Raw genomic sequence first — 144,179 nt, forward strand, 5'->3', positions numbered from 1 at the left:
AAATAACCAATCAATAAACTACATTTGTCAAAGACCTAAAGTTATACATTTAACTAAAGATGACTTGATCAAAAATGTAACTACGGCTCCACATCCAAGTTACTCGAGCAGATTAAAAACTTTGTCAAAGTAGCAGGGTATAAAATTAACCTTCAAAAATCAATGGCTTTTTTGTATGTCAGCAATGAGAACAGCGGGGCAGAAAGCAGGAAAGAAACTCCTTTTGCAATAGCCTAAAAAAAAATACTTAGGAATTAACCAAGGAAATAAAGGATCTCTACGGTGAAAACTTTAAAAACCTGTAAAAGGAAATTAAAGCAGAACTAAGGAAGTGAAAAAACCTCCCGTGTTCCTGAATTGGAAGCATTAACATTGTAAAAATGGCAATCCTGACAAGAGCTATTTACAAATTCAGTGGAATACTCACCAATATCCCAATGTCATTCTTTAATGAAAGAGAGGAAGCAATCTGAAAATTCATATGGAATAATAAAAGAACCCATATAGCAAAAACAACCTTTAGCAGAAAGAACAGCACTGGAGGAAAATCAAACTTTAGACTTTATTACAGAGCTATAGTAACCAAAACAGCTTGGTGTCTGGCACAAGAACAGGTCTGAGGACTAATGGACTAGAACTGCAGACCTAGAAATCAATCCTCAGATCTATGGCCACCTAATCTTTGTTAAGGGAGCCAAAAAATAGGATGGAAGAAAGACAGTCTCTTTAACAAGGGGTGCTGGCAGAATTTGTTAAGCACCTGCAGAAAACTAAAGTTGGATCCTTCTATGTCACCCTGCACCAGAATGAATTCCAAATGGATCAAACATCTTGAGGTAAAAGCAGATACCTTGATAACTTTGCAAGAAGGAATAGGAGATATGCTAGGTCTCCTTGGCACAGGTTGAAACTTTCTTAATGAAGACCCAGAAACACAACAAATTAAAGGAAGTTTGGACAAATGGGACTGCATTAAACTGCAGAGCTTCTGTATGGCAAAGGACATAGCTAACAAGTTCAATAGAAAACCCATAGAGTGGGAGAAGGTCGTCACTAACCATACAATAGACAAAAGCCTCATATCTAACATATATTAACAGCTCAAAAAATGCATCTCCCTAAAACAAATCTTCAAAGAAATACTAAACACTCATCCCATTAAAAGGTGGGCTGAAGACTTAAAAAGAGACTTGTCTGAAGAGGAAATAAGAATGGCCTATAGACACATGAAGAAATGCTCCACATCTCTGGCCATAAAAGAAATATAATTCAAAACAACTCTAAGATTTCACCTCATTGCAGTGAAAATGGACATTATCAAGAAATCTAATAACAACAGATGCTGGCAGGGAAGTGGCCAAAAGGGATCACTATTACACTATTGGTGGGAATGTAAACTTGGCCAATCACTCTGGAGAGCGGCACGTCGGTTCCTCAAAAGACGAAAAAAGCCGGCACAGTGGCTCATACCTGTAATCCTAGCTACTCAGAGGCTTAGATTTGAGGATCAAGGTTCAAAGCTAGCCCAGGCACAAAAGGACTTGAGACTCTTATCTCCAATTAATCACTAGAAAATGGGAAGTGGGCCTTGGTTCAAGGGTAAAGTGGTAACCTTGAGCTGAAGAGCTCAGGGACAGCACCCAGGCCTATGACTACCTCCCCCCACACCCCAAATACTAAACATTGAGCACTCCTATGACTTAGCAATCCAACTCCTGGGCATTTACCCAAATGTCCTTAAACATGGGCATACTAAATCTACTACCACAATATCTTCATTGCAGCATTGTTTACCATATAGCTAAGATAAGGAAACAACTCAGATGTCCCTCCGTAGATGATCGGATCAAGAAGATTTGGTATTTATACACAATGGAATTCTATGCTACCATTAGAAAGAATGACATCACCCCATTTGAAAGGAAATGGAAAGACTTGGAAAAAATCATGTTAAGTGATGTAAGGAACATAGGCTCCATTGTTTCCCTTATTTGTAATAATTGGTATGCATCTAGGATTCTCCTAGGAGAAGATCACAATAGCTCAGAAGCTGTGTAGATATGGCCATGTTGGATAAGGCTGGGGGAAATGATCTCCAGGATATGGAAACAGGAGGTTTGTCAGATTGTTGTTCTTCATGTACTATGTGAAGTCATTTCTTTTCTCTTTTTTCCCCCTTTAGGATTGTCTCATATTGGTGCCGTGTCTGACTTTGGTACTTAGTATTTTGTATATACATTTGTGTGTTATTTGGAATAGGAAAGGCAAGGGGTAGGACAGGATGATTGGGAGTGGGTGGGAGGAGGGAGGGAGGGAGGAAGAGCATGAGAAGAGATATTGATGTTCGAGCGGAAGTGTGCCCACTCCCTGATGAATGTGATTGCTGCCCCGCTATATCTCATCTTAACAATAAAATACAATTCAAAAAAGTGAAACTATAGACAACAATTTTGGGAATGTGGAAATTATTATGGTATATTGAAACTCATTGTGAGGAATTACAAGAAAAAATGGTAGGAGTACTTTTATTCCAATGACTTGTATCTTTGAATATGTCTTTAAAGGTAGAATAGTGATTATTTCCAGTAGAGAAAAGGCTCCTCCTTTTTCTCCGATTGCATAGCATTTATTTTTTTTGCCTGTTGTGGGGCTTGAGCTCAGGGCCTGAGCACTGTCCTTGGACTTTTCTCAAGGCTAGAGCTCTACCACTTGAGCCTCAGCACCACTTTCGGGGATTTTTGTATGTACGTGGTATTGAGGAATCGAAGCCTGGTCTTTGTGCATTCTAGGCAAGCACTCTACCACTAGGCCAAACTCTAGGCCCCATAGCATTTTTTAAATGATTACATTTTATGGTTGGGGTGATTATAGAAGAGTTGCAGGTGCATTGCTTCCCAGATATTGGTGTCTCCATATTTTTCTCCTGATTCTCCTCCCTCAGCCCCCTCCCAATCATCTTGTTTTTCCCCTTCCCTTCCTCATTTCAAATAAACAAATAGGCTCATATGTAATACAGTAGGTACCAAAGTCAGTTGTAGTGACAACATGAGACAAACTAGGAGAAAAAGAGATGGGCGGCGGGAGCGGGGGTGGGGGAGGGAAGACATATACCTTCACATGGTACATTGAGAACAGCAATCACAAAGATAAACCTCTTGTTTCCATATCCTGGAGTTCATTTCACTTTGGCTCATTGCATATGGCCATATGTCACTAAGTCCCAGAAGTGAAAGAATGACTGGCCTAAAGTTTTGATATGATCATGTTTGTATTCTTTTTTTAAAATATTTTTTATTGTATTTAATAAAAGGGTTACATGATATTTGCCAGATAGAAGGTGCATTAATTCACATACATTGATACCCTTCCACATGTCTTGGTCCCCATTACCCTTCCCCTACCGCCCTCTTGGTTTTCCCCCCTTCCCTGTCCAATTTCAAGTAACCAAATGCAAATATATCCAATATATCAGATAAGAAACTGAGATATTGTGACAATATGAGATAACAAAGGAATAGCAAAAGAGATGAGAGATAACATAGCACTTTAAGGACAGCAACCATTCATTATATGACTTTTATTTCAATATCCTAGAGGTCCATTCAATTAGCTTCATACTATATGGCCTTATGTATCAAGTTTTTGCTGTATTGCAAATCTTTGCTATTAGAGCCCAAGGTTTCTACTGGTTATGATGAATGAGGGAAACCATTGAGCCTAAGTTCCTTTGAGTCTGGCTTACTTCGCTTAATATGATTTTTTCTAAGTCTTTCCATTTCCTAACAAATGGGGTGATGTCATTCTTTCTGACAGCAGCATAGAATTCCATTGTGTACAAATACCACATCTTGTGGATCCATTCATCAACTGAGGGACATCTAGGTTGGTTCCATATCTTTGCTATGGTGAATAATGCTGCGATGAACATTGATGTGCTAGTGGATTTAGTATGCCCTAGTTTCTGGATGGTTGGGTAAATGCCAAGTAGTGGAATTGCTGGGTCATAGGGAAGCTCTATGTTTAGCCTTTTGAGGCACAGCTATACTGCTTTCCATAGTGGTTGAATGAGTTTGCACTTCCACCAACAGTGTAGTAGTGATCACTCCTGGCCACATCCCCTCCAGCATCTGTTGTTATTAGTTTTCCTGATCCTGGCCATTCTAAAAGAGTGAGGTGGAATCTTAGCGTTGTTTTGATTTGCATTTCTTTTATGACCAGAGATGTTGAGCATTTCCTTCATGTGTCTATAGGCCATTTTTGTTTCTTCTTCAGAGAAGACTCTCTTTAACTCTTTGGCCCATTTTTTAATGGGATGGTTGTTACTTTGGAGATTAGTTTTGGAGTGATTTAATTTTTTGAGCTGTTGATATATTTTAGATCTGAGGCCTTTGTCCGTTGTATGGTTGGTGAAGATCTTCTCCCACTCTGTAGGCTTCCTATCTAATTTACTAGCTATGTCCTTTGCCATACAAAAGCTCTGCAGTTTAATGTAGTCCCACTTATCCAGCCTTTCTCTGATTTGTTGTGATTCTTGGTCTTTATTAAGAAAGTTTTGACCTGTGCCAAGGAGGCCTAGTGTATCTCCTACTCCTTCTTGTAAAGTTTTCAGTGTGTCAGCTTTTACCTTCAGGTCTTTGATCCATTTGGAGTTAATTCTAGTGCAGGGTGACAAAGAAGGATCCAACTTTAGTTTTCTGCAGGTGCTTAACCAGTTCTGCCAGCATAACTTGTTGAAGTGGCTATCTTTCTTCCATTCTATGTTTTTGGCTCCCTTGTCAAAGATTAAGTGGCCATAGGTCTGTGGTTTAATTTCTGGGTCCTCAGTTCTATTCCATTGGTCTTCAGGCCTGTTCTTGTGCTAGTACCAAGCTGTTTTAATAATTATTGTTCTGAAATAGAGTCTAAAGTTTGGTATTGAAATTCCTCCTGCACTGTTCTTTCTGCTAAGAAGTGTTTTTGCTATACGGGGACTTTTATTATTCCATATGAAATTTTGGATTGCCTTTTCTATTTCTTTAAAGAATGACATTGGGATATTGATGGGTATTGTGTTGAATTTGTAGATAGTCCTTGGCAAGATTGTCATTTTCACGATGTTGATTCTTCCAATCCAGGAGCATGGGAGGTTTTTCCATTTCCTTAGTTCTGCTTTAATTTCCTTTTTCAGGGTTTTAAAGTTTTCATCAAAAAGGTCCTTTACATTCTTAGTTCAGCTAATTCCTAGGTACTTTATTTTCTATGAGGCTATTGCAAAAGGAGTTGCTTTCCTGATTGTTGCCTCGTTCCTGTCACTGTTGGCGTAGAGGAAGGCAGTTGATTTTTGAGGGTTAATTTTGTAGCCTGCTACCCTTCCAAAATTTTGAATCAGCTCAAGGAGCTTGGGAGTAGAGTCTATAGGATTCTTTAAATACAGAGTCATGTCATCTGCAAAGAGGGATAATTTTTCTTCCTCTTTCCCTATTTGGATCCCCTTTTTGCTTGCTTCTTGCCTTCTTGCATTGGCTAGGAATTCTAATACTATGTTAAAGAGGAGTGGAGAGAGTGGGCATCCTTGTCTCGTTCCTGATTTTAGAGGGAATGGCTTTAGCTTTTCACCATTAAGTATAATACTAGCTGTGGATTTGTCATACACAGCCTTTATTATATTGAGGAATGTTCCTTGGATTCCTAGTTTCTCCAGAGCTTTTAACATAAAGGGGTGTTGGATCTTATCAAATGCCTTTTCCGCATCTATTGAGAGAATCATGTGATTTTTGTCCTTATTATATTATATTAATTGTTTTGCATATGTTGAACCTGCCTCCCTGTGATGAATCCTGTTTGATCATAGTGTATAACTTTTTTGATAAGTTGTTGTAGACGGTTGGCCAGAATTTTGTTCAGAAGTTTTGCATCGATGTTCATCAAAGAAATAGGTCTATAGTTCTCTTTCTTTGATGAATCTCTGCCTGGTTTGGGGATGAGGGTTATACTGACTTCATAGAATGAGTTTGGTAAAGAACCTTCATTTTCAATGTCATTGAAGAGCTTGAGGACTATTGGTGTGAGTTCTGCTTTGAAGACCTTATAGAATTCAGCAGTGAATCCATCTGGCCCTGGACTTTACTTAGGTGGAAGGTCTCTTATTGCCATTTCTATTTCAGTGCTTGAAATAGGCCTGTTTAGTTGGTTCAGTTCTTCTTGGTTCAGTGTGGGTATGTTAATATTGGCTAGGAATTCATCCATTTCTTCTAGATTCTCAAATTTGTTGGCGTAAGGTTTGAGAAGTATTCCCTCATGATACTCTGGATGTTGGTAATTTCCGTCGTGATATTACAATTTTCGTCTGCAGTTTTGTTTATTTCGGTATGCTCTCTTCTTTTTTTTGGTAAGGTTTGCTAAGGGTTTGTCAATTTTGTTAATTCTTTCAAAGAACCAACTCCTTGTTTTGTTGATTCTTTGTTAGTTTTTTTGGATTCCAAATCATTTAATTCTGCTTTGATTTTAATAATTTGCTTCCTTCTAGTGGGATTAGGTTTGGTTTGTTGCTCTTTTTCCAGGAGCTTAAGGTGACACATTAACTTGTTGGTTTGTGAGTTTTCCAACTTGTTGTTGTAGGCACTCAGAGCTATAAATTTTCCTGTGAGTACTGCCTTTGTCGTGTCCCAAAGGAGCTGGTATTTTGTGTGCTCCTTATTGTTAAATTTCATAAACTGTTGGATTTATGTTCTGATCTCTTCGATGACCCACTGGTGATTCAACAACGTGTTGTTTAATCTCCATGAGTTACAGGGTCTTCGTTGGTGGAAATATGTGTTCAGTTCCAATTCGATGCCTTTGTGGTCTGAGAGAGTGCAGGGAATAATTTCAGTGTTTCTAAATCTGTCCAGGTTTGTTTTATGGCCTAAGAAGTGGTCTATTTTGGAAAATGTTCCATGTGCTGCTGAAAAAAACATATATTGTATTGTTTCTGCGTGGAAGATTCTGCAGATGTCTGTCAGATCTAGTTGGTCTATATAGTTGTTCAATTCTAAGGTTTCTCTATTGAGTTTTTGCCTTGTTGATCTGTCCATAGGTGAAAGTGGTGTGTTAAAGTCACCAACAATCACTGTGTTTCGATCTATGTATGGTTTCAGTGAAAGTAAAGTTTGCTTGACGAAGTTTGGAGCTGCGGGATTGGGTATGTAGATATTTAGGATTGTTATGTCTTCCTGGAGGAAAGATCCCTTTAGTAGCATGTAGTAACCTTCTTTGTCTTTTCTCACTAATTTTAGTTTGAAGTCTGTTTATGGGGGCCGTTACCTTGATAGAGTTTATTCCAACCTCTCACTTTCAAAAAATGTTTGTTTTTTTTGTGTAAGATGTGTCTCTTGAAGACAGCAGAATGATGGATCTTGCTTTTTTGATCCAACTAGACAGTCTATGCCGTTTAATTGAAGAGTTAAGTCCATTGATATTGAGCGTTAGGATTGAGAGCTATTTATTAATTCCTACCATTTTTAAAAGCTTTTATTAGGGCCTGTGTCTTGACAGTTCTTGTGGTACTTAGATGGTATGCTGCTTAGGTGCCATTTCTTTCCCTATTTTGCATTTATTTTGGTTTTCTATGTGTAGAACATCTTTGAGAATTCTCTGTAGTGTTGGTTTTGTTGCTACATATTGTTGCAGCTTTTCCCTGGAATGGAATGTTTTTAATGTTCCCTCAGTTATGAATAAGAGCTTAGCTGGGTACAGTATTCTTGGTTGGCAGTTATTTGACTTAAGGGCATGAGATATGTGCTTCTAGACACTTCTTGCTTGCATGGTCTCTGGTGAGAAGTCTGGGGTTATTCTGATTGGTTTGCCTTTATAGGTTATTGATCCCTTCTCCCTGGCTGCCTTTAGGATTCTTTCTTTGGTCTCTATTGATCCAGTGCGGATTACAATGTGGCGGTGGGATGTTCTTTTCTGATCAGGTCTGTTTGGGGTTCTAAAAGCTTCTTGTATCTGGATGGGCCTGCCCTTCTGGATATTTGGGAAATTCTCTGAGATGATTCCCTGAAGTATATTTCCAATACCATTGACCTCGTTCTCCAGACCCTCCTCAATACCAATTAGCCTTAAATTAGGCTTCCTAATTGTATCTTGGACCTCCTGCAGTGCTCTCTCATATTTCCTAGGTTTGGAATGACTCATTTCTGTTCGTTTTCTGTAACAACTAAATTATCTTCAGCCCCAGAAATTCTGTCTTCTGCATTGTCTAACCTGCTATCAAAGCTATCTACTTTATTCTTCGCCTCCCTTGCTTCTAATTGCTTATTTTTGATGCCTTGCATCTCTTCTTTTAGATCATGTATGGATTTCTTTAGCTCCTTTATTTCCTTTTGAGTGGTTAGCTCAGTGGCTTTATTCTTTTTGGACATTTGCTGGAGTTCGATCACCTTTTTGTTTGTTTCTATGAATTCATCCATTTTTCTTTGAAAAACCTTTATTATGGCCTCCTTTATGGATTCTCCTTTTTCACTTATCACCTTGTTTATGGTTTCCTCTTGTTTAGCTATGGCTTCCTCCCTTGTCTCTTTCTTTATATTTTCACATTTTTCATTAATGATGTTTATCAATTGCATTTGTAAAGCACTTGGAAAACTCTCCTCTAGGTTTGCCAGTGACTGTTCCATTGTCTGTTTACATTGGGTGGGGGATGTTGTTTCTTGATTTGACATTTTTCTTGAGTTTCTTGTTCTGCCCATTTGAAAATGGGAGCAAGATTAATACTAAACACGATTATAGTTTTTCAGATATAACCAACCTCGACCTCTTTAGCTGGCAGACACTAGATGTTCACAATTTTTGATTGGTATTATCACTCTTTCTTTTTGTACCCTTACAGACCAGTCTAATACAACCACTGGTCACCGATTTATGACCAAAACAATAAGCCTCTCAATCCAATCTCTATTGTATTTAAGTCCCTCTGGACCTAGAGTATCATGGAACACCTAGATGTACAGTATTGCTCAACAGCCATCAAGTGTAGATCCATGCATTATAAGGGTTGAAAGATGAGCAGAGGACCAGAGATAGAAAAATAGTATGAGAGAGATCAGGGGAGGTACAAGAGGAATAACATAGGAGTGTAAGATTATTATAGTAATGAAGAAAAGGTATAGCGTAAGGAAATCTGACCTAAGTTGATTAGCAGGTAGTGTATTTGAGTACAAAGTTTGGAAAGTATTAGATAAAACTTATGAAAGTAAGAAAGGTAATAAGAAGAATATATCGAGAAAAGAGTGAGGTATATATAGGAGATTTCAATGATGGAAAATTTTAAAAAGAAAGAAGGAAAAAAAGGAAAGTTAGACAACAAGCACAAAAAACAAAAAAACCCATACAGAACAAAATACAGAGAAACAAAAAAAGAAAAACAAAAAAGCAAAAAGAACAACAAAAAAATAAAAAAAAAAAAAAGAAAAGAGAAAGAAAATGGTGGGGGGAGGTTCCTCACTATTGTGAGCTCTTACTTAAGAAATACTAGGGTTGAGACCAGGAGATTAAAAAGCAGGTGACTGTATCAATATAGATATCATTTGTATTCAGACTGTACCCAGAGCTGTCACTATGTTTCCAGGAACAACCACAGTGACAGAGGGATGCGGGAGAGAAAAGAGGAAAAAAAAAAGTGTAGGTAGGATGGTAAAGATAAAATAAGAACACCTATAAATGCCAATGAAAGAAGGGGTGGAAGAAAAAAAGAAAAAAAATCCCAAACAAAGAAAAAGAACAAAAAAAAGAATTAAAAAAAAAAGAAAAAAAAAGAAAAAAAAAAGGGTCTTCTTCAGGATATTTTTTTTGGTGGGGGGGGTGAGGGCAGGATAGGAAACTTGTGTCTCCACTAAATTCGGGATCCAAACAGTTCAGAAAGTCTTTTTCTCTTGTGATCTGGCTATGAGGTTTTTTGGATCTGATTGTTTGTTTGGGAAAAGGAAGCTGAAAGATTGGCGGGCGGGTTTTGTTTACCAGGCTTGTGGCTGGTGCAGGGGACGGGCTTCAGCAGCTTTGGGGCCTGATTTCCTGCTAAGGGATCTCTGGGAAATCCTTTGCCAGTAAGAAAGATGGCGTTGCCAGCACCACGTCTCAGGTTCCTACTCTTTGGCCTGGGTTGTTGCCAGTAGTTAAGATGGTGCTGCGCTCAGCTTGTGGGGGAGGGGCTCCCTCCCAAAGCCTATCCGCGAGTAGAAGTGGAAACTTCTCCTCGGTGGTACTCAAAAATTGCTGGATTCTCCGGTTCCATGAAGCTGGCAGGTCCGTGTACAGTCGGGTGTTGGCTCTGGGCTCCTGCAGGCTCTGTGTGGCTCTCTCTGCAGCCGGCGGGTGAAGGCGCCAAGAAGCACTGCTGCTCAGATTCAGAAGAGCAGGTTTGTCTCCTCGGCCGCTGAGAGCGGCTGGAACCGGTCCCCGCTGTCTTCTTTGTGCCGGATTTCTGCCTTTTTCCTCTGTGACTGAGATCTGTGTGTCGCTAAATCTTACTTAGGCTCAATTAGAGGTATGTACTGTCCCCTACGCTGCCAAAACTGGTATCTTGGCGAGAGCTCAGAAAGACTCCAACTTAACCACCGCCATCTTCCGCCCAACTCCCTCATGTTTGTATTCTTGCAAAAAGTAAATTCATTACTGAAAATGAAAAATAAGCTGTTTGAGTCCTTGTCAAAAAATAACCACAGATGTAAAATAAGTCAATTATGAAAATTACAAAACACTGATGAATGAAATTAAGAAAGATTCAAAAGCTGCAAATATTTCCCATGCTCATGGATTTGCAGAATTAATAGTATTAAAATGTCTGTAATGTTCAAAGCAATTTACAAATTCAAGGCAATCTCCCCCTAGAAATGCCAATGACCTGCTTCAGAGAGGGGGGAAAAAACCAGAAAACCAAATTCTCAAATTCATGTTGGAAGACAAACGACTTAAAAAGCCAAAGCAGGTGCCGGGAGTTTGGCCTAGTGGTAGAGTGCTTGCCTAGCATGCACAAAGACCCAGATTCGAATCCTTGGTACCACATACATAGAAAAAAAGCCGGAAGTGGTGCTGAGGCTCAAGTGGTAGAGCTCTAGCCTTGAGAAAGGCCAAGGACAGTGCTCAGGCCCTGAGCTCAAGCCCAGGACTGGCAAAAAAAAAAAAAAAAAAAAAAGAACGAAAGAAAAAAAAGCCAAAGCAGCCTTTGAGATTGGGTCATACTATGTAATCCACACTGACCTTACACTATCGATCTTCCTGATGTAACCTTCTGAAGCTCATTCCAGAATCAATACAGAGCAAACAAGTCAGTACAGAGCAAAACAGAACAAAGCTAGAGACAGCACAGTTCCTGATCTGAGGCATGTTCAATAATTAACCTGTATTTTCAAGCAATACCATTTTTTTTAAAGTTTATTTTTTTATTATTATAAAGGTTATGCACAGAGAGGTTACATTTGCACTGCAATATCATTTTTCTGTATTCCCTCTTCCCATAGACATCTTATCTTTCATTTTGCCTTTTCCTTGATATTATCCTCTTCTTTTTACCACTTAATGTTTTACTACAGCAATAATAATCTTAAGGGCCTAGCATGTCCTGTAAAAATCCCAGTTCCTTTTATATATAGCCTTATTGGGTTACAGATAATACTTTTTGGGCCTTTTTACTTTATTTAAATATCTGGCCTCTTTCTGAATTTATTATGTTTTACTTAATTTTTTTTGTATTGTGCCAGGCACCAGTGGCTCCACCTGTAGTCCTAGCTACTTTGGAGGCTGAAGTCTGAGGATCGTGGTTCAAAGCAAGCCCAGGTACAAAAGTCTGTGCGACTCTTATCTCCAATTGACCACCAGAAAACTGGAAGTGGTGCTGTGGCTCTAAGTGGTAAAGTACTAGCCTTGAGCTGAAGAGCTCAGGGACAGCACCCAGGCCCAGATTTCAAGCCTCATGACTGATAAAACTATTGTTATTATAAAAATGATATATAGAGGGATTACAGTTACATAAGTCAGGGAAAGAGTATGTTTCTTTTTGGACAATGTCACTTCTTCCCTTATTCTTTCCCAGCTTTTCCCTTCCATTCATACCCATAACTGGTAGAGTTCATCTTCAACAATGTCCAGTGAGTACCACTGGCGGCAGTTTGCTCACTCTTTGTCCCTTCATTACTGTGCCTCCCCTTGAACACTCAAAGACACATGAATGAACAACCAGGTTAAAAAAAAAAGAAAACAGCAAAAAAGGAAAAACAAAACCCTGGTGTTTGAGTGGCTAATTGGAGATAAGAGTCACCGGGACTTTTCTGCTCAAGCTAGTTTAGGACCCTAATCATCAGCTCTCAGCCTCCTGAGTGGCAAGGATTCCAGGCATGAGCCACCAATGCTCAGCTCCAGTAGCTTTGCATAAATAAAATCCTTACTGGCCTGAAGAAGGCTGTGAAGTCAGCTATATAGTTTGACAATAATTCCATGCGTAGTTGGATGGAAAGATATGCAGTGGTGTTGCTGCATGATCACTGGTATTGTATGTCTGTACTGAACTTGTGATCTGTATGTTAGTGCCTAAAGAATGATTGCTGTTACCCAAATCGAGATAGGGATGAAGAGAGATGGAAAAATGCACATGCTGTTGTAAGAATCAAAAACTGGGGCTGGCCTAGTGGTAGAGTGCTTGCCTAGCATGCAGGAAGACCTGGGTTCTATTCCTTGGTACCACATGCATAGAAAAAAGCTGAAAGTGGTGCTGAAGCTCAAATGGTAGAGCTGTAGACTTTAGAAAGTCCAAGGACAGTGCTCAGGCACTGAGTTCAAGCCCAGGACTGGCCAAAAAAACCAGAATCAAATACGAAGCAAACAAGTAAGCAGAACTACATAGAAAAAGGCTTTCCAAGGCGAGCCATAGTATAAGAAAAAAGCACCTATTCACTGTTACTCAAGACTTCAGAATAGGGTTAATGATTCTGAAAACTGGGCAGCCCTTGGAGACCTCCTCTGCAATTCATCCCTGGGTATGGTTCACATGTTGAGAAAAAGAACAATCAGTGAAATAGAAGAGGACATGGATACATTTCAAGAGAATAAAAAGTTGAAAGTAAATGGGAAGGCAATTCCAGAGATGAAAGAACTCAGTATAGACACATAAATACTAAGGGGGGAGAAATGTGAAATTCTAGAAACAAAAGCTTAATGTATAATTAAAAATCAGCTGGGAACTTTGCTTATGGAATAGAAGCGAGTTGAAAAAAATTAATAGTAGACCTTGATTATAAGATAGATGAAGGAGGACATTCAATTAGAATAAAGAAAACTAAGAATAAACTATAAAAACAGACAAGCCACAGCCTCCCATCCAATGGTGAGAAACGACAACAAGACCCATCCCTCTGTAGTCCTGCCTGAGTATTGACAAGATTTCAATGGCAAGACTGTAAGTCATTAAAATTTCTATTAAATTACTCGATTTTAGATGCACAAATTTCAATGGAGAAACACAAGAACTATACAAAATAAGGCAATGAGATCCCTGAAAAAAACAACATTCTCAGAGAAATGGACATTAGTAATAGTGAAGAGGAAAGAAAATCTTGAATAACTCAAAAGCATGAATGTTCAATGATACTGAAAAGGACGCACAGCTGAGCACTGGTTGCTCACATCTGTAATCCTTGCTACTCAAGAGGTTGAGCGCTGGCTCCTCTCCTGCCATCTTGGGCAGTATAGTCCATAAGACTCTGGTCTTCTAATTAACTACCAGAAAGCCAGAAGTGGAGCTATGGCTCTAGTGGTAGAGTACTAGCCTTGAGCAAAAAAGCTAAGAGTCACTGCCCAGGCCCTGAGTACAAGACCCAGGATTAGCACATTTATATGAAAAAGATACATATAGATACTTGAAAGTTACTTTCAATCTACCTCTGGTGAAAGGAAACTCATTCTCTAGGTATAACCCAAACCTCAGGTTCAGTTTTTGGACAAGGATATACTATAAGCGGTAGAGGTGAAGTCATAAACCCCTCCCTTGTCTCATAAGCTGCCTCATACTTAACACATTCATTTCAAACAAGATAAATGTTCTCTCAGTTTGTATTGCTTTGTGCTAATCATTGACTTTGAAAACAAGTAAGATTATCTGGTATCTTGTCTATACAATTATTTGTTTATTTGAAACAGGAAAGGGAAGGGGGGAAAACAAGAGGAGGGGAAAGGGTTAGGGGAGAGAAATGAGGACAGAAACATGAGAAGGGATATCAATGTGTGTGAAGTAATGCACCTTCTATCTGGCGAATATAACTGTAATCCTTCTATGACTTGCAATAAAAAAGGAAGAAAAAAAACAAATAAGAGTTTCATAATTGCAGTATCCATTGATTAAATTTTGTGTTAGGGACATTTGGTGTTTTTACTCTTGAGAAATGGCAAACACTTTGTGATGGATGAACTTTTTATCCAGGACAAAACTAAGCAGTAAGTTTATGAGTTATTCATCAAACAGTGTTTGCAACTCACAAAGCTCTGAACTCTAATAAACCATTGGAATCTAACTCAACACTTATAGACTAAAATCTTTTACTTTGGATAAAGTAAACATGATGGGTCTATTGTAGATTATTTACTTTATTCCCTATGAGTTTTTCCACTCTTCTCTTTCATGTCATGATGCAAAGAGGGGTTTTGAAGAGAAATGGTATATGATATACTGTATGTTCCAGGAGAACATGTACTTAGTTTTAAATGTATTGAGTGTATAAATCCTGTATAAACACACATTGTGTTTATAAGCATGTATAACTATTCACTGATTTATGTATATTGTGTGTTCATCCAGGCCGTACTATACAAGCCTAAGAATTGCAGGGCCAAAGGGCATTGTCTGGGGATGAGTCCAGCAGAGGGGATGAATGATGTTACTTACTTACATGGCAAGGTCGAAGGAAGGTGAAATTGTGTGTTAGATGATTGTGAATGTTTGAAAATGAAATGGAAAAAGTGATTTCAGTGTCCTTATTATAATTGTCATCGCATTTATGTGGAGTGCAAAACAACAAGTAGAAGGTAAAGGAAAGAAAGGAAAACAGACTGAGGATATGTTTCACTCTGTAGAGTGTTTGTCTAGGAAGAACAAGGTCCTGAATTTAAACCTCAGCACTGCCAAAAATGAAAACAAAGAATTATATGGTCAAAGCTTATTGTATATGTGCATGAAACATCTTAAAAGGTATAATTGATGTGCTCCAATAACAACAACAACAACAACAACAACAATAACAACCACCAAGTGGGCAATTAGCAGTATACAAATCATGAATTTGTATCTGGCTTTCAGTTGGGAAAATCAATAGAGGAGAATATTTCCAAATTTTATTTTACTTTTTTTTTTGCCATTAACGATAAGATAAAGACATGCACTTTAACCTTTAATGTTTAGTCCTGTCTATGTCTGTGTTTCCCAGTATTTTCCCACAGGAGTTTGTGCTTTTGGACATTGCTTTGGTTTGTTAAATCCACATATGAGGGGTGACATACCCACAGTTTTCCTACCATCTTTGCCTTCACTACCCCAATGCTTGTCATAATATGGCAACATGGGACTCTAGTTTGTTTCATTACTTCACTGAATTTTGAACCAAGTAGGAAGGTCTGAGACTGACCCCAAGAATGAAAAGTAGCATTTATTATGGAGGATATACAGAGAAATCAGTCTGAGATGTCACATGACAATCATTTTTATGATGTTGTGGTACATTAGATAAGTATGAGCACTTGGGGTGGTGACTAAAACTGTTAAAAGTCATAGGGGATTGTAGGTATGATTGTGCAATGACACAGGAAACTCTCCATGTGGAGAATGGGTCTTCTGGATCTCGGGTGAGAGGGGAGAGGTGAGAAGGGAGGACAGGAAGGCATTTCTGACAGGGAAAGTGATGAGTGGTGGCTCAGAAGAGGGAACTGCAGATTGCTGCCAGCTGGAGCCACACAGCAGAGCTCTTCTTCAGACTGGCATGAAGCAGAGCTGGTATGGAGGTGGCACTGAAATTAACCCCTTCAGCACTGGTGTGGTATCGAGGTCCTGTGGATCCTGCAGAGATTTCAGGTTGAAGTTCTGTAAAATGGAGGTCAGGAATAAAAACAGCTCCATGCGGGCCAGGCCTTCTCCAACACAAATCCGTTTGCCTGAAAAAAAATTTTTTCAATAAAAGTCAAAGCAGGAAATGATTCCTTTTATGTAAGTGTGAGCATATAAAGCACTGCCTTTGTAACTGGAATAATAAAAAGTGCCAGTGCCAATGTTCGTTAATGAAATACTAAATGCATAGCAGATGGATGCATGGAGGTACACAGGGAACACAGATTATTTGCGTAACATGCAATCTTAAGTAATACATCAATAAAAGTTTTGATGTGAGAGTGGGAGCACACACCTGTATTTCTCTAGCACAGGAGGCAAAGATAGAAGGATGTGGAGTTGGTAACCAATCTAGGTTACATTTTTTTTTTTTTGGCCAGACATGGGACTTGAATTCTGGGTGTGGGCACTGTCCCTGGGATTTTCACCTCAAGGCTACTGCCCTATCCCTTGAACCACAGCACCATTTCCAGTTTTTAGGTGGCTAATTGGAGGTAAGAGTCTCACAGATTTTAGTGTCTGGACTAGTTTGAACCATGATCCTCATATCTCAGCCTCCTGAGCAGCTAGGATTATAGGCGTGAGCCACCACACCTGGCTAGGCTACATTTTTATGACCCTGTCTTTAAAGAAAATTCTGAAGTCAAACATACTAAACCAAATTACATAAAAAAATGGATTGACATCTTCTTGTAAAAGCTTTAGAAGTATTTCTGCATGAAAAAGTATCTTTTAAAACATATTTTCTTCCTCTTTTTCCCTCTTTCTCTCTATGCAAGCTGGTGGGTTATTGAACTTCTATGTCAGTTATGTTCCCGGCTAAAGAGCAGAATCATAATTTAGATTTAGATTCTAATACTATTTATTCTTGTGCTTGAGATAAAGATTTAACATAGTTTGTTCTCAACTAGAAGACCTACTCCCTTTCCTTCTCTCTTACTATTATTCCTATTTATCATGAAGGTCTGTGACCACGTAGTTTGGGATTTCATCAAACTTGTGGGTCTATGGAGTGACATACACGCAGGGATGGAGAGCACAGACCTACCCTAGACTCCATGTGGGACCCATCACATGTAAAGATACCAGGGAGAAATACTGCTTTTGAAGTCAACTCAGAAGTCAAATGTCCCTCATCACTCATGTGGCTAAGTTATTGAAACTCTCCGAGTCTTAGTGTCTTTCTGTGTTAAATGGGGATGCCCATAGTTACTTCATGAAGTGTTGGGGAGTAATGAACATAACCATAGTTTTACTATAGTGCAAACTTCATGGGCTTTATTATTCTATTTATAAGCATTTGAGTTTCAGGTTTCTGTGATAAAGTTCACATATTCTAGAAACATCTGTGCTTTACTAAGAAAACACATTCATATTGTTCATGTTACTTGTTCCCAGAAAAATGTTTAATGAACACTGTTTGTATTTTAATATATACAGCTGAATTCTCCATTTTATCTGCCTACAGTACTCAAGTTTATTTATTTATTGCCAGTACTCAAGTTTGAAGTATCATATTATGCCCTTCCTTTTGGTTATGATCCATGTCCCTAACAGACATTAAGACGGAGACCACATGTAATTCCTTTTTTTTATTCTTTGTGTCTCTCGAGCAATAAAATCTCATTCTCTATTCAGTTTCCTAAATATGATCTTCAGATTTTCCCTGATGCTCATAATCACCTGAAAGTTTAATTTTCTCATTCTTTAAAATGGTTTCCCTTTATGTAAAACAAGTAAATTTTTGAAGGGAAGATTGTTGCTTTTCCCCATGTTATCTATGTGACAGAGGCATCTCTAAGGTCACTGCATTGGCTGGGGGCCAGTAGCTCAGGCTTGAAATCCTAGCCATTCAGGACACTGAGAACACAGGGTCATCATTCAAAGCCAGCTTGAGACTCTTATCTTGAATTAACTACCAGAAAATGGGAAGTAGAATTGAAGTTCAACCTGATAGAGTACTAGCCTTGAGTAACAAAGGTCAAAGATTGTCTAAGTCCTGAGTTCAAGCCCCAGAAGCAACAGCAACAACAAAATTACCAAATGAACCAACAAAAAAAGATGGGGCTTGGAATGAAGTTTAGTGGTGATGTGCTTGTCTAGCATGCACAAAGCCCTCTGTACCACAAACACAGAACAAGCCAGAAATGCTGTTGTGGCTCAAGTAGCAGAGTGCTGGCCTTGAGAAAGCTCAAGGACAGTGCCAAGGCTCTGAATTCAAGCCACTGGACTGGCAAAAAACAAACAAACAAACCATCATGGCATCAGAGAAGGAAAGTTGCTGTCTGGCCAGTCACCAGCCCTCATACTTGAGGTGTGGAGATTCAATATTCACAGCATTTGTCTTGGATTGAAAGAAGAGCAGACTGCTCTGGAATCTGCCACATGTTCCTGGTATGTCCATAAGATTATTTGACAGTTTCGGACACTCTGGGTTGACAGCAAATGCTCTGCTCTCAAGGTTCATGATTTTTTTTTTTTTTTTTTGTGGATCATGGGGTTTGAATTCAGCCTGGGTGTTTTCCCTGAGCTCTTCAGCTCAAGGCTACTGCCCTACTCTTGAGCCAAGCCCCACTTCCAATTTTCTAGAGGTTAATTGGAGATAAGAATCTCAGGTCCTTTTATGCCCGGGCTGGCTTTGAACCTTGATCCTTAGATCTCAACCTCCTGAGAAGCTAGGATTACAGGCGTGAGCCACTGTGCCCGGCTGGTTCATGATGTTTTAAAACATGCTCTGCTCTGTTTTCTGTCTACTCTCTGTCCACTTTGAAGTGCATCGAAGGTCTTAAAGTGTTGTTTCCCCCATTTTCCGTTTAATATTGGAGTGTGAGAATGATAAACTGGTTAATAGTCCCCCTCTCCAAATCCTGTTGTCTTGTAATCTGTAATTTTTCCTCCTTTCTGCCCTTAAGTGCTTCTCTGTGTCTTTTGGGAGTCATTTCATTCTATAGAAGAACCTGGGGATGACACATGCCACAAAAGATATAGGAGGGACCTGTGAGGAGGTCCCCGTTCTCATTGTGAATGAAGGCAGTCTAAATGATTGTTACTATCTAGGAAGAGATAATCATGCTACATGTAAATAAAGAATGTAAAGGATCTATGCTTTAACTTGCTCAACTTGGAAGAAATGCACAGACAAACTGAAGCCTCACTAATTTTGTCCAACAGAAAGGGTGTATCATGAACAGGGAAAGTGCATGAGCATCAAGAGTGGTGATCCTATCATGAGGTAAGGGAAAATATATCAGGCCCAAAGAAGGCATTATACAAGTTTCAACTGACCCTTCCCCAAGTTTTCTTGCAACATGGAAATAAAATTTATTACCTGTTGAGAAAGGCATGAAGCAATCATTTTTCTTAAAGTTACCACTTTTATCCAGAAAGTGTTCAGGGTCAAACATCTCTGGGTTGGGGAATTCCTTGTGATCATGCAACACAGATGTCAGTGATGTCAATATGGTTGTGCCCTGGGAACAAGAACAACAGACCACACAGAGAAGCTAAGATATATATATGCCAGAGGATCACAACTAAAATCCTAGATACTCAGGAGGCTGAGACCTGCGGACTGCAGTTCAAAGCCAGCAAGCCAGCTTAAGCAGGAAGGTTTGTGAGATTCTCATCTCCAGTTAACTAGTAGAAAACTGAAAATGGTGCTGGGACTCAAAGTGGTAGAGTGCTAGCTTTGAGTAAAAGAGCTTTGGGACTGCAATCAGGCCCCGAGTTCAAGCTCTATGCCCAATAAAAACAGTTGTAGAAGTGACAGATAAAATGAAAAGTGCTTAGTTCAATCTTCTTGCCAACAAAGACTTCAAACCAATGAACTGGCTTCGGATAGAATAAATATCAACACAGAAAATATGAAAAAAACAAAACTATGTCAGATTTTAACAATTCTATAGCAATAGTCACAGAGGATATTGAAGAAGAAAACCAAAGAAATCAAACTAACATTACAAGAATGATAAAAAATGAGAAAGGACATGTATAAAAATGTGAGTAAAAATGAAGAAGATACAAATAAAGTGCCAAGTGAAGGAAGGAAAACAATGGAACATGTCAATAAGTAGTTCAATAAAGATACAAAAATCTTAAAACAGAAACTAAAATTTTGGAAATGAAAAGTTATATGAATCAAATAAAAAAACTCCGTGGAGGGGCTGGAGTTTGGCCTAGTGGTAGAGTAGCTTGCCTAGCATGCACGAAGACCCGGGTTCAATTCCTCGGTACCACATACATAGAAAAAAAGCCAGAAGTGGTGCTGAGGCTCAAGTGGTAGAGCTCTAGCCTTGAGAAAGTCCAAGGACAGTGCTCAGGCCCTGAGCTCATGCCCAGGACTGGCAAAAAACAAAACAAAACAAAACAAAAACCCCCAAAACTCAATGGAAAAGAGTGGATGAAATTGCTGGCTGGGAGTGTAGCCTAGTGGTAGAGTGCTCAGCTCCCATATAAAGCCCTGGGTTCTGTTACTTGATACCATACACAGAGAAAAACCTGGAAGTGGCACTGTGTCTTAAGTTGCAGAGTGTTAGCTTTGAGCAAAACGTGTCAAAAGACAGTGTCCAGGCCTTGAGTTCAAGCTCCACGACTGGGGAAAAAAAAAAAAAGAGAATCAAATTGAAAACATTATATCAGGGCTCAAGGACAAAGTAGATATATTAGAATAGTCAGATGAAAAACTAGGTGAAAAAGGAATAGGAAAAAAGCATTGAAGTCACCTGGGAAATTTGAAAGATCAAACTTATATAACCTTGGCATAGAGGAAGGAGAAGAGGCCCACGCTAAATGAATAAGAAATATTTAATAAAATAATAGGAGAATATTTCCTAAATCTTTAGCAGTTCTTGTACAGGAGGCCTTTAGAACAGCAAATAGACCATATCAGAAAAGAATCACTCCTGACATCAATTTAAGAGTACTGAATTGTGAAAAAGAAAAGCAACCAGTCATTTACGGTGGGAAGCGCATCAGCATAACAGCAGATTGTGCAACAGCAGAAACCTCAAAAGCAAGGAGGACATAAAGCAATGGAAAGTGAACTCCTGCCCATCTAGAATACCGTGACTGCATTTGCTCACTCTTCCTCCTTCCCTTCCTGTGCCCCATGTGTCCTCACTTCCATTTTCTGGTTTTCATTCTGATAAAATTATGAAGCGTTTCACAAAAGGGAGCTCCATCCTCGTGCAAGGGTGGTGCTGAGCTTCCTGAATGTTCCAATTTTAGCATATGTGCTGCCTAAGCCAGCACCATGCTTACAATTTTCCACATATAAAAAGAAGAATCCTAGGCATTCACACAGTGAGACCCAAGGAAGATGCTTTGAGGAAAGGAACAAAAAGCTCAATGTCTATGAGCATATGATCATGCAAACAATATTTATTGGAATGAATTCAAGGAAATTAAAAGCTATTTTTTTGCTGTCTCTGTTTTCTTTCCTATTGGTTCTGTGTGCTTATTTATCTTTCTGTGGGAGTGTAAGTGGAAGCATAAAAATGGAGGGAGAAAGGGCGAAATTTGTGACATAAGTAAAAATACAGGGTATATTTCCCTAATGTTATTTAAAAAAACCTACCAAAATCTACTTAAGATATAAAATCTTGACAGTGAATTATCAAGCTTGAAATCTTTTCTGCCAATCAGAAATGAAACAAAGATGTGTGTCACTACACATTTTATGGCACCTGGCTGCCATCGCAAAAATTTTGCAAAGTGAAATTATGGACATAAGAAAAGAAAAGCTAGTGTAAAAACAGTAGCCCAGGTATTATGATCATGCAACTTAAAATCCCAAATAAGTCTACAAATTAATCATTAGCAATGATGTTAAACTTCATGAGTTTGTTTATTATGAAGTCATCAGAATGATTAAAGGCAATTATGTTTCTACATGTCAGGTACAACAAATAGCAAACTCACCATACAGACTGTAGCAATCAAATGGGGCTGTCATTTTTCACACTTGTAATCCTAGCTACTCAGAAGGCCAAAATCTGGGAATCGTAGTTCAAAGTCAACTGAGGTAGAAAAGGCTGTGAGACTCCTATCTCTGCTTAACCACCACAAAAGTGGAAATGGAACTGTGGCTCAAAGTGGTAGAGTGCTCGTCTAGAGCAAAAAGAGCTCAGGGAGAGTGCCCAGGCCCTGAGTTCAAGCCCTACAACTTAAAAAACAAAAGAAAAGGAAAGAAAGAAATGAAGAAAGAAAACAATAATAATCAAAGTACTCAGTATTTAGAAAAAGTCTATGAAATATTTGTAAGCCTCTATTGGAAATGAAATATTGCTTGGAAAATAAAGCATGGGAATATTGAGAGCATAATTTAATAGTGAAGAGGGACCTGAATGTGGTCTAGAGGTTGAGTGCTCACCTAGCATGCACAAAGCCCTGGGTTCGATTCCTTGGAACCCCATACACAGAAAAAGCAGTAAGTAGTGCTGTGATTCAGGTGGCAGAGTGCTAGCCTTGAGAAAGCTCAAGGACAGTGCTCAGGACCTGAGTTCAAGCACCAGGACTGACAAGAAAATGAATAGAAGAAATCAAAAGAACATTTTAAACCAAATTTATCTGTAATATCTGTTGGTATAAAAAGCATCCCAGTAGAGCATATTGGGAAATTGATAAAAATAAATTTGTAAGCATAACTAAAAAAAAGGTGGGGGGAAATCTAAAAGCAAAACAAAAAGAGGTTAATGGGTAGAACAAAATTGGAAAACTCGCAGTGTAGATAGCAGGGCCACTCTTTTTTTTTTTTTTTGCCAGTCTTGGACTTGAGCTCAGGGCCTGAGCCCTATCCTTGGACTTTCTCAAGGCTAGAACTCTACCACTGGAGCCTCACCACCAATTCCGGCTTTTTTCTATGTATGTGATACCGAAGAATCAAACCTGGGTCTTCGTGCATGCTAGGCAAGCCCTCTACCACTAGGCCAAACTCCCGGCCCCCTCCAGGGCCATTCTTGCATGGATATATAACCCCCATCTTCCCATAACACAAAGACTCCTGGGTAGCCAATTGTGAGTCTTTTGCAGCTCTCTCATTGGTGTGGAGGAGCAGAATCCCACAGTGAACGCAGAAACTCAGGTTCCTATGGAGGCTCCCAGAGAAGAAACAAGCCCACCTTGGGAATAACGTAGCCTCTGAACTTCACGTCATGGGACACTGCATGGGGCAGGTTCATGGGTAAGAGATCAATGTATCTCTGGACCTCATGCAGCACTGCATCCGTGTAGGGCATGCGGCTCCTGTCCTGCATACAGGGGCTCCGGTGTCTGCCAATCACTTGGTCAATCTCTTCCTTCACTTTAGCTGGTTGAGACACACATAAGGAATGGTGACATAGGAGGAAAGTGGCATCTCATATTGTTTTTTTTCCAGTCCCAGGGCTTGAACTCAGGTCCTGAGCACTCTCCTTGAGCTTTCTCAAGACTAGGGCTCCTCCACTTGACCACAGCTCCACGTCTAGCTTTTTCCTTTGGTACCCAGGAATTGAACCCGGTTCTTCCTGCATGTTAGGTAAGCATTAGGCCAAACTCCCAACCGGAGACCTCTCCTATTTATACTTCCCCATAATTTCTGAGCATGCAGATTCCGAGTTGCAAATTTCTATAGCGAGAGAGCCTTTCTTTTCTTGAGGATGAAAGTAAGTTACCTGATGAATGGAAGTAGGGTGAGAATTTGAGCATGGGGAGTCTGTTTTTTAAACTCTTTTTCTTGTTAGTTCTAAACATGAAACTTCATGGGAATTTTAGAGACAGACGTTGCTTGGTTTTTCTGCCCTCAGAACTTTTTCTGTTAAAACATTTAGGTGAAAGCATCGTGTGTCTGGCTCAGTTATTCATCACTATTATGTCTACTCTTAGTTTTAGGATTTTGGCAAAGACTTCTTATCTGTTTCTTATTTTCTCCTTTTTGTCCATAGAGAACTTATTCTCACTTAAAAAGTTTTTTTTATCATTAGTTCCTAAATCCTAAAATAGTTTTTCCCTTAGCAGAGTTCTTTAAATGTAAAGGAATGCTGTAAAAGATAAAACTTATGGATGCCCTTGTAAAATTCTTTATTAAACAGAAGTTTTACAGAATTGGACTTATGAATTTGTAAATTTCCTTGAGGTATGTCTTCTGCCTCAATAATACCTCTGTAATGAGTCTCTGTTTTAGAACCTGTCTCAGAATGGAATTTATCTCAGATACCCTTATTAATTTCTAGCAGGTCTACTTATGCATTAGTGAGTTCTCTTTGGTCTATGGCAGCATTAGAATTGTGAGAATAAGGAAAGATATATATATATATATATTTATATATATATACATACATACATATGAACTTACCTATTTTAAAAGCTGGAATTTTTAGGTAAAATCAATTTGTAATTGTATCTGAATTTACGCTGGAGCTGTTTCCCCACAATTACCTGCCATAAAATCCAGACATCAGACCTGAGTCTCATTGCTTTTCCTACTGCGTTGTTCTTATCACTTCTCTCTGATATGAGCTGGTGGCATGGTATATTGAACTGTGAGATATACCCTACAACCTGCAAATCACAAGCAACATCTTTCCTCTATTTTCTCGTCATTCACCCACCTGTGATGTGGGGATGCTTCATCAGGAGCAGCAGGGCGTATCTTAGTGTTGTGCTTGTTGTTTCTGTCCCAGCACCAAATAAATCCATGGTAGACATGACCAAATTTTCAGTAGTAAACTCCAATGGTTCCTTGTGATTTTCCTGCTCCTTGGTTTTGATACAATTAGATTATTTACCCAAACATGTAATGAGAGTTAGTTTACAGTATCGCACAGTAAAGGACCAAGAGAAATGGACAATGACCTAGTGGGGTAGTGCAGTAGTTGAGCCTAATGCTTCATGGCATTGTGGCATTCATAGTCTAACTGGTATGGTACTGTGACTATATTTGACATCATGAAACTCACTGCTTAGCTAAACTACTAGTAATTTGCTTATTTATTTATTTATTTGTTTTTTATGGGTCATGGAACTTGAACTTGGACTTGGTGCTATCCCTGAGGTCTTCAGCTCAAGATTACTGTCCTACTCCTGGACCAGGGCATTGTCCCTGAGTTCTTCAGCTCAAAGCTACTGCCCTATCCTGGAGCCAAGCACCACTTCCTGTTTTCTAGAGTTAATTGGACATTTAGAGTCTCAAGTCCTTTTGTGCCTGGGCTGGCTTTGAACCTTGATCCTTAGCCTCCTGAGTATCTAGGATTCCAGCATGAGCTACCGCACCTGGCTTAATAATTTAATTTTTAAATTAATAATTCTCTCTCTCTCTCTCTCTCTCTCTCTCTCTCTCTCTCTCTCTCTCTCTATCAGTTCGCTAATTTAAACTCTGGCACTGGGCACTGTCATTCGGCTTTTTTTTTTTAAATTGTGCTGTGTACAGGGGTTACAGTTACATTTGACAGATAGTAGGTGCATTACTTCTCACACAACGATACCCCTTCTCATGTTTTTGTCCCCATTTCCTTCCCCCACCCACTCCCTGTTCTTGGGCTTTCTCAAGGCTAGAGCATTACCACTTGAGCCACAGCACCACTTCTAGCTTTTCTAGGTATGTGGTACAGAGGAATGGTACCTAGGTCTTCGTGCATGCTAGGCAAGCACTCTACCACTAGGCCAAACTTCTGGCCCCAATTTTCTCTGATTTTTAAAGGATCAGAAAATTGGATCATTTCAGTAGGAAAATTAGGGTATTGGTGTGATAAGCCTGAAGAAAGAATTGAATTTCATTTTAATTTATTTTTATTTTTTATAGGGACTCCATCAGAAGAATTGGGTTGAGCAATTAAACTTTCTGTTGTTGTTGATATTATTGATTCTGGGGCTTCAACTCAGGGCTTGGGTGTTTTCTTTGAGAGTTTTTACTCAAGTTTTGTGCTACACCACTTCCCACTCTTTGCTAGTTAATTGGAGATAAAAGTCTTAGGGACTTTTGCACTCAAGCTGGCTTCAAACCTTGATCCTCAGATCACAGCCCCTTAGTGACTAGCTTGGATTTCAGGCATAAGATTCTGGTTGCAATTTAACTTCTTGTATCAAAAATTTACATATGTTCAATACTGCTTGTGGACCTGCTAACAGAAGCAAAACCTAAGAGTAACAAGAAGTTAAGAATGGGTTTGTCAAAACAAGGTAGGGTGCTGGGCACAGTGGCTTACGCCTGTAATCCTAGCTACTCAGAAGGTTGAGATCTGAGGTTCCCAGTTCAAACCCAGCGTGGGTGCTAAAGTTTGAGAGACTCTTATCTCCAATTGATCACCAGTGGTGCTGTGGTTCCAGTGGTAGATGCTAGCTGAAGAGCTGAAGAGTTCTAGGACAGCAGTGCACAGGCAGGTGTTCAAGCCTCATGACCCACAAAAAAAAAATGGGCCAGCAGATGGGAGACACCAAGTCAGGCAGTCGAGAGAACCTGGGAAGGATGGACTAGAAATGCAGGAGCTGAAGAGACAGTAAATCATGAAGACACAAAGCAGACAAACTAACTTGCCATTGATACAAAGGAGAGAGTATGAATGAAGCACTGCCAAAGACTGGGAATACCGTGTGAAATGAAGCTGTCAACAGGATGCAGTTACATGTGTTGAATGAGAAAATCATTAAATGATCCAAATTATTAATGGTTATTTTTAACCGGTCCCTGGGCTGGCATTAAATCCATCATGCTTCTATAATAGTGAGATGACTTGTAACATGTCTAGTAATATGTAATGAAATAACTAAACTGAAACTGAATATTTGTTCTTGCTAGGAAAAGTCACCTCCTGTGACAATATCAACTTCATGTGCTTTCTAAGCTCATCAGGTCAAACTTTGGTAATATGAACTTTACGAAGCTTTCCATGATCAAGTTACAATTACTCATAAATCTTAAGGTAAAAGTACTCTAGGAGGAGCCAGGAGTTTGGCCTTGTGGTAGAGTGCTTGCCTAGCATGCATGAAGACCTGGGTTCGATTCCTCAGTACTGCATACACAGAAAAAAGCCAGAAGTGGTGCTGTGAGTCAAGTGGTAGAGCGCTAGCCTTGAGAAAGCCCAAGGACAGTGCTCAGGCCCTGAGTTCAAAGCCTAGGAAAAAGTACTCTAGAATAGTATGCTCAAACACCAATATGAAAGCTTCCATCTGTCAACATGAACTTGGAGATATCATAATTGCAGGGCATGTATCCTATTATTATCTTGACTATAGAAATGTTGGAAAAATTAATGAAAATCAAAATGAATGAAACTTTAATGATGCCATGTCATGAACTAAGGAAGTAATTTATGTTATGTTTAAGGCATTAATTTATCTTTCATTCAGGAGAAGTTAATATTCTTAAGATAAAATGAAAGAGAAGAGAATCTCTCTGGAATATATCTCCTGTACAAGAAATGGTGAGGAGTCAGCTTTCAAACAGATACTAAAGCATATTGATCAATAAACCAACACCATATCAACAAATACATATCATTGTGAAATATAACCCTACAGATAAATATGAGTATTAATTATACTATATTTTTGTATTCAATTTCTTTTTGGTTTATATACATTTTTTAAAGGAATTACTTGAGGCAATAATCATAGATGAATGCTATGAGTACCTAAGGTGTTAAGGATGTAATTTGTGCCAAAAAAAGAAGGTGGAATTGGAAGGAAGGATTAAACTTGTAGTCAGAAGCTAATTTGTTGTAATTTCACACTAGACTGTAATAAATTAGTGATTGTAATTCCCATGATAATTAATAAGAAATCAACTATATTTATTTCATTGCAGTACTTCATACATATATATGAAGCATTTTAATAATTCACAAAGTATAATACAAGATTTTGATACATAAATATATATTTTAAGTATTACAATAAAATTCTTTAAGGGTGGTGAATCATGACTAATTATCATTCCAGAATTATTTCTTCAAGGCCAAATCTGACTTACAGAGCATGCAGAGAGTCCATCCTAATTAGGTCTTCTATTCTATACAGTATATAACACTGACATACATTTCTATATAATGACATAATACTTTGCATGACAATTGTTTCTGTTTCACTAGTTTCTATATCACTTGACTCTCCTTATCTTGATTGTATCCATATGAACAAAAGAGCCAATGTATTGTATGCTAATTTTTATTCCCCTGTTGGTCATGGGGCTTGAACTCGGGGCCTGGGTGTTGTCCCTGAGCTGTTCAACTCAAGTCTATCAATCTACTCCTTGAGCCACAGCACTAGTTCCAGTTTTCTTGTGGTTAATTGTAAATAAGAGTCCTTCAAACTTTAGCACCAGGCTGGCTTTAAACCAGAGTCTTCAGATCTCAGCCTCCTGGGTAGCTAGGATTACAGGAATGAGCCACTGGGGCCTGGCAAATTCTAATTATTTAACAAATTAATTTTAAGTTTCCCAGGATCCTTCGTATAGATTCATTTATATAATTAAGAACTTGTTTTTTCAAAAACTGCTTGTCCGATTGTTTAAACATCTTTAGTTATTCCAACTATTCAATGTGATACAAAATGTTCAAGATTTCAAATAACTGTGTAGATTTTTAACATTTTACCTGTTTCATTTTAATCAGGAAACAATCAATAAAGTCTCTTGGATTGTTAACATCCAGTAATTCTTCATGGTCTTTTACTGTCTCCAAAACATAACTTTTTACATAAGCAAAATTTTTTTTTACTCTTTGATGACTGCCTGGTACCAAATCAAGCATATCAGGGAAAAGGTTGTAGATCTAAAAGGAAAAATAGAAATTTATGAGTATATCATGTATACATACTATGTATATTATGGAAAGCTTGGATGTAAATAAAATGTTATAATACTTTGATCTTGAAGGGATTTTTTTGGGTGGGGCGGGCTAGCTTGGGGCTTATGGCCTGGTCTCTGTCCTGAGCCTATCTGTGCTCAACACAGCACTCTACCACTTGAGCCACATCACTACTTCTGGCTTTTCCTGAGTAGCTTATTTAGGAGTTAAGAGTCTCACAAACTGTCCTGCCTGGGCTGGCTTTGAACCATGATCCTCAGATCTCATCCTCCTGTGTAGCTATGAGTACATAAGCCACTGGTGCCCACCTTGCATGGAAATTTCAATGAAACATAAAAAGTGAGAATGGTTCAAGGATTCCTTAAACTCAGCCTCAAATCAGAGCATCTAAATGACTTCTCCATTATCATATAGTCATTATTGTAGAGTTTAGGGCATGATAAATCAGTACAAGTGAGAACACTGTGAGGATGTTTTACAATTCAATTTTGCCACTTCTACCCAGACTATCTTGTCCTCTAGGTCATAGCAAACACTCTGATTCTACTTGGTGATTCTTAGTAGTTTCTACTGTCTCAAATATGCTTCCTCTGTGAGGAAAATACTTCTGCCCAGTAATAGCATCAACATGAGATGTCTGATTGGAAAACAAGCCTGTGGGAAATGTAAGCTTTCACTAAGGACCTGGATATCCACTGATCCACAAGGCATCATTCTGGAATTAAACAAAGCAATTCATAGGAAAATCCCTTTGGGATTTAATGGGAAATATCAAATTAATTATTTGATTTTATTAGCTTCAGTCAATCCTATATTTGCAGATTGTTTTTAAGTGAGAGTAAAATATAGGCTTAGACATCCTTCTCAGATATTTACATTATATTTTTTCTTGCATTTTTATGGGGATTAGTTACTTGTCAACTGTTTTCATTTTGAAAAGTCCTTTTCTGAATGATATGCATGCTTCTTTTCAGTGCCAGTAATGGAATTTGGTTGAATTCAGGGCCTCAGGCTTTTGCTTTGCTATTTTGCCTATAGCTAGTGCTCTATTTCTTCAGCTCCATTTCATTTTGTTCCTACCTATCTGTCCGTCTGTCTGTCTATCTATCTATCTATCTATCTATCTATCTATCTATCTATCTATCTATTTGTGTCAGTAATGGCATTTGAAGTCTAGGCCTGGGCATGTCCTTGTGCTCATCAGCTTAAGGGTATTGCTCTACCCCTTGAGCCACAGTGCCACTTTCAGTTTTTTGGTGGTTAATTGGAGATAAGAGTCTCATGGGCTCTAGTTCCAGGGTTGGCTTTGAACTGGAATCTTCAGATCTCAGCTTCCTGAAGCTAGGATTTCAGGTGGGTGCCCCCAGTGCCCAGCTTGAGCTACATTTCTTGCCCAGTTATACTTTGCTTGTTATTTGAGAAATGGAGTCTTGCAGACTTCCCTGCTCTGGCTGACTTCAATCCTTGGTCTTCCAGGTCACAGTCTACTGAGTATAACTAACATTGTAGACATGAGGCAAGAGAGCGCAGCCATGCAGTATATCTAGATGAGACTTGTTGCCTCTGCTGAGTCTCTTTATCTTTCCCTTTCCTGTTTCCCAAACCAACTCCAACAACCTTCCTCATTCCATTTTGGAACTGCAGGAAATGAACTAGATCTCTATCTCTTGCCCTGTAGTAATAACAACTCAAAGTTAATAAAGGGCCTTAAGATAAAATCAGAAACTTTGATGCTACTACAAAACTAGAAGAGGAAAATCACTAGAACACATTCCTTTAGTCAGGAACTTCCTGAAGAGCACTTCATGATTCTTTTTTTTTTTTTACCAGTCCTGGTCTTGAGCTCAGGGCCTGAGCACTCTCCTTGGATTTTCTCAAGGCTAGAGCTCTACCACTTGAGCCTCAGCACCACTTCCGGCTTTTTTTTTCTATGTATATGGTACCAAGGAATCGAATCCGGGTCTTCGTGCATGCTAGGCAAGCACTTTAATCCCTAGGCCAAACTCCTGGCCCCACTTCATGATTCTTTTCATAGGACTGTCATGCTTGCTCTTTACTTGATTTGGGTCATCAAAACAAAAAAGACAAGTGTTGTCTTAGGAAGAAAGGATCTGGGTTTCACCTGTATCCATGGTGAGCTCAAAATCCTGGCATTGTCTTCAAATTTCTCCATCAAGTTAAGGAAGCTCTGGTCTTTATAGTCAAAACGATTCTGGAAGACAATGGAGCAGATCACATTGGAAGGAGCACAGCCCAGAAGGAAGGTGGGGTCACAGGGTGAGCCTGAAGAGTTAGAAACAAAGGAAATATAGGTATGAAATACTTAGCATTTGCCATCTTTACCAATTTTTATTACTATTTTACTCATAAATTCCTCTAACAGCCAAATATTCAATATGAATTAATCTGTCTATCACTTTATCTGAATCCTGACTTGGCCAGTACAAACTAATCTTTAAAAACTGGCATTTCATATAAATTTACTTTACCTATAGTCCTTATCTGACACACATGTAACCCTCCAAATATTATAGTAGTGATATAAAGCAGCTCCCACCCTTGGTTGTCCTCAACTCCTCCACCAGGCAGCGGGCTTCCTCTTGCACACGCTCTTCAATGCTCCTCTTCCCCATCCCAAAGTTCCGCAAGGTCATGAGAGAGAAGCGCCTCATCTCTTTCCATGTGTTCCCATTGCTGAAACCAATTCCTAAACGAGGGGAGGCAGAAACATGGATGGAGAACACCAGCAAGAGGAAGCTGGCAGACAGCAGCCACAGGGATGGCAAAACTCTGCCTAGAGAATCCATCAGGACTGTTTTCCCATCCTCCTTGTCACCACCTCCTCTTCCCAACACGCTGATATATACACACAGGCATATGTACACTTACCAAAGCCTTTAAAACATTTATCAATCAATGGGATTTTGCCTCTGCCAGAGAACTCCTCCCCATGGTCAATCAGAGCTTCCTTCACTGCTTCATATCCATACAACACCACAGTGGGCTTCATGCCCAAATACAGAGTGAACACGGGGCCGTAGACTTTTGACAGCTGTAAGTGAGAAGGGAAGAAAATCACTAGCCAATACTATGCTTCTTTATTTTCACAACACCACATGAAATAGTCCCCAAATTCATCTCTTATAAAGGCTGTTTGAGGTGGCTAAAGTGTGCCATGCAATGGAGCAGGCTTTTGACACACCATTACAATCCATCCTCACATCAAAACACACAGCGGAGTGGTCATAGTTCACAAAGAAAGATGGAGTCCAAATTCATTTTGAGAGAGAGACTCATGGAGCCCCATAGTTCAACCTCTGCTTATTGAACATTGCATGCTTGAGAAATGTTTGCACACCAAATGAATAGCCAGATGATGGGCTTTGTATCACCTGTGAAGCTCTTACTATGGAGAATCTTACTTCCTGGTGCAAACAAGAGAAAATGGCATTTTAAAATCAGTATGGGTGCTTCTATAGCCAAGTGCACTTGGGATCTATTGACATTAGAAACAGAGTGTGGGCATACAGAGGCGTCCCCATTACATGAAACATCTTCCTAAACCATATCCTACCCAACAGCATTCTTGGCCACTGATAAAACTTCCTATGCAAAAATCCAAGTGGATTTTGACACCATCAGAATTCCCCTAAAGGGTCTTATGTTTTTTGTTATCTTCACAATCCTCATAACAGCTCAGAGCAGTTTATGTTCAGGAAAATTCTGAATCAAAATCCATGTCTAATATGCTGTAAGTGTTTTTGAATTTAGGTGTTAATCACAACACTTTCCTTTTCAAGGATCTTCAGAAAACAAAAAAATCCAAAAAAAAAAAAAAACAACAACCTTAAAAACCTGTCTGTTGAACTGAGATGGGGAGAACAATCCATATCATTTGTACGTTTGTGACTGAGACTACAAAAGGACGATAACCCACTCTTATAATACATTACTTCATTCTATGATTAAAATACAAACTGCAATAGACACAACATATAACACTTTACACAAGAATTTTTCTTTGTAAGAATCAATCATACTACTGTTCCTTTAGCAGTAGATTTAAAATATGGTTCAGTTTGGGAGAGCTTGCTTCCACTGGGGGAGCATGAAGTGTACTTACGTTGCTTAAAGATTTAGTGATGTTTTTAGTATCAACCTGTAGTATATTTCCAATGATTGGGAAAGGGGTCGGGCCAGGAGGGAGCTTCCTTCTCCCAGAGTTCTGTCTCCATATGGAAAAGAGAATCAGACAGGAGAGACCCAACGCTAGGACAAATACTGGATCCATGGAGGTCTTCTCTCCTTGTTGAGAGTCCCGTGAGCTTGCAGTGCAGAACTTTTATAATGGGCCCTGAGACTTCAGTGCACACCTCCTTAATGTTTTAGTTAGTAGTCAATTATCTCTTCTGATTAGACTTTGTCCTGTAGATAGAGATAAAGGTAATTTGACCTGGACACATGGGTCGCTTTTCAGAGGATGGGAGATTGCAGTTTATGTGTTGGTGATCACATATTGCTAATGTAAAATGCAAAGCTAGCCAGGCACCATTGGCTTATACGTGTAATTCTAGCTACTCAAGAGGTTGAGATCTGAGGATCAAGGTTTAAAGCCAGCTGGGGCATAAAAGGACCTGAGATTCTTATCTCAAAGTAACCACTAGAAAACAGTCACTGGGGCTTGGCTCAGGGCAGGGTGGTAGCAGAGCTCGGGGACAACGTCCAGGTCGAGTTCAAACCCCATGATCCACAAAAAAAAAAAAAATAAAAGCAAAGCAACATGCTTTGAATGCAAAGCTATGATTGGGAAGTGATTTTTAAAAAATTGTCAGGGTGATGTATAGATGACTTACAGCTACATTCCTCAGGTAGTGGCTATATTACTTCTTGTACATTGATACCCTTCCTCAGGACGTGATCTGATATGTAAAAACATTACTCAAAAATGGTTTCCATTAAAAAAAACATTTATTGCATCCAGGCACCGGTGGCTCATGCTTTTAATCCCACCTACATTCGGAGCCTGATAACTGAGGGTTGTGGTTCAAAGCCAGCCCTGGCACAAAAATATGTAAGACACTTATCTCTGGTTAACTAGCAGAAAACAGAATTGGTAGTTTAGCTCAATGTGAAAGAGTGCTAGCCTTAAGCTGAAGAGCTGAAATACACTGCCCAGGTCAAGTGTTCAAGTCCAGTGACAGAACATAAAAAATTTTACTGTTATTTTAAAGGTGATGTACAGAGGGGTTACAGTTACCTAAATCAGATAAAGAGTTACATTTCTTGATTCTTAGATGCGTGACAAGTTGTCAAGTTATGGATATGAGGATATTTTGTAGTTTCATGAGGTACATATCTAAACTTGGTTTTTGTTCTATATAGTGCTTTGAGAGGTGCTGTCAAACCTGAGAGTCTTCTACAAGTTAATAGACTCATCAATGTTTATTTGTAACTAAATGTACACCACTTAGCATTAGTCATGTTTTTTGTAAAGCCAAATCTATATTGAGTACTGACCAAAGATTGCAGGTCCTTGACCAGAAAAATGGAAAACTAAGGTCATGATCATTTTTTTTTTCCAATGAGGTAAGGAAGACAGTTCAACCACAGAATGCAAATTTGAAAGTTTCAAATACTACTGAAATAACATGATATTTGGAAAGGAAGGCTTAAATAAAGTTATATTGGTGAGGATATCATATTTGGTCTAAGTTGACTACAGCAGGTAGTTGTCAATTTTAACTTTGAACTCAAAGCCTTGCACTTATTAGTGTAAGGTGCTGTAACCCTTGAGGCACATCTTGGTCTTTGATTTATTCTGTTAAAAATAGAATCTACATTTATTTTTCTAAAGCTCCTGGACTATAACCTCCCTACCTATCCCTCCCACCATGCCTTGCTTGACAGTTGAGGCAGGGTTTTGCTATTTTCTCAAATTGACCTCAAACTGCAGTCCTGTGAATCTTTGCCTCATTAGTGGTAATTGCCTCCTATAATGGGATTAAAACACTGAGCTATTGTACTTGGCCTCTTATCTTGCTTGATTTGGAAACTTAAGATTTGTTAAAAATCCTTTTACTGGGCTGAGAGTTTGGCCTAGTGGTAAAGTGCTTGCCTAGCATGCATGAAGACCCGATTTGGATTCCTTGGTACCATATACACAGAAAAAAGCTGGAAGTGTGCTGTGGCTTAAGTGGTGGAACTCTAGCTCTGAGAAAGCCCAAGGACAGTGCTTAGGCTCTGAGTTCGAAGGTCTGGCAAAAAAACCCCCAGTGACAAACCCTTTTATCAGTCTGGTATACAGGGATTCTAACATACTATATGGCTATCATAACCATGTTCAGTGTCTCATTTTTCTTTGGCTATGGTAAAATTGCTTCCCTTTAAGGGCTTACAAACTGCATCTTAGAAAATTGCATCTTAGATATTGAGGGCATTAGTGAAAGACATAAATCCCAGTTGGTAGAGCTGAGGCTAAAGCATACATTTCCTACATCTTTTACCCTTTGCCCTGAGGAATACATTCAGTGTAACTGTGATTATAAATAATTTTCTGTGTACTATGGCTAAATAGTTCTTGTGGGTCATGGGGCATGAACTCAGCCTGGGTGCTGTCCCTGAGCTCTTTAGCTGAAGGCTACTTCCCTACCCTTGAGCCAAGCCCCACTTCTCATTTACTAGAGGTTAATTGGAGGTAAGAGTCTCAGGTCCTTTTATGCTCTTGCTGGCTTAGAACCTGGATCCTAAGATCTCAGCTTCCTCAGTAGATAGGATTACAGGCCTGAGCCACCATGTCTGGCTAAATAGCTTGGTTTTGTTATTAATAAGTGATATTCAAATAAACCTGAGTTTAGTTAATAGTTAATATTGAGCTCAGAAAAGTCTGCATTCATGACCTGTAGAATTTGAGTGACCCCTTATCCTGGAAAGCACATTTTGTAGAATGAGATGAGTAGGAACCTGCTGCCTGACCCACATAGGTCCAGGTGAAAAAAGACTCATGTCACCTAATTTTGCATAAAACAAGCTCAGTAGCTTTGGTAGAAAAGTAGGCTCTTTTTATGCTTGGAGAAACAGATGTCCCATTTGTGCTTTGTCCACTTTCTGCTGAAATGAGGATGATATATTGTTGTGCCAAGATTGTTCCATGTTCTGGGAATGACTCCCCCCCCCCTTGTTTAGGGCCCATGTACTTGAACCCCAGGTGGTAACAGCTTGGTGCTCAGTGGTTAGACACCTGAGCTCTGATTCTGATTCGACCAGTGGTTTGAGTCGAATAGCCAATCAGGTAATTGTACTTTCCCTATAAAAGCAGTGTAAAGTTCTTGCTCAGGGCCTTTCAGCATTGCCGGCTGCTGGTACGCAGAGGCCCGAGTCTAGACTCGTAAATAAAACGACCCCTCCTTTTTAGCTTTGACCGTGGACTCTGGTGGTCCTTTTGGGGTTCTAGGAACTCGAGTACAATATAAACCTTTCCTCTCACAAAGACATAAATGATCTTTGAAATTAAGTAGTCGAAATTTAAAAACAATTTTTCTCCCTGTGGAATGAGCAGAGTGCAACAAGGTAAGATTTTTACCAAATGACTTGGTGGATTTCTTAAGGATTTCTTTCCTGTATTTGTGGAAATCTTCTCTTGGCCTCTATTCCTCTATCTCTCTTGTATTCTACCATCGATTATCATAAAGACTTGGTTAGTGTCTGTGCATCAGTAGACTTGAAGGTAAGTCAGCTCTTCTCATCCCTCTGACTTTGTTCTCCCTCAGTGCTGACTGTGTTAGCCAGGGGCTCAGTACTTAGGCTACTTGGATATACTTTGCCTTCAGTATATCCTCACTCAAGACAGTTGATGATATAAAAAGTCCTTTTCCACAGCACTTATTTCATGGCATGAAATTAGGTATGAGAATACAGGTAAGGAAAATAATGAACAATGTCATCCCATTATCTTCTTATCTCTTCTTCCTTAGCTTTTCTTATCTCTTTTATCTCTCTTATCCCTTCTTTCTTGAACCATATATGCTTAGCTCAATTAACTACCCAAAAGCCAGAACTAGCCTTGAGCATAAAAGCTCAGGGACAGTATCCATACCTTAAGTTCAAGGCCCTGGATCAGCACAAGAAAAGCACACAGAGAAAAGCACTGTGTCTAATACACAGTAGAGAAACTTGGTTCTGATAATATCAGGTCAGATTTCCAGAGATAGAAGTAATGTCTCTGAATGATTTACCACAAAGAAATGATAAATATGTAAGGATACAGATATGCTTAACTTAATGTGAACTTCATGTAGTAAAAATATGCTTCAAAGCATCTCAAAATATATTGTAAGCTTAAATAACTTTTTAGTATATCAGTGTGAATTAAATTAGCAAGTAAAAATCACATCTTGCCGGCTGTTGGTGGCTCACATCTGTAATCCTAGCTACTCAGGAGGCTGAGATCTGAGGATCGGGGTTTGAAGCCAGCTCAGGCAGGAAAGTCTGCAATGATCTTATCTCCAATAAACTAATCAACAAAGCCAAAAATGGTACTGTGGCTCACATGATAAAGTACCAGCCTTGAGCACAAGAAGCTGAAAGACCAGAGTTCAAGCTGCAGAACCAGTACAAATAAAAATCATATCTCATATTTTTATAATCTAGAAGGTTTTCTGGCATATACTTTAGTGGCTAAATAACATGCTGTACGAAGTGCATGCACTATGGGGTGTAAAGAATTCTATAAAGAATCCTATTTATAAAAGTGTTTCCATAAAGAATATGCATAATATGTGGATCTGTCTGTGTACACATGTAGGTCCAGATACACATATCCACATAGACACTAGTGTTAACTGTAAATTATCTGGAAGTGTTTTTTCTTGGGGATAGAGGAAGAAGTAGATAGAGAAGTTAGTTTTCATTTAATATGTCAAGATGAAAGGAAATTACAAGAATTGCTGTCATGTCTTTGATGTACATTTGCTTTATATTCTGCAGTTTTGTGGGATAATGACTTCAGGTTGTTGCCATCATCATTTAGACTGAATATAAAATGATACACTGTAGAAAAATAATAGAAAAAGAGATGTTTCCTGTGATTTTTGTCTTCTTTGGGAGAAAGAAGATTCAAAAAAATGTGAAGAATAACACTCAGAAATATGGAAGCATAATTCACATATTGCTCTAGGTTGGCTAAACAATATTTCAAGTTTTTTTATTGTTACATTAACAACACAGGGTCATGTATTCTCATGTATTTTCCTTCCCATGACTCATTCTCATTCTTTTTCCCTACAGTCTGGATCTCCTTCTAAGAATTATCACTCTGTTTTGAATTAAGGCCTCCAGAAAGTCTGGGTGACACTCAGCTGATTCTATCTTTTACCATGCCCACCTTACATTCTCTATGCGTATCACTGTGTAGAACAGCAGCTTCTTTCCATTTCTGTTTTCTTTCATCTTCCTTGACATAGGAAAAGAAATCTGAAAATTGTTAGAACCATGAAGAATTCTTATTATCAAGAACACAACAGAGGATAAACAACTCCAAAATGTCAATGTGAATCATTTTGTTATTTTTCAGTGATAACATGGTATCTACACATTCTTGGGCGCTGGAAACTGGCATGGTCAAAACAACTGTCATAAAACATGAGGAACAGCAGGTGCCTTTGTGCAAACTCTGCAGAATGGTGAATGGGTTTCCTGGATCTTGAGCAGTGGAGGTGACATGAGTGTTGAGGGGAGGGAAGCTATCCTGCATGGGGAAAGAAGGAAGCCAGTGTCTGAGAGGAAGCGTTTGCACGGTATCACACAGGCAGTGCGCCTCCCCAGACAGGAATGAAGATGAGCTGGTAGAAAGGTATCAGGGGGGCAAATCCATTGGCCACTGGAATGGTGTTGAGGTCCTTTGGATCAATCATAGAGTTTAAAGTTTGTCAAATGGTAGTTAGGAATAAAAACAGCTACATATGGGCCAGACCATTCCCTTTACTAAGATCTTTTCCTAGATGAAGAAAAAACATCAGAGTGTAGTTACTCCTGGTATGTAACTGTTACAATATTAGGCCCTGTGTTTGCATCTGACCCAGACAATATGGCTGGTGGATGGAATTTGGAATGGGCAAATGGACTAATGTTAGACTACTGGCTGCTGAGAAAGGCATGAAGTAGTCACTCTTCTTAGAATTGTCACTTTTTTAAAATAATTTTTTTATTGTGATTAATAGAGGGTTACATGATATTCACCAGATAGAAGGTGCATAACTTCACAAACATTGATACGCTTTCTCATGAGATGGTCCCCATTTCCTTCCCACTATCCCCCCTGCTTACCTTGATTTCCCCCCTTCCCTATCCAATTTCAAATAACCAATAAAGCACATATAAATATATCAGATAATAAGGTGAAAAATTGTAACAATATGAGATAACCAAGGGATAGCAAAAGGGATGAGAGATAACATACTACATTAAGGACAACAGTCACTCATTACATGGCTTTTGTTTCCTTATCCTGGAGGTCCTTACATTTAGTGCCATACTTTTTGGCCTAATGTCTCTGGATTTTGTTCTGTTGTAAATCTCTGCTAGGAGAGCCCAAGTTTTCTACTGATTATGACAAATGAGGGTTACTATTGGGCCTATGTTCCTTTGAGTCTGGCTTACTTCACTTACTATGATTTTTTTCTAAGTCTTTCCATTTCCTTACAAATGGGGTGATGTCATTCTTTCTGACAGCAGCATAGAATTTCATTTTGTATAAATATCACATCTTGTTGATCCACTCAATTGAAGGACATCTGGGTTGGTTCCATATCTTTGCTATGGTAAATAGTGCTACAATGAACATCATTGTGCTAGTGGATTTAGTATGCCCTTGTTTCTGGACGGTTGGGTAAATGCCAAGTAGTGGAATTGCTGGGTCATAGGGGAGTTCTATGTTTAGTCTTTTGAGGAACTGCCATACTGCTTTCCATAGTGGTTGGACGAGTTTGCACTCCCACCCACAGTGTAGTAGTGATCCCTCCTGGCCACATGTCCTCCAGCATCTGTTGTTATTAGATTTCTTGATCCTGGCCACTCTAACTGGAGTGAGGTAGAACTTTACAGTTGTTTTGATTTGCATTTCTAATATGACCAGAGATGTCGAGCATTTCTTCATGTGCCTATAGGCCATTTTTATTTCTTCTTTAGAGAAGACTCTCTTTAAGTCTTTGGCCCATCTTTTAATGGGATGGTTGTTTCTTTGGAGATTGGTTTTGGAGTGATTCAATTTTTTGAGCTGTTGATATATTTTAGATATGAAGCCTTTGTCTGTTGTATGGTTAGTGAAGATCTTCTCCCATTCTGTAGGCTTCCTAATTAATTTACTAGCTATGTCCTTTGCCATACAAAAGCTCTGCAGTTTAATGCAGTCCCACTTATCCAGCTTTCCTCTGATTTGTTGTGTCTTGGGCCTTATTGAGAAAGTTTCGAGCTGTGCCAAGGAGGCCTATTGTGTCTCCTATTCCTTCTGTGAAGTTTTCAGTGTGTCAGCTTTTACCTCAAGGTCTTTGATCCATTTTGAGTTAATTCTTGTGCAGGGTTACAAAGAAGGATCCAACTTTAATTTTCTGCATGTGCTTACCCTGTTCTGCTAGCACTACTTGTTGAAGAGGCTGTCTTTCTTTCATTCTATTTTTTTGGCTCCCTTGTCAAAGATTAAGTGGCCATAGGTCTGTGGTTTAATTTCTGGGTCCTCAGTTCTATTCCATTGGTTGTCAAAGCCTGTTCTTGTGCCAGTACCAAGCTGTAAAAGATTATCATAGCTCTGTAATAGAGTCTAAAGTTTGGTATTGAAATTCCTCCTGCACTGTTCCTTCTGCTAAGAAGTGCTTTTGCTATATGGGGTCTTTTATTATTCCATATGAAATTTTGGATTGCTCTTCTATTTCTTTGAAGAATGACATTGGGATATTGATGGGTATTGTGTTGAATTTGTAGATAGCCCTTGGCAATTTGTCATTTTCACGATGTTGATTCTTCCAATCCAGGATCATGGGAGGTTTTTCCATTTCCTCATTTCTGCTTTAATTTCCTTTTTCAGGGTTTTAATGTTTTCATCATAAAGGTCCTTGACATTCTTATTTAATCTAATTCCTAGGTAGTTTATTTTCTTTGAGGCTATTGCAAAAGGAGTTGCTTTCCTGATTGTTGCCTTACTCTTTTCACTGTTGGTATAGAGGAAGGCAGTTGATTTTTGAGGGTTAATTTTATACCCTGCTACCTTTCCAAAGTATTGAATCAGCTCAAGGAGCTTGGGGGTGGAGTCTATGGGGTTCTTTAAATACAGAATCATGTCATCTGCAAAGAGGGAAAGTTTCACTTCCTCTTTCCCTATTTGGATCCCCTTTATGCTTGCTTCTTGCCTTATTGCTCTGGCTAGGAATTCTAATACTATGTTAAAGAGGAGTGGAGAGAGTGGGCATCCTGGTCTTGTTACTGATTTTAGAGGGAATGGGTTTAGCTTTTCGCCATTAAGTATAATGCTAGCTGCGGGTTTGTCATACACAACCTTTATTATATTGAGGAATGTTCCATGGATTTCTAGTTTCTCCAGAGCTTTTAGCATAAAGGGGTGTTGGATCTTATCCAATGCCTTTTCTGCATTTATTGAGACAATCATGTGATTTTTTCCTTGCTCCTGTTGATGTGTTGAGTTACATTACTTGATTTGCGTATGTTGAACCAGATTTGCCTCCCTGTGATGAATCCTGTTTGATCATAGTGTATAATTTTTTTGGTGAGTTGTTGTAGATGGTTGGCCAGTATTTTGTTGAGAAGTTTTGTATCAATATTCATCAAACAAATGGGTCTATAGTTCTCTTTCTTTGATTAATTTCTGTCTGGTTTGGGGATGAGGGTTACACTGGCTTTGTAGAATGAGTTTGGTAAAGAGCCTTCATTTTCAATGTCATTGAAGAGCTTGAGGAGTTTTGGTGTGAGTTCTGCTTTGAAGACCTTATAGAATTCAGCTGTGAATCCATGTTGCTCTGGGCTTTTCTTAGGTGGAAGGTCTCTTATTTCCATTTCTATTTCAGTGCTTGAAATAGGCCTGTTTAGTTAGATTAGGTCTTCTTGGTTCAGTGTGGGTAGGTTAATATTGGCTAGAAATTCATCCATGTCTTCAAGATTCTCAAATTTGTTGGCGTAAAGGTTTGAGAAGTATTCCCTCAGGATGCTCTGGATCTTGGTAATTTCTGTCGTGATATTACCGTTCTCGTCTGTGATTTCGTTTATTTAGGTATGCTCCCTTCTTTTTTTGGTAAGATTTGCTAAGGGTCTGTCAATTTTGTTAATTTTTTCAAAGAACCAACTCCTTGCTTTGTTGATTCTTTCTATAGTTTTTTTGGACTCCGATTCATTTAATTCTGCTTTGATTTTAATAATTTCCTTCCTTCTAGTGGGATTAGGGTTGGTTTGTTGCTCTTCTTCTAGGCACTTAATGTGACACATTAAATTGCTGGTTTTGCATTTTTTTCCAATTTGTTGTTGTGTGCACTCAGAGCTGTAAATTTTCCTCTGAGTACTGCTTGATAAAGTTTATTCCAACCTCTCACCTTCAAAAAAAATTTTTTTTTGGGGGGGGCAAGATGTGTCTGTTGAACACGACAAGACAGCAGCTAATGATGGATTTTGCTTTTTGATCCAACTAGACAGTCAATGGATTTAATTGGAGAGTTAAGTCCATTGATATTCAGAGTTAGGATTGGTTATCTCATATTGTTACAATTTTTCACCTTATTATATGATATATTTATATGTGCTCAATTGGTTATTTGAAATTGGATAGCGAAGGTGGGAAATCAAGGTAAGCGGAGGGAGGGTGGGAGGGAAATGGGGACCATGTCATGAGAAAGGGTATCAATGTTTGTGAAGTTATGCACCTCCTATCTGGTGAATATAATGTAACCCTTCTATTAATCATAATAAAAAATTTCTGAAAGAAAAAAAGCATAATAAGAATATATAGAGAAAAGAGGGAGGTAAATATAGTAGATTTCAAGGAGATCGGCAGAAGATGGCGGCGGTCCAGTGTGAGTCTTTTTGAGCTCCTGCCAAGATCCAGTTCTGGCAGTGTAGGGGAAAGTTTATAATCAAAAACTCGATCCTAAATTAGCTTTAACACCAGAGAGATCTCAGGCAGAGAAGAGTAAGGCAAAAACCGGTGCATGAATAGAGCGTGGAGCGGTGCCAGCCGTGGAGCAGCCGCGGAGACAAAGCCTCTCTTCTGAATCTGAACAGACAGCGCTTCTCGGCAGCGCAGACCCACCGGCTGCAGACAGAGCCACACAGAGCCTGCGCGAGCCCAGAGCCGACACCTGGCCATGCATGGACCTGCCAGCTCCACGGAACCAGAGAATCCAGCAATTTGTGAGTACCTCCGAGGAGGTATTGGGAGGGAGCCCCTCCCCCTCCAGATGAGAGCAGCGCCATCTTGACTGCTGGCAAAGACCCGGTCAAAGCAATTGGAGCCACAGAGGTGGTGCTGGCAGCGCCATCATTCTAAAGGGCAAATGATTTCCCAGAGACCATATATATGAACTCCAAGAAAAAAAGCAGAAAAATCTGGAAAAGTCAAAGGTATATTGACATGTACATGAGTATTTTGCTTTATGATCATGTATTGCAATAACTTTTCCTCCCACATTAGATTTTTATTTGAAAGCCTGGTTCATTTTATCTACTGTTGTAAACCATCAAAGGAGAAAGAAGAATACTCAAAGATTTGCTGATACAATCTGCAGGAAATTTCCAATAAGTTACAGAGGAGCGGGGCCAGGAAGGAGCCTTCCTCTCCCGGAGCTCTCTCTTCAGAGTGAACGAAGAAGCAGGCAGGAAAGACTGAGCGCTAAGGACTAGGACTGTATCTACGAAGGCCTTCTCTTATTGTAATGGAAAGCTGTTCTAATACTCCCTGAAAACTCAGTGTGTCCCAAGTTAATGCACTTCAATATTACTTCTGAATGAACTTTGTCCCAGTGACAGAGAGAAATGAGAATACTGTTTACTCTTGTCCCTCTTTCCAGAATACACAAAAGAGATTGTGGTTTAATTAGACTATTGGTCAACCAGAAATGGTCAATTTAAGCAGGCAGCAATGTTTCTAATGGACAGTTCCAACTGAGAAATACTAAAGGTAATTCTCTCACACCAGAATATTACTCCAAATTCTGGATTCAGGTGATTAAGGTTAACTCTGAGGATACACTGAATGATCAAGGAATTGTGAATTTATAGATGTTTCTTTGTGCTAGGTACCTGTGGCTTACACCTGTAATCCTAGCTATAGGGATCTGAGGATCACAGTTGGAAGCAAGCCCATGGAGAAAAGTCCTTGACACAAATGTTTTTTGTTTTGTTTTGCTGATTGGGGGCTGGAACTCATGGCCTGGGTACTGTCCTTTAGCCACTTTGTTCTGAAGACTAGCTCTCTAACACTTGAGCCACCACACCACTTCAGCTTTGTGTGAGTAGTTTATTGCAGATAAGCATTTCATGGAATTTTCTTCATGGGCTGGCTTTGAGCTGCCATCCTCAGATGTCACCCCGCTGAGCAACTAGAATTACAGGTGTGAGCTACCAGCACCCAGCTCATGAGACAATTATATGCTTGAGTTGCCATGGCTCAAGTGATAGAGCACTAGCTTTGAGCAAAAGAAGCTCAGTGACAAAGCACAGTCCCAGAGTTCAAGCCCCAAGACTGATAACAACAACAACAAAAATGTTTCTTTGCTTAATAAAAGACTTTGAGCTATGTTCTCAATAATGTATTCTCAATAATTGGAATTTCTAACGTATTAGTAACTAACTTGAAAATCTACATTGACTCACACATTATGAATGAACCTAATACCTATGTGGAGTTCATCAAGTACATTAAGCACATTAAATTCATTAAGTTCATTAAGTAACATTTCCTTCACCATGAAGATGCAAACAGAAAAGAACTGCAGGTGTCACACATAAACAGGCAGACTAGAATGTCACTTACATTTTCTTTCACTTTTTTTTTTCTTGGTCAGTCCTGGGCTTGAACTCAGGGCCTGAGCCCTGTCCTTGGACTTTCTCAAGGCCAGAGCTCTACCACTTGAGCCTCAGCACTACTTCCATCTTTTGTCTATGTATGTGGTAACGAGGAATTGAACCTGGGTTTTTGTGCATGTTAGCCAAGCACTCTACCACTAGGTTAAACCCCGATCCATGATACTGGGTTGTAACTTAGGGTTTCTTGTTCCTATGGAAGAACTTTACCCTTTGAACCATGCTCCTAACCACACATCTTCTTTTTGTTCTTTTTGATGAAATATACTTAGGATAAAAAACTGACCTTTGTTTTCTTTTTAATTTTTATTGCAGTTAATAGAAGGGTTACATTATATTCGCCAGATAGAAGAGACATTACTTAACAGTCATTGCAAGCCCTTTCCATGTTTTGTCCCCATTTCCATTCCTGCACCCTCCCCCAGCCTTTGTTTTTAGACAAGTTTTTGTAATTCAATAGGCTAGAACATTTTTTTTTTACCAGTCTTGGTATATAAACTCTAGGCCTGAGTGCTGTCCTAGGGCTTTCTCTAGACTAGAGCTCTACCATTTGAGTCACAGCCTCATTTCCAGCTTTTTCTATATATGCGGTACCAAGGAATTGAACCTTGGTCTTCGGGCATGCTAGGCAAGCACTCTACCACTAGGCTAAACTCCCAGCTCAGTCTAAGATATCTTTGTTTCCTCCAGTGTCTTTTTTTCTTTGCCAGTCCTGGGGCTTAAACTCAGGGCCTGGGCACTGCTTTCTTACTTGGGCCACAGCACCACCCCTTGCTTTTTCTGTGCATGTTGTATTGAGAAACCCAGGGGTTCTTGTCTGCTACGCAAGCGCTCTACCTCTGGGCCACACTCCTGGCCGTAGAACAGTTTTGTTACCTGTAAATTAAATATTATTCCATCTTTTTTTTTTTGTGGGTCATGGGACTTGAATGGTGGGGCGTGGGTGCTGTCCCCGAGCTCGTCAGCTCAAGGCTACCACCCTACTCCTTGAGCCATATCACCACTTCCAGTTTTCTAGTGATTAATTGGGGATAAGAGTCTCATGGACTCTTAGTGCCCTGGCTGGCTTTGAACCATGATCCTCAGATCTCAGCCTCCTGAGTAGCTAGGATTCCAGGAGTGAGCTACCGTGTCCGGCTATATTATTCCACTTTAAAAGAACAGTATCAGTAAGTCCTCAGACCACATATTGCTATTATATGAAGACCACCAGAATGTTCTTGATTCTAAAAAAGAACTAAAGAAAAGTTATGGACTAGGAGTGTTAGGTGCAGTGTTTTTCTGATTTTGGCATCAGGAGCTCAGTCCTTTAAAAGCTGTTTTGTAGCAACAGGGTAAAGCTCACCAGAAATCCAAGTTACATGGAAGACAGACAGGAGGGTTTAGAGTTCTACAAACAAACAAACGAATGAATGCATGAATAAACCAACAAGTAAACAAATGTAAATCAGTTTTCTTTAAATTTTACCACAATGGAGAAAAGAAGAAATATACTTTTAAAACAGGAAATTAGTAGTGTGAGGCTAATTTAGTGGCAGGCAGCATAAGACAAAATAGCCTAGTAAACATCACTGTTAGAATTCTGCTCTGGATTTAAGATTCAGAACAGTGGTGGAGAGGGCAAAACCAAAAATTCTTAGGTCACTTTTAACCTTGAGGGCAGCAGAGTCTCATAGTCTCAGCTAGTGCGAGGCTAACTTCTATGGGTGAGCTGCACAGCTTGTTTGTTAACTTTGACTCAGGGTACTGAATTGTAACTGGCAGTAGTCTTACATTCCTGAACCTCTTGCTTCAGCCTCTTAGTGATCATACCACAAGAGTAAGCTATGCTTCTTGACTAAAGTTATTATTATTGTTTTGTTTTTGCCAGTCTTGGGTTTGAACTCAGGGCCTAAGCACTGTCCTTGGGCTTTTTCCTCAATGCTAGCACTCTGCCACTAGAGCCACAGTACCACTTCTGGCTTTTCTATGTATGTGGTACTGAGGAATCAAACCTGGGTCTTTGTGCATGCTAGGCAAGCCCTCTACCACGAGGCTAAACTACTGGCCTGGCTAAAATTATTATTATTATTATTTTGTCTTTCCTTTTTTCATATATTTTTATTGTAATAGAAGGGTTACATTATATTCATCAGACAGAAGGTACATTACTTCACAAATATTGATATCCTTTCTCATGTCATGGTCCCCATTTCCCTCCTCCTCACAACTTGATTTGCCCCCTTCCCTCTCCTATTTCAAGGAACCAATTAAGCATATATAAAATGTGCCAGATGGGGTCAGGAGTTTGGCCTAGTGGTAGAGTGCTTGCTTAGCATGCACGAAGACCCGGGTTCGATTCCTCGGTACCACATACATAGAAAAAAGCCGGAAGTGATGCTGAGGCTCAAGTGGTAGAGCACTAGCCTTGAGAAAGTCCAAGGACAGTGCTCAGGCCCTGAGCCCAAGTTCAGGACTGGCAAAAAAAATGTGTGAGATAACAAGGCAAAATATTGTAACAATATGAGATAACAAAGGGACAGCAAGAGAGATGAGAGATAACATAGTATATTAAGGACATAAATCACTCCTGATATGGCTTTTGTTTCTATATCCTGGAGGTCCTACATTTAGTGTCATTCTATATGGCCTTAGGTATCTAGATTTTGTTCTATTATGAAATCTCTGCTAGGAGAGCCCAAGGTTTCTACTGATTGTGGCAAATGAGGGAAACCATTGATCCTCTGTTCCTTTGAGTCTGGCTTACTTCAATTAATAGGATTTTTTCTAAGTCTTTCCATTTTCTTACAAATGGAACAATCTTGTTCTTTCTGACAGCAGTATAGAATTCCATTTTGTACAAATACCACATCTTGTTGATCCACTCATCGACTGAGGGATATCTGGGTTGGTTCTATATCTTTGCTATGATAAATAGTGCTGCAATGAACATCGTTGTGCTAGTGGCTTTAGTATGTCCTTGTTTCTGGAAGATTGGGTAAATGCCAATTAGTGGAATTGCTGGGTCCTAGGGGAGTTCTACATTTAGTCTTGTGTGGGATCTTATTCACTTCCCCAGAACTGTTCCCCTCACCTAAAGAATACTTAGATTCTAGTTTGTTCACCAAGTGAATGAAGAACTTCATCTTCATGCGAACTGTAAGCATTAGCAGTGTTGGTGAACACTGACCAACAACAGGGAGGTGAGGAGTGGAGTTTATATCCCGTCGATGGCAAAGATGTTTGGAAAAGCAATGCTGCAACTCTAAAAACAACTTTGGAGAATGACAAGCCGAGCGGAGCTGAAGAGCTTCCCAGCTAAAGAAATGATGAAAGCTGAGAATCTTCAACTGGGAATTTCCAGGCTGTTTAGGGAAGAGTAGAGACCAATCTCTTGGGTGTGGGAGAAATGTGTGTGTGGGACATACAGAAATGAAGCCTGAAATGCTGATCATATCCATGCTTGTCACATTTCCTTTCATGTCTACTGATGGTAGGCTCTGGAAAAGCTTTAAGAAGTTATGTGAAAATATTAGAGAGCTCCTCTCATCCTTCAGAGTACTGAAGCCTGAGGTCTGCATCAGTGGTGGAAGACACTTTGTTCACATGAATTGGAATAGTGAGTGTGTATATTTGCCTATATGCTTGTGTTTCGAGGAAGTTGTTACTAAAAAGTCTCAGTGCAGCAGTGTCAATGTGATTGCATAGTAGATACTTTTTCATATAACATACCAACAGAAATTTAGGCTGAGTAAAGGAAGGAAGAAACAATGCTGTCATAAATAGAAGTCATCAATGAATTAATGATTCATGAATATATTTCTGGATCCCACATGTATACATATATACTGAAGCCATTATGTGTGTTATTCAGAATCAGGATTTACTGATTAATTCATTTATGTCATTTTAGGAAAGAGAATCTGCGTTGGAGAAGGCCTGGCCCGCATGGAACTGTTTTTGGTCCTGACAAACATTTTACAGAATTTTACCTTGATCCAAAGGACATTGACCTTATCCCAATTGAATACAACCTGGTGGTTATACCTCCCTCCTATAAGCTCTCTTTCATTCCAGTCTGAATAAAAATGGCTGGCTAAAAAAGCTTTGCTGTCTCATCTCATTGAGCCCATGTTGTAGCCATCTTGCCTGAACAGCTGTCTAACTGCAGATATTGCATGTCCCCTCTGATTTTCCCAACCTTTAATAAAGATCCTGTGCAAATTACTCTTCACGAAAGAAATGCCATTCTATTATCTGCAATAAAGTTCTTTCAATAATACAACCCTGAGTTCAGAAACTGCATCTATCACACCAGCTGAGAACCAGTTGATTTGATATTTTGTTTTGGTAAAAATTAATAATTAGATTTAATTTTGTGAATTTAGAAAAACTCTAGAATAAAATATTACAATGACCCATCTCATCCTGTGTAGTTTCTTGTTAGTTTCTCCTGTTTACTTTTGTCCACACTTGTTATCCAAGTCCTTAGGCAATTCACACTGATATAAAAAAGCGTGGCTGTGAATATCATTTCTTAGAAACAGTGACCTGTTGAGAGATTCATTTGTAAAGCTAACAGAAGGAATAGATAGAGAGTTAGAAATTAGGATTAAATTCATGTATTCAAAGGAACAAATGAATCCATGTAGAAAGCATCTATATGGGGAGCCAGGAGTCTGGCCTAGGGTAGAGTGCTTGCCTAGCATGCATGAAGACCTGGGTTAATTTTCTCTGCACCACACATATAGACAAAACCGGAAATGGTGCTGTGGCCCAAGTGGCAGAGGACTAGCCTTGAGTAAAAAATATCCAATGACAGTGCTTAGGTGGTGAGTTCAAGCCCCAGGACTGGCAAAAAAAAAGAGAGAGAAAGCATCCATGCATGATAACAAAACTGCTAACATATACTACAATAACAATGACATGCATTCACAAATTGAAATGAGAAACTTTTATTTCAAAATAAATATTCAGGCTGGACATGGTGGATCACGCCTAGAATCCTAGCTACTGAGGAGGCTGAGATCTGAAGATCCTGATTCAAAGCCAGCCGGGGCACTAAAGAATGTGAGACTTTTACCTCCAATTAACCTCTAGAAAAGAGGAAATGGGGCAGGGCAGGGTGGGAGCTCAAGGACAGTGCCCAGGCCCAGAAACCATGAACCACCAAAAAAATAAAAAAAATAAAAAATCAGGGGTCCAGGAGCATGGTCTAGTGGTAGAGTGCTTGCCTGGCCTGCACAAAATACTGGTGTCAATTCCTCAGTACCACATACACAGAAATAGTCAGAAGTGGTGCTTTGGCTCACGTGATAGAGCTCTAGCCTTCAGAATGCCCAGGACGGCACCCAGGTCGTGAGTTCAAGCCCCAGAACTGAAACAAATTACATAAAATGAATATTCAATATACAAAACAAAAGGTCTGATTGGTAGGGGAAGTTCATTCATACCTTCATTTCATGCAGAGAGCAAGGGAAACATACTGCCTACCCCAAGAGTTTATCTTCCTGTCCTCAGGTTTACTCTGTTTGGTATGGCTGCCCTCTTGTGGACTTCTAGGATGTTGCTTTGAACCATATGGTTAGCAACAGAACTATATTTTAGTAAAGTTCAATGTTGACCATCATTTCTGTCGATTCTATCATTTTGTAGGTAAAGAAACTAAGGCAAAAGTTTCTTTATAAATGGCCCTATATAAAGAAAGTGAAATAACCGATCAATAAACTACATTTGTTAAAGACCTAAAGTTATACATTTAACTAAAGATGACTTGATCAAAAATGTAACTACAGCTCCACATCCAAGTTACTCGAGCAGATTAAAAACTTTGTTAAAATAGCAGGGTATAAAATTAACCTTCAAAAGTCGATGGCTTTTTTGTATGTCAACAATGAGAACAGCGGGGCAGAAAGCAGAAAAGAAACTCCTTTTGCAATAGCCTAAAAAAAAACCTTAGGAATTAACCAAGGAAATAAAAGATCTCTACGGTGAAAACTTTAAAAACCTGTAAAAGGAAATTAAAGCAGAACTAAGGAAGTGAAAAACCTCCCATGTTCCTGAATTGGAAGCATTAACATTGTAAAAATGGCAATCCTGCCAAGAGCTACTTACAAATTCAGTGCAATATTCACCAATATCCCAATGTCATTCTTTAATGAAAGAGAGGAAGCAATCTGAAAATTCATATGGAATAATAAAAGACCCCATACAGCAAAAACAATCCTTAGCAGAAAGAACAGCACTGGAGGAAAATCAAACTTTAGACTTTATTACAGAGCTATAGTAACCAAAACATCTTGGTATCTGGCACAAGAACAGGTCTGAAGACAAATGGACTAGAACTGCAGACCCAGAAATTAATCCACAGATCTATGGCCACCTAATCTTTGTTAAGGGAGCCAAAAAACAGGATGGAAGAAAGACAGTCTCTTTAACAAGGGGTGCTGGCAGAATTTGTTAAGCACCTGCAGAAAACTAAAGTTGGATCCTTCTATGTCACCCTGCACCAGGATGAATTCCAAAGGATCAAACATCTTGAGGTAAAAGCAGATACCCTGCTAACTTTGCAAGAAGGAATAGGAGATATAGTAGGTCTCCTTGGCACAGGTTGAAACTTTCTTAATGAAGACCCAGAAACACAACAAATTAAAGGAGGTTTGGACAAATGGGACTGCATTAAACTGCAGAGCTTCTGTATGGCAAAGGACATAGCTAACAAGTTCAATAGAGTGGGAGAAGATCGTCACTAACCATACAATAGACAAAAGCCTCATATCTAACATATATCAACAGCTCAAAAAATGCATCTCCCTAAAACAAATCTTCAAAGAAATACTAAACACTCATCCCATTAAAAGGTGGGCTGAAGACTTAAAAAGAGACTTGTCTGAAGAGGAAATAAGAATGGCCTATAGACACATGAAGAAATGTGCCGCATCTCTGGCCATAAAAGAAATGTAATTCAAAACAACTCTAAGATTTCACCTCATTGCAGTGAAAATGGACATTATCAAGAAATCTAATAACAACAGATGCTGGCAGGGAAGTGGCCAAAAGGGATCACTATTACACTATTGGTGGGAGTGTAAACTTGGCCAATCACTCTGGAGAGCGGTACGTCGGTTCCTCAAAAGACGAGACAAGCCCGGCACAGTGGCTCACGCCAGTACTAGCTACTCAGGAGGCTGAGATATGAGGATCAAGGTTCAAAGCTAGCTCAGGCACAAAAGGACCTGAGACTCTTATCTTCAATTAATCACTAGAAAATGGGAAGCGGGCCTTGGTTCAAGGGTAAAGTGGTAACCTTGAGCTGAAGAGCTCAGGGACAGCACCCAGGCCTATGACCACCTCTCCGCCAACCCCAAATACTAAACATTGAGCACTCGTATCAGTTAGCAATCCAACTCCTGGGCATTTACCCAAATGTCCTTAAACATGGGCATACTAAATCTACTACCACAATATCTTCATTGCAGCATTTTTTACCATATAGCTAAGATAAGGAAACAACTCAGATGTCCCTCCGTAGATGATTGGATCAAGAAGATTTGGTATTTATACACAACGGAATTCTATGCTACCATTAGAAAGAATGACATCACCCCATTTGAAAGGAAATGGAAAGACTTGGAAAAAATCATGTTAAGTGATGTAAGGAACATAGGCTCCATTGTTTCCCTTATTTGTAATAATTGGTATGCATCTAGGATTCTCCTAGGAGAAGATCACAATAGCTCAGAAGCTGTGTAGATATGGCCATGTTGGATAAGGCTGGGGGAAATGATCTCCAGGATATGGAAACAGGAGGTTTGTCAGATTGTTGTTCTTCATGTACTATGTGAAGTCATTTCTTTTCTCTTTTTTCCCCCTTTAGGATTGTCTCATATTGGTGCCGTGTCTGACCTTGGTACTTGGTATATTGTATATACATTTGTGTGTTATTTGGAATAGGAAAGGCAAGGGGTAGGACAGGATGATTGGGGGTGGGTGGGAGGAGAGAAGGAGGGAGGAAGAGCATGAGAAGAGATATTGATGTTCGAGCAGAAGTGTGCCCACTCCCTGATGAATGTGATTGCTGCCCCGGTATATCTCATCTTAACAATAAAATACAATTCAAAAAAGTGAAACTATAGACAACAATTTTGGGAATATGGAAATTATTATGGTATATTGAAACTCATTGTGAGGAATTACAAGAAAAAATGGTAGGAGTACTTTTATTCCAATGACTTGTATCTTTGAATCATGGCTTTAAAAGTAGAATAGTGATTATTTCCAGTAGAGAAAAAGGCTCCTCCTTTTTCTCCGATTGCATAGCATTTTTTTTTTTGCCTGTTGTGGGGCTTGAGCTCAGGGCCTGAGCACTGTCCTTGGACTTTTCTCAAGGCTAGAGCTCTACCACTTGAGCTTCAGCACCACTTTCGGGTTTTTTTTCTATGTACGTGGTTTTAGGAATCAAAGCCCGGTCTTTGTGCAGTCTAGGCAAGCACTCTACCACTAGGCCAAACTCTCGGCCCCATAGCATTTTTTAAATGATTGCATTTTATGGTTGGGGTGATTATAGAAGAGTTGCAGGTGCATTGCTTCCCAGACATTGGTGTCCCCATATTTTTCTCCTGATTCTCCTCCCACAGCCCCCTCCCAATCATCTTGTTTTTCCCCTTCCTTTCCTATTTCAAATAAACAAATAGGCTCGTATGTAATATAGTAGGTACCAAAGTCAGTTGTAGTGACAACATGAGATAAACTAGGAGAAAAAGAGATGGGCGGCGGAGCGGGGGTCGGGGAGGGAAGACATATAACTTCACATGGTACATTGATAACAGCAATCACAAAGATAAACCTCTTGTTTCCATATCCTGGAGTTCATTTCACTTTGGCTCATTGTATATGGCCATATGTCACTAAGTCCCAGAAGTGAAAGAATGACTGGCCTAAAGTTTTGATATGATCATGTTTGTATTCTTGCAAAAGTAAATTCATTACTGAAAATGAAAAATAACCTGTTTGGGTCCTTACTAAAAAATAACTACAGATGTAAAATAAGTCAATTATGGAAATTACAAAATACTGATGAATGAAATTAAGAAAGATTCAAAAGCTGCAAATATTTCCCATGCTCATGGATTTGCAGAATTAATAGTATTAAAATGTCTGTAATGTTCAAAGCAATTTACAAATTCAAGGCAATCTCCCCCTAGAAATGCCAATGACCTGCTTCAAAGCGGGGGAAAAAACTGGAAAACCAAATTCTCAAATTCATGTTGAAAGACAAATGACTTAAAAAGCCAAAGCAGGGGCTGGGAGTTTGGCCTAGTGGTAGAGTGCTTGCCTAGCATGCACAAAGACCCAGATTCGAATCCTTGGTACCATATACATGGAAAAAAAGGCAGAAGTGGTGCTGACGCTCAAGTGGTAGAGCTCTAGCCTTGAGAAAGGCCAAGGACAGTGCTCAGGCCCTGAGCTCAAGCCCAGGACTGGCAAAAAAGAAAAAAAAGAAAGAAAAAAAAGCCAAAGCAGCCTTTGAGATTGGGTCATACTATGTAATCCACACTGACCTTACACTATCGATCTTCCTGATGTAACCTTCTGAAGCTCGTCCCAGAATCAATACAGAGCAAACAAGTCAGTACAGAGCAAAACAGAACAAAGCTAGAGACAGCACAGTTCCTGATCTGAGGCATGTTCAATAATTAACCTGTATTTTCAAGCAATACCATTTCTTTTTTTAAAGCTTATTTTTGTTATTATAAAGGTTATGCACAGAGAGGTTACATTTGCACTGCAATATCATTTTTCTGTATTCCCTCTTCCCATAGACATCTTGTCTCTCATTTTGCCTTTTCCTTGATCTTATCCTCTTCTTTTTACCACTTAATGTTTTACTACAGCAATAATAATCTTAAGGGCCTAGCATGTCCTGTAAAAATCCCAGCTCTTTTTATATATAGCCTTATTGGGTTACAGATGATACTTTTTGGGCCTTTTTACTTTATTTAAATATCTGGCCTCTTTCTGAATTTATTATGTTTTACTTAATTTTTTTTGTATTGTGCCAGGCACCAGTGGCTCCACCTGTAGTCCTAGCTACTTTGGAGGCTGAAGTCTGAGGATCGTGGTTCAAAGCAAGCCCAGGTACAAAAGTCTGTGCGACTCTTATCTCCAATTGACCACCAGAAAACTGGAAGTGGTGCTGTGGCTCTAAGTGGTAAAGTACTAGCCTTGAGCTGAAGAGCTCAGGGACAGCACCCAGGCCCAGATTTCAAGCCTCATGACTGATAAAACTATTGTTATTATAAAAATGATATATAGAGGGATTACAGTTACATAAGTCAAGGAAAGAGTATGTTTCTTTTTGGACAATGTCACTTCTTCCCTCACACTCTCCCAGTTTTACCCTTCCATTGATACCCATAACTTGTAGAGTTCATCTTCAACAATGTCCAGTGAGTACCACTGGCGGCAGTTTGCTCACTCTTTGTCCCTTCATTACTGTGCCTCCCCTTGAACACTCAAAGACACATGAATGAACAACCAGGTTTAAAAAAAAAGAAAACAGCAAAAAAGGAAAAACAAAACCCTGGTGTTTGAGTGGCTAATTGGAGATAAGAGTCACCGGGACTTTTCTGCTCAAGCTAGTTTAGGACCCTGATCATCAGCTCTCAGCCTCCTGAGTGGCAAGGATTCCAGGCATGAGCCACCAATGCTCAGCTCCAGTAGCTTTGCATAAATAAAATCCTTACTGGCCTGACAAAGGCTGTGAAGTCAGCTATATAGTTTGACAATAATTCCATGCGTAGTTGGATGGAAAGATATGCAGTGGTGTTGCTGCATGATCACTGGTATTGTATGTCTGTACTGAACTTGTGATCTGTATGTTAGTGCCTAAAGAATGATTGCTGTTACCCAAATCAAAATAGGGATGAAGAGAGATGGGAAAATGCACATGCTGTTGTAAGAATCAAAAACTGGGGCTGGCCTAGTGGTAGAGTGCTTGCCTAGCATGCAGGAAGACCCGGGTTCGATTCCTTGGTACCACATGCATAGAAAGAAGCTGGAAGTGGTGCTGAAGCTCAAATGGTAGAGCACTAGACTTAAGAAAGTCCAAGGACAGTGCTCAGGCGCTGAGTGCAAGCCCAGGACTGGCCAAAAAAACCAGAATCAAATACGAAGCAAACAAGTAAGCAGAACTACATAGAAAAAGGCTTTCCAAGGCAAGCCATAGTAGAAGAAAAAAGCAGCTATTCACTGTTATTCAAGACTTCAAAATAGGGCCAATAATTCTGAAAACTGGGCAGCCCTTGGAGACTGCCTCTGCAATTCATCCCTGGGTATGGTTCACATGTTGAGAAAAAGAACAATCAGTGAAATAGAAGAGGACATAGATACATTTCAAGAGAATAAAAAGTTGAGAGTAAATGGGAAGGCAATTCCAGAGATGAAAGAACTCAGTATAGACACATAAATACTAAGGGGGGTGGGGAAATGTGAAATTCTAGAAACAAAAGCTTAATGAATAATTAAAAATCAACTGGGAACTTTGCTTATGGAATAGAAGCGAGTTGAAAAAAAATAATAGTAGACCTTGATTATAAGATAGATGAAGGAGGACATTCAATTAGAATAAAGAAAACTAAGAATAAACTATAAAAACAGACAAGCCACAGCCTCCCATCCAATGGTGAGAAACGACAACAAGACCCATCCCTCTGTAGTCCTGCCTGAGTATTGACAAGATTTGAATGGCAAGACTATAAGTCATTAAAACTTCTATTAAATTACTCGATTTTAGATGCACAAATTTCAATGCAGAAACACAAGAACTATGCAAAATAAGACAATGAGATCCCTGAAAAAAACAACATTCCCAAAGTAATGGACATTAGTAATAGTGAAGAGGAAAGAAAATCTTGAATAACTCAAAAGCATGAACGTTCAATGATATTGAAAAGGACCCACAGCTGGGCACTGGTTGCTCACATCTGTAATCCTTGCTACTCAAGAGGTTGAGCTCTGGCTCCTCTCCTGCCATCTTGGGCAGTATAGTCCATAAGACTCTGGTCTTCTAATTAACTACCAGAAAGCCAGAAGTGGAGCTGTGGCTCTAGTGGTAGAGTGCTAGCCTTGAGCAAAAAAGCTAAGAGTCACTGCCCAGGCCCTGAGTATAAGACCCAGGATTAGCACATTTACACAAAAAGGATACATATAGATACTTGAAGGTTACTTTCAATTTACCTCTGGTGAAAGGAAACTTATTCTCTAGGTATAACCCAAACCTCAGGTTCATTTTTTGGATAAGGATATACTATAAGCAGTAGAGGTGAAGTCAGAACTCATAAACCCCTCCCTCATCTCATAAGCTGCCTCATACCTAACACATTCATTTCAAACAAGATAAATGTTCTCTCAGTTTGCATTGCTTTGTGCTAATCATTGACTTTGAAAACAAGTAAGATTATCTGGTATATTGTCTATGCAATTATATGTTTATTTGAAACAGGAAAGGGAAGGGGGGAAAACAAGAGGAGGGGATAGGGTTAGGGGAGGGAAATGAGGACAGAAACATAAGAAGGGGTATCAATGTGTGTGAAGTAATGCGCCTTCTATCTGGCGAATATAACTGTAATCCTTCTATGACTTGCAATAAAAAAGGAAGAAAAAAAACAAATAAGAGTTTCATAATTGCAGTATCCATTGATTAAATTTTGTGTTAGGGACATTTGGTGTTTTTACTCTTGAGAAATGGCAAACACTTTGTGATGGATGAACTTTTTATCCAGGACAAAACTAAGCAGTAAGTTTATGAGTTATTCATCAAACAGTGTTTGCAACTCACAAAGCTCTGAACTCTAATAAACCGTTGGAATCTAATTCAACACTTATAGACTAAAATCTTTTACTTGGGATAAAGTAAACATGATGGGTCTATTGTAGATTATTTACTTTATTCCCTATGAGTTTTTCCACTCTTCTCTTTCATGTCATGATGCAAAGGGGGGTTTTGAAGAGAAATGGTATATGATATACTGTATGTTCCAGGAGAACATGTACTTAGTTTTAAATGTATTGAGTGTATAAATCCTGTATAAACACACATTGTGTTTATAAGCATGTATAACTATTCACTGATTTATGTATATTGTGTGTGCATCCAGGCCCTAATATACAAGCCTAAGAATTGCAGGGCCAAGGGGCATTGTCTGGGGATGAGTCCAGCAGAGGGGATGAATGATGTTATTTACTTTCATGGCAAGGTCGAAGGAAGGTGAAATTGTGTGTTAGATGTTTGTGAAAATTTGAAAATGAAATGGGAAAAGTGATTTCATTGTCCTTATTATAATTGTCATCGCATTTGTGTGGAGTGCAAAACAACAAGTAGAAGGTAAAGGAAAGAAAGGAAAACAGACTGAGGATATGTTTCACTCTGTAGAGTGTTTGTCTAGGAAGAACAAGGTCCTGAATTTAAACCTCAGCACTGCCAAAAATGAAAACAAATAATTATATGGTCAAGCATATTGTATAAGTGCATGAAACATCTTAAAAGGTATAACTGATGTGCTCCAATAACAACAACAACAACAACAACAACAACAACAACCACCACCAAGTGGGCAATTAGCAGTATACAAACCATAAATTTGTATCTGGCTTTCAGTTGGGAAAATCAATAGAGGAGAATATTTCCAAATTTTATTTTACTTTTTTTTGCCATTAACGATAAGATAAAGACATGCACTTTAACCTTCAATGTTTATTCCTGTCCATGTCTGTGTTTCCCAGTATTTTCCCACAGGAGTTTGTGCTTTTGGACATTGCTTTGGTTTGTTAAATCCACATATGAGGGGTGACATACCCACAGTTTTCCTACCATCAACCCCTTCACTACCCCAATGCTTGTCATAATGTGGCAACATGGGACTCTAGTTTGTTTCATTGCTTCACTGAATTTTGAACCAAGTAGGAAGGTCTGAGAATGACCCCAGGAATGAAAAATAGTATTTATAATTGAGGATATACAGAGAAATCAGTCTGAAATGTCACATGACAATCATTTTATGATGTTGTGGTACTAGCATATTGTCAAATCAACATTAGATAAGTATGAGCGCTTGGGGTGGTGACTGAAAGTGTTAAAAGTCATTGGGGACTGTTGGTAGCATTGTACAATGACACAGGAAACTCTCCATGTGGAGAATCGGTCTTCTGGATCTGGGAGGAATGAGGAGAGGTGAGAAGGTAGGAGAGGAAGTCATTCCTGATAAGGGAAAAAGGTGAGTAGTGGCTCAGAAGAGGGAACTGCAGATTGCTGCCCATCCAGCTGGAGCCACACAGCAGAGCTCTTCTTCATACTGGAATGAAGTAGAGCTGGTATGGAGGTGGCACTGAAGTCAACCCCTTCAGCACTGGTGTGGTATCGAGGTCCTGTGGATCCTGCAGAGATTTCAGGTTGAAGTTCTGTAAAATGGAGGTCAGGAATAAAAACAGCTCCATGCGGGCCAGGCCTTCACCAACACATATCCGTTTGCCTGAAAAAAATTTTTTTCAATAAAAGTCAAAGCAGGAAATGATTCCTTTTATGTAAGTGTGAGCTTCTAAAGCACTGCCTTTGTAACTGGAATAATAAAAAGTGCCAGTGCCAATGTTTGTTAATGAAATACTAAATGCATAGCAGATGGATGCATGGAGGTACACAGGGTAGACAGATTATTTGCCTAACATGCAATCTTTTTTAAAAAAATATTTTTATTGTAATTAATAAAAGGGTTACATGATATTTGCCAGATAGAAGGTGCATTAATTCACATACATTGATACCCTTTCACATGTCTTGGTACCCATTACCTTCCCCCCCACTCCCACCCCTCTTGGTTTTCCCCCCTTCCCTATCAAATTTCAAATAACCAAATACAAATAAATTCAGTATATCAGATAACAAAGTGAGATACTGTAACAATATGAGATACCCAAGGGACAGCAAAGGACATGAGAGATAACATAGTACATTAAGGACATTCATTCATTATATGGCTTTTGTTTCAATATCCTGGAGGTCCTTTCAATTAGCTTCATACTATATGGCCTTATGTGTCAAGATTTTGCTCTATTGCAGATCTCTGGTAGTAGAGCCCAAGGTTTCTACTGATTATGACAAATGAGGGAAACTATTGAGCCTACGTTCCTTTGAGTCTGGCTTACTTCACTTAATATGATTTTTTCTAAGTCTTTCCATTTCCTAACAAATGGGGCGATGTCATTCTTTCTGACAGCAGCATAGAATTCCATTGTGTACAAATACCACAACTTGTTGATCCACTCATCAACTGAGGGACATCTAGGTTGGTTCCATATCTTTGCTATGGTGAATAGTGCTGCAATGAACATTGTTGTGCTAGTGGATTTGGTATGCCCTTGTTCCTGGATGGTTGGGTAAATGCCAAGTAGTGGAATTGCTGGGTCATAGGGGAGTTCTATGTTTAGCCTTTTGAGGCACTGCCACACTGCTTTCCATAGTGGTTGAACGAGTTTGCACTCCCACCAACAGTGTAGTAGTGATCCCTCCTGGCTACATCCCCTCCAGCATCTGTTATTATTTGTTTTCCTGATCCTGGCCATATCTAACTGGAGTGAGGTGGAATCTTAGAGTTGTTTTGATTTGCATTTCTTTTATGACCAGAGATGTTGAGCATTTCTTCATGTGTTTATAGGCCATTTTCTAACATGCAATCTTAAGTAATACATCAATAAAAGTTTTGATGTGAGAGTGGGAGCACACACCTGCATTTCTCTAGCACAGGAGGCAAAGGTAGAAGGATCTGCAGTTGGTAACCAGTCTAGGTTACATTTTTTTTGGCCAGACATGGGACTTGAACTCTGGGTCTGGGCACTGTTCCTGAGATTTTCACCTCAAGCCTACTACCCTATCCCTTGAACCACAGCACCATTTCCAGGTTTTTGGTGGCTAATTGGAGATAAGAGTCTCACAGACTTTAGTGCCTGGGCTGGCTTTGAACCATGATCCTCAGATCTCAGCCTCCTGAGCAGCTAGGATTATAGGCGTGAGCCACCACGCCTGGCTAGGCTACATTTTTATGACCCTGTCTTTAAATAAAATTCTAAAGTCAAACATACTAAACCAAATTACATAAAAAAATGGATTGACATCTTCTTGTAAAAGCTTTAGAAGTATTTCTGCATGAAAAAGTATCTTTTAAAACATATTTTCTTCCTCTTTTTCCCTCTTTCTCTCTATGCAAGCTGGTGGGTTGTTGAACTTTTATGTCAGTTATGTTCGCTGCTAAAGAGCACAGTCATAATTTATATTTAGATTCTAATACTATTTATCCCTGTGCTTGAGATAAAGATTTAACATAGTTTGTTCTCAACTAGAAGACCTACTTTCTTTCCTTCTCTCTTACTATTATTCTTGTTTATCATGAAGGTCTGTGACCACGTAGTTTGGGATTTCATCAAACTTGTGGGTAATGGAGTGACATACACGCAGGGATGGAGGGTACAGACCTACCCTAGACTCCATGTGGGACCCATCACATGTAAAGATACCAGGGAAAAATACTGCTTTTGAAGTCAATTCAGAAGTCAAATGTCCCTCATCACCCATGTGGCTGAGTTATTGAAACTCTCTGAGTCTTAGTGTCTTTCTGTGTTAAATGGGGATGCCCATAGTTACTTCATGAAGTGCTGGGAGGAATGAACATAACCATAGTTTTATTATAGTGCAAGCTTCATGGGCTTTATTATTCTATTTATAAGCATTTGAGTTTCAGGTTTCTGTGATAAACTTCGTATATTCTAGAAACATCTGTGCTTTACTAAGAAAACACATTCATATTGTTCATGTTATTTGTTCCCAGTAAAATGTTTAATGAACACTGTTTGTGTTTTAATATATACAGCTGAACTCTCCATTTTATCTGCCTACAGTACTCAAGTTGATTTATTTATTGCCAGTACTCAAGTTTGAAGTATCATATTATGCCATTCCTTTTGGTTATGATCCATGTCCCTAACAGACATTAAGACACAGACCAAGGGGAGGGTAATGGGGACCAAGACATGTGAAAGGGTATCAATATATGTGAATGAATGCACCTTCTATCTGGCAAATATCATGTATCCCTTTTATTAATTACAATAATATATATATATATATATTTATATAGCTCAGGGCCAGCTCTAAGGCCAGAGTTCAAGCTCCATGACCCCTCTCTACAAAAAAAAAGATGAATGATTTTAAAGAAGGGAAGTTGTTAGGCTTGTTTCCTAGTACAAATGAATCAAAAGGATCAATAAAATATATTTTAATTCATCTAGCTGTAAAGTCTCTAATATACAGAGTTTGGGCCTATGGAAAGTAGCCAATACTGTGAATAAGCAGTGAGAGGTAAAGTTAAGGAAAATGGTAAGCATACATTGCTTACTTAAGATATTAGATAAAACATGAAAGAAAGAAGTGCAATGGTGGAAACTGTTACAAGTATTAATTTAAGAACATTATAAAAGATGGTGAGAGAATAACGAAGAATCTACTCTTCCTGAATGCTTGGCTACTCTGCATATAAGTTATTTGCAATAATTGCAATATTCTTCACCCAAGAAGATAGTCTGCCAATTATAGATTTGAAGCTACTAGGTGTTCTTGCATATTTATGCCTCAGTTTCCTCATTTGTAAAATTTGGGGTTGATCTATAAGGAAATATTTAGCCCTTAAAAATTGATATTCTGCTAAGGAACAAAAGATGCATGATATCCTTAGTATGTGGCTATTAGAGCCAAAGACTACAAGAGCCAGGATTCAATATTTGTGTACCCAATGCTATGGACATGGTACTGGAAATATAAACATAACTACATAGACATAAAAACTTATGACTCTATAGACATAATGTTTTATTACATAGATTAATATGTATCTATGCTATACAAACCCTTAGCCTAATTTTGATTAAGTTCTAAAAACGAAGTGCCAGTGATTGTATATAGAGATTCCCTTCTTGAATACTTGTTTGTTAAACTTGTCATTTGAAATATGATGTAAAAATCAATGTTAATAAATTCTTTAAGAAAAATTGAAAAAAAACAAACACAGTATAGCAAGAACAACAACAACAAAAAGACACAGACCACATTTAATTTCCTTTTTGTATTCTTTGTGTCCCTTCGAGCAATAAAATCTCATCCTCTATTCAGTTTCCTAAATATGATGTTCAGATATTCCCTGATGCACAAAATCACCTGAAAGATTAATTTTGTCAGTCTTTAAAATAGTTTCCCTCATGTAAAACAAGTACATTTTTGAAGGGAAGATTGGTGCTTTTCCCCATGTTATCTATGTGACAGAGGCATAGCAGGTATCTAAGGTCACTGCATTGGCTGGGGGCCAGTAGCTCAGGCTTGCAATTCTAGCCATTCAGGACACTGAGAACATAGGGTCATCCTTCAAAGCCAGCCGCAGGTAGAATAGTCCCTGAGACTCTTATCTTGAAGTAACTACCAGAAAATGTGAAGCAGAATTGAAGTTCAACGTGATAGAGTACTAGCCTTGAGTAACAAAGGTCAAAGACTGTCTAAGTCCTGAGGTCAAGCCCCAGAAGCAACAGCAACAACAAAATTACCAAATGAACCAACAAAAAAAGGTGGGGCTTGGAATGAAGTTTAGTGGTGATGTGCTTGTCTAGTATGCACAAAGCCCTCAGTACCACAAACACAGAAAAAGCCAGAAATGGTGTTGTGGCTCAAGTAGCAGAGTGCTGGCCTTGAGAAAGCTCAAGGACAGTGCCAAGGCTCTGAATTCAAGCCGCAGGACTGGCAAAAAACAAACAAACAACCATCATAGCATCAGAGAAGGAAAGTTGCTGTCTGGCCATTAACCAGCCCACATACTTTAGGTGTGGAGATTCAATATTCCCAGCATTTGTCTTGGATTGAAAGAAGAGCAGAGTGCTCTGGAATCTTTTTAGGATATCTGCCACTGCCACATGTTCCTGGTATGTCCATAAGATTATTTGACAGTTTCTGACTCTCTGGGTTGACAGCAAATGCTCTGCTCTCACGGTTCATGATCTCTCTTTTTTTTTTTTTTTTTTTTTTTTTTTTGTGGATCATGGGGTTTGAATTCAGCCTGGGTGTTTTCCCTGAGCTCTCTTCAGCTCAAGGCTACTGCCCTACTCGTGAGCCAAGCCCCACTTCCAATTTTCTAGAGGTTAATTGGAGATAAGAATCTCAGGTCCTTTTATGCCCGGGCTGGCTTTGAACCTTGGTCCTCAGATCTCAACCTCCTGAGAAGCTAGGATTACAGGCATGAGCCACTGTTCCGGGCTGGTTTATGATATTTTAAAACATGCTCTGCTCCATCTTCTGTCTACTCTCTGTCCACTTTGAAGTACCTCGAAGGTCTTAAAGTGTTGTTTCCCCCATTTTCCGTTTAATATTGGAGTGTGAAAAAGTGATAAACTGGTTAATAGTCCCCTCTCCCAATCCTGTTGTCTTGTAATTTGTAATTTTTCCTCCTTTCTGCCCTTAAGTGCTCCTCTGTGTCTTTGGGAGACATTTCATTCTATAGAAGAACCTGGGGATGACACATGCCACAAAAGATATAGGAGGGACCTGTGAGAAGGTCCCCGTTCTCATTGTGAATGAAGGCAGTCTAAATGATTATTACTTTCTAGGAAGAGATAATCATGCTATATGTAAATAAAGAATGTAAAGGATCTATGCTTTAACTTGCTCAACTTGGAAGAAATGCACAGACAAACTGAAGCCTCACGAATTTTGTCCAACAGAAAGGGTGTATCATGAACAGGGAAAGTGCATGAGCATCGAGAGTGGTGATCCTATCATGAGGTAAGGGAAAATATATCAGGCCCAAAGAAGGTATTACATAAGTTTCAACTGACCCATCCCCAAGTTTTCTTGCAACATGGAAATAAAATTTATTACCTGTTGAGAAAGGCATGAAGCAATCATTTTTCTTAAAGTTACCACTTTTATCCAGAAAGTGTTCAGGGTCAAACATCTCTGGGTTGGGGAATTCCTTGTGATCATACAACACAGATGTCAGTGATGTCAATATGGTTGTGCCCTGGGAACAAGAACAACAGACCACACAGAGAAGCTAAGATATATATATATATATATAGATTTAGATATATATAGATAGATAGAAATAGATATATAGATAGATATAGATGCCAGAGGATCACAAATAAAATCCTAGATACTCAGGAGGCTGAGACCTGAGGACTGCAGTTCAAAGCCAGCAAGCCAGCTTAGGCAGGAAGGTTTGTGAGATTCTGATCTCCAGTTAACGACTAGAAAACTGAAAGAGGTGCTGGGACTCAAAGTGGTAGAGTGCTAGCTTTGAGTAAAAGAGCTTTGGGACTGCAATCAGGCCCCGAGTTCAAGCTCTATGCCCAATAAAAACAGTTGTAGAAGTGACAGATAAAATGAAAAGGACTTAGTTCAATCTTCTTGCCAACAAAGACTTCAAACCAATGAACTGGCTTCGGGTAGAATAAATATCAACACAGAAAATATGAAAAAACACAACTATGTCAGAAGTCTAACAATTCTATAGCAATAGTCACAGAGGATATTGAAGAAGAAAACCAAAGAAATCAAACCAAGATTACAAGAATGATAAAAAATGAGAAAGGACATGTATAAAAATGTGAGTAAAAATGAAGAAGATACAAATAAACTGCCAAGTGAAGGAAGGAAAACAATGGAACATGTCAATGAGTAGTTCAATAAAGATACAGAAATCTTAAAAGAGAAACTAAAATTTTGGAAATGAAAAGTTATATGAATCAAATAAAAAAACTCAGTGGAGGGGCCGGAGTTTGGCCTAGTGGTAGAGTAGCTTGCCTAGCATGCACGAAGATCCGGGTTCAATTCCTCGGTACCACATACATAGAAAAAAAGCCAGAAGTGTTGCTGAGGCTCAAGTGGTAGAGCTCTAGCCTTGAGAAAGTCCAAGGACAGTGCTCAGGCCCTGAGCTCAAGCCCAGGACAGGCAAAAACAAAAGAAAACAAAACAAAAAACGAAAAACTCAGTGGAAAAGAGTGGATGAAATTGCTGGCTGGGAGTGTAGCCTAGTGGTAGAGTGCTCACCTCCCATATAAAGCCCTGGGTTCTGTTACTTGGTACCATACACAGAGAAAAAGCTGGAAGTGGCACTGCGTCTCAAGTGGCAGAGCGCTAGCTTTGAGCAAAACATGTCAAAAGACAGTGTCCAGGCCTTGAGTTCAAGCTCCATGATTGGCAAAAAAAAAAAAGAGTGAATCAAATTGAAAACATTATATCAGGGCTCAAGGACAAAGTAGATATATTAGAATAGTCAGATGAAAAACTAGGTGAAAAAGGAATAGGAAAAGAGCATTGAAGTCACCTGGGAAATTTGAAAGATCAAACTTATATAATCTTGGCATGGAAGAAGGAGAAGAGGCCCATGCTAAATGAATAAGAAATATTTAATAAAATAATAGGAGAATATTTCCTAAATCTTTAGCAGTTCTTATACAGGAGGCCTTTAGAACAGCAAATAGACCATATCAGAAAAGAATCACTCCTGACATCAATTTAAGAGTACTGAATTGTGAAAAAGAAAAGCAATCAGTCATTTACGGTGGGAAGCGCATCAGCATAACAGCAGATTGTGCAACAGCAGAAACCTCAAAAGCAAGGAGGACATAAAGCAATGGAAAGTGAACTCCTGCCCATCTAGAATACCGTGACTGCATTTGCTCACTCTTCCTCCTTCCCTTCCTGTGCCCCATGTGTCCTCACTTCCATTTCCTGGTTTTCGTTCTGATCAAATTATGAAGCGTTTCACAAAAAGGAGCTCCAGCCTCGTGCAAGGGTGGTGCTGAGCTTCCTGAATGTTCCAATTTTAGCATATGTGCTGCCTAAGCCAGCACCATGCTTACAATTTTCCACATATAAAAAGAAGAGTCCTAGGCATTCACACAGTGAGACCCAAGGAAGATGCTTTCAGGAAAGGAACAAAAAGCTCAATGTCTATGAGCATATGATCATGCAAAATAATATTTATCAGAATGAATTCAAGGAAATTAAAAGCTATTTTTTTGCTGTCTTTGTTTTCTTTCCTATTGGTTCTGTGTGCTTATTTATCTTTCTGTGGGAGTGTAAGGGGAGGCATAGAAATGGAGGGAGAAAGGGTGAACCAATGTAGCAGTGGAACTCACCAGACACTATGTTGAAAATGAACTAGACAACATTTGTGGGCAGGAATGGGAAGGGAAACTGGAGAGAGCCAGGGAACAGGTGACATTGTCCAAGAAGAAATGTATGCTACCTAACTTATCTAACTAACGTCTCTGCACATCACCTTTATAATAACAATTTAAAAAGTTTAAGAAGAGAAATCATTGCATCAATAAATCTAATTCAAAATATGTACAAAATTTGTGACATAAGTAAAAATACAGGGTATATTTCCCTAATGTTAGTAAAAGAAACCTACACAAATCTACTTAAGATATAAAATCTTGACAGTGAAATATCAAGCTTGAAATCTTTTCTGCCAATCTGAAATGAAACAAAGATGAGTGTCACTACACATTTTATGGCACCGGCTGCCATTGCAAAAATTCTGCAAAGTGAAATTATGGACATAAGAAAAGAAAAGCTAGTGTAAAAATAGTAGCCCAGGTATTATGATCATGCAACTTAAAATCCCAAATAAGTCTACAAATTAATCATTAGCAATGATGTTAAACTTCATGAGTTTATTTATTATGAAGTCATCAGAATGATTAAAGGGGATTATGTTTCTACATGTCAGGTACAACAAATAGCAAACTCACCAAACAGAAAATAACAATCAAGTAGGTCTGAGATTTTTCACACTTGTAATCCTAGCTACTCAGAAGGCCAAAATCTGGGAATCGTAGTTCAAAGTCAACTTGAGGTAGAAAAGGCTGTGAGACTCCTATCTCCGCTTAACCACCACAAAAGTGGAAATGGAACTGCTGCTCAAAGTGGTAGAGTGCTCGTCTAGAGCAAAAAGAGCTCAGGGAGAGTGCCCAGGCCCTGAGTTCAAGCTCTACAACTTAAAAAACAAAAGAAAAGGAAAGAAAGAAATGAAGAAAGAAAACAATAATAATCAAAGTACTCAGTATTTAGAAAAAGTCTATGAAATATTTGTAAGCCTCTATTGGAAATGAAATATTGCTTGGAAAATAAAGCATGGGAATATTGAGAGCATAATTTAATAGTGAAGAGGGACCTGAGTGTGGCCTAGAGGTTGAGTGCTCACCTAGCATGCACAAAGTCCTGGGTTCGATTCCTTGGAACCCCATACACAGAAAAAGTAGTAAGTGGTGCTGTGACTCAGGTTGCAGAGTGCTAGCCTTGAGAAAGCTCAAGGACAGTGCTCAGGACCTGAGTTCAAGCACCAAGACTGACAAGAAAATGAATAGAAGAAATCGAAAGAACATTTTTAACCCAATTTTTCTGTAATATCTGTTGGTATAAAAAGCATCCCATTAGAGCATTTTGAGAAACTCATAAAATAAATTTGTAATATTCATTTGGAAAAAACAAACCTAAACTAAGCATAACCAAAAAAGTGGGGGAAAAACCCAAACCCAAAACAAAAAGAGGTTACTGGGTAGAACAGAATTGGAAAATGTACAGTGCAGATACCAGGGCCATTCTTGCTTGGATGTATACCCTAAACCTCCCGTAACACTAGGTCTCCTGGGAGGCTTTCAGCTCTCTCATTGGTGTGAAGGAGCCGACTTCCACAGTGAACACAGAAACTCAGGCTTTTATGGAGGCTCCCAGAGAAGAAATAATCCCACCTTGGGAATGACGTAGCCTCTGAACTTCACGTCATGGGTCACTGCATGGGGCAGGTTCATGGGTGAGAGATCAATGTATCTCTGGACCTCATGCAGCACTGCATCCGTGTAGGGCATGCGGCTCCTGTCCTGCATGCAGGGGCTCCGGTGACTGCCAATCACTTGGTCAATCTCTTCCTTCACTTTAGCTGGTTGAGACACAAATAAGGAATGGTGAGATAGGAGGAAAGTGGCATCTCATATTGGTTTTTTTTTCCAGTCCCAGGGCTTGAACTCAGGTCTTGAGCACTATCCTTGGGCTTTCTAGAGCAAGATTAGAGCTCCTCCACTTGAGCCACAGCACCACGTCTGGCTTTTTCCTTTGGTACCCAGGAATTGAACCCCGGTTCTTCCTGCATGTTAGGTAAGCACTCTACCAGTAGGCCAAACTCCCGACCGGAGACCTCTCATATTTATCCTTCAGTGTCCTTCCCCATAATTTCTGAGCATGCAGATTCCCAGTTGCCAATTTTTATATAGAGAGAGCCTTTCTTTTCTTGTGGATGAAAGTAAGTTACCTGATGAATGGAAGTAGGGTGAGAATTTGAGCATGGAAAGTCTGTTTTTTAAACTCTTTTTCTTGTTAGTTCTAAACACGAAACTTCATGGGAATTTTAGAGACAGACTTTGCTTGGTTTTTCTGCGCTCAGAACTTTTTCTGTTAAAACATTTAGGTGAAAGCATCGTGTGTCTGGCTCAGTTATTCATCACTATTATGTCTACTCTTAGTTTTAGGATTTTGGCAAAGATTTCTTATCTGTTTCTTATTTTCCCCTTTTGTCTTAAAGGACTTAATCTCACTTAAAATGATTTTTTATTGTGATTAATAGAAGGATTACATTATATTCACCAGATAAAAGGTGCATAACTTCACAAATTAAAATGGTTTTTTTTATCATTAGTTCCTAAATCCTAAAATAATGTTTCCCTTAGTAGAATTCTTTAAATGTAAAGGAATGCTGTAAAGGATAAAACTTGTGGATGCCCTTGTAAAATTCTTACTTTATCAAACAGAAGTTTTACAGAATTGGACTTATGAATTTGTAAATTTCCTTGAGGTATGTCTTCTGCCTCAATAATACCTCTGTAATGAGTCTCTGTTTTAGAACCTGTCTCAGAATGGAATTTATCTCAGATACCCTTATTAATTTCTAGCAGTTCTACTTATGCGTTAGTGAGTTCTCTTTGGTCTAGGGCAGCATTAGAATTATGGGAATGAGGAAAGATATACATATATACATACATACATACATACATACATACATATCAATTTACCTATTTTAAAAGCTGGAATTTTTGAGGTAAAATCAATTTGTAATTGTATCTGCATTTATGCTGGAGCTGTTTCCCCACAATTACCTGCCATAAAATCCAGACATCAGACCAGAGTCTCATTGCTTTTCCTACTGCGTTGTTCTCATCACTTGTATCTGGTTTGAGCTGGTGGCATGGTATCTTGAACTGCGAGAAATATCTAACAACCTGCATATCACAAGCAACATCTTTCCTCTATTTTCTCATCATTCACCCACCTGTGATGTGGGGATGCTTCATCAGGAGCAGCAGGGCGTATCTCAGTGTTGTGCTTGTTGTTTCTGTCCCAGCAACAAATAAATCCATGGTAGACATGACCAAATTTTCAGTAGTAAACTCCAATGGTTCCTTGTGATTTTCCTGCTCCTAGGTTTTGATATAATTAAATTAGTTACCTGAACATGTAGTGACAGTTAATTACAGTATTGCACAGGGTATAAACCTGAAGAGTAAAGAACCAAGAGAAATAGACAATGACCTAGTGAGTGTAGTGCATTAGTTGAGCCTAATGCTTCATGGCATTGTGGCATTCATAGTCTAACTGATATGGTACTGTGACTATATTTGACATCATGAAACTCACTGCTCAGCTAAGCAACTAATAATTTGCTTGCTTGCTTGCTTATTTATTTATTTATTTATTTATTTATTTATTTATTTATTTATATTTTGTGGTTGTGGGACTTGAACTTGGCCTTGGTGCTGTCCCTGAGCTCTTTAGCTCAAAGCAACTGCCTTACCCTGGAGCCAAGCCCCATTTCCTGTTTTATAGAGGTTAACTGGAGGTAAGAGTTTCGAGTCCTTTTGTGCCTGGGCTGGCTTTGAACCTTGATCCTCAGATATCAGCCTCCTGAATATCTAGGATTCGAGGCATGAGCCACTGCACCTGGCTTAATAATTTAATTTTTAAATTAATAATTCTGGGCCGGGAGTTTGGTCTAGTGGTAGAGTGCTTGCCTAGCATCCACGAAGACCCAGGTTCAATTCCTCCGTACCACAAACACAGAAAAATAGCCAGAAGTGGTGCTGAGGCTCAAGTGGTAGAGCTCTAGCCTTGAGAAAGTCCAAGGACAGTGCTTAGGCCCTGAGCTCAAGCCCAGGACTGGCAAAAAAAAAAAAAAAAAGAATAATTCTCTCTCTCTCTCCCCCTCTCCCTCTCCCTCTCCCTTTCCCTCTCTTTCCCTCCCTCTCCCTCCGCCTCCCCCTCTCTCTCCCCCCGCCTCCCCCTCTCTCTCCCCCCTCCCCCCACCATCTCTCTCTCTCTTTGTCAGTTCACCAGTTTAAGCTCTGGCACTGGGCGCTGTTTTTGAGCTTTTTTTTAAAAATTGTACTGTATAGAGGGGTTACAGTTACATTTGACAGATAGTAGGTGCAGTACTTCTCACACAATGATACCCCTTCTCATGTTTTTGTCCCCATTTCCTTCCTCCACCCCTTCCCTGTTCTTGGACTTTCTCAAGGCTAGAGCATTACCACTTGAGCCACAGCACCACTTCTAGCTTTTCTAGGTATGTGGTACAGAGGAATGGTACCTAGGTCTTCGTGCATGCTAGGCAAGCACTCTACCACTAGGCCAAACTTCTGGCACCAATTTCTCTGGTTTTTAAAGGATCAGAAAATTGGATCATTTAAGTAGGAAAATTAGGGTATTGGTGTGATAAGCCTGAAGAAAGAATTGAATTTCATTTTAATTTATTTTTATTTTTTATAGGGACTCCATCAGAAGAATTGGTTTGAGCAATTTAACTTTTTGTTGTTGTTGATATTATTGATTCTGGGGCTTCAACTCAGGGCTTGGGTGTTTTCTTTGAGAGTTTTTACTCAAGTTTTGTGCTACACCACTTCCCACTCTTTGCTAGTTAATTGGAGATAAAAGTCTTAGGGACTTTTGCACTTAAGCTGGCTTCAAACCTTGATCCTCAGATCATAGCTCCTTGAGTGACTGGCTTCGATTTCAGGCATAAGATTCTGGTTGCAATTTAACTTCTTGTATCAAAAATTTACATATGTTCAATACTGCTTGTGGACCTGCTAACAGAAGCAAAACATAAGAGTAACAAGAAGTTAAATATGGGTTTGTCAAAACAAGGTAGGGTGCTGGGCACAGTGGCTTACACCTGTAATCCTAGCTACTCAGAAGGTTGAGATCTGAGGATCCCAGTTCAAAGCCAGCCTGGGTGCTAAAGTTTGAGAGACTCTTATCTCCAATTGATCACCAGTGGTGCTGTGGTTCCAGTGGTAGATGCTAGCTGAAGAGCTGAAGAGCTCAGGGACAGCAATGCCCAAGGCTAGCAGTTCAAGCCTCATGACTCCCCCCCCCCCAAAAAAAATGGGCCAGCAGATGGGAAACATCAGGTCAGGCTGTTTAGGGAACCTGGGAAGGATGGACTAGAAATACAGGAGCTGAAGAGACACTAAATCATGAAGACACAAAGCAGACAAACTAATTTTCATTGATACAAAGGAGAGAGTATGAATGAAGCACTGCCAAAGACTGGGAAGACCGTGTGAAATGAAGCTGTCAACAGGATGCAGTTACACGTGTTGAATGAGGAAATCATTAAATGATCCAAATTATTAATAATTATTTTTTTTGCCAGTCCTGGGCTTGGGCTCAGGGCCTGATCACTGTCCCTGGATTTTCTCAAGGCTAGGGCTCTACCACTTGAGCCACAGCACCACTTATGGCTTTTTGCTACATATGTGGTGCTGAGGAATCAATCCGGGGTCTTTGTGCATGCTAGGCAAGCACTCTACCACTAGGCCAAACTCCTGGCCCCAATGGTTATTTTTAACCGGTCCCTGGGCTGGCATTAAATCCATCATGCTTCTATAATAGCGAGATGACTTGTAGCATGTCTAGTAATATGTAATGAAATAATTAAACTGAAACTCTGAATATTTGTTCTTGCTAGGAAAGGAGTCACCTCCTGTGACAATATCAACTTCATGTACTTTCTAAGCTCATCAAGTCAAACTTTGGTAATATTAACTTTACGAAGTTTTCCATGATCAAGTTACAATTACTCATAAATCTTAAGGTGAAAGTACTCTAGGAGGGGCCAGGAGTTTGGCCTTGTGGTAGAGTGCTTGCCTAGCATGCATGAAGATCTGGGTTTGATTCCTCAGTACTGCATACACAGAAAAAAGCCAGAAGTGGTGCTGTGGGTCAAGTGGTAGAGCTCTAGCCTTGAGAAAGCCCAAGGACAGTGCTCAGGCCCTGAGTTCAAAGCCTAGGACTGGCAAAACAAAAAAGTACTCTAGAATAGTGTGCTCAAACACCAATATGAAAGCTTCATCTGTCAACATGAATTTGGAGATATCATAATTACAAAGCATGTATCCAATTATTATCTTGGCTATAGAAATGTTGGAAAAATTAATGAAAATCAAAACGAATGAAACTTTGATGATACCATGTCATGAACTAAGGCAGTAATTTATCTTATGTTTAAGGCATTAATTTATCTTTCATTCAGAAGAAGTTAATATTCTTAAGATAAAATGAAAGAGAAGAGAATCTCTCCGGAATATATCTACTCTGCAAAAAATGGTGAGGAGTCAGCTTTCAAATAGAAACTAAAGCATATTGATCAATAAACCAACACCATATTACATATCCTGGTTAAATATAACTCTACAGATAAATATGAGTGTTAATAATACTATATTTTTGTATTCAATTTCTTTTTGGTTTATATACATTTTTTATTAATAATAATGTCAGTTTTATTCATCACATAGCACTGTGGTAAAGAGCAAATAAAAGAGCACCTATTTTTTCATAATCTATAAATGTGACTCATAATCTTTAATCTTCCCACTTCAATCCTTTTGCTGTAAGACACCATAAAACCTTCCAGAAAGTCAGTCCATTGTATAGATTCTTATTTTGGCTGGATTCTCATTCCCTGTCTTTGTCTCACAAAAGAGTTTCCAAATAAAACTTTGTCCACTACTAGTTTTGTACTTGGTATTTCTGTAACTAAATTCATAATAACTTTGAAGAAATTGAATTGTCATACCATAGATGGGTGGCAAAGTTTTACAAGGGAGAAAGCCAGACACAAATATCAAAGGAAAATCACTATGACTGGAAACAAAAGGTACACTCAGATGTTTGCCTTTAAATTAGAAGGTTTTGATGCAACAGCCAGAAATTTAAAGTTGATTGTTGGATTGGAGGTTGGAGAGGGGACAGACAAATGCAGAGAAGACTGGTGGTCAAATACAGTCATTACATTCAATATACATATATAAAAATGAAACCACATATAGAGGGGATATGGAAGTTATTGGATAGAACAATGGAAAAAGTGACATTGAACAAGATGCATTGTACTTATAAACTAAAAATATATACATTTTTTAAAGGAACTATATGAGGCAATAATCATAGATGAATGCTGTGAATACCTAATGTGTTAAAGATGTAAGTTGTGACAAAAAAGGAAGGTGGAATTGGAAGGAAGGATTAAACTTGTAGTCAGAAGCTAATTTGTTGTAATTTCACATTAGACTGTCATAAATTAGTGATAGTAATTCCCATGATAACTAATAAGGAATCAACTATACTTAGTTCATTGCAGTACTTCATATACATACATATATATGAAGCATTTTAATCATTTGCAAAGTATAATACAAGATTTTGATACATAAATACATACTTTAAATATTACAATAAAATTCTTTAAGGGTGGTGAATCATGACTAAATATCATTCCAGAATTATTTCTTCAAGGCCAAATCTGACTTACAGAGCATGCAGAGAGTCCACCTTAATTAGGTAATCTATTCTATAGATTATATAACAATGACATACATTTTTATATGACATAATACATTGCATGACAATTGTTTCTGTCACTTTCTTCTATATTACTTGACTCTCTTTCCATTTTTTTTTTGCCAGTCCTTGGCTTGAGCTTGGGGTCTGAGCACTGTCCTTAGACTTTCTCAAGGCTAGAGCTCTACCATTTGAGCCTCAGCAACATTTCCGGCATTTTTCTATGTATGTGGTACCGAGGAATCGAACCCGGGTCTTCCTGCATGCTATGCTACCACTAGGCCAAACTCCAGGCCGGCCGTTACTTGACTCTCTTTATCTAGATTATTTCCATATAAACAAAAGAGTCAATGTATTGTATTCTAATTTTTTTTTCCCCCGTTGGTCATGGGGCTTGAACTCTGGGCCTGGGTGTTGTCCCTGAGCTGTGCAGCAAGGCTATCAATCTACTCCTTGAGCCACAGCACTACTTCCAGTTTTCTGGTGGTTAATTGTAAATGAGAGTCTCTCAAACTTTAGCACCAGGCTAAAGCATCTTCAGATCTCAGCCTCTTGGGTAGCTAGGTTTACAGGAATGAGCCACTGATGCCTGGCAATTCTAATTATTTAACAAATTAATTTTAAGTTTCCCAGGATCCTTAGTATAGATTCATTTATATAATTAAGAACTTATTTTTTTTTTCAAAAACTGCTTGTCCGATTGTTTAAACATCTTTAGTAATTCCAACTATTCAATGTTCAAGACTTCAAATAACTGTGTGGATTTTTAACATTTTACCTGCTTCATTTTAATCAGGAAACAATCAATAAAGTCTCTTGGATTGTTAACATCCAGTAATTTTTCATGGTCTTTTATTCTCTCCAAAATATATTTTTTTACATAAGCAATATTATTTTTTACTCTTTGATGACTGCCTGGTACCAAATCAAGGATATCAGGGAAAAGGTTGTAGATCTAAAAGGAAAAATAGAAATTTATGAGTATATCATGTATACATACTATGCATATTATGGAAAGCTTGGATGTAAATAAAATGTTATAATACTTTGATCTTGAAGGGATTTTTTTGGGTGGGGCGGGCTAGCTTGGGGCTTATGGCCTGGTCTCTGTCCTGAGCCTATCTGTGCTCAACACAGCACTCTACTTCTTGAGCAACATCACTACTTCTGGCTTTTCCTGAGCAGATTATTTAGGAGATAAGAGTCTCACAAACTGTCCTGCCTGGGCTGGCTTTGAACCATGATCCTCATATCTCATCCTCCTGAGTAGCTATGAGTACATAAGCCACTGGTGCCCACCTTGCATGGAAATTTCAATGGAACATATAAAGTGGGAGTGGTTCAAAAGGATTTCTTAAACTCAGCCTCAAATCAGAGCATCTAAATGACTTCTCCATAATCATATAGTCATTATTACAGAGGTTAGGGCATGATAAATGAGTACAAGGGAGAACATTGTGAGGATGTTTTACAATTCAATTTTGCCACTTCTACCCAGACTATCTTGTCCTCTAGGTCCCAGCAAACACTCTGATTCTACTTGGTGATTCTTAGCAGTTTCTACTGTCTCAAATATGCTTCCTCTGTGAGGGAAAATACTTCTGATTGGAAAACAAGCCTGTGGGAAATGTAAGCTTTCAGTAAGGACCTGGATATCCACTGATCCACAAGGCATCATTCTGGAATTAAACAAAGCAATTTATAGGAAAATCCCTTTGGGATTTAATGGGAAATATCAAATTAATTACTTGATTTTATTAGCTTCAGTCAATCCTATATTTGTATATTGTTTTTAAGTGAGAGTAAAATATAGGCTTAGACATCCTTCTCAGATATTTATATTTTTCTTCCATTTTTATGGGGATTAGTTTTCATTTTGACATGTCCCTTTCTGAATGAAATGCATGTTTATTTTTAGAGCCAGTAATGGGATATGATTGCATTCAGGGCCTCAGGCTTTTGCTTAGCTATTTTGCCTATAGCTAGTGTTCTATTTCTTCAGCTCTATTTCTTTTTCTTCCCATCTATCTATATCTATCTTTCTATCTATCTATCTATCTATCTATCTATCTATCTATCTATCTATCTATCTATCTATTTGTGTCAGTAATGGCATTTGAAGTCTAGGCCTGGGCATGTCCTTGTGCTCATCAGCTTAAGGGTATTGCTCTACCCCTTGAGCCACAGTGCCACTTTCAGTTTTTTGGTGGTTAATTGGAGATAAGAGTCTCATGGGCTCTAGTTCCAGGGTTGGCTTTGAACTGGAATCCTCAGATCTCAGCTTCCTGAAGCTAGGATTACAGATGGGTGCCACCAGTGCCCAGCTTGAGCTACATTTCTTGCCCGGTTATACTTTGCTTGTTATTTGAGCAGACTTCCCTGCTCTGGCTGACTTCAATCCTTGGTCTTCCAGGTCACAATCTACTGAGTATAATTAACATTGTAGACATGAGGCAAGAGAGTGCAGCCATGCAGTATATCTAGATGAGACTTGGCGCCTCTGCTGAGTCTCTTTATCTTTCCCTTTCCTGTTTCCCAAACCAACTTCAACAACCTTCCTCATTCCATTTTGGAACTGCAGAAAATGAACTACATCTCTATCTCTTGCCCTGTAGTAATAACTACTCAAAGTTAATAAAGGGCCTTAATATAAAATCAGAAACTCTGGAGCTACTACAAAACTAGAAGAGGAAAATCACTAGAACACATTCCTTTAGTCAGGAACTTCCTGAATAGCCCTTCATGATTCTTTTCATAGGACTGTCCTGCTTGCTCTTTACTTGATTTGGGTCATCAAAACAAAAAAGCCTTTTCTTAGGAAGAAAAGATCTGGGTTTCACCTGTATCCATGGTGAGCTCAAAGTCTTGATAATGTCATCAAATTTCTCCATCAAGTTAAGGAAGCTCTGGTCTTTATAGTCAAAACGATTCTGGAAGACAATGGAGCAGATCACATTGGAAGGAGCACAGCCAAGAATGAAGGTGGGGTCACAGGGTGAGCCTGAAGAGTTAGAAACAAAGGAAACATAGGTATGAAATACTTAGTCTTTGCCATCTTTACCAATTTTTATTACTATTTTAGTAATAAATTCCTCTAACAGCCAAATATTCAATATGAATTAATCTGGTCTATCACTTTATCTGAATCCTGACTTGGCCAGTACAAACTAATCTTTAAAAACTGGCATTTCATATAAATTCACTTTACCTATAGTTGTTCCATTCCAGCTATATGCTATTTTGGAGGAAGAAGACTTTTATATTTCTAATAGTCAATCATTCAGGATAGTAATCTGTTTGCAAAGCCTACAGACTGCAGAACACTGAGAAAGAAAGGGAGAGAATATGAGGTCCCTGTGGCTTTTTTGAATCACCAATACTGAGAAACTAAAGAGAGAGATTATACTTGCATTGAAATACTACAAGGATTCAAAGTAGAAAGTATTCATGTGATATGAGGAAAATATTAACTAAATTTAAACCTTTTATTAAATGAAAACCTACAGAAAGTCAATCAGAAACATAAAATTATTAAATAGGAGACATCTCTTTTGTCATTTCAATATTCAAAGGTGAATTTCCCCTCCTTAGGAAATAAATAGTAAGACTAATCAAAGACCAAATTTAATTTATGAACAAATGTGAACTTTTGGAATTCTGGGACGAATAATATGTTACATTTATTTTAAATTTGTCTATCCTTGAGTTGCTGTCTATCCTTTGACAGATAAAGCAAAGGATAATATTTAGTAGCCTGTGTATAGTGAAAATGCTATGTGCAAATTGTCAATATGTATGGTGATACTGAGTTTAATATATATAAGACTATAGATTGATATGAGTCAAAGTACTCAGAGAAACTTTTAATCATGAAGGGGATAGTTGTGGGGATTTTCTGTGATTGCATGTGTGTGTGTGCGTGTGTGTGTGTGTTTGTGTGTGTGTGTCATTTACAGAGTTAAGTCTTTTTTTCAGTCTTCTATTTTATTTGCAAGAATGAATTTAAAAAGCCACATCCATTTAGAAAGCAATGGGACAGTCATATCCATTGGGACCAGCAGGTGATAGGTGAGTGGACTTTAATCTGGGAGTTATTATTATAATATCTTTCCACATAAAATCTAATAAGCATGGAGAAAGTGATAGGCACAAGTGAAAATTGAACCAGAGTATACTAAGAGAAAAATGGATAAAGAATTAATTGTAACAGTTGAAATCGAACTAATGGAATAATTTAATGAATTTGTGTGTTTTAAAGATTCATGATAGCTAGCATAGTTCTCAAAATATGTACATAAAAACTCTGAAGTACAGGATGTGAAGAAATAACTCATGTTGATCTGTAGCATTATGCTCTGTTTGCAGAGAAATAGTTTTTGATGCAAATTATATTAAGAGAATGCAGAGAAAATAAAATTATATCTTAAAGTACACCATGACTATCCAAAATTACATGCATGGGTAACAAGGAAACCTCGAAATGTCAATGAAAATGAGCAACCATGTAGTGGTTTCTGTGTGTAGTCTCTGAGTGATAGTAAGTTTGTTACCACCTTGTACATTTAGCAAGCCCTCTTGTGTGGGGACAATACTAGGTATCCTGAATTATGCCGAGTGGGAAACATTGTTCCTTATGTCTTCTGAAAAGAAACTCAGAACATCTCTTATGCCACACATTGATGTGGCTTATGACTATAATTCTAGCTACTCAGGAGGATGAAATGTGAGGAGCCAGCTGAGCAGCCACGCTGTGAAAATCTATGACACCGATAGTAACTCAACAGAACAAAAGCTGGAGATGCAGCTCAAATGGCAGAACAAGTTCAAAGTTCAGAGTTCAAGGCTCCAATATCAGCATAAAATGAAAAGAAAAATTCGGAGCTGGAAGTTGGCCTAGTGGTAGAGTGCTCACCTAGCATTCTTGAAGGCTTGGGTTTGATTCCTCAGTCCCATGTACATAGTAAAAAGCCAGAAGTGGTGCTGTGGCTCAAGTGATAGAGTTCTACACTTGAGAAAGCCTAAGGACAGTGCTCGTGCCCTGAGTTCAAGTCTCAGGATTAGCAAAAAATGAAAATTTGTTTTTATGATTTCTGATGTGAAAGCAAAAGAAGCTTTATCTGACACACATGGACATTAACAGTGCCCTTTGTAACTCTGCATCTATTATAATAGTGATGTAAAGCAACTCCCACCCTTGGTTGTCCTTAACTCCTCCACCAGGCAGCGGGCTTCCTCTTGCACACGCTCTTCAATGCTCCTCTTCCCCATCCCAAAGTTCCGCAAGGTCATGAGAGAGAAGCGCCTCATCTCTTGCCATCTGTTTCCATTGCTGAAAGCAATTCCTAAACGAGGGGAGGCAGAAACATGGATGGAGAACACCAGCAAGAGGAAGCTGGCAGACGCAGCCACAGGGATGGCAAAACTCTGCCTAGAGAATCCATCAGGACTGTTTTCCCATCCTCCTTGTCACCACCTCCTCTTCCCAACACGCTGATATATACACACAGGCATATGTACACTTACCAAAGCCTTTAAAACATTTATCAATCAATGGGATTTTGCCTCTGCCAGAGAACTCCTCCCCATGGTCAATCAGAGCTTCCTTCACTGCTTCATATCCATACAACACCACAGTGGGCTTCATGCCCAAATACAGAGTGAACACGGGGCCATAGACTTGTGACAGCTGTAAGTGAGAAGGGAAGAAAATTACTGGCCAATACTATGCTTCTTTATTTTCACCAACACCACATGAAATATTCCCCAAATTCATCTCTTATAAAGGCTGTTTGAGGTGGCTAAAGTGTGCCATGCAATGGACCAGGCTTTTGACACACCATTACAATCCATCCTCACATCAAAACACACAGCGGACTGGTCATACTTCACAAAGAAAGATGGAGTCCAAATTCATTTTGAGAGAGAGACTCATGGAGCCCCATAGTTCAACCTTTGCTCATTGAACATTCCATGCTTGAGAAATGTTTGCACAGTCCTTTGCACACCAAATGAATAGCTAGGTGATGGGCTTTGTATCACCTATGAAGCTCTTACTATGGAGAATCTTACTTCCTGGGACAAACAAGGGAAAATGGCATTTTAAAATCAGTATGGGTGCTTCTATAGCCAAGTGCAGTTGGGATCTATTGACATTAGAAACAGAGGGTGGGCCTACAGAGGCGTCCCCATTACATGAAACATCTTCCTAAACCATTTGCTACCCAGCAGCATTCTTGGCCACTGATAAAACTTCCTATGCAAAACTCCAAGTGGAATTTGACACCATCAGAATTCTCCTAAAGGGTCTTATGTTTTCAGGTTATCTTCACAATCCTCATAACATCTCAGAGAAGTCCATGTTCAGGAAGATTCAGAATCATAATCCATGTTTAATATGCTGTGTTTTTGAATTGAAGTATTAATCACAACTCTTTCCTTTGCAAGGATCTTCAGACAAAAAAACAAAAACAAAAACAAAAACCTTAAAAACCTGTCTGTTGAACTGAGATGGGGAGAACAATCCATAGCATTTGTACTTTTGTGACTGAGACTACAAAAGAACAATAACCCACTCTTATAAAACATTACTTCATTCTATGATTAAAATACAAATTGGAATAGTCACAGCGTATAACACTTTACACAAGAATTTTTCTTTATAAGAATCAATCATACTACTGTTCCTTTAGCAGTAGATTTAAAAAAATGATTCAATTTGGTGGAGCTTGTTTCCACTGGGGGAGCATGAAGTGTACTTACGTTCCTTAAAGATTTAGTGATGTTTTTAGTTTCAACCTGCAGTATATTTCCAATGATTGGGAAAGGGGTGGGGCCAGGAGGGAGCTTCCTTCTCCCAGAGTTCTGTCTCCATATGGAAAAGAGAAGCAGACAGGAGAGACCCAGCACCAGGACAGCTACTGGATCCATGGAGGTCTTCTCTGCTTGTTGAGAGTCCTGTGAGCTTGCAATGCAGACCGTATATAATGGGCCCTGAGACTGCAGTGCACAACTCCTTAATGTTTTCTTTAGTAGTCAATTATCTCTTCTGACTAGACTTTGCACTGTAGACAGAGATAAAGGTAGTTTGACCTGTACACATGTGTCTATTTTCAGAGGATGGGAGTTGCAGTTTATTTGTTGGTGATCACATATTGCTAATTTAAAATGCAAAGCTAGCCAGCCATCGGTGGCTTATGCCTGTAATTCTAGCTACTCAACAGGTTGAGATCTGATGATCAAGGTTTAAAGCCAGCTGGGGCATAAAAGGACCTTAGACTCTTATCTCCAAGTAACCTCTAGAAAACAGTCACTAGGGCTTGGCTCAGGGTAGGGTGGTAGCCTTGAGCTGAAGAGCTCGGGGACAACGTCCAGGTCGAGTTCAAACCCCATGATCCACAAAAAAATAAAAGCAAAACCACATGCTTTGAATGTAAAGCTATGATTGGGAAGTGATTTTTTTTAAAAAAATTGTCAGGGTGATGTATAGATGGCTTGCAGCTACATTTCTCAGGTAGTGGCTATATTACTTCTTGAACACTGATACCCTTCCTCAGGACGTGATCTGACATGTAAAAACATTACTCAAAAATGGTTTCCATTAAAAAATATTTTAATGCATCCAGGCACTGGTGGCTTACGCTTTTAATCGTACCTACATCAGGAGCCTGAGAACTGAGAATTGTGGTTCAAAGCCTGTCTTGGCATGAAAGTCTGCGAGACTCTTATCTCTGATTTACCAGCAGAACACAGAAGTGGCACTCTAGTTCAACGTGAAAGAGTGCTATCCTTAAACTGAAGAGCTGAAGTACACTGCCCAGTCAAGTGTTCAAGTCTAGTGACAGAATATAAAAAATTTTACTGTTATTTTAAAGGCAATGTACAGAGGGGTTATAGTTACCTAAATCAGATGAAGAGTTACATTTCTTTATTCTTAGATTAGTGACAAATTGTCAAGTGATGAATATGAGGATATTTTGTAGTTTTATGAGGTGCATATCTAAACTTGGTTTTTGTTCTATACAGTGTTTTGAGAGGTGTTGGCAAACCTGAGAGTCTTCTACAAGCTCATAGACTCATCAATGTTTATTTGTAACTAAATGTACACCACTTAGCATTAGTCATGCATTTTGTAAAGCCAAATCTACATTAAGTACTGACCAAAGATTGCAGGTCCTTGACCATTATATAACAGAAAAATGGAAAGCTAAGGTCATGATCATTTTTTTTTCCAATGAGGTAAGGGAGACCTCGTTGTACAGGAGAACTGTCAGTTCCGTGGGGCTCCCAGGTGAAGAGCTAGGGTTCTTCTGGGATTTTCTCATGGCCAGTGCACCACACCAGTGCTTTCTGAGGAACAGTCCTGGAATTCTCTTCATGTCACTGTAGAGCGTATCACTGAGGGGGAAAGCCTCGTCATGTGATTCAGTGGCAAGACGTGAGGAATGATGGCATCTCTACTTTTCAATCAAAATCAGAAAAGCTGTGATGCTGATTGGAATCTCTCATTTTAAGGAAATAAAAATAAAACAAGATGGGATGTTTGTATAAATGGACATGTCAATATGAAATCTTTTTGTGTAACTCATTCATGCCAGTAAAAATACACAGTAGAGAAGGGGCAGTGTACAGAGTAATAGTTAATTAGATATATACACATAATCAAGTCTGAACAGTCACAGTGATGTTTAAATTCAAGTATAATTCAATCACAGAATGCAAAAAAAATTTGAAAGTTTCAAATACTACTGAAATAATATGTTGTTTGAAAAGGGAGGCTTAAGTAAAGTTATATTGGTGAAGATATCATTTTTGTTCTAAGTTGACTACAGCAGGTGATTGCCAATTTTAACTTTGGTGGTAATTGTTATTTGAACTCAAAGCCTTGCACGTATTAGTGTACAGCCCTGTAAACCTTGAGGCATACCTTGGTCTTTGTTTTAGTTATTCTGTTAAAAATAGAGCCTACATTTATTTTTACTAAAGCTCCTGGACTATAACCTTCCTACCTATCTCTCCCCCCATGCCTGGCTTGATAGTTGTGGCAGGGTTTTGCTATTTTCTCAAGTTGGCCTCAAACTGCAGTCCTCTGAATTTTTGCCTCCTTAGTAGCAATTGGCTCCTATGATGGGATTACAAGACTGAGCTAATGTACTGGGCCTCTTATCTTGCTTGGTTTGGAAAAGTAAGGTTTGTTAACAATCCATTAACCGGGATGGGAGTTTGGCCTTGTGATAAAGTGCTTGCCCAGCATGCACGAAGTCCCGGGTTTGATTCCTTGATACCACATACGTAGAAAAAAGCCGGAAGTGTGCTGTGGCTCAAGTGCTGGAGCTCTAGCACTGAGCAAGCCTGAGGACTCTGCTTGGGCCCTGAGGTCAAGGACAGGACTGGCAAAAAAAATCCAATTACCTACCCTTTCATCAGTCTGGTATATAGGGATTCTAACATACTATGTGGCTATCATAACCATTGTTCATTGTCTCATTTCTCTTTGGCTATGGTAAGATTGCTTCCTTTTTAGGGCTTAGAAACTGTATTTTAGCAAACTGCATGTTAGATATTGAGGACATTGGTGAAAGACATAAATCCCAGTTGGCAGAGCTGTGGCTAAAGCATACATTTCCTACACCTTGTACCTTTGCCCTGAGGAATATATTCAGAGTAACTTTGTTTATAAATAATTTTCTGTGTACTATTACTAAATACTTCTTTTTTGGGGGGTAATGGGACTTGAACTCAGCCTGGGTGTTGTCTCTAAGCTCTTCAGCTGAAGGCTACTGCTGTTTCCTTGAGCCAAGTCCCACTTCCCATTTTCTAGAGGTTAATTGGAGATAAGAGTCTCAGGTCCTTTTATGCACTGGCTGGCTTTGAACCTCGATCCTAAGATCTCAGCCTCTTCAGGAGATAGGATTACAGGCCTGAGCCAACATGTCTGGCTAAATGCTTGGTTTTGTTATTAATCAGTGACATTCAAATAAACCTGAGTTTAGTTAATAATTAATATTGACCTCAGAAAATCTGCATTCATGACCTGTAGAATTTGAGTGACCCCTGATCCTGACAAGCACATTTTCCTGAATGAAATGAGTAGGAACCTGCTGCCTGACCCACATAGCTCTAGGGGAAAAAAGAATCATTTATTTTACATAAAACAAGCTCAGTAGCTTTGGTAGTAAAGTAGGATCTTTCTATGCCTGGATAAACAGATGTCCCATTTGTGCTTTGTCCACTTTCTGCTGAAATGAGGATGATATATAAACCATTCCTCTTACAAAGATATTAATGATCTTTGAAATTAAGTAGTTCAAAATTTAAAAACAATTTTTCTCCCTGTGGAATGAGCAGAGGGCTACAAGGTAAGATTGTAACCAAATGACTTGGCGGATTCCTCAAGATTATCTTCCTGTATTTGTGGAAATCTTCTCTTGGCTTCTATTCCTTTATCCCTTTTGTATTCTACCATCGATTATCACGAAGACTTGGTTAGTGTCTGTGCATCAGTAGACTTGAAGGTAAGTCAGCTCTTCTCATCCCTCTGACTTTGTTCTCCCTCAATGCTGACTGTGTTAGGCAGGGGGTCAGTACTTAGGCTACTTGGATATACTTTGCCTTCAGTATATCCTCACTCAAGACTGTTGAAGACATAAAAAGTCCTTTTCCACAGCACTTATTTTTTCTGGCAGGTTTGTCAAGAATTAGGTATGAGAATATAGAGTAAGGAAAATAGTGAACAATGTCATCCCATGATCTTATCTCTTCTTCCTTAGCTTTTCTTATCTCTTTTATCTCTCTTATCTCTTCTTTCTTGAACCATATATGCTTAGCTCAATTAACTATCCAAAAGCCAGAACTAGCCTTGAGCATAAAAGCTCAGGGACAGTATCCATACCTTAAGTTCAAGGCCCTGGATCAGCACAAGAAAAGCACACAGAGAAAAGCACTGTGTCTAATACACAGTAGAGAAACTTGATTCTGATAATATCAGGTCAGATTTCCAGAGATAGAAGTAATGGCTCTGAATGATTTACCACAAAAATTATAAATATGTAAGGATACAGATATGCTTAACTTAACGTGAACTTCATATAGTATAAATATGCTTTAAAACATCTCAAAATATATTGTAAGCTTAAATAACTTTTTAGTATATCAGTTTGAATTAAATTAGCAAGTAAAAATCACATCTTGCCGGCTGCTGGTGGCTCACATCTGTAATCCTAGCTACTCAGGAGGCTGGGATCTGAGGATCGGGGTTTGAAGCCAGCTCAGGCAGGAAAGTCTGCAATGATCTTATCTCCAATAAACTAATCAACAAGGCCAAAATGGTACTGTGTCTCACATGATAAAGTACCAGCCTTGAGCACAAGAAGCTGAAAGACCAGAGTTCAAGCTGCAGAACCAGTACAAATAAAAATCATATCTCATATTTTTATAATCCAGAAGGTTTTCTGGCATATACTTTAGTGGCCAAATAACATGCTGTACCCCATGCACTATGGGGTGTAAAGAATTCTATAAAGAATCCTATTTATAAAAGTGTTTCCATAAAGAATATGCATAATATGTGGATCTGTCTGTGTACACACGTAGGTCCAGATACACATATCCACATAGACACTAGTGTTAACTGTAAATTATCTGGAAGTGTTGTTCCCTGGGGATAGAGGAAGAAGTAGAATGAGAAGTTAGTTTTCATTTAATATGTCAAGATGAAAGGAAATTACAAGAATTGCTGTCATGTCTTTGATGTATATTTGCTTTATATTCTGCAGTTTTGTGGGATAATGACTTCAGGTTGTTGCCATCATCATTTAGACTGAATATAAAATGATACACTGAATGTAGAAAAATAATAAAAAAAGAGATGTTTCCTGTGATTTTTGTCTTCTTTGGGAGAAAGAAGACTCAAAAAACGTGAAGAATAACACTCAGAAATATGGAAGCATAATTCACATATCGCTCTAGGTTGGATAAATAATATTTCAAGTTTTTTTGTTGTTACATTAGCGAGATAGGGTCATGCATTCTTATGAATTTTCCTTCCTATGACTCATTCTCATTCTATTTCCCTACAGTCTGGATCTTCTTTTAAGAATTATCACTCTGTTTTGAATTAAAGCCTCCAGAAAGTCTGGGTGACACTTAGCTGATTCTTTTACCATGCCTACCTTACATTCTCTATGATTATCATTGTGTAGAACAGCAGCTTCTTTCCATTTCTGTTTTCTTTCATCTTCCTTGACATAGGAAAGGAAATCTGAAAATTGTTAGAACCATGAAGAATTCTTATTATCAAGAACACAACAGAGGAGAAACAACTCCAAAATGTCAATGTGAATCATTTTGTTGTTTTTCAGTGATAACATGGTATCTACACGGCCATACTTGGGCACTGGAAATTGGCATGGTCAATACAACTGTCATAAAACATGAGGAACAGCAGGTGCCTTTGTGCAAACTCTGCAGAATGGTGAATGGGTTTCCTGGATCTTGAGCAGTGGAGGTGACATGAGTGTTGAGGGGAGGGAAGCTATCCTGCATGGGGAAAGAAGGAAGCCAGTGTCTGAGAGGAAGCATTTGCACGGTATCACACACACAGTGCGCCTCCCCAGACAGGAATGAAGATGAGCTGGTAGAAAGGTATCAGGGGGGCAAATCCATTGGCCACTGGGATGGTGTTGAGGTCCTTTGCGTCAATCAGAGAGTTTAAAGTTTGTAAAATGGTATTTAGGGATAAAAACAACTATATATGGGCCAGACTTCCCTATACTAATCTGTTTTCCTAGATGAAAAAAAAACATCAGAGTGTAGTTACTACTGGTATGTAACTGTTACAATATTAGGCCCTGTGTTTGCATCTGACCCAGACAATATGGCTGGTGGATGGAATTTGGAATGGGCAAATGGACTAATGTTAGACTACTGGCTGTTGAGAAAGGCATGAAGTAGTCAGTCCTCTTGGAGTTGACCCTTTTAACTAGAAAGTGGCCAGGATCAAATTGCTCTGGGCTGGAACATTCGTTGTTATCCTGTAACACAGATGCCAATATGGTTGTGCCCTGGAAAGAACACACATGGAAAACCAGGTTAGTGAAGAAATCATGAAGTTGAGCGTTACATTGAAAATCATTTAGTCCTAGTATCCAAGAAAACAGACATTTCCAATGAGGTAGATGATACAATCTCGGAATATTTTTGAGAATAGGGGCAAATAGTTTGGTAGTGTGCTCTCAAAAACCATTTGAAGTTCCAATCACTTGGTGATTGCAAAAGCTTCTGCACCTGTTCACTTTTTCTTCAACAGTGGGCTCTTGTGCCTGCCTACCCCCAACCCGGTTCATCACAGTACATTCCACACAACTCCCATGGATTTTGGATTCAATCTAGATTTTGTTCAAAGGGTGAATTTTCAGAGGACATATTTGTAGGACTTTAAAAATAAACGTGAACAGGGTGAGCAAATGCAGTGGTGGTTCTCATTAGAATCTGTGTTGAAAATGAACTGTCCAACTTTTAGCTGGGGATGGGAGGGAGAAAACAGGAAAGAGAGAGAAAGAGAGAAAAAGAAATAGGTGGGTTGACATTGTACAAAAAGAAACACACACTTTACCTGACTTATGTGACAATAAACACTCTGTACATCACCTTTATAATAACAACAAACACATTTAAAAAAATCCAGTGTGAAGGGGGGAAAACCAAGATGGGTGGGGGTGCTGGGGGGGAGGGTAATGGGTACCAAGACATGTGAAAGGGTATCAATGTATGTGAATTAAGGCACTTTCTAAATGGCAAATATCATGTAACCCTTTTATTAATTACAATAAAAAATATTTAAAAAATCCAGTGTGCTCTTGTAAAAGAAAAATGAGTCCAAAAATGGCTTAAGACCTATTATAATTCAGTTTGTTTCAATTACAAATGCAGACACTTCTTTAGAAATATGAATTTTTTCATTAAAGGATTTATTAACATCTATTTTTACATCATATTTCAAATATCATGTTTAGCACACAAGTATCCAACAAGGGAATCTCTATATACAATCACTGGCACTTAGATTTTAGAACATATTTGAAATTCTGCTGACGGTTTTTCATTTTTTATTTTTCATTGTGATTAATAGAAGGGTTATATTATATTCACCAGATAGAAGGTGCATAACTTCACAAACATTGATACCCTTTCTTATGACATTGTCCCCATTTCCCTCCCACACTCCCCCCACTTATATTGATTTCCCCCTTTCCCTATCCAATTTCAAATAACCAATTAAGCACATATAAAATATATCAGATAACAAGGTGAAATATTGTAACAATATGAGATAACCAAGGAATGGCAAAAGAGTTGAGAGATAACATAGTACATTAAGGACAATAGTCACTCATTATATGGCTTTTGTTTCTATATCCTAGAGGTCCTTTCATTCAGTGTCATACTATATGGCCTTATGTATCTAGGTTTTGCTCTATTGCAAATCTCTGCTAGGAGAGCCCAAGGTTTCTACTGATTATGACAAATGAGGGAAACCATTGAGACTATGTTCCTTTGAGTCTGGTTTACTTCACTTAATATGATTTTTTCTAAATCTTTCCATTTCCTAACAAATGGGGCGATGGCATTCTTTCTGACAGCTGCATAGAATTCCATTGTGTACAAATACCACAACTTGTTGATCCACTCATCAACTGAGGAACATCTGGGTTGGTTCCATATCTTTGCTATGGTAAATAGTGCTGCAATGAACATCGTTGTGCTAGTGAATTTATTATGTCCTTGTTTCTGGACAATTGGGTAAATGCCTAGTAGTGGAATTGCTGGGTCATAGGGAAGTTCTATGTTTAGTCTTTTGAGGAACTGCCATACTGCTTTCCATAGTGGTTGGAGGAGTTTGCACTCCCACCAACAGTGTAGTAGTGATTCCTCCTGGCCACATCCCCTCCAGCATCTGTTGTTATTAGTTTTCTTGATCCTGGCCATTCTAACTGGAGTGAGGTGGAATCTTAGAGTTGTTTTGATTTGCAAAGCTGAGGGTTTTTATATCACAGATACATATTAATCTATGTAATAAAACATTATGTCTATACAGTCATGAATTTTTATGTCTATGTAACAAATACTAAACTTTTAGGGAACAAATGTGAGAATAGAATTTGAAATTTAATCCATTTCTTTAGCATTTCAGCTGATCATCACTGGGTTAGGTTACTTCATCAATGGAAGTAAAAGCAGAGAGAGGGTAGCTTAGTAATTATTTCCATCAGTAATACATACACCGATTATTAAGCCATGTTTGCAAATTAATATAACATATTAATGTCTAGCATCCACTACTGAGGCATCTTGCAGAGTCTATCTTATGAAATGAGGAAGTTATCATAAATGATAGTGGAATAGGTTTCTGGATGGTTTCCTGTATGCAGGTGGTCTAGTACCTGCCAATCACACCATTTATCACTTTATCCCTCTGAATTTTTGATCTGTGGACTTCAGATGGCAAGACAGAAGAGACAAGAAACACTCTTGGCATTTCGTGAACCCTCAAAAATCTAACATTTATTTTTATGTTTATTGAATATTTCATGAGTTTTGTCTTCAAGTTGGTGTTAGCAGGTTCCATGCCACCCTGTCTTGGGTAGGTGTCCTTTATTTCTTTAATTTTGATGGGTACTTGGAGAAAATTTTGAGTCAGATGGTAAAATATAGTGATTTCATTTTTTAAAAAACTATAAATATATCTGGTTGTAACATTGAGGAGTTGTGAGTGAGGGGACAAAAGAGAGGCTTTGTCAAAATTGAATGGAAATGTTTAATAAGCATTTCCTTTTAGCCCAATGTGCATTCTTTTTCTGTTAGCAAAAAATATAGTATACAGGGCTTGTCAGGCTTAGTTTCTCTCCAAAGCGACCCTCTCCTTGAGGGGAAAAAATCTTGATGAATGCAGCCAGGAGGAAGGCTGGGAGGGGAAGTCTCCATTTTCAGCCTTGTTCTCTATCTTGTATGATTCCTGTTATTTCAAAACAAATTTTATAGAGCTTGGAGGAACACAGAATACAGATCTCTCCCTCCCCCCTCTCTCTCTCCCTCTCTCTCTCTCCATATCATTTATATATGTATATATGTGTGTGCATATATATATATATAAACTCCAAGAAAAAAGCAGAAAAATCTGGAAAAGTCAAAGGTATATTGACATGTACATGAGTATTTTGCTTTATGATCATGTATTGTAATAACTTTTCCTGCCACATTAGATTTTTATTTGAAAGCCTGGTTCATTTTATCTACTGTTGTAAACCATCAAAGGAGAAAGAAGAATACTTAAAGATTTGCTGATATAATCTGCAGGAAATTTCCAATAAGTTACAGAGGAGCGGGGCCAGGAAGGAGCCTTCCTCTCCTGGAGCTCTCTCTTCAGAGTGAACGAAGAAGCAGGCAGGAAAGACTGAGCGCTAAGGACTAGGACTGTATCTACGAAGGCCTTCTCTTATTGTAATGGAAAGCTGTTCTAATACTCCCTGAAAACTCAGTGTGTCCCAAGTTAATGCACTTCAATATTACTTCTGAATGAACTTTGTCCCAGTGACAGAAATGAGAATACTGTTTACTCTTGTCCCTCTTTCCAGAATACACAAAAGAGATTGTGGTTTAATTAGGCTATTGGTCAACCAGAAATGGTCAATTTAAGCAGGCAGCAATGTTTCTAATGGACAGTTCCAACTGAGAAACACTAAAGGTCTCTCACACCAGAATATTACTCCAAATTCTGGATTCAGGTGATTAAGGTTAACTCTGAGGATACACTGAATGATCAAGGAATTGTGAATTTATAGATGTTTCTTTGTGCCAGGTACCTGTGGCTTACACCTGTAATCCTAGCTATAGGGATCTGAGGATCACAGTTGGAAGCAAGCCCATGGAGAAAAGTCCTTGACACAAATGTTTTTTGTCTTGTGTTGCTGATCAGGGGCTAGAACTCATTGCCTGGGTACTGTCCCTTAGCCACTTTGTTCTGAAGACTAGTTCTCTGACACTTGAGCCACCACACCACTTCAGCTTTGTGTGAGTAGTTTATTGCAGATAAGCATTTCATGGAATTTTCTTCATGGACTGGCTTTGAGCTGCGATCCTCAGATCTCACTCCACTGAGTAGAATTACAGGTGTGAGCTACCAGCACCCAGCTCATGAGACAATTATATGCTTGAGTTGCCATGGCTCAAGTGATAGAGCACTAGCTTTGAGCAAAAGAAGCTCAGTGACAAAGCACAGTCCCAGAGTTCAAGCCCTAAGACTGATAACAACAACAACAAAACATGGTTTCTTTGCTTAATAAAAGGCTTTGAGCTATGTTCTCAATAATTGGAATCTCTAACACATTAGTAACTAACTTGAAAATCTACATTGACTCACACATTATGAATGAACCTAATACCTATGTGGAGTTCATTAAGTACATTAAGCACATTAAATTCATTAAGTTCATTAAGTAGCATTTCCTTCATCATGAAGATGGAAACATAAAAGAACTGCCAGGGTCAAATATATGTAGGCAGACTAGAATGTCACTTACATTTTCTTTTTCTTTTACTTTTTTTTTGTTTTTTTTTTGGCCAGTCCTCGGCTTGAGCTCATGGTCTGAGCACTGTCCTTGGACTTTCTCAAGGCCAGAGCTCTACCACTTGAGCCTCAGCACTACTTCCATCTTTTGTTTATGTATGTGGTACTGAGGAATTGAACCCGGGTTTTTGTGTATGCTGGGAAAGCACTCTATCACTAGGACAAACTCCTGGACCCTCACATTTTCTAAGGGGCATTGTGATGCACTTTGGCTTCCTGACGCAAATAAAAATGGACACTTGTTCAAGATCATCCTGGGATTATCTACCTGTCATGGGATTTAGTGAAGTGAAGGTGAGCGACTAAGGAGTGTATACTTCCCAGTAACTCTAGAGAAGCTGATCCCATTGTTTTTGATGATTCATTGTCAGGAAATAAAAAATAAAATTATGCATTGCAAGAAAAGGACACTAAATAGAGCTATAACATTATATGTAATAGGGGGTGGGTGTAGGAATATTTTACTCCAAAAATATACCCAACAAAACAGCAAAGCCTCATGTAGTCATCTTAAGCATTTAAACAATAGATGGTAATAAAACAGTAATGAAAATACCAAGAAAAGGTTTTGTAAAGACGTTGTCCTATTAGTTCTAAATGTTGTGATTCAATATTTGGTGATCCATCTTAATCAATGACAGCCGAATAAGCAGGTACTTAGGTAATAATTACAGGTCAGAAAACTTTGGGTTTATTGATTCTGATCCATAGAGGGAGTTCTTTACATAGAGTGAAATAAACAGCAATTCCTTGGTTGACTCATACAGCTCTAAATCCCCAAAGAATGATGCCAATTTAATTTAGCTAAAATAAACTTGTTATCTTTCTCTAAAAGAATGAGTTACTTTTTTAGCTCCTTGTTTTCAATGAATGGGAAAATTGTAGAACAAGGAGATTGGCGTTTAGTGGCTCAGTAATTTTATCCAAGGTCAGTTGACTACATTTATGAAAGTCTTTCTTTGGCTCTCTTTTTTGTCACCTTTCTATTGTGTCATATCACAAAGACCTGTTCACTTTATATGCACAATTTCTCTTGAGGTCAAGTCAGGAATGGAGGATCTATTGACTCTCTCTCTTTCAGAATTATTACTATTATGGTCTTTTTGCTTTTCAGTAAAAATATTAAAGCAGACTTCCAGTTCTTAAAATAGATTTTCTCAGAATGGCACTGAGTTCAATTTGTATTTATAGATCAAATCAAGAAGCAAAACTTGGTTCAGCTAATCTGCCTTTGTGATGGGTCGGCCTCATGAACACCCGAGAAGTTGACAGACTGCCTGTCTTGTGGAATGAACAGTTGAAAATGGCATTTCATTTTGGTTTAACTATCTCTTTTTATAGTGATGATTTTAAGTGACATATTTGAAATATGCTTGTTTCTTTTCTGGGGATATGTACATTTACCATCCATTTTACAATTTCCATGTTAGTCATTCAAAAATTAATTTAACAAAGCTTTTTGATGTGTGTGTGTGTGTGTGTGTGTGTGTGTGTGTGTGTGTGTGTGTGTGCGTGTGCATTCCAGCACTGGATCTTGTTTGCTGTCCTTGAGCTTTTCTGCTCAAGGCTAGTGCTCTACCATATGAGATTCAGTTTCATTTCCAGTGGGTTTTTGTTTTTTTTTTGGGGGGGGGTTGGAGATAAGAAATTCACAGACTTCCTGCCCAGGGCCTCATATCACAATCCTCAGATCACAGCCTCCTGAGTAGCTATGAGTACAGGCATGATCCACTGGTGCATCCAGCCTTTCTTTTCCCCTCCCTGCCTCCCTCCTTCCCACCTTCCCTTCCTCCCTCCCTTCCTTCCTTTCTCCCTCTCTCCCTCTCTCCCTCTCTCCCTCCCTTCTCTCTTTGTTTCCCTCTCCTCCTTTCATTCATTCATTCTTTCTTTCTTTTTATAAAATAATTGTGCTAGGGATCAAATGCAGGATCAAAAATGCTTCACTGTACCGGTAGTTATACCGTTAGCTATTGATCTTGTTTTCCAGTTTTATTTTATTTTTAAAAATATTTTAAGTATCTTTAAGTAGTTGTATAAAGGAGTTGCCACTCATGAAAACAGTATGAGTATAGTGCATCTTGATCAAAGTCATCCCTTTCCACATTCTTACCCACCACTCCCAAACCACCAGTTCCCTTAGTTATTCCCTTAATTTTCGGTTTATAATATGAGAATTCCTAGCAAGAGCAATAAGGAAAAGAGAAAACCAGTAGCTTCTCTTGGTCTTTAAAAATACACATACACACAAACACACAAAATAGACATACATGAGCCAGGCACGGTGGCTCATGCCTGTAATCTTAGCTAGTCAGGGGCTGCGATCTGAGGATGACGGTTCAAAGCTATCCAGGGCACTAAAGAACGTGAAGTCTTATCTCTAATTAATCTCTAGAAAACTGTAAATGGGGCTATGCCTTCAGGGATAGGGCCATAGCCTTGAGCTAAAGAGCTCAGGGACAGCATTCAGGCCAAGTTAAACCCCATGGCTGACAACAAAATAACAAAAAAGAAAACCAACAAAAAACATACATGGGCAGGAGCATAGCCTAGTGGTAGAGTGCTCGCTTAGCTGCACAAAGGCCTGGGTTTGATTCCTTGGTACCACATATACTGAAAAAGCCAGAAGTGGCACTGTGGCTCAAGTGGCAGAGCGCTAGCCTTTTGAAAAAGTGTCCAAGGACAGTGCCCAGGCCCAGAGTTCAAGCCCCACAACAGAGAGAGAGAGAGAGAGAGAGAGAGAGAGAGAGAGAGAGAGAGAGAGAGAGAGAGAGAGAGAGAGAGAGAGAGAGAGAGAGAGAAATTGAGTCCTTAATTTTCCCTTGAAGTCTCGGTCCATCTGTCATGTGGCAGGCAGAACTGGGAGTATGGCAGTCTGCCACTGCATTTCCCAGTCATCAGAGATAGGAGACAGGAGACTGGCTCCCTAGGTGGCCCAGCCTACATGGCTCTTCCAGCTGGAGTCCAATAGGTGAGGCTATGACCTCAGAGTCATAGCATCCCATCTTGGTCACACTCACATCAGATGCAGGAAAATAAAAGGGACTGTTTCTAGGAATGTTGCTCTTGTTAGGAAGAAAGAGGTCCTACACAGAACTTAGAGTTAGCAATATGGAAGCACAGTTCATTCTTGGATCAAAGATGGCAAAGGAGATCAATAGACTACTTCATTTTTTTTGCCTGTGTTTTGTTCATAGCAACATAAAAGCAAGGCAATAAATTCTAATTTCAATGTCTCTTTCTTCCTATGATTTACTCAACACTCCCTACAGGTTAGAGAGACTCCAGGACAGTTTTTCTCAGTTTGAAAATCATAATTATGGCTTCCTACCATCTTCACTTTGATGATCTCTATGCTCATCATTGTACAGATCACCACGTCTTTGATGCTATTTCATGTCAATGCTTACCTCAATTACACAGAGAAAAGAGTCTCTGAGAATATGCCCAGCAATTCATAATGCTGATTATGAAGAACTTGCAAAGGAGAAATAATTCTGAAAGTTATATGCTACTCAGCTTGCTGTTTTATAGGAATAACATAGTAGCTGAATTTTAGATTAAAACAACCAATGCCATTCTTACAGATATTTGTGCAGTAACCCAGGAAACTCTCCAGAATGGAGAACAAGTACTTCTTGCATCCAGCAAGAAAGAGGAGCTCTGTGAATAAAGTAATACTCCTGGAGAAAAGAGAAAACAATTGCTATCAGGAACACAGCAGAAGCCAAGCAGAGCTCTTGTTTAGACAGGAATGAAGCAGAGTCGATATGGGGGTGGCACAGTAGTAAATCCACTGGAAAGTGGGATGGTGTTGAGATCCTTTGGGTCCACCAGAGGTTTAGGTTTAAAATTCTGTAACATGCTGACCAAGTATATAAAGAGTTCCATGCGGGCCAACCCCTCTCCTGCACAGATCCGTTTTCCTAAATCAAAAATGAAAAAATGCTGTTACACCTATTATTTAACTCACTATGAGAAACATTTGTAAATAGATAAGAGAAAAGGATTGTTCTTTGTTGATTTATTGAATGGATAGTTGGGAAGATGGAAGGATAGCTACATGAACAAATGGACAAACAATGGGTAGACTGATTATGACATATTAACATGTGATCTTACCAAGTATATCAGACAAAATTACCATATGAATATTTTGAAATTTTTTTCATTAAAAATGCTATTGGGCCAGAAGTGTGGCCTAGTGGTAGAGTGCTCGCCTAGCATGCACCAAGACCTGGGTTTGATTCCTCAGTAACACACACATAGAAAAAACTGGAAGTGGTGCTGTGGCTCAAGTGGTAGAGCTTTAGCCTTGAGAAAGCCCAAGGACAGTGCTCAGACCCTGAGTTCAAGCCCCAGGACTGGCCAAAAATTGCTGTTTTGAGTCAGGTGCTCGTGGTTCCCATCTGTAATTCTAGCTAGTCAGGAAGCTGAGATATGAGGATCCTGGCTCAGAGACAGCTGGGAAAGAAAAGTCCTTGAAAAAGACTCTTATTTCCAATAAACTAGGAGAAAAAAATCCAGAAGAGGTCCTGTGGTTCAATTGGCAGCAAAAGATTCTCAGCAATAGTTCCCAGGCCCTGAGTTCAATCTCCAGTACTGGCAAAAGAAAAAAAATGCTGTGACCAGGAGTGTGGCCTAGTGGTAGAGTGCATGCATGAAGACCTGGGTTCGATTCCTTGGAACCACATACATAGAAAAAACTGGAAGTGATACTGTGGCTCAAGTGGTAGAACTCTAGCCTTGAGAAAGCCCAAGGATAGTGTTCAGGCACTCATTTCAAGCCTCAGGACTGGCAAAAAAATGCTGTTTTGAAATAAACTCCCATTGCTTCTTTCTTTGTATCAATACTGGGGATTGCATTCAGAGCCTTGTGCTCTTGCTTAGTTTTTCTCCCAAGACTGGCACACTATGACTTGAACCACACCTCCACTTCCATCATTTTGGTGGTTAATTAGAAACAAGAGTCTCTTGGATTTACTTGCCTGGTCTGGCTTCCAACTGTGATGTTCAGAAAGAACTTAGTCTCTGGAGCTAGGATTTTGTAGCATGAGCCACCAGTGCCTGGCCAAGTTTCTTTCTAAGTTCTTGAAAAGTATCTCTACATTGCTTGTGCTTTCAGTTTCCAATAAAATGTTTTACAGATCCTTTGTCCATTTACCACACATTTCAACTAATATACTTTTCATCCATCTGCACACACCATTAAATTCCAAGTATTATGTCATGCTATTTCTACTGGCTAAGATGCACTTTTATGACATGACATTTAAGACACAAATCACACTTAATTTTTTCTTATCACCTTCTGATAATTTCAAACAAACAACTCTTGCCCCTTTTGTTTTCCTAAGTATCATATTCATATTTTTAATAAAGTATGGATCATCTGGAATAATCAAATTTCACCTTTTCCCTTTCTCCTTGTGTAGAAATGTGAATTCCCTTTGTGATCATGGCATTCACAGTGACAGATAGGGAGCGTTTATCACAAGTGAGAGTTGTGAGGAATCAGAGGTGAGACTCCAGTGGTAAAGAATCAGCCTCATTCCTGAGACTCTGAGTTCAATCCCCAGTACCAAGGAAAAAAATAAAAGAAGAAAACCAATGAATGAAGTCAGTATGGAGACTGAGCATACACTGAAGATGAAGGCATATAGTATGTAAGGTGCCTGATCAAAGCACTCTGTGAGCATTGCACGCTAGTTGTCACAATCCCAATATATCTATAACCTCATGGCTGTTTGGCAGGATTTATAACATTTTATCTAAAAGAAAATTTCCTACTTCTGTGACTCTTTACCTCCTTACAAACTCCCTGTCTTTAGCTCTTTCCATTTACTCTGCCCCATCCTTGATGTGGCATAAATGCTATTTAAGGGCTAGACTGTTACTTGCTCCATTTTATGATTCACAGTGAATTATGGGAGAGAAGGAGGCTGAAGCTTCTTCTCCAGTAACCTCTGTGTTTATAATCTGTATCTTATTGGTTTGGTTCTATTCAAGTAAAAGTGAAGCATTTAGTCATCTTCTTCCCTAATTGGACGTGATACCATTTACTGACTATTTGTTTCATATTTGGATATTTGTATCTCAATTTCTTCCCTGAGAGGAGTGACCATCACCATACAGAATTTCCTCGGTGAAGATTTGGTGTCACTTCCCCTTTTTTCTAGTAGGTGAGGAACTTTTAAATGAGTTTTGACTTCTAGGGAAAGCTCTTTCTTACTTCTGTGATGTCACTGAAGAATGCAAACAACTTGCACTATAGCTTTCTCAGTTTGTGAGAAATGGGTCAACAACTAAATCCATCCTACTGTAGCCACCAATGAGAACCCACCATGAGTAATATGAGTGGGTGGGCTTTAGGAGTGGTGGTTCTTCTCATGAACAAAGAGCAGGTCTTCCAGTCTCACAGGAGATGCCACATAAGTGGCAAAAGACCACTGTAAGCTGTTTTCTCCCATGGAGCACACTTAATTTCTCTTACCTGTTGAGAAAGGCATGAAGTGGTCACTTTTCTTGAAGTTGCCATGCTCATCTAGAAAGTGACCAGGGTCGAAGTCTTTTGGGTTAGGGAATTCCTTATTGTCATGCAACACAGATGTCAGAGATGTTAATATGGCTGTGCCCTAGAAACAGCACAAATAGATAAGCCACGTCAATAAAGAAATGAAGGAGCAGAAAGTCACCGTGGGTATCACTCTGTTCAAGATGTCCTTTGGTCTGGGAGTGTGGCCTAGTGGTAGAGTGCTTGCCTAGCATACACTAAGCCCTGGATTTGATTCCTTGGTACTACATACACAAGAAAGGCAGGATGTAGTGCTGAAGCTCAAGGGTAGAGTGCTAGCCGTCAGAAAGCTCCAGGACAGTTCTCACTCAGGCCATGAGCTAAAACCCTAGGGCTGACAACAACCAACCACAAAGAAGATGTTCTTTGGCTATAAAAGGGAAAACCAGGTCAGAGCAGATCTGTGATATTTCCAATGAAACAGATCATGTGACCATTAGGGATGAAGCTTGAGGCAGTAGTGGTGATCTTGTTGAGGTGATCTCTAGCAGCTTTGAAGTATTGATTAGGCATTTGGCTCCTAAATGACTGAATCTCTTATTATCAAGGTTGGGAAAGTTTTGTGTCTCTACTTCCTGTCCCAGTTAATGACTTCCCTTTTGGTATAACTCTGGTGGAACCTGGTTTGCAAGGGAAGAATCGATTTGAATGTCCATGGTGCATCTGTTCACCTCACTCTTACCAATAAGCATCTGATTTATTTAGCAATGTTATCCTCTGGAAGGAAAACACCAAAATAAATCCAAAGAAATATACAACTAATATACAACATTGCTACACAGGTTGTCTTCATTTGGACATGGAGAAGTTCTGTGCTATTAGTATTTAACCTGGTATTAAATATCATATCATTGATTTTAATCAAATACACATAAAAGCCCATTCTCAATAATGGAGCGATCTAGCAGGTATCTACTAATTGAGTCAAGTAGTGCAGTAAATAATGACAGAAGGGACATTTTTTGTCTCTGCTTCAACAAAATGCTTCAGTGTCACATGCATAGAACATATGTGGTTTTCTTTAAAAGAATCTTTTCTGGAATCTAATTTATTGACAACAGTGGTGCAAGCCATTCTGAGGAACGTTTCAAATGACTGTTGGCTAGATTCTCAGTTAATATTAGTATACTGAAAGGAAAATAAAATGGAAAGGAAATCACTTCTGCTTACAAATACAATACGTTCACATGGATTCAAATGAAATAATTGTAATTTAATATGCATCTTAAGTAAGGAAATAGATGCAGAGAATAGACTTGATAAAAATGTGTATACTTTTGTGGCCAAATCCATAGAAGAGGAAAATTTTCCCTATGTAGTAAGAGGACATTTACTAAAATCCACAAAAGCCACCATACTTGGGAGTGAGACAGAAAAGCCTCCTGACTTCCCTTGTGAGAATTCCCTCTACCATGTCTTTCCAGCGCTGTCCTGGACACCATAGTAGGTACAGTAGATGTTCAAAAGAAGTTAACACTCGCATCTGTGGCTCATTCCTTTAATCCTAGCTACTCGACAGTAATCCTTTCCAAAGTTACACATAGACCTATTCATATCCATAAAAATAATCTCATAGATTACTTTATAAAATTAACAAATGGAACATTTCTCATTCTTTGGAACTGCAAACATGTATGAATTGCTAAACAGTTTCAGAGACGTAGAACAAATCCAGATGTGTCATATTGCCAGATAATGCAATCTGAATGGAAGTTTTCAAAACACAAAACTGGAAGCAGCAGCAAAAATCTACTCAACTGATACATGTAGGAAATTTGTATTACTCTTCTGTTGGTAGAGAATGGTGATTATTCTGTGGATCTGGGAACATCAAGAGCACTGAGGTGCAGAGTAGACAACAGTTGCTTACTTTGGGAATGACGTAGTCTCTGAACTTAATGTCACGGGTCACTCTATGAGGCAGGCTGTTGGGTAAGAGATCGATGTACCTCTGAACCTCGTGCAGCACTGCATCCGTGTAGGGCATGCGACTCCTGTCCTGCATGCAGGGGCTCCTGTGCCTGCCAATCACATGCTCAATCTCATCCTGGACTTTAGCTGGCAAGACAAAAGCAAGAAATGACTAACAGAATTAAAATAATCACTTTTCTTCTAATTAGGTTGCCTGAAGAATGATGAGGGTCATTCAACAGCATTATAAATATAAATTATAGCATTATAAATAGCTAGATAAGGATAAGATATATTTACACATGGGCAGCAAGTTGCCATAATATATGTAAGGATCACTCATGTATTAAACAGACATTGTAATATATCAGTTTGCCTTGATGACTTAAGCATTTTAATAGAAGTAATGAAATGCTTTAAGAAATAATCAGGCAAAATGCTGGTGGCTTACAGCTCTTATCTTAGCTACTCAGGAGACAGAGGACTGAGGATGGAGTTTCAAATCCAGCCTGAGCAGACAAATCCAAGAGACTCTTATCTACAATTAACCAGAGAAAATCTGGGGAAAGAAGCATAATTCAATAAGTAGAGTGTCAGATGTGAGCATAAATGGTGATGGAAGCACAGGCCCTGGGTCCAAGCCCGGCAACTGGCAATAAACCAATGACAAATAAACAGAAGCAAAATATCATTCAGTGAAAAATGTAAAGGTGTCATAGAAAGAGAAACTAGAATCAAATGCTAAATGAAAGCAAAATGACACCTAAAAAGCGTGTCTTTCAGGTATCCTCCTCTCACAGGCTTGCCTAGGATGCTATTTTCCCAGGATGGATTTCACCCTGCTGAACTGCCCAGGCTCTCACAGGCCACGATAGCTATGGTCCGCGCATGTCTGTGCTCAACCTGAAAGTGACAGAGTGCCTGCTCAGCAAGTGCGAGACCCTGACTTCAAATCCCAGTATCTACAAAAGAACAGAACAAATAATAAAAATGAATGTCTTCCAAGACAAAGAAGCTGAAAGGTGCAAGTAGTCTCCCCTCAATATCCTTCTGGAATTCACTTAATTTGTGTTGGTGCTCAACATAAAAGTGGCAGAGTGCCTGCTTAGGAAGGATGAGACCCTGCATTCAAATCTAGTATCACCCAAAGAAAAGAAGAAAAAACAACAAAAAAAAGAATGTCTTCCAAGACAAATGAGCTGAAACATGCCAGTAGTCTTGTCTTAATACCCTTCTGGAAGTCACTTAACTCACATGGGTGTTCCTACCTGTGACATGGGGGTGCTTCATCAGGAGCAGCAGAGCGTACCTCAGGGTCGAGCTGGTTGTCTCGGTACCAGCACCATACAGATCACTAATACACATTACCAAGTTTTCATAAGTAAATTCGGACTGTTGGTTGTCCTTTTCCTAGGAATACATGGATGAAGGCATTCCATAAATGGCTTGCCAACAGAAAACAGAGTAAATCAAAGGTGAAAAATTAACAGCAGACACTAGCAACAATGGGAGATAAACAAGAAATATAAGACAGAGCAAGAAGTACAACAAAGTATGACCAAGTACTTTTCACCAGGGTGCCGAACACACTAAAGGCAGAGAGGAGGAAGAATATATTTGAAGAGGTAATGGCTGAAAATTGCCCAATTCAAAGAAAGTCATGAATGAAATTCATATTAGAAAGCCAACAAAAGTCAGATCAAATAAAGCCCAAGAGGTTCATACCACAGAATAGTTTAAACTATCTGCTTAAAAAATTAAAGACAAGCCAGGTGCAGTGGCTCCCGCCTGTAATCCTAGCTACTCAGTCTGAGACCTGAGGATCTCAGTTCAAAGCCAGCCCTGGCACTAAAGAATGGGAACTTATCTCCAATTAATCACTAGAGAAGGGGAAGTGGGGCTGTGGCTCAGGGGTAGGGTGGTAGCCTTGAGTTCAGGACAGCGCCCAGGCCCAGAGTTCAAGCCCCATAACCCACAAAGAAAAAAAAACACAATAATAATAATAATTAATAATAATTAAAGACAAAGAAAACACTTGAAAGCAGCAAAAGAAAAGCAATACATTGTGTACTGTATCCTCAATAGGAACAACTGGCTATCTTTCCTTTAGAAACTGTGAAGTCAGCAAGTATTAGCATAATATATTTAAAATTCAGGCAGAGAACTTGTCAAGGAAGAATTCAATACTTAGCAAAAACACCTCTGTGGAATAAGGTTGTTTAGGAGATGACATCCAGTATCTCCTATATACTAAGAAAGAATTCTACTACATGAGCCATACCCCCAGTCCTTCGGTTTAAATTTCATTTCTGAGACCTTAAACATCTGGCCTCAACTTCTGAAGTAGCTGGGATTATAAGAATCTACTACCATGCTTGTGATATAGCAGTTCTTGCTATCCTATGCTAATATAAAACACTAGAGAAACACCATATGTATATCTTCCACATAAGAGATGCTAAAGGGATTCAGCTTTCAGGTTAAACCAAAAGGACACTAAACAACAACTTAGTGCTATATTAGGGGACAAAAATACTTATTTAAAAACAATATGCATATAAATATGAACATTACTGTTCTTTAACTGTCTTAATTTCTATACACTTTTGGGAGAATGAATAAGGTTATTATTGTATGAGCACATTGTGGGTACACAAGGCATAAAAGTGGAAGTCATAGCAACCCAATACAAATGGGAAATTGTATACAATAGTTGGCAGAATCACTTCCAGCGTTCTAAGTTTAGGATACTAACAGTAAGTTCCATGAAGAAAATAACTTTAAAATACACCAAGGATAAACTCAAGAACTTTATGACAGCAGTCAGGATTTCACCACAGCCACCATTAAGAAAAGGGAAGGGGTAGGTAGAAGAGGGGTTAGAATATTGAAGGGCCTGACAATGATGAAAATGCATTATACTCATAAGTTGCTTTGTTAGCTACCACTTGCTTTGTACAACTAGTTGAAGATAATTTAAAAAAACAAAAGAAGGCAATTAAGGGCCGGATGCTTGTGGCTCACACCTGTAATGTAACAATACTTTGAAATTGTAGTTTATAAAACATTTGAATTAGTTTCTGTTGTGCCTATTCTGTACAATCAGTTCCTCCTCAGTGAGAAGAGTTTTTGTAAACAAGGAAAACATGTTCTAGGTATTGAATCAATTTATTCTAGGTTTGTCAGGAAGCCTGATGTAGAATCACATCAATAAGTACTTGAAGTGCTTTCAATCCCTCCTGGCCTGAGCATGTGAGTGTCTCTAGTAATCACAGAGGAATTCAGTGATCCAGAATATGCTGAAGCAATGAAAGGACTGCACCAATGTAAGCATTTTTACCTGCTTCATATTTATCAGGAAATAATCAATAAAGTCCCGAGGGTTGTTCATATCCAGTGTTGTTTCGTGTTCTTTCACTTTCTCCATGAAATAATTTAAAAGAAAGTCTGAATTTTCAAGAATTTTTTTATGACTTCCTGGTAGATAATCAATGAGAGTAGGAAATGTATTGTAAACCTACAATAAAAATAATAATTTATTTAATGAAATATATGGTTTACACACACATAATATATAACATATATTAATAAATATTATTATATTATACAATATAGTCCATAGCATTATATTTCATATATTGTATAATGTATAATATAATATAATTTACATATTATACAATATATTCATATTATATAATATATGTTGTATATTATATAATAACTACATATAATATGTATGTGTAAGATATATATACAAATAGTATATATACACATACATAGACATAGTGGAATTGCTACATCATAGGGGAGTTCTATGTTTAGTCTTTTGAGGAACTGCCATACTGCTTTCCATAGTGGTTGAACGAGTTTGCACTCCCACCAACAGTGTAGTAGTGATCCCTCTTGGCTACATCCCATCTAGCATCTGTTGTTAGTTTTCTTGATCCTGGCCATTGTAACTGGAGTGAGGTGGATTCTTAGAGTTGTTTTGATTTGCATTTGTTTTATGACCAGAGAATCTTAGAGTTGTTTTGATTTGCATTATTTTTATGACCAGAGCATTTCTTCATGTGTCTATAGATCATTTTTATTTCTTCTTCAGAGAAGACTCTCTTTAAGTCTTTGGCCTATCTTTTAATGGGATGGATGTTTCTTTGGAGATTAGTTTTGGAGTGATTCAATTTTTGGAACTGTTGATATATTTTAGATATGAGGCCTTTGTCTGTTGTATGGTTGGTGAAGATCTTCTCCCATTCTGTAGGCTTCCTAATTTACTAGCTATGTCCTTTGCCATACAGAAGCTCTGCAGTTTAATGCAGTCCCACTTATCCAGACTTTCTCTGATCTGCTGTGTTTCTTGGTCCTAATTAAGAAAATTTAGACCTGTGCCAAGGAGACCTAGTGTATCTCCTATTCCTTCTTGTAAAGTTTTCATTGTATATTCTTTTACTTCAAGGTCTTTGATCCATTTGGAGTTAACCCTGGTGCAGGGTGACAAAGAAAGATCCAGGTGCTTAACCAGCTCTGCCAGCACCACTTGTTGAAGAGGCTGTCTTTCTTCCATTCTATTTTTTTGCTCCCTTATCAAAGATTAGGTGGCCATAGGTCTGTGGATTAATATCTGGGTCCTCAGTTCTATTCTACAGGTCTTCAGGCCTGTTCTTGTGCCAGTACCAAGCTGTAAAAGATTATTATAGCTCGGTAAAAGAGTCTAAAGTTTGGTATTGAAATTCCTCCTGTGCTGTTCTTTCTGCTAAGAAGTGTTTTTGCTATATGGGGTCTTTTATTATTCTATATGAAATTTTAGATAGCCTCTTCTATTTCTTTAAAGAATGACATTGGGATATTGATGGGTATTGCGTTGAATTTGCAGATAGCAAATGGCAAGATTGTCATTTTCACAATGTTAATTCTTCCAATCCAGGAGCATGGGAAGTTTTTCCATATCCTCAGTTCTGCTTTAATTTCTTTTTTCAGGGTTTTAAAGTTTTCATCACAAAGGTCCTTTACATTCTTAGTTCAGTTAATTCCTAGGTACTTTATTTTCTTTGAGGCTATTGCAAAAGGCATTGCTTTCCTGATTGTTGCCTCATTCCTCTCACTGTTGGCATAGAGGAAGGCAGTTGATTTTTGAGGGTCAATTTTATACCCTGCTACCTTGCCAAAGTTTTGAATCAGCTCAAGCAGCTTGGGAGTGGAGTCTGTTGGGTTCTTTATATACAGAATCATGTCACCTGCAAAGAGGGAAAGTTTCACTTCCTATTTCCCTAATTGGATACCCATTATGCTTGCTTCTTGCCTTATTGCTCTGGCTAGGAATTCTAATACTATGGTAAAGAGGAGTGGAGAGAGTGGGTATCTTGGTCTTGTTCCTGATTTTAGAAGGAATGGATTTAGCTTTTTGCCATTAAGTATAATACTAGCTGTGGGTTTGTCATACACAGCTTTATTATACTGAGGAATGTTCCATGGATTCCTAGTTTCTCCAGATCTTTTAGCATGGGGGGAGGGTGTTGGATCTTGTCAAATGCATTTTCTGCATCTACTGGGACAATCATGTGATTTTTGTCCTTGCTTGTGTTGATGTGATGAATTATATTAATTTACTTGCATATATTGAGCCAACTAAAAGTGTGATTGTCATTCTTAATGTACTATGTTATGTTTCTTATCTGTTGTTGCCCTTTGGTTAATCACATATTGTTACTGTATCTGACCTTGTTACTTTTGGTACTTATTGTATATACATTTATTTGTTTATTTGAAATAGGAAAGGGAAGGGGGAAAAAGATGATTGGGAGGGAGTGGAGAGAGGGAATTGGGGGCAAAAACTTGAGAAGGGGTATCAATGTGTGAGAAGTAATGCACCTACTATCTGGCAAATGTTAACTATAATCCCTCTATATGTTACAATAACAAAAAAGATTCAGTTGGACAGTATAAGTTCTATTATGCCAGCAATTAAAAGTTGCTTCAGGGGTGGGGAATTTGGCCTAGTGGTAGAGTGCTTTTCCTAGCATGCACGAAGACTCAGGTTCGAGTCCTCAGTACCACATACATAGAAAAAAGCCAGAAGTGGTGCTGAGGCTCAAGTGGTAGAGCTCTAGCCTTGAGAAAGTCCAAGGACAGTGCTCAGGCCCTGAGCTCAAGCCCAGGACTGGCAAAAAAAAAGTTGCTTGAACGATTAGGCCTAAAAATTAACTAATTTAATATAAATGTTTATTTATAAATTAATAATAATTTGTAAAAAAAGTATATGCATTAATGAAATATTATTAGTAAATAAGGTATATTCCCATGCAAAAAAAAGTTGAAAAAAAGCAAAGAAAGAAAGAAAGGAAGGTAAAAAGGGAGGGAGGGAGGAAGGAAAGAAAGAAAGAAGGAAGGAATAAAGTTTCTCAGAGAAAGAAGATTCTGGCTTCCCTGAATCCATGGAGAGCTCAGGAGCATGATATTTTCATTGAATTTATCCATCAATGTAAGAAAATTCTGGTCTTTATAATCAAACCGGTTTTGGAAAACAATGGAGCAAATCAAATTGCATGGAGCACAGCCCAGGATGAAGGTAGGATCACAAGGGGCTCCTGAAACATAGAAAGCAGTTTTAAAGTGGCATTAAAGGAGATATGTCAGACACTTTGCCTTTGTTAGCAGATAAATAATTAGAGTCATTTACGTGTTATGTTATGTACACATTTTCCTTATAATAGCAAATTACTTAGCATCTATTAAAATAGCTGGTTACATTTAAACTAAACTCAAGTTGGAAATTATAATCTAGCTAATTAAATAATGAATTTTCACCTATACAGTTCATATTCACTGCATTTGCTTAGATGTATTTAACATCAAATGCTTGCAATTTTTTCATATATTTTTATTGTAATTAATAGAAGGGTTACATTATATTTGCAATTTTTTTTTGTGAGTCATGGGGCTTGAACTCAGCCCGTGTGCTGTCCTGAGCTTTACTGCTCAAGGGTACCACCCTATCCTTGAGCCAAGCCTCACTTCCCATTTCCTAGAGGTTAATTATTGATAAGAGTCTATGGTCCTTTTGTGCCTGAACTGCTTTGAACCTTGATCCTCAGATCTCAGACTCATGAGTAGCTAGGATTATAGGTGTGAGCCTGTACACATGCCTGGCTAAATGCTTGCAATTTTGAAGGAAAGAAGATTTCAAAAATATCTGATAATTCATGTATTCTGACCAAGTCCCATCTCTCTGTGAAGCCAGAAGAAAAAGCAGTAAGAAGAGGTAATAAATTAGTGGGTACCTGGAACTTTTTATGTACAATTAATAAGAGAGCCAATGTGAGAAAGAGAAGGTTAACTTAGGAATTGAAGGAAATAACATGAAAAGCAGACCACACCTACACTATGTGAGTTGAAAGAGTAAATATCGGCAGCAGAACACATAATACAGAATTTTTTGGTGTAAACCAAAGTTCTTATTCCAATATCCCTCCAAGATAAAGGAAACCAAAGAAAGACATGAAAGAAATGGTGACTGAGAAGATGAAGGGCGGAAGATGGCGGCGGTGTAGTGTGAGTCTTTCTGAGCCCTCTCCAAGATAACACTTCTGGCAGCATAGGGGAAATTTCTGAACCAAAGTTCGATCCTAAGTAAGCCACAGAGATCTCAGTCAGAGGGGAGAAAGGCAGAAAACCGGGGCAAGAAGACAGCGTGGAGCGGTGCAAGCCGCTTGGAGCGGCCGCGGAGATAAAGCTGCTCTTCTGAATCTGGGCAGACAGCATAGACCCACCGGCAAGAGCCACACAGAGCCTGTGCCAGCCTAGAGCCGACACCCGGCCGTGCATGGACCTGCCAGCTCCACGGAACCGGAGAGTCCTGCAATTCGTGAGAACCTCTGAGGAGAAGTTTCCACTTCTGCTTGGGGAAAGGCATTGGGAGGGAGCCCCTCTCCCTCCAGCTGAGAGCAGCGCCATCTTGACTGCTGGCAAAGACCCGGCCAAAGCAATTGGAGCCTGAGAGGTGGTGCTGGCAGCGCCATCATTCTAAAGGGCAAAGGATTTCCTAGTGGCAGCATAGCCAGGAGTCCGCCCCCGGTGCTAGCAGAAGTTCCTTCCCCTGTGCCAGGACACAGTCCTGGTTAAAAAAAAACAAAAACAAAAACAAAATAAACGTCGCTTGTGACTCTTCCAGTTTCGTTTATTTTTCTGCCCAATCAAGGGCAGAAAACCGCAAAGCCAAAACACAAGAGAAAAAGACTTTTTGAAGTGTGTGGATCCTGAATTTAGTGGAGACACAAGTTTTCTATCCCGTTCTCCCCCCCCCCCCGCCAAAAAAAATGAAACCCCTCCTTTTTTTTTCTTTTCTTTTCCAGTATTCCTTCTGTCAATGTGGTCTGTGGTCGTTCCTAGAAACATAGTGACAGTACTAGGTACAGACTGCATACAAATGATTTTTTATTGATACAGTCCCCTGCTTTTTAATCTGTTGGTTCTTAACCCTAGTATTTCTTGTCTAAGAACTCAGAATAGTGTGGGATCTCCCCCGACCTTTTTTCTTTTTCTTTTTCTTTTTTTGTTTTTGTTTTTATTTTTACTTTTAAAAATTTTTACCATTGGACTCTCCTACATATACTTTCCTCTTTTCTCTATATATTCTTCTTATTACTCTTCTTCATAAGTTTTATCTTATTTTTTTTCTAAACTTTGTACTTAAACATTTTACCTTTTCTATCACTTTAGGTCAGCTATCCTCAAGCTATCCCCTTTCTTCATTACTATATTAATCTTACACTCCTACATTAGTCTTTTCTTACCTCCCCTGTTATCTTTCATACTATTTTTCTATCTTTGGTCCTCTGTTCATCCTTCAACTCTTATAATACATGGATCTACAGTTGATGGTTGTTGAGCAATACTGTATATCTAGGTGTTTAATTATACTCCAGGTCCAGAGGGACTTAACTACAATAGAGATTGGTTTGAGGGGTTTATTGTTTTGGTCATAAAATGGTGATCAGTGGTGGTATTAGATTTGTCTGTAATTACACAAAAAGAAAGAGAGAGTATTAATACCAATCTAAAATTGTGAACATCTATTGTCTGGCCAGCTAAAGAGGGCTAGGTTGGTTATATCTTAAAAATTATAATCTTGTTTAGTATTAATCGTGCTCCTATTTTCAAATGGGCAGAACAAGAAACTCAAGAAAAATGTCAAATCAAGGAATAGCATCTCCCACCCAATATAAACAGGCAATGAAGCAGTCAATGGCAAATCTAGAGGAGAGTCTTCCAAGTGCTATACAAATGCAATTGATAAACATCATTAATGATAAGTGTGAAAACATAGAGAAAGAGATAAGGGAGGAAGCCATAGCTAAACAAGAGGAAACCATAAACAAGGTGATATGTGAAAAAGGGGAAGCCATAAAGGAGGCCACAATAACGTTTTCCAAGAAAAATGGACGAATTCATGGAATCTACAAACAAAAAGGTGACCGAACTCCAACAAATGTCCAAAGAGAATAAAGCTGCTGAACTAATCACTCAAATGGAAGTCAAGGATTTAAAGAAATCCATACATGATCTAAAACAAGAGATGCAAGTCATCAAAAATGAGCAATTAGAAGGAAAGGAGATGAAGAATAAAGTAGAAAGCGTTGATAGCAGGTTAGACAATGCAGAAGAATTTCCAGGGTTGAAGATAATTCAGTTGTTATAGAGAAAGAACAGAAAATGAGTCAAACCAAATCTAGGAAATATGAGAGAACCCTTCAGGAGGTCCAAGATACAATTAGGAAGCCTAATTTAAGGCTAATTGGTATTGAGGAGGGTCTGGAGAAAGAGGTTAATGGTATTGGAAATATACTTCAGGAAATCATCTCAAAGAACTTCCCAAATATCCAGAAGGGCAGGCCCATCCAGATACAAGAAGCTTTTAGAACCCCAAACAAACCTGACCAGAAAAGGACATCCCACCGCCACATTATAATCCATACAGGATCAATAGAGACCAAAGAAAGGATCCTAAAAGCAGCCAGGGAGGAGAGAACAATCACCTACAAAGGAAAACCAATCAGAATAACCACAGATTTCTCAGCAGAGACCAAGCAAACAAGAAGAGATTGGAAGGATATATGTCATGCCCTTAAGTCAAATAATTACCAACCAAGAATACTGTACTCAGCTAAGTTCTCATTCATAACTGAGGGAACAATAAAAAAAATTCCATTGCAGAAAACGGTGCAAGATTAGGTAGCAACCAGACCAACATTACAGAAAATTCTCAAAGATGTTCTACACATTCAAAACCAACACAAATGTAATACAAAGAAAGAAATGGCACCCCAAAATCATACCATCTAAGTACCACAAGAACTGTCAAAACACAGGCCCTAATGAAAGCTTTTAAAACTGGCAGGAACTAATAAATATTTCTCAATCCTGACTCTCAATATCAATGGACTTAACTCTCCAATTAAACGGCATAGCCTGTCTAGTTGGATCAAAAAGCAAGATCCATCGTTCTGCTGTCTTGAAGAGACACATCTTGCCCCAAAATCAAACATTTTTGAAAGTGAGAGGTTGGAATAAAGTTTATCAAGCTAACGGCCCCCATAAACAGCCTGGAGTTGCCATCCTCATATCAGATGAAATAGCTGGTGACTTTAACACACCAGTCTCACCTTTGGACAGATCAACCAGGCAAAACCTCAACAGAGAAACCTTAGAATTGAACAACTGTATAGACCAACTCGAACTAATAGACATCTGCAGATTATTTCACCCAGCAACAACACAATATATGTTTTTTTTTCAGGATCACATGGAATGTTTTCCAAAATAGACCACATTTTAGGGCATAAAGCACACCTGGGCTGATTCAGAAACACTGAAATTATTCCCTGCACTCTCTCAGACCAGAAGGGCATTAAATTGGAACTAAACACCAATCTCAACCAACTAAAACCCTGTAACTCATGGAGATTGAACAACGCATTGTTGAGTCGCCAATGGGTCATCGAGGAGATCAGAACAGAAATCCAACAGTTTATGAAATTTAACAAAGAAGAGCACATCAAATACCAGCTCCTTTGGGACACGGCAAAGGCAGTACTCAGAGGAAAATTTATAGCTCTGAGTGCCTACAATAACAAATTGGAAAAATGGCAAATCAACAACTTAATGTGTCACTTTAAACTCCAGGAAAAAAGAGCAACAAACCAACCCTAATCCCAGTAGAAGGAAGCAAATTATTAAAATCAAAGCAGAATTAAATGAATTGGAGTAGAAAAAAAACTATAGAAAAATCAACAAAACAAGAAGTTGGTTCTTTGAAAAAATTAACAAAATTGACAGACCCTTAGCAAAAAGTGGAGGGAGCACACCCGAATAAACAAAATCACAGACGAGAATGGTAATATCACGACAGAAATGACCAAGATCCAGAGCATCATGAGGGAATACTTCTCAAACCTTTATGCCAACAAATTTGAGAATCTAGAAGAAATGGATGAATTTCTAGCCAATATTAACCTACCACACTGAACCAAGAAGACCTAATCTAACTAAACAGGCCTATTTCAAGCACTGAAATAGAAATGGCAATAAGAGACCTTCCACCTAAGAAAAGCCCAGGGCCACATGGATTCACAGCTGAATTCTATAAGGTCTTCAAAGCAGAGCTCACACCAATACTCCTCAAGCTCTTCAATGAAATTGAAAACAAAGGCTCTTTGCCAAACTCATTCTATGAAGCCAACATAACCCTCATCCCCAAACCAGATAAAGATTCAACAAGGAAAGAGAACCATATACCCATTTCTTTGATGAATATTGATACAAAACTTCTCAACAAAATACTGGCCAACCATCCACAACAACTCATCAAAAAATTATACACTATGATCAAACAGGATTCATCACAGGGAGGCAAAACTTGTTCAACATATACAAATCAATTAATATAATTCAACACATCAACAGGAGCAAGGACAAAAATCACATGATTGTCTTAATAGATGCAAAAAAGGCATTTGACAAGATCCAACACCCCTTTATGCTAAAAGCTCTGGAGAAATTAGGACTCCATGGAAAATTCCTCAGTATAATAAAGCTGTGTATGACAAACCCACAGCTAGCATTATACTTAATGGCAAAAAGCTAAAGCCATTCCCTCTAAAATCAGGAACAAGACCAAGATACCCACTCTCTCCACTCCTCTTCACCATAGTATTAGAATTCCTAGCCAGAGCAATAAGGCAAGAAGCAAGCATAATGGGTATCCAATTAGGGAAAGAGGAAGTGAAACTTTTCCTCTTTGTAAGTGACATGCTTCTGTATTTAAAGGGCTCCATAGACTCTACTCCCAAGCTACTTGAGCTGATTCAAAACTTTGGCAAGGTAGCAGGGTATAAAATTGACCCTCAAAAATCAACTGCCTTCCTCTATGCCAACAGTGAGAGGAATGAGGCAACAATCAGGAAAGCAACGCCTTTTGCAATAGCCTCAAAGAAAATAAATTACCTAGGAATTAACTGAACTAAGAATGTAAAGGACCTTTGTGATGAAAACTTTAAAACCCTGAAAAAATAAATTAAAGCAGAACTGAGGATATGGAAAAACTTCCCATGCTCCTGGATTGGAAGAATTAACATTGTGAAAATAACAATCTTGCCAAGGGCTATCTGCAAATTCAAAACAATTTCCATCAATATCTCAATGTCATTCTTTAAAGAAATAGAAGAGGCAAAATTTCATATGGAAAAATAAAGGACCTGCTATAGCAAAAACACTTCTTAGCAGAAAGAACAGCACAGGAGGAATTTCAATACCAAACTTTAGACTCTTTTACCGAGCTATAATAATCTTTTACAGCTTGGTACTGGCACAAGAACAGGCCTGAAGACCTGTAGAATAGAACTGAGGACCCAGATATTAATCCACAGACCTATGGCCACCTAATCTTTGATAAGGGAGCAAAAAAATAGAATGGAAGAAAGACAGCCTCTACAACAAATGGTGCTGGTAGAATTTGTTAAGCACTTGTCGAAAACTAAAGTTGGATCCTTCTTTTTCACTCTGCACTAGGATTAGTTCCAAATGGATCACAGACCTCGAGGTAAAAGCCAACACACTGAAAACTGTACAAGAAGAAATAGGAGATACCCCAGTCCTCCTTGGCACAGGTTGAAACTTTCTTAATAAGGACCAAGAAACACAGCAAATCAGAAAAAGGCTGCATAAGTAGGACTGCATTAAACTGCAGAGCTTCTGTATGGCCAAGAATGTAGCTAGTAAATTAATTAAGAAGCCTACAGAATGGGAGAAGATCTTCACTAACCATACAATGGACAAAGGCCTTATATCCAAAATATGTCAACAGCTCAAAAAACTGAATCTCCCCAAAACTAATCTCCAAAAAACAACAGTCCCATTAAAAGATAGGCCAAAGACTTAAAGAGAGTCTTCTCTGAAGAAGAAATAAAAATGTTCTATAGACACATGAAGAAATGCTCAACATCTCTGGTCATAAAAGAAATGCAAATCAAAACAACTCTAAGATTCCACCTCACTCCAGTTAGAATGACCAGGATCAAGAAATCTAATAACAACAGATGCTGGAGGGGATGTGGCCAGGAGTGATCACTACTACATTGTTGATGGAAGTGCAAACTTATTCAACCACTATGGGAAGCAGTATGGCAGTTCCTCAAAAGACTAAACATAGAGCTCCCCTAGGACCCAGCAATTCTACTACTTGGCATTTACCTAGTCTTCCAGAAACAAGGATATACTAAATCCACTAGCACAATGATGTTCATTGCAGCACTATTTACCATAGCAAAAATATGGAACCAACACAGATGTCCCTCAGTTGATGAGTGGATAAACAAGATGTGGTATTTATACACAATGGAATTCTATGCAGCTGTCAGAAAGAATGACATCGCCCCATTTGTTAGGAAATGGAAAGACTTAGAAAAAATCCTATTAAGTGAAGTAAGGCAGACTCTAAGGAACTTAGGCCCAATAGTCTCCCTCATTTGTCATAGTCAGTAGAAACCTTGGGATCTCCTAGCAGAGATTCACAATAGAACAAAATCTAGATACATAAGGCCAAATAGTATGACACTAAATTTAAGGACCTCCATATAAGGAAACAAAAGCCATATAATGAGTGATTGTTGTCCTTAATGTAGTATGTTATCTCTCATCTCTTTTACTATCCCTTGGTTATCTCATATTGTTATAGTATTTCACCTTGTTATCTGATATATTTTTATATGTGCTTAATTGCTTATTTGAAAGTGGGATAGGGAAGAGGGGAAATCAAGATGAGTGGGGGGGGGAAGGAGGGAGGGAAATGGGGACCAAGACATGAGAAAGGGTATGAATGTTTGTGAAGTAATATACCTTCTATCTGGTGAATATAATGTAACCCTTCTATTAATTACAATAAAAAAAGAAAAAAGAAGAACTGGTGACTGAGTGTCACAGTGCACATCTGTAATCTGTATTCAAGAGTCAAAACTAGGGAAAAAAACAGTGCAAGTCTTGCTTGGGGAAAAAGCAAGAGACTACGTGAGCATGAATTAAAGAAAAGGTATAGTGGAATGATTCAAGTGTTAGAGCATCTGCTTGCAGACTTAAGGTCTTGGGGTAAATTCCAGTACTGCAGAAAGCAACCAAGCAAACAAGAAAGCCAGCCAGCCTGACAGACAGACAGAAAGACAGACAGAAAAATAGAGAAAAGAAAGAAAGAAAGAGATAGAGACAGAAAGAGAGGGAAAGAGAAGTGAAGGAAGGTTGAAGGATGGAAGAAAGAAAGAAAAGAAGCACAGAAGAAAGAAGGAAGGAAGAAAGAAGAAAGGAAGAAGAAAGAAAGAAAGGAAGAAAGGGCAAAAGAGAATAGAAAAATAAGCAAAGAAGAAAGGAAGAGGAAGGAAAGTGAGTGAAAGGGGAAGGAAAGCGAGGGGAGGGGAAAGGAGACTCTTTACTCAGTGTTTAAAATGATGCATTTCCCTCCTGGGGGAGTAAATGCACATAATTTTCAATAAAATCAAAATACTCATTTATTTCAGCACAGTTGGCCTTTGTGGATTCTGAGGTACTATTCTACATAATTGTCAACTAAATAATGTTTCATAAAATTCAAAATTTTATCCATCACTTAGGCCAAGTTTATACTGCTATAACATAATCAAGGAATGAAATTCTACTCAGTTTCTTTTTTGCTGTGACCTCTGGAGTGAAATAACTGTGATCAATTAATCAATATGCTTTATATATAACAAGCTCACAAATTAACATACATAGAACCTAACAAAGGGTGATATGACTTAACGTGTTCTGGCTTTGAGAATAAGAAACTTGTTAACTTCCTGTATACCATGTTGCATAGATATTAAAGTGTTCTACTATATCAGAAACTATATTATTTTAGCTCAGCATATTGATCATGATTTGGGATACTATAAGTTTACATGTGTATCATAACCAGTTAAAAATTGGATTTTCAGTTTTTCACATTATTCAGAAGAGAGAATTCCAATGCAGTCATGTAGATCCAAAGAAGTCATCAGATTGACTTTTGAGAATGATTTACATAGTAGGTTCATAGTGATGACCACAGTAGGAAAATAATCACCATAAATTTCTGACACACAATTCAAAAGAGGAAAGCAAAATGACTTATCTGTAATTCTAGATACTTGGGAGACAGAGATAGGAACGGTGCACTTAAGGAGCCAGCACAGGCAAAACACTAGTACAATCCTATCTCAAAATCAAGGCGAGCAAAATAGGGAATGTTTATAATCCCAGAGCTCAAGAGGCTGGATACACAGCCTGGATACAGGCTGGATACCCTCCCTGTTCTACATGAGCTCACAGGAGAGATTTGGCTGCTCCTGAAATGTTCCCAAGGGCACCAGAAGTGAGGAGAGCAATCACTAGGGGTCAGTGAGAAAGCAGCACCCACCATCGGTTTTCCTCAACTCCTCCACAAGGCAGCGGGCTTCCTCTTGAACTTTGTCCTCAATGCTCTTCTTCCCCATCCCCAAATTCCGCAGGGTCAAGAGTGAGAAACGTCTCATCTCTTTCCATCTCTTTCCATCACTAAAAATGATTCCTAGAAGAAGGAGTAGCAGAAACTGAGAGGGAGAGCCCAGGTCAGACAGGGGAAGGTGAAAGCCACACACATCTCTGAGTTCTTTGTCCTCGTCACTGTGCCCACTTTCCAGTATGCAAATGTTCTCACGCACAGGCACACTTACCATGCCCTTTAGAGAACTGGTCTACTGCTGGAAGTGTGCCTCTTCCAGAAAACTCCTCTCCATGATCAATCAAGGCTTCCTTCACAGCTTCATATCCATGCAGCACCACGGTGGGCTTCATACCAAAATACAGGGTGAACACGGGGCCATAGACTTTAGCTAACTGTAAATGGGAAGGAAAGCCCAAATATTAGCAAGGGAAGTCATTGATCTATTTCAAACAGACATTATTATTAGAATGTCTATGCTCTTAGCCTAGGACACAGACTAAGACCATACATGAATACAGTGGTAAGCTTGATAGCTGGCACTCTATGAGCAGCCAGCAATGTGCTGTGTACCTGCTGATACAACTGGTACACAGATTGGTCTATACACTAATATACTCAATGAGCATATTCATCATGTTTCATAGTAGTCAATAGTATATCACATTTCGTAGTGAATGTAGCTGTGTTCTGAGAAGTCTAAAGTCATTCCCAGTGTCTCTTGTCTATTGAATAGAAGATTAAGATTTGAACCTCTGTGTATTCAGCATTTGATGCTTCACCAATTTATTTTCCTTCAGACTCCTGTTGAAGTGGTTGCCCTCATCAACAACTGCTTCAGGACGAACTATGACACTGTGGTTGTGAAAGAGCCTAGCTCTGAAGCCCTGCCAATAGTAACAGTTTGAGGCAACAGGTGACTTTCTCTGCCTGGTCAAGTTCGGAATATACTATATAAAACAAACACGGGGAGCAGGCCTCCCAGAGGCAGCCCAGGACATGAAACATCACTTGGAAGAATAATTTTTTCCATCTTGCATCATTCTGTGCTCCTGACAATGTTTTTGTTCAAACACATTTAGATACCATATATCAAGTATGCCCTAACTCATTGCTTTTAAAAAATTTCTTAGTGCTATTTCACATCTATAGGCAACTCCTTGACATTAAGCATAAGTTAAGTCTTCATAAAGGTTTAACTTTAAAACAACAACAACAAAACGCAAAGACCCGCACAGAGATGATACATAGCTTAATGAATAAAATGTCTAATGAAAACACCTTTTTTGCCCCTGATTTTCAGCCCCAAATCATACACAGTTACTGTAAAACTAGTAAGGAGAGAAGAATTCACAAGTTTAGCTATTCTTAGATATTGATGTTTAGCCCTAAAATTTTAAATTTTGTTCTATTGAACAAAATGCAGTATTCATTCCATGGTTTTTAGCCAAAGAAAAGTTGTAAAAGACTAGTGGTGAGTCAAAGTTTACAGAAAGCCTTTTGCTTTGCAATTATTTATCACAATACTAGAGCAGTATGATTTTTATTTTCATACAAGAAACTATGCTTAAATCACTTTGCAAGCCATGAGAAGAACAGCAAGCATACTTACATTGGCTATGGAGTTGCTGATGTCTTTAACATCTATTTGCAGGAAATTTCCAATAATTGGAAGAGGAGTGGGGCCAGGAGGGAGCCTCCCTCTCCCAGAGCTCTGTCTCCAGAGTGAAAGGAGAAACAGGCAGGAGAGACTGAGAACTAGGACCACGACTACATCCATTGAGGCCTTTTCTTCTTGCAGAGACAACTGCAAACTTGCATCCAGAACATTTTATAATACTCCTGGCTTCTTGGGCAGAAAACTGATTAAACCAGTTGGGTATACTCTAACTTCTTATTTGAATGGAGTTTATCTCGATGATTGAGATAACAAAACAAAACAAAAGTTAATTATCTTTATCTTTTTTTTTCCAGGTCAGATATGGGAGTTATATAATCTAACTGGCTGTTGTCCATGTTTGGTCATTGAAAACATAAGCATTTACATTGTGCAGCCATTTTTGGAAGATAGTAAAGTTGATCACTTGGTATAAGAAGATCCATATATGTAGAATTCCATATTCTACATATAATGACCTGAGAGTATTGCTATTGCATTTGTTCACCCTTTGTTCTTTGTCTCACCATTTTGTTGTTACAAGAAATGTACTCATTACCTCACCTGTGTAACTGTAGCCACTCTGAATATCACCTTGACAATAAAATTAAATTTAAAAAAGTTACATCCTAAAAAGCCCCTACATTCTCAGCTAACTTACCAGTGGGAAATTCATGATTTTATGGATATTTTGTAGCCTCTATGAATTGTGAATTTAAAAATGTTTCTTTGCCATTTGAAACATGTGGAGAGTTCTCAATAATGAAAGACTTTCAACTGATTGGTTTACTCATTGATTTTTTTTTTTTTGGACATGTGTCTTGAACTCTCGGCCTGGGAACTGTCCCTGACTGAGCTCTTGAGCTCAAGGCTACCACCTTACCCCTTGAGGAAATATGGGTTAATTTCTGAATTTTTAGTTCTATTCCATTGGTCCTCAGGCCAGTTCTTGTGCCAGTACCCATATGTTTCTTTTCTTTATTACTATAGCTCTGTCATACAGTCTGAAGTTTGGTATTGATATTCCTCCAATGCTGGTTTTTATGCTAAGAATTGTTATAGGTATATGGGGTCATTTACTATTCCATATGAGTTTTTGGATTGCCTCCTCTATTTTATTAAAGAATGAGGTTGGGATATTGATGGGTATTGCATGGAATTTGTAGATATCCCTTGGCAGGATTACCATTTTTGCAGTGTTAATGCTTCCTATCCAGGAGCTTGCGAGGTTTTTCTTCTACCATATTTCTGCTTAACTTCCTTTTACAGGTTTTTTAGTTTTCCCCATAGAGGTCCTTTACTTCCTTTGTTAATTCCTAAGTATTTTTTTAGGCTGGGGCAGGAGTTGCTTTCCTGGTTTCTGCCTCACTTTTCTTTTTTTTGGCATACAGAAAAGCCATTGATTTTTGAATGTTAATTTTATGCCCTGCACTTTGCCATAGTTTTGAATCAGCTTGAGTAGCTTGGGAGTGGAGTCTGTAGAGTTCTTTAAATAAAGAATCATGTCATCTTCAATGAGGGAACATTTCACTTCCTGTTTCCCTATTTGGATGCCCTTTATGCTTGCTTCTTGCCTTATCGCTCTGGCATTGAACTCTAATTCTATGTTAAAGAGGAGTGGAGAGAGTGGGTATCCTTGTCTCGTTCCTGATATTAGAGGACATGGCTTTACATTTTCACCATGAAGCATGATGCTAGCTGTGTGTTTGTCATACACAGCCTTTGTTATACAGAGGAATGTTCCCTGGATACTAGGAATGTTCCTATTTCTCCTGAGCTTTTAGCATAAAGGGGTGCTAGAGCTTACCAAGTGTGTTTTCTGCATCTACTATTACAATACTTGAAATGGTTCTTTTTTTTTTTTGGTTTGGTTTAGGCCATCTTGGTTTCCTTTGGTTATATCAGTATTTACTAGAAAATCATCCATTTCTTTCAGATTCTCAAATTTGTTGGCATAAAGATTTGAAAAATATTCCATTTTGATGTTCTAGATCTTGGTAATGTCTTTTTAAAATTTTCTTTAATTGTCAGAGTAATGTATAGAAGGGTTACAGTTAAAATTGTCAGGTGCATTACTTCTCACACATTGATAACTATTCTCATGTATTTGTCCCCATTTCCCTCCCCCCACCCTTCCCAATCATCTTGTTTCTCCCCTTCCCTTCCATATTTAAAATAAACAAATAAACATATATATGATATACCAGGTAATGAAGTCAGGTACAGTAACCACATGAGATTAATCATAAGGGGCAAAAAAAGAGAGAAAAAATAACATAATACATTAAGAACAATTATCACAAAGATAAACCTTTTGCTTACATATCCTATCCATCTTGGTAATTTCTGTGATGATATGTAGATTCTACCTCACTCCAGGTAGAATTACCATTATGAAGAAATCTAATAACAACAGATAATGGCAGTGATGTGGCCAGAAGAGAAGGCTACTACACTGTTGGTGGGAGTGTAAACTTGTTCAACCACTATGGAAAGCCGTATGGCGATTCCTCAAAAGACTAGTCATAGAGCTCCCCTATGACCCTGCAACCCCACTGCTTGGCATTTACCCAATCGTCCAGAAACAAGGACATAGTAAAGCCACTAGCACAGCAATGTTCATTGCAACATTATTTACCATAGCTAAGATATGGAACCAACTCGATTTCCTTCAGGAGATGAATGGATCAAGATGTGGTATTTATATACAATGGAACTATGCTGTCATCAGAAAGAGTGACATCACCTCATTTGTAAGGAAATTGAAAGACCTGGGAAAAATCATATTAAGTAAAGTAAGCCAGACCCAAAGAAACATAGGTTCCATGGTTTCCCTAATTTGTTATAATTAGCATATGTCTGGAATTCTTCTAGCAGAGAACCAAAATAGCTCAAAAGCTATGCATGCCCATATAATGTAAGGCTAAGTGAAATGAACTCCAGGATATGGAAACAAGAAGTTTATCTTCGTGGAGTTGTTCTTAATGTACTATGTGAAGTTAATTCTTTTCTCTTTATTTCCCCTTATGGATTATTGTATACGCATTTGATATAGGGAAGGGAAGGGGAAAAACAAGATGATTGGGAGGGGGTTGGGATAATGTGGGAGAAAAAGATGGGAAGGGGTATCAATGTTCATGGAGGAATGTACCTACTACTTAATGAAGGTAACTGTGACCCCTTTATACATCAGCTTCACCATAAAAAAAGAAGAAACAGACATCTTAAAAAGAATTAAACTAAAAATTTGGAAAAACTATATGAATCAAATCAAAATCAGTGGAAAAATGTAGATCAAGTTGAAAATAATATCTTGGCTCAGGAACAACATTGATGTATAAGAGTAGTCAGATGAAGAACTAGGTGAAAAGTAAAGGCTTTTGAAAGAGCATACAAGTCCATCTGTGAAAACTGAAGGATCAATCCTATGTAACAGAAGAGTAGTTGCAGGAGAAGAGGTTCCTGACAAAGGAATAGGTACTACTGAATAAAATAATAGGGGCTGGGAGTTTGGCCTAGTGGTAAAGTGCTTGCCTAATATGCATGAAGACCCAGGTTCAATTCATTGGTACCACATACATAGAAAAAAGCCAGAAGTGGTGCTGTGGTTCAAGTGGTAGAGCTCTACCCTTGAGAAAACTCAATAGTGCTCAGGCCCTGAGCACTGGCAAAAAATACATAAATAAAATAAAATAATAGGATAATATTTCCTAAATCTTTTGCAGTCTTGGTATGGGAGGTCTTTAGGACAGAAAAGATATCAGAAAACATCACTCCATGACACATTATACAGAAATAATTTTTGATGCTAATTAAATTAAGAGATACTGAGCAAATAAAATCATATCTTAAACTACACCACGACCATCCAAAATTACATGCATGGATACCAAGTAAACCTTGAAATGTCAATGAAAATGAGCAACCACATATGGCATCTGTGTGGGGGTCTCTGAGTGTTGAAAAGAAAGTGTCATGACCACTCTCTTCATTTAGCAAGCACTGTCATATAATGATGATACTAGGTATCCTGAATTATGCTAAGAGGGATGCCTTGTTCTATAAATCTTCAGAAAAGAAACTCCCAATATCTACTTATCCAGACACTGCTGGTTTATAACTAGAATTCTAGCTACTCGGGAGACTGAAATCTGAGGACTGAGGTGGGAAAGTCAAACCCGCGCAAATCTATGCCGTGTATAGTAAGTCACCAGCTGGAGATGCAGCTCCAATGAGAGCACCATGCAGGAGCTAAGCAAGAGTTTAAAGCCCAGAGTTCAAACCTCAATATCAGCCAGAAATAAAAACGAAAACTGACATCCATGATTTCTAATTTGAAAACTGAAGAATCCACATCTGAGACAGAAGGGAACTAATGGAACCTCCAATATCCTTGTGTAAAGCAGAGATGTAAAGCCCCTCCCACCCTTGGTTTTCCTCAGTTCCTCCATCAGGCAGTGGGCTTCCTCTTGCACACGCTCTCCAGTGCTCTTCTTGCCCATGCCAAAGTTCCCCAAGGTCATGAGAGAGAAGTGCCTCGTCTCTTTCCATCTGTTCCCATTGCTAAACACAATTCCTAAATGAGGGGAAGCAGAAACATGGATGGAGAACACAAGCAAGGAAGAGCAAGCCAGTAGATGGCAGCCAAAATGATGGGCAAGGTCTGACTAAAGAACCCTTTATGCCTCTTTTTCTATCCTCCTTATCATCACATCCTCTGCCCAACACACAAATATACACACACAGACATACGTACAATTACCCATGGTCAATCAGAACTTCCTTCACTGCTTCTTATCTATACAACACCACAGTTGGCTTCCTGCCAAAATATAGAGTGAATACAGGGCCATAGACTTTTGACAATTGAAAATGAGAAGAAAAAATACAAGTGACAGAAGTCATACTTTGCTCCTCAGAGTGAGTCTGAGCAAAAGTGATGCCATTATTATCTCTCATGCTTGTTTATTTATTTCAACCCAATTTCAAATATTTCCATGGTTCATGTATTGTAAAGTTTTTGTTACAGCTGTACCTCGAGATGGTCCAAGTGTGCCATGCAATAGACCAGGCTGTTGATACACCATTATAACTTATCCTCCATCAAAATGCACAAAGAAAGAAACAGGTCTGTGGATTCTAAATTCATTTCTAGAGCCCCGTGGATAATGAATAGAAGACATGCAGATGAGTCTCTGCTTATTAAACATTCCATGCTTGAGAAATCCTTTGCACACCAAATGAATATCCAGATGACTTCCTGTGGATAACCTGTGAAGCTCTTATTGTGGAGAATCTCACTCTCTGAGACCGTAAGAGAAAGTGGCATTTTAAAGTCAGTACAGGTGCTTCTATAGCCAAGTGCAATTGGGTTCTATTGAGATTAGAAACAGGGGGTGGGCCCCCACAGAGGCTGTCCAGTACGTGAAATATCTTCCAAACCCATTTCTCTCCCGGCAGCATTCCTGGCCCCACATAAAGATTTTATTCAAAAATCCATGAAGATTCAGACACTTAATAGTGCAAGGTGTGATAACCCTTGAGCCATACCTCGGGCTTTGTTTTAGTTATTCTGTTAAAAATAGAGCCTACTTTTTTTTTAAAGCTCCTGGGCTATAGTCTTCCCACCTATACCTCCATCAAAGATAAAACTATGAGCATACACCACCAAGCCTGGCTTGATAGTTGAGGCAGAGTTTTGGTATTTACTCAAGTTGGCCTCAAACTGCAGTCCTCTGAATCTTTGCCTCCTAAGTGGCAATTACCTCCTGTGATGGGTTTACAGGCCTGAGCCACTGTACTTGGGCTCTTACCTACCTTGATATTGAAAATTAAGGTTCGTTAAAAATCAAGTTATCTACCATTTTATCAGCCTGGTGTACAGGGATTTTTTTTTTTGCCAGTCCTGTGTCTTGCACCACAGCACCACTTCCAGCTTTTGTATATGTGGTTCCAAGGAATAGAACCCAAGGTGTTGTGCATGCTAGGCAAGCACTCTACCACTAGGCCACACCCCAGGCAAGATTCTGAGATTTTATATGACTATCATAACCATTTTTAATCTCTCACTTTTCTTTACCTATGGTAAATGTTTTTCCCTTTTAGGGCTTAGAAACTGCATTTTATAAAACTGTATCTTGGATATTGAGGACATTGGTGAAAGACATAAATCCAAATTGGTAGAGCTGAGGCTAAAATATGTATTTCTTACATTTTATACCCTTCAGTGTATACATTCAGTGTAACTGTGTTTGAAAATAATTTGCGGACTGTGTACTTTGTGGTTATGTACTTTATTTTGTTCTTAGTGATGTTCAAATAAACACGAGTTTAGTTAATAATTAATATAAAGGTTGGAAAAGTCTGCATTCATAACCTGTGGAATTTGAGTGACCCCCTGGTCCTGGTAAGCAAATTTTGTAGAATGAAATGAATAGTAACCTACTGCCTGACCCTCATAGCTCTAAGTGAAAAAAGAATCATGTCACCTTATTTTGCATAAAACGAGCTCAGTAGTTTTGGTAGGAAAGTAGCATTTTTTAATGCCTGGAGAAACAGATGTCCCTTCTGAGCTCCTCCTCTTTCTGCTGAGAAGAGGAAGTCACATGAACTTCTCCTCTTCGAAAGATATGAATGACCATTGACCCCAAGTAATCTGAATTGGAAAACAATTTTTTTCCCCCCTATGGGATGAGCAGAGGGCAGAAAGGTAAGATTGTAACCAAATGACTTGGTGGATTTCCTGTATTTGTGAAAATCTTCTCTTGGCCTCTATTCCCTTATCCCTTTTGTATTCTACCATTCGTTATCAGGAAGACTTGATAGTGTCTGTGCATCAGAAGACTTGACGGTTTAAGTCAGCTCTTTTCACCCCTCTGACTTTTTTCTCCCTCATTTCTGACTGGGCCAGCCAGGGGCTCAGTGCTTGAGCTCCACTATGACCTTAGGGCTTCTGACCACTGAAGCACCCTTCACTGCTTGAGCTGTTGAAAGTTCACTGTGGATCCATGGCAGGCCTTCCTCCTGCCCACCACCAACTCTTCCATTCATATTGCAAGCAGTGTCCCGGGCTCTTCTAGTAATCCATGAGCGATGATGATTTGCTTTCAAACTCTCAACGAACTCAGTCTCAGCAGATTGCCCTTAGCTGTTTCTTATGCATTGTGTATTGCTTGTTGGTATTTCCACTGAGTTAGAGAAGTCTAGTGTGTGTGCCTCAAGTCTTTATTTATACAGCTGATAGATATACTTTGCCTTCAATATATCATCACTCACTACTGTAGATGAGCTCAAAACTACTTTTCCACGGACCTTACTTTTATGGCAGCTTTGTGAATAATTAGTTTTGAGAATATAGAGTGTATATAAATGTATTCATAAGGAAAATATTGGAACAATGTCACCCATTATCTTATCTCTTTTTCGTAACCTTTTTCTTATCTTTTAAAAATCACTTATCTCTTCTTTCCTGAACCAGTTACTGTAGCCCAATTAACCACACACAAAAAAGGTGAATCTGGAGCTCTTGAGGTGGAGAACTAGCCTTGAGCAAAAAATCTCAGGGATAGCACTCATACCCTGAGTTCCAGCCCCTGGAACAGTACAAGAAAAATACACACAGACAAAACACATAGTGTAAGACTACACATAGAGCTCCCTATGACCCAGAAATTCTCCTTTTTGGCATTTACCCAATCGTTGAGAAACAAGGACATACTAACGCCACTAGCACAATGGAGTTCATTGGAGCATTATTTACCATAGATAAGATAGGGAACCAACCCAGATGCCCCTCAGTAGATGAATGGATCAAGATGTGGTATTTATACACAATGGAATTCTATGCTTCCATCAGAAAGAATGACTTTGCCCCATTTGTAAGGACTTGGAAAGAATCATATTAAGTGAAGTTAGCCAGACCCAAAGGAGCATAGGCTCCATGGTTTCCCTCATTTGTAATAATTAGTACACATCTAATACTCTCTTAGCAGAGGGTCATAATAGCTTCGAAACTATGTACCTAGACTCATATAGGATGAGACTAAATGAAATGCACTCTAGGAAATGGAAACAATGGTTTACATTTGTGATTGTTGTTCTTAATATACTATGCTGTTTCTTTTCTCTTTTTTTCCATCTCGGTTAATCTCATGTGGTTACTACATCTGACTTTGTTACCTAGTATTTTGTATATACATTTATTTGTTTATTTGAAATAGGGATGGGAAGGGGGAAAACGAGATGATTGGGAAGGGGTGGGGAGAAGGGAAATAAGGACAAAAATATGAGAAGGGCATTAATGTTCAAGAAGTAATGCACCCACTCCCTTATGAAATGTAATTTTAACCCATCTATATATTACCCTGACCCAAAAAAATAGTGTGTAATACCCAGTAGAGGAACTTGGTTATGATAATCATTTCCAGAGATAGAAGAAATGACTGAATGATTTACCACAACAATTATAAATATGCAAATATGTTTAACCTAATGTGAACTTCATAGAATGTACATATGCTTCAAAACACCTCAAATTTCACTGAAAGTTTAAATAACTGGAATTAAATTACCTATTAATAATCATATCCTGCCAGCCACTGGTGGCTCTTCTTTGTAATCCTAGCTATTTAGGATGCTGAGATCTGAGGATGTTGGTTTGAAGTCAGTTTGGGCAGCAAAGTCTGTGAGACTCTTAATCCCATTAAACTACTCAAAAAAGCTGAACGTGACAGTGTGGCTCACGTAAGGGGGACCTCACCTTGAGCAAGAGAAGCTCAAAGATAAGGCCCAGTCCCAGAGTTCAAACTCCAAGACTGTCAAAAACTAATATCTCATATTTTTATAATCTTGAAGGTTTTTCTGGTATATACTTTAGTGGCCAAACAGCATGATGTACAGAGCTCGTGTGTTGTGAGCTCTATTCTGTTAAGAATTATATTTATATGTATAAGGCTATATGTCTGTGTGCTCATGTATGTGCTGATGTACATATCCACATAGACACTAATGTTAACTACAAATTTACAAAATGAAGTGAGGTCAGACCCATAAATCCCTGTCTCAAAAGCTGCCCAAAGTTAAAACATTCATTTCAAACAAGTTACTCTTTGAGATTGTACTGTTTTTCAGTGCTCATGCTAATCATTGACTTACAAAACAATGAAGAGTTTCATAATTGCAAAATTTATTGGACAAAATGAGAGTTAATAACATTAGGCATTTTTAATCTTCTAAACTTGCAAACCCTTTTTTTTTGGACTTAAACTCTGGGCTAGGTGCTGTCCCTGAGCTCTTCGGCTCAAGGCTACTGCCCTACACATTAAGTGACAGTGCCAATTCTGGTTTTCTTGTGGTTCAATGGAGATAAGAATACCGTGGACTTTTGTGCCTGGGCTGGCTTTGAATGGTGATCCTCAGATCTCAGCCTCCTGATTAGCTAGGATTGCAGGCACAAGCCACCAATATCTGGCTTGCAAACATTTTTGATGAACTTTTTATCCAGGACAAAACTAAAAAGTAACATTTTTAGTTTATTCATCAAATAGTGTTTGCAACTCACAAAGCTCTGGACTCTAAATCACTGGGATCTAACTCAACACTAATAGACCAAAGTCTTTTATTTTGGATAAACTAAACTTGTCAGTTCTTTTGTAGATTTAATTTATTCCCTGTGAGTATTCCCACTTTCCTCTTTCATGACATCATGAAAAGAAGGGTATTACAACAGGTAAGGGATATACTGTATGGTCTATGCAAGTATTAATACCTAATATGGAGCCTGGGGCCAGTGGTTCTTGCATGTATTATTAACTATTCAGAAGGCTTATATCTGATGGATTATAGTTTGAAGCCAGCTTCAGCAGAAATGAACATTACAATCTATCTTCAAAATTACTAGCAAAAAGCTTGGCTACAGGCATGTTTCAAGTGATAGCACATTGGCAGTACCCGGGCTAGCTTTGAACCATGATCCTCAGATCTTAGCCTCCTGAACAGCTAGGATTATAGGTATGAGCCCTTGTGTCTGGCCTGTCCCTCAGCATTTTTGCTCAAGGATACTGCTTTACCATTGAACCACAACACCACTCCACCTATGGCATTTGATGATTTCAGAAATCAGAGACTTTCCTGTGTGAGCTGACTTGGAATCATGCCCCTCTGGTCTCAGCCTCCTGAGAGGCTAGGATTACAGGTGAGAGTGACCAGTACCTGTTCACTATTCTTTTATAGTGAGCCCAATTTTATAAAAAAAAAAACATGCATAATACCTGAATTGAAACTTCAGTCCTGCCAAAAATGTAGGAAAAAAATGATATGGTCAAAGTATATTGTACTCATGTATGAAATGTCTTAAAGTGTATAAGTAATGTACTATAGTAAAAAATAGAGCAAAAATAATAGAGCAGATGATTAGCAATATAAAAACAAATTCATATCTGGCTTTCAGTTGGAAACATCAATTGAGCAGAATATTTGAAATTTTATTTTGTGTTGCCACTAAAGCCAAAGTAAAGACATGAGTGCTAGCTTTTAATGTTTATTCCTGTCTATGTGTCTGCCCCCCAGTATTTTCCTCCCAGAGAAGCTGCTTGTGGATATTGCTTGGGTTTGTTAAATCAACATCTTTAGATATTACAGGTGACATATCCAGAGAGTTTTCCTACCATCTACCATGCGGACAACATGCTATTGTGGGTTTCTAGTTTGATTCACTGCTTCCCTGAATTTTGAACAAAGTGGGAGGGCCCAATAATGACCCTGAGAATGATAAATAATATTTATTATTGTGAAGAGAGGAATGAGTCTGAGTTGTCATATTGTAATCATTTTATTGTTCTGTGATACGAGCATATTAGTAAATCAGTATTAGATAAGTATGAACACTTGGTGTGGTGAATAAAGCTGTTATAAAGCACTGGGGACTGTAGGTATGATTGTGCAGTGTCACAGGAAACCCACCATATGGAGAATGGGTCTTCTGGATCTGGGCGGAGAGAGAAGACATGAGAAGGGAGGACAGGAAGGCATTTCTGACAAGGGAAGGAGGTGACTGGGGGCTCAGAAGAGGGAACTGCAGATAGCTGCCCAGCTGGAGCCACACAGCAGAGCTCTTCTTCAGACTGGAATGAAGCAGACTTTGAATGGAGGTGGCACTGACATGAACCCATTCAGTACCGGTGTAGTATCGAGGTTCTGTAGATCCTGCAGAGATTTCAGGTTGAAGTTTTGTAAAATGGAGGTCAGGAATAAAAAAAGCTCCATGCGGGCCAGGCCTTCTCCAACACAAATTCGCTTGCCTGAAATGAAAGAAGGATATGACTCCTTTTATGCAATGTGAGCATATGAAGCACTGCATTTGTATCCAACAAAAGAAAATGTCTGGGTTCTCTCTGCATCACTGAATGCATGACAGATGGATGCATCCTGGAGGAGGAAAACTGTAAAGGTACTAAGGCAATATGTAATGGGAACTAATGCATTATGAAAAGTTGTGATTTGTAAAATGTGAATGGCAGCACACAAAACACCTGGAATTCCACCACAGAAGTCTAACACAGAAGAATCTTGATGTGGTAACCAGTTTGGGCTACATTTTTAATATCCTGTCTTGAAATAATCCAGAGACAAACCATACATTGAGCCTATGTTCCTTTGAGTCTGGCTTACTTTATTTAATATGATTTTTTCTACATCTTTCCATTTCCTTACAAATGGGGCACAGCGATATTCATTGCAGCACTATTTACCATAGCAAAGATATGGAACCAACCCGGATGTCCCTCAGTTGATGAGTGGATCAACAAGATGTGGTATTTATATACAATGGAATACTATGCTGCTGTCAGAAAGAATGACATCGCCCCATTTGTAAGGAAATGGAAAGACGTAGAAAAAATCATATTAAGTGAAGTAAGCCAGACTCAAAGGAACATAGGCTCAATGGTTTCCCTCATCTGACATAATCAGTAGAAACCTTGGGCTCTTCTAGCAGTGATTCACAATAGAACAAAATCTAGATACATAAATCCATATAGTATGACACTAAATGTAAGGACCTCCAGGATAAAGAAACAAAAGCCATATAATAAGTGATTGTTGTCCTTAACGTACTATGTTATCTCTCTTCTCTTTTATTGTCCCTTGGTTATCTTATATTGTTACAATATTTCATCTTGTTATCTGATATATTTTATATATGCTTAATTAGTTATTTGAAATTGGAGAGGGTAGGGGGGAAATCAAGTTGTGCAGGGGGAGGCGAGAGGGAAATGGAGACCATGACATAAGAAAGAGTATCAATATTTGTGAAGTAAAGTACCTTCTATCTGGTGAATATAATGTAACCCTTCTATTAATTACAATAAAAAATTCTGAAAAAAAGAAATACTGTGAGTAGTATGGTGACACAAGCCTGGAATCTGAACACTTGTGAGACTGAAGGAGGTGAATCACCATCTCCAGTCCAGCCTTAGGTAATCAATAGCTTAAGGTCAGCTTCCTGGACACCATAAATGAGACCCTGTTTTTTATTTTTTATTTTTATTTATTTATTTTTTTGCCAGTCCTGGGCTTGGGCTCAGGGCTTGAGCACTGTCCTTGGGCTTTCTCAAGGCTAGAGCTCTACCACTTGAGCCTCAGCACCACTTACCGGCTTTTTGCTATGCACGTGGGGTACCGAGGAATTGAACCCAGGTCTTTGTGCATGTTAGGCAAGCACTCTACCAGTAGGCCAAACTCCCAGCCCCATGAGACCCTGTTTTTTAAAAAATCAAGAATCCTTAGTAATATTTATTAAAATAAACCAGTAAATACGAGTTAAAAAAATGTTCTGCTCTGTCTTCTGTCTACTCTCAGTCCCCTTTGAAGTATCTCAAATATCGTAAAATGTTGCTTACTCTATTTTCTGTTTAATATGAAAATAGGAGAAAACAATGAATTGGTTAATACTCCCCCTCACAAACCCTGCTCTCTGGTAGTCTGTGATTGTTCTGCCTCGCTGTCCTCAGTGCTCTTCTCTGTGTTATGGGAGACTTTTCATTCTATAGAGGAACCTTGGGGTGACAAATAACTCAAAAAGATTTTGGAGGGGCCTTTGTGAAGATATCCTTTCTCATTGTGAATGAAGGCAGTCTAAATAAGGTTTACTGTTTAGGAAGAGATTGTTATGATATTGGAAAGAAACAATGCAAAGGATATGTGCTATACCTTGCCCAGTTTTGGAAGAAATGCACAGACAATCTAAAGTCCTACTAATTTTGTCAAACAGTCAAGGGATGTATCATGAACAGGGAAAGTGCATGGGCCATGAAAGTGCAGCTCGTAAGCTGAACCCCAGACCCCCAGAGTTAGCTTGAGATATTAAAATGAAACTTTCTTACCTGATGAGAAAGGCATGAAGTAATCACTTCTTTTCAAGTTCTCATTTTCATCCAGAAAGTGGCCAGGGTCAAATATTTCTGGGTTGGGGAATTCCTTGTGATCGTGCAACACAGAAGTCAGTGGTGCCAATATGGTTGTGTCCTGGGAACAACACACACAGATAAGTGAATCTAAGTCTCATCTTTCTATCTAGCTGTATCTATATCCACAACTATATCTACATCTATATCTATATTTTTATCTATTTCTATAATTATATATCTGGATACCCATTCCTAGCTACTCAGGAAGCTGATACCTGAAGATTGCAGTTCTAAGCCAGCTTTGGCAGAAAGTTCTTTGAGGCATTTTATCACTAGTTAATCACCAGAAAACCAGAAGTGGCTCTGTGGTTCAAAAATGGTAGAGCAAAAGAGCTCAGCACAGTCACAGACACTGAGTTCAAGCCCCATGACCAGCCAGAAACAAATAGTTAAAAACATGATAGATACAGTGAAAATCACTTAGTTCCATTGTCTGGTCTACAGGTGATGAAGTCTTTCAACCAATGAATTGCTTTCAGATCATATAAATATCAACACAGAAAATATGGAAAAAACGAAAGTGTCTCCAAAGTTTAACAACTATATGGCAATAGACATAAAAAACCCCAAGGAGCTCAAAAGCATGATTACAATGACAATGATTTCAATAAAGGAAAAAGGGCATGTGAATTTGAAGAGAGTACAAATAACAGCTGAGTGAAGGAAGGAAAACATTGCAATATATCAATGAAGATTTCAATAAAGGTACAGAAATCAAAAAAATTTAAATTTTGCAAATGAAAAGTTATGTAAATAAAATAAAAACAGTAAAAAACAGTGGATCAAATTGAATGCATAATATCAGATATATTAAAGTATTCAGAGACATTAGAATAGTCCAAAAGTCTAGGTGAAAAGAATTATGACAAGAACAGACAAGTCCGTCTGGGAAACTTGAATGATCAAACTGATGAAATACAGCTATAGTGGAACAAGAAGCCTATGATAAAGGACTAGAAATCAAATTCAGTAAAATAATAGAATATTTCCTAAATCTTCAATAGTCCTGATACAGGAGGCCTTTAGGATAGCAAACAGACTATAACAGAAAAGAATCACTCCATGACACATTGTAGTTTAATATTAAATGTTCAGAAAATTTAAAGAGCACTGAAAGCTGCTAAAGAAAAACAACCAGTCATCTATGGTGGGAAGCCAATCATCATAACACCAGATTTCTCAACAACAGAAACCTCAAAAACAAGGAGGATATAAAGCAATGGAAAGTGAACTCCTGCCCATCTAGAATACCATGACTGCATTTGCTCACTCTTCCTCCTTCCTGTGCCCCATGTGTCCCACTCAAAGCTTCCATTTCCTGGTTTTATTCTGATAAAATTATGGAATGTTTCACAAATCCTCATGCAAGGGTAGTGCTGAGCTTCCTGAATTGTTCCTATGTTAGCGTATGTGCTGCCTAAGCCAGCACCACGCTTACAATTTTCCACATATAAAAAGAAGTATCCTAGGCATTCACACAATGAGATCCAAGGAAGATGCTTTTAGGAAAGGAAAAAAAGGCCAATGTCTATGGGCATATGATCATACAAAATAATCTTTTTTGGAATGAACTCAAGGAAATGAAAACATGAGGGGTTTTCCCCCCTGTTTTTGTTCCATTGTCTGTGGAAGTGTAAGGGTAAACAAATACATCAGTGGTACTCACTGGACACTATGTAGGAAATAAAGTATACAACTGTTGTGGGTAGCGATGGGAAGGAAAAAGTGGAGAAAGCCGGTGAACAGTTGACATTGTCCAAGAAGAAGTTTAATCTACTTGACTTATAATAACTAAGGCCTCTGCACATCATTTTTTTGCCAGTCTTGACGCTTTAACTTTGAATTTGGGGTCTGGACATTGTTCTTGAACATTTTTGATCAAAGCTAGCATTCTATGCCTCAAGCCACAGCACCACTTCTGGTACTGAGGAATCAAACACAGGGCTTGATGCATGATAGGCAAGCATACAACTACATTCCCAGCCATGCACATCACCTTTACAATAAAAACATTACCAAAAAACCCAAAACAACAAAAGAAGGTAAGGGCTGGGAGATTGGCCTAGTAGTAGAGTGCTTCCCTAGAATGCATGAAGACCCAGGTTCACTTCCACAAACAGGAAAAGCTGGAAGCAGTGCTGTGGCTCAGGTGTTAGAGCTGTAACCTTGAGAAAACCCAAGGACAATTCTTAGGCTCTGAGTACAAGCCCAAGGAGTGGTAAAAAAAAAGAAAGAAAGAAAGAAAGAAAGAAAGAAAGAAAGAAAGAAAGAAAGAAAGAAAGGAAACTTTAAAAAGAAGCATCATAGGGAATATATCTGATTCAAAATATAATCATATTTAAGTTCAAAATTCACACATAAATAAGAATACAGGGTAAACTTCACTGCAACATTTTTTTAACTACCAAAATATGTAAGACATAAAACTTGGTAGTGAAATATCAAGCTTGAAATCTCTTCTGCCAATTCTAAATGAAACAAGGTCACCACCACCACCAATTTTCTTTTATACCATCCTGGCTGCCAGGGCAAAAATTCAGCAGAACAAAGCTATGGACACAAGATTTGGAAAATCAGATATAAAAAGATTAATCCAGATTTATGGTAATTTACCCTCAAATCTCTAACAAATCTATAGATAAATCATTAGTAATGACTAGTTAATTTCCTGAGTTTACTTATTATGAGGTCATCAGAATTATTAAAGCAATTATGTTTCTATATATCTGGTACAAAGAAAGACAAAGGCACCATAAAAATAAAAATCAAGCCCAGCACTGGAGATCTGTGGCTCATGGTTTGAAGCCATGACTCCAGGCAGGAAAGTCCACGAGTCTCTTATCTCCAGTTAATTACCAGATACCTGGAAGTGTTGCTGTGGCACAAAGTGGTAGAGCACTATTTTGAGTAAATGAGCTCAGGGACATTGCACAGGCCCCAATTCAAGTCCCAAGTCCAACAAGAAGATAAAGTAATAACAGTTGAAAATTCACTATTTAGGAAAAGACTATGATTATATTTGTAAGTGACTCTATTGAAAACATGATATTATGTGGAAATAAAGTAAAGCATATATAAATTGGAAGCATGACTTATTCACGAATTGAAGAAATCAAGGTTACATTTTTTACCCAAATGTATTCTATAATTTTATTGTAGGCATAATAAACACACAAGAAGAACATTTTAGGGGGTTGATGAATAAAGGCTTGTATGTTCATTTGGAAATACAAAGACTGAGATTAGCCAAAAAAAAAAAAAGAAAGAAAGAAAAAGGAAAAAAGAAAAATACCCCAAACAGAAACAATTTAAGGGGCAGAACAAACTGAAAATTCACAGTGCCACATACCAGGGCTATTCATGCATGGATGTGTAAGTCCAAAGTCCCATAACACAGTCTACTGGGCAGCCAACTGTGCTGTGAGACCTTTGCAGCTCTCTCGTGGGGTGTTGGAGGAATAGATTCTCACGGGGCACACAAAACTCAGGCTCCTATGGAGGCTCCCAGAGAAGAAACAAGCCCACCTTGGGAATGACATAGCCTCTGAACTTCAAGTCATGTGTCACTCTATGGGGCAGGTTCATGGGTATGATACTGATGTATCTCTGGACCTCATGCAGCACTGCATCCGTGTAGGGCATGCGGCTCCTGTCCTGCATGCAGGGGCTCCGGTGCCTGCCAATCACTTGGTCAATCTCTTCCTTTACTTTAGCTGGTTGAGACACAAATAAGGAATGGTGAGATAGGAGGAAAGTGGCATCTTATATTATTTTGTTTTGTTTTGTTTTTCCAGTCCCAGGGCTTGTTCTCAGGTCCTGAGCACTGTCCTTGGGCTTTCTCAAGACTAGAGCTCCACCACTTGAGCCACAGTACCATGTCTGGCTTTTCCCTATGATACCCAGAAATTGAACCTGGTTCTTCCTTCATGTTAGGTAAGCACTCTACCACTAGGCCAAACTCCCGACCAGAGACCTCTCATATTTATCCTTCAGTGTCCTTTCCTATAATTTCTGAGCATGCAGATTCCCAGTTGCAAATTTTCTATAGAGAGAGAGCCTTTGTTTTCTTATGGACGAAAGTAAGTCCCTTGATGAATGGAAGTAGGGTGAGAATTGGAGAGTCTTTTTGCTTAAACTCTTTTTCTTGTTAGTTCTAAACATAAAACTTCATGGGAATTTTAGAGACAGACGTTGCTTGGTTTTCCTGCCCTCAGAACTTATTCTGTTAAAACATTTAGGTGAAAGCATTGCATGTCTGGCTCAGTTATTTCTTTTTTTCATATATTTTTTATTGTAGGTAATAGGAGGGTTACATTATATTCACCAGATAGAAGATGCATTACTTCATATACATTGATACCCTTTCTCATTTCTTGATTCCCATTTCCCTCCCCCCACCCTAGCCCCTCATCTTGTTTTCCTCCCTTCCCTATCAGACTTCAAATAACCAAATACTCATATATACAGTATATCACATAACCAGGAGAAATACTGTTACAATATGAGATAACCAAGGGACAGCAAAAGAGATGAGAGATAACATAGTACCTTAAGGACAACAAACACTCATCATATGGCCTTTGTTTCTATATCCTGGAGGTCATTTCAGGTAGCACCATTCTATATAGCCTTATGTATCTAGGTTAGGTTTGTAATAATCAGTAGAAACCTTGGGCTCTCCTACTGATTTTTACAAATGAGGGAAACCATTGAGCCTATGTTCCTTTGAATCTGGCTTACTTCCCTTAATATGATTTTTTTCTAAGTCTTTTCATTTCCTTACAAATAGGGCGATGTTATTCTTTCTGACTGCAGCTTAGAATTCCATTGTGTACAACTACTACATCTTGTTGATCAACTGAAGGACATCCGGGTTGGTTCCATATCTTTGCTATGGTAAATAGTGCTGCAATGAACATCAATGTGCTAGTGGATTTAGTATGTCCTTGTTTCTGGCAGAGTGGGTAAATGCCAAGTAGTGGAATTGGTGGGACATAGGGGAGCTCTATGTTTAGTCTTTTGAGGAACTGCCATACTGCTTTCCATAGTGGTTGTGTGAGTTTGCACTCCCACCAACAGTGTAGTAGTGATCCCTCCTGGCCACATCCCCTCCAGCATCTGTTGTTATTAGATTTCTTGATCCTGGCCATTCTAAATGGAGTGAAGTGGAATCTTAGAGTTGTTTTAATTTGCATTTCTTTTATAATAAGAGATGTCAAGCATTTCTTCTTGTGTCTATAGGCCATTCTTATTTCTTCTTCATAGAAGACTCTCTGGCCCATCTTTTACTGGGATGGTTGTTACTTTGGAGATTAGTTTTGGAGTGATTCAATTTTTTGAGCTGTTGATATATTTTAGATATGAGGCCTTTGTCCGTTGTATGATTAGTGAAGATCTTTTCCCATTCTGTAGGCTTTCTGGTTAATTTGCTGTGGCTCAGTTATTTCATCACTATTGTGTCTACTCTAAGTTTCAGAATTTTTGCAGACTCATCTATTTTTTATTTTCTCCTTTTTGTCCTTGCAGGGCTTATTCTCACTTAAAATTATTTTTTAACATTAGTTTCTAAATCCTAAAATCACAAGCAACATCTTTCCTCTATTTTCTCGTCATTCACCCACCTGTGATGTGGGGATGCTTCATCAGGAGCAGCAGGGCGTATCTCAGTGTTGTGCTTGTTGTTTCTGTCCCAGCACCAAATAAATCCAAGCTGGACATGACCAAATTTTCAGTAGTAAACTCCAATGGTTCCTTGTGATTCTTCTGCTCCTAGGTTTTGATACAATTACATTATTTACCCAAACATGTAATGAGAGTTAATTTACAGTATCGCATAGGGTATTAAACCTGAAGAGTAAAGGACCAAGAGAAATGGACAATGACCTAGTGAGTGTAGTGCATTAGTTGAGCCTAATGCTTCATGGCATTGTGGTGTTCATAGTCTAACTGGTATGGTACTGGGACTATATTTGAAGACATGAAACTCACCGCTTAGCTAAGCAACTAATAATTTGTTTATTTATTTATTTATTTATTTTTGTGGGTCATTGGACTTGAACTTGGCCTGAATGCTATCCATGAGCTCTTCAGCTCAAGGCTACTGACCTACTCCTGGGTCTGGGCATTGTCCCTGAGCTCTTCAGCTCAAAGCTACTGCCATACCCTGGAGTCAAGCCCCACTTCCTGTTTTCTAGAGGTTAATTGGAGATAAGTGTCTCAAGTCTTTTTGTGCCTGGGCTGGCTTTGAACCTTGATCCTCAGATCTCAGCCTCCTGAGTAACTAGGATTACAGGCATGAGCCACCGCACCTGGCTTAATAATTTAATTTTTAAATTAATAATTCTCTCTGTCTCTCTCTCTGTTTCTCTCTCTGTCTCTGTCTCTCTCTGTCTCTCTCTGTCTCTCTCTGTCTCTGTCTCTGTCTCTGTCTCTCTCTCTCTCTCTGCGAGTTCTCCAGTTTAAACTCTGGGATTGGGCACTGTTCTTGGGCTTTTTTTCTTAATTATTTTTTTTGTAAAGTATAGAGGGGTTAGTTACATTTGACAAATAGTAGGTGTATTTCTTCTCATGTTTTGTCCCCTTTCCTTCCTCCACCCCCTCCCTGTTCTTCGGCTTTCTCAAGGCTAGAACCTTACCACTTGAGCCACAGCACCACTTCCAGCTTTTTCTATGTATGTGGTACAGAGGAATGGTACATAGGTCTTTGTGCATGCTGGGCAAGCACTTTACCACTAGGCCAAACTTCTGGCCCCAATTTTCTCTGATTTTTAAAGGATCAGAAAAATTGGATTATTTAAGTATGAAAATTAGGGTATAAGTGTGATAAGTCTGCAGCAAGAACTGGCAATTGAACTTCATTTGATTTTTATAATAGGGCCTCCATCAGAAGAATTGGGTTGAGCAATTGAACTTTTTGTTGTTGTTGATATTGAGTCCAGGCTTTCATCTCAGGACTTGGGTGTTTTCTTTGAGCCTTTTCACTCAAGTTTTGTGCTACACCACTTGAACCACCGTTCCACTTCCCACTCTTTGCTAGTTAATTGGAGATGAAAGTCTTAGGGACTTTAGCACTCAAGCTGGCTTCAAACCTTGATCCTCACATCACAGCCCCTTGAGTGACTAGCTTGGAATTCAGGCACAAGATTCTGGTTGCAATTTAACTTCCTGTATCAAAAATTTACATATGTTCAATACTGCTTGTGGACCTGCTAACAGAAGCAAAACATAAGAGTAACAAGAAGTTAAGAATGGGTTTGTCAAAACAAGGTAGGGAAACGGGAACAGTGGCTCATGCCTGTAATTCTAGCTACTCAGGAGTTAGAAATCTGAGGATCCCAGTACAAAGCCAGTCCGGGTGCTAAAGTTTGAGAAACTCTTATCACCAGTTAACCACCAGACCACTGCAAGTGGTGCTGTGGGTCAAGTGGTAGAGCTCTAGCCTTGGGAAAGCCAAGGACGGTGCTCAGGCCCTGAGTTCAAAGCCTAGGACTGGCAAAACAAAAAAGTACTCTAGAATAGTGTGCTCAAACACCAATATGAAAACTTCCATCTGTCAACATGAATTTGGAGATTTCATAATTGCAGGGCATATATCCTATTATTATCTGGGCTCTACAAATGTTGCAAAAATTAATGAAAATGAAACTGAATGCAACTCTAATGATGCCATGTCATGAGCTAAGGCACTAATTTATCTTATGCTTAAGGCATGAATTTATCTTTCATTCAGGAGAAGTTAATATCCCTAAGATAAAACGATAGAGAAGAGAATCTCTCCTGAATATATCTGCTGTACAAGAAATGTTGAGGAGTCAGCTTTCAAACAGAAACTAAAGCTTATTGATCAATAAACCTCAAAGTATCTCAAACTTTAGCACTGGGCTGGCTTTAAACCAGAGTCTTCAGATCTTAGCCTCCTGAATAGATAGGCTTACAGGAATGAGCCACTGGTGCCTGGCATATTGTAATTATTAAAAAAATTAATTTTAAGTTTCCCAGGATCCTTAGTACAGATTCATTTATATAATTAAGAACTTATTTTTTCACAAACTGCTTGTCCGATTGTTTAAACATCTTTAGTAATACCGATTATTCAATGTGACACAAAATGTTCAAGATTTCAAATAACTGTGTGGATTTTTAACATTTTACCTGTTTCATTTTAATCAGGAAACAATCAATAAAGTCTCTTGGATTGTTAACGTCCAGTAATTTTTCATGGTCTTTTACTCTCTCCAAAATATAATTTTTTACATAAGCAATATTTTTTTTTACTCTTTGATGACTGCCTGGTACCAAATCAATGATATCAGGGAAAAGGTTGTAGATCTAAAAGTAAAAACAGTAATTTATGAGTATATTATATATACATACTACGCATATTATGGAAAGCTTGGATGTAAATAAAGTGTTATAATACTTTGATGTTGAGGGAATTTTTTTTGGAGGGGGGGGCTAGCTTGGGACATATGACCTGGTCAAGGACAGCACTCTACCACTTGAGCCACATCACTACTTCTGACTTTTCCTGAGTAGCTTATTTAGGAGATAAGAGTCTCACAAACTGTCCTGCCTGTGCTGGCTTTGAACCATGATCTTCAGATCTCATCCTCCTGAGTAGCTATAAGTACATAAACCACTGGTGCCCACCTTGCAAGGAAATTTCTATGGAACATACAAAGTGAGAGTGGTTCAAGGATTCCTTAAACTCAGCCTCAAATCAGAGCATCTAAATGACTTCTCCATAATCATATAGTCATTATTATAGAGTTTAGGGCGTGATAAATCAGTACAAGGGAGAACATTGTGAGGATGTTTTATAGTTCAATTTTGTCACTTCTACTCAGACTATCTGGTCCTCTAGGTCACAGTGAAGACTCTGATTCTACTTGGTGATTCTTAGTAGTTTCTACTGTCTCAAATATGCTTCCTCTGTGAGGGAAAATACTTCTGCCTAGTAGTAGCATGAATAGGAGATGTCTGATTGGAAAACAAGCCCGTGGGAAATGTAAGCTTTCACTAAAGATCTGGATATCCACTGATCCACAAGGCATCATTTTGGAATTAAACAAAGCAATTTATAGGAAAATCCCTTTGGGATTTAATGGGAAATATCAAATTAATTATTTGATTTCATTAGCTTGAGTCAATCCTACATTTGCAGATTTTTTATTAAAGAATTTATTAACATTGATTTTTACATCATATTTCAAACGTGTTTGACAAACAAGTATTCAAGAAGGGAATCTCTATATACAATCACCGGCACTTAGTCTTTAGAACATAATCAAAATTAGGCTAAGGGATTGTATATCATAGATACATATTAATGTATGTAATAAAACATTATGTCTATAGAGTCATAAGTGTTTTGTCTATGTAATTGTGTTTATATTTCCAGTACCATGTCTATAGCATTGTATATGCAAATATTGAGTCCTTGCTCTTGTACTGTTTGGCTCTAAATGTCACATATTAAGGATACCATGTGCCTTTTGTTCCTTTGGTCTTGACTTGTCTCACTCAACATGATTGACTCTAGATTCATCCACCTCCCTGCGAATGCCATTATTTTATCTTGTCTGTTGGCTATGTAGAATTCCATTGAATGTATATACCAGATTTTCTGTATCCATTCATCTGAAGTAGGGCATCTGGCTTTTTTTCATCCCCTGGCTATTGTGAATAGTGCAGAGATAATCATAACTGAGCAGGTGTCCTTAGCATATCTTGGATTATGATGTTCAGGGTAGATGCCCAGAAGTGGTATGGCAGGATTGTAGGTAAGGTTAAAGATTGTTTTTAAGTGACAGTAAAATATAGGCTTAGACATCCTTCTCAGATATTTACATTATATTTTTTCCATTTTTATTGGGATTAGTTACTTCTCAAACGTTTTCATTTTGACATGTCCATTTCTGAATGAAATGCATGTTTCTTTTCAGTTCCAGTAATGGGATTTGGTTGAGTTTAGGGCCTCAGGTTTTTGCTTCACTATTTTGCCTATCGCTAGTGCTCTATTTCTTCAGCTCCATTTTTCTTTTTGTTCCTATCTATCTATCTATCTATCTATCTATCTATCTATCTATCTATGTCATTAGTGGGGCTTGACTTCTAGGCCTGGGCATGATCCTCTGCTCAGCAGCTTAAGGCTATTGCTCTACCCCTTGAGCCACAGTGCCACTTCCAGTTTTTTGGTTAATTGGAGATGAGAGTCTCATGGGCTCTAGTTCCAGAGTTGGCTTTGAACTGGAATCCTCAGATCTCAGCCTCCTGAAGCTAGGATTTCAGGTGGGTGCCCCCAGTGCCCAGCTTGGGCCATATTTCTTGCCCAGTTATACTTTGCTTGTTATTTGAGAAATGGAGTCTTGCAGACTTCCCTGCTCTGGCTGACTTCAATCCTTGGTCTTCTAGGTCACAGTCTACTGAGTATAACTAACATTGTAGACATGAGGCAAGAGGGCCCAGCCATGCAGTATATCTAGATGAGACTTGGCGCCTCTGCTGAGTCTCTTTATCCTTCCCTTTCCTGTTTCCCAAACCAATTCCAACAACCTTCCTCATTCCATTTTGGAACTGCAGAAAATGAACTAGATCTCTATCTCTTGCCCTGTAGTAATAACAACTCAGAGTTAATAAAGGGCCTTAATATAAAATCAGAAACTCTGGAGCTACTACAAAACTAGAAGAGGAAAATCACTAGAACACATTCCTTTAGTCAGGAACTTCCTGAAGAGCACTTCATGATTCTTTTCATAGGTCTGTCCTGCTTGCTCTTGATTTGAGTAATCAAAACAAAAAAGTCTTTTCTTAGGAAGAAAAGATCTGGGTTTCACCTGTATCCATTGTGAGCTCAAAATCTTGACATTGTCATTAAATTTCTCCATCAACTTAAGGAATGTCTGGTCTTTATAGTCAAAACGATTCTGGAAAACAAGGGAGCAGATCACATTGGAAGGAGCACAGCCCAGGATGAAAGTGGGGTCACAGGGTGAGCCTGAAGAGTTAGAAACAAAGGAAACATATGTTTGAAATACTTAGCCTTTGCCATCTTTACCAGTTTTATTATGATTTTACTAATAAATTCCTCTAACAGTCAAATATTCAATATGAATTAAGCTGGCTTATCACTTTATCTGAATCCTGACTTGGCCAGTAGAGTCTAATCTGTATAACATTGGCATTTCATACAAATTTACTTTACCTATAGTCATTCAATTCCAGCTATGTCCTATTTTGGAGGAAGACTTTTATATTTCCAATAGTCAATCATTCAGGATAGTAATCTGTTTGCAAAGCCTGCAGACTGCAGAATACTGAGAAAGAAAGGGAGAGAATATGAGGTCCCTGTAGCTTTTTTGAATCACCAATACTGAGAAACTAAAGAGAGAGATTGTACTGGCATTGAAATACTACAAGGAATCAAAGTAAAGAGCAGAATAGATTCATGTGGTATGAGGAAAATATTAACTAAATTTAAACCTTTTATTATATGGAAACCTACAGAAAGTCAATCAGAAACATAAAATTATTAAATAGGAGACATCTTTTTTGTCATTTCAATATTTGAAGGTGTATTTCCCCTCCTTAGGAAATAGTAGTCAGTAAGTCTAATCAAAGACTAAATTTAAGTTATAAACAAATGTGAACATTTGGAATTCTGGGACAAATAATATGTTACATTTATTTTAAATTTGTCTGTCTTTGAGGTGCTATCTATCCTTTGACTGATAAAGCAAAGAATATTTAGTAGCCTGTGGATAGTGAAATTGCTATGTGCAAATTGTCAATATATGTATGGTGATACTGAGTTTAAAAAATAGACCCTAAATATTCATGACTTAAAAGCATTGTGAATTCATGTTGGCCATCTAGATCATAGATTAGTAAATTATTGGACTGCATGTGTGTAGGCTCCTTAAAGATTGACATGAGTCTGAGTACTCAGAGAAACTTAATTATGAATGGGATAGTTGTGGAGATTTTCTGTGATTGCATGTGTGTGTGTTATTTACACAGTTAAGT

At 38.7% G+C, this 144,179-nt stretch overlaps 4 protein-coding genes, 2 non-coding genes and 1 pseudogene across 14 annotated transcripts in view; all 7 read right to left on the reverse strand.

Annotated features, from left to right (window-relative positions):
* Nucleotides 1-15,623: 15,623 nt before the first annotated feature.
* LOC150054028 (cytochrome P450 2C5-like) lies at nucleotides 15,624-33,220 on the reverse strand. Its single transcript, XM_090346201.1, has 9 exons — nucleotides 32,999-33,220; nucleotides 31,765-31,927; nucleotides 31,433-31,582; nucleotides 30,998-31,158; nucleotides 28,663-28,839; nucleotides 24,685-24,832; nucleotides 23,218-23,405; nucleotides 19,428-19,569; nucleotides 15,624-16,146 (listed from the first exon to the last, which is right to left on the reverse strand). Exons 1-9 carry the CDS (start codon nucleotides 33,164-33,166, stop codon nucleotides 15,965-15,967), a joined length of 1,479 nt encoding a protein of 492 aa, XP_090202327.1. The 5' UTR covers nucleotides 33,167-33,220; the 3' UTR covers nucleotides 15,624-15,964.
* On the reverse strand, nucleotides 21,245-21,349 carry LOC150054029 (U6 spliceosomal RNA). The gene has a single exon (XR_016537976.1). It is a non-coding gene; the product is annotated as a U6 spliceosomal RNA (small nuclear RNA).
* A 25,438-nt stretch (nucleotides 33,221-58,658) lies between the features above and the next one.
* LOC150054030 (cytochrome P450 2C5-like) lies at nucleotides 58,659-81,888 on the reverse strand. 2 transcript variants are annotated; one of them, XM_090346203.1, is made up of 9 exons: nucleotides 81,675-81,888; nucleotides 80,439-80,601; nucleotides 80,108-80,257; nucleotides 77,756-77,916; nucleotides 75,694-75,870; nucleotides 70,345-70,492; nucleotides 68,774-68,961; nucleotides 64,886-65,027; nucleotides 59,177-59,453 (listed from the first exon to the last, which is right to left on the reverse strand). In XM_090346203.1, exons 1-9 carry the CDS (start codon nucleotides 81,840-81,842, stop codon nucleotides 59,272-59,274), a joined length of 1,479 nt encoding a protein of 492 aa, XP_090202329.1. In that variant the 5' UTR covers nucleotides 81,843-81,888; the 3' UTR covers nucleotides 59,177-59,271. The 2 variants fall into 2 exon arrangements, with proteins under 2 accessions (XP_090202328.1, XP_090202329.1); XM_090346202.1 differs by lacking the exon at nucleotides 81,675-81,888 and having other exon boundaries at nucleotides 58,659-59,382; nucleotides 80,439-80,611.
* LOC150054031 (U6 spliceosomal RNA) lies at nucleotides 66,761-66,865 on the reverse strand. Its single transcript, XR_016537982.1, has one exon. It is a non-coding gene; the product is annotated as a U6 spliceosomal RNA (small nuclear RNA).
* Nucleotides 81,889-94,848: 12,960 nt separating the features above from the next.
* LOC150054032 (cytochrome P450 2C26-like) lies at nucleotides 94,849-118,821 on the reverse strand. Of its 7 annotated transcripts, none has more exons than XM_090346211.1 (9): nucleotides 118,648-118,821; nucleotides 117,268-117,430; nucleotides 116,973-117,122; nucleotides 107,443-107,601; nucleotides 104,358-104,536; nucleotides 102,286-102,427; nucleotides 100,977-101,164; nucleotides 99,026-99,167; nucleotides 94,849-96,458 (listed from the first exon to the last, which is right to left on the reverse strand). In XM_090346211.1, the coding sequence occupies exons 1-9, from the start codon at nucleotides 118,813-118,815 to the stop codon at nucleotides 96,277-96,279; spliced, it is 1,473 nt and encodes a 490-aa protein (XP_090202337.1). In that variant the 5' UTR covers nucleotides 118,816-118,821; the 3' UTR covers nucleotides 94,849-96,276. The 7 variants fall into 7 exon arrangements, with proteins under 7 accessions (XP_090202337.1, XP_090202332.1, XP_090202333.1 ...); XM_090346206.1 differs by having other exon boundaries at nucleotides 107,443-107,598; nucleotides 118,648-118,815; XM_090346207.1 differs by having other exon boundaries at nucleotides 102,286-102,421; nucleotides 118,648-118,815.
* A 10,986-nt stretch (nucleotides 118,822-129,807) lies between these two features.
* LOC150054033 (cytochrome P450 2C5-like) overlaps nucleotides 129,808-144,179 on the reverse strand; it is a 17,572-nt gene continuing 3,200 nt past the window's right edge. Inside the window, exons 4-9 of one of the 2 annotated variants that reach the window (XM_090346920.1) lie at nucleotides 142,991-143,151; nucleotides 140,307-140,483; nucleotides 137,777-137,924; nucleotides 135,681-135,868; nucleotides 132,072-132,213; nucleotides 129,808-129,989 (exon numbers count right to left, since the gene is read on the reverse strand). In XM_090346920.1, coding sequence (XP_090203046.1) covers nucleotides 129,808-129,989; nucleotides 132,072-132,213; nucleotides 135,681-135,868; nucleotides 137,777-137,924; nucleotides 140,307-140,483; nucleotides 142,991-143,151 — 998 coding nt within the window. The remainder of the gene's footprint in view (nucleotides 129,990-132,071; nucleotides 132,214-135,680; nucleotides 135,869-137,776; nucleotides 137,925-140,306; nucleotides 140,484-142,990; nucleotides 143,152-144,179) is intronic. The other variant, XM_090346921.1, reaches the window with a different exon arrangement.
* LOC150054034 (U6 spliceosomal RNA) lies at nucleotides 133,490-133,584 on the reverse strand (annotated as a pseudogene).

Source organism: Megascapheus bottae, chromosome 15, assembly GCF_031878675.1.
Source record: "Megascapheus bottae isolate mThoBot1 chromosome 15, mThoBot2.hap1, whole genome shotgun sequence".
Taxonomy (NCBI): Eukaryota; Metazoa; Chordata; class Mammalia; order Rodentia; family Geomyidae; genus Megascapheus; species Megascapheus bottae.

What these genes read in the sequence shown, in the direction of transcription:
- LOC150054032 (XM_090346211.1), bottom strand. Translation starts at nt 118,815, where the DNA reads ATGGATGTAGTCGTGGTCCTAGTTCTCAGTCTCTCCTGCCTGTTTCTC. An exon ending in CCAGTTCTCTAAAGGGCATG is followed by an intron (nt 117,123 to 117,267) that starts GTAAGTGTGCCT and finishes TCCTTCTTCTAG; the next exon opens with GAATCATTTTTAGTGATGGA. An exon ending in GGAGTTGAGGAAAACCGATG is followed by an intron (nt 107,602 to 116,972) that starts GTGGGTGCTGCT and finishes TCTATGTTTCAG; the next exon opens with GAGCCCCTTGTGATCCTACC.
- LOC150054028 (XM_090346201.1), bottom strand. Translation starts at nt 33,166, where the DNA reads ATGGATCCAGTATTTGTCCTAGCGTTGGGTCTCTCCTGTCTGATTCTC. An exon ending in GAGGCTACGTTATTCCCAAG is followed by an intron (nt 19,570 to 23,217) that starts GTGGGCTTGTTT and finishes TCTTGTTCCCAG; the next exon opens with GGCACAACCATATTGACATC. An exon ending in CTTCATGCCTTTCTCAACAG is followed by an intron (nt 16,147 to 19,427) that starts GTAATAAATTTT and finishes ATTTTTTTTCAG; the next exon opens with GCAAACGGATTTGTGTTGGA.
- LOC150054030 (XM_090346203.1), bottom strand. Translation starts at nt 81,842, where the DNA reads ATGGATCCAGTAGCTGTCCTGGTGCTGGGTCTCTCCTGTCTGCTTCTC. An exon ending in TAAATGTTTTAAAGGCTTTG is followed by an intron (nt 80,258 to 80,438) that starts GTAAGTGTACAT and finishes CCCCTCGTTTAG; the next exon opens with GAATTGCTTTCAGCAATGGA. An exon ending in TGAGCTCACCATGGATACAG is followed by an intron (nt 75,871 to 77,755) that starts GTGAAACCCAGA and finishes TTTTCCTTTTAG; the next exon opens with ATCTACAACCTTTTCCCTGA.